The 144,179-nt window shown below is 39.0% G+C and overlaps 1 long non-coding RNA gene and 1 pseudogene across 1 annotated transcript; both read right to left on the bottom strand.

The window, feature by feature from the left end:
• Positions 1 to 37,142: 37,142 nt before the first annotated feature.
• Positions 37,143 to 114,138, bottom strand: 4933400C23Rik (RIKEN cDNA 4933400C23 gene). The gene is made up of 5 exons (NR_040770.1): positions 113,776 to 114,138; positions 59,346 to 59,410; positions 51,154 to 51,229; positions 49,009 to 49,104; positions 37,143 to 38,250 (listed from the first exon to the last, which is right to left on the bottom strand). It is a non-coding gene; the product is annotated as an RIKEN cDNA 4933400C23 gene (long non-coding RNA).
• Positions 114,139 to 139,949: 25,811 nt separating this feature from the next.
• Gm29396 lies at positions 139,950 to 140,693 on the bottom strand (annotated as a pseudogene).
• Between the last annotated feature and the right edge of the window lie 3,486 nt (positions 140,694 to 144,179).

The raw sequence follows: 144,179 nt of genomic DNA, 5'->3' as shown, positions 1-144,179 counted from the left end.
AAACATTCATACAGGCAAGATACCCATAAACATATGATAACATTGAAATTAAAAAACTGAAAATTAAATTGCTTAAACTTAAAATAAAAGTAACCTAACAAACAAGAAATGCAGTTTAGATTCAAAAGTCCCTTCAAAATTGCTATACTCTGTTTCACTATTTCTCATGCCTTTCTAAAAATTTAATCTTTTGAGAATTTTATATACAAGAACTGTATTTATACAGTATATCTACTCCTTCTCCCATCTCCAACGCCTGACTCCCTCACTCCTCAGATTCAAAACCTCTTTTTAAATTTTGATTGTTACACACATACACACTCACATGCGTAAAATTGCTTAGTCCATTTAGTGTTGGTCTTATACACTTGTGATTAGGACTGACTGATTCACACTGGATCACATAATGGGGTGAGGGGCTCATCCCTGGGGAAATATTCTTCCTTTCCTTGCAGCCTATGATTACCTCCATCTCTTCATCTAGGACTGGGCCTGTGTGATGTTTCCCCACCTCCATGTTGGCAAGTCAGCTGACATCACAGGACATCTGCCTGGTCTGGTCATTGTACTACATGGGCTTTATAGCTGCATAGAATTACCAATTATTTCTTCCTTTGGCAGATTGAATGGCACCTTCAGACACTGTGAGGGCTACTCCCCTAGGAAGGGGCTTCCAGGTCAGTTCCAGCTCAATTCCTGAAGCCCTGTGTTTGAAATATATGGTCTCTTCAGCAGCAGGGGCTTACCTTCAAGTTATGGAAGCAAACCAAAGGCAGAGTTAATAACCAATATTATTTGAGGAGTCTTTTAGACTGCCCCAACCAGCAATTTGAAGGGGAGTTTCCCATACCTTTTGCTAGGGTTCTAGTTAAATAGTCTATGATTTACGAAGAAGTATTATCACCCAAAGTAGCACAACTAGAAATATATTTATGTTTCTGAACTTACACATAATATAGGTTTTTAAAATGAACATAATGTTTTCCTTTGTCGTTTTTCAAGCATCCTTACTAGTATTTATATCTCCTTCTGTCCTCAGTTTTACTTTGCCCTCCACTTAAAGTTCTCCAGGTTTTTAACATTATCTCCTTCATAGCACATCATTTACATGTTGAGTTGTAGGGGAGGGTAGCATGTAACGTCATGTGACTATACATTTCTTTTTAACTGACTATTCAGTGATGTCACACTGGTGAGTTGGAACAGAATTATAGGATTGATTATGCAATACAAATCAACAAATCAGTGCTGTTTTTAATTCTTTACTTTTATGTGTATGAGCATTTAGCTTGTGTGTGTGTGTGTGTGTGTGTGCATGTGTGTGTGTGTGTGTGTGTGTGTGTGTGTGTGTGTGCATGCGCATGAACCACAGGAGTATAATGCCCACAGGGACCGTGGGTGTAGATCTTCTGAACCCAAAGTGGCAGGTAGTTGTTAGTCATCTATGGTTGCTGGGTATAGAAACCAGATCCTCTTCAATAGCAGCCAGTTCTAAATCAGCTTTCTAGCCCCCATTGCTGCTCTATATACAATATGCTTATTAAGTAATTATTGATCTTCCAAGTGCCTCCTCTTCTCATTCCTTTCATGGTCTTGTGTCTCTTATTACAGTGGCTGGTAACTGTCTTTGGCAGTACATGCATGTGTGTTTGTATGTGTGTAAGCATATGAGTCTAAAATGTCTTGATCTAATTAATACTGTATTATAGTTTGGGATAAAATATTTACCAAGCCCATTGGGATGCAAATCTGAATAAGCTAATATAAAGGCAAAGGCAATAATGGTAGAGATGCCATCAGACCATTGAGGCCAAGCTTTTGTAGCCCCCTTCAGTCACCCACTGGGCATCTTTATGATTAAGTCTCTATGCTCAGCATAAAACAACCTTAAGTCCCTGGCAAGTAGTTTAGGCAACTGTAATACCATATAGGAGAAGTGTCACATACAATCAAGATAATAAGAAACTAATGTGGTATGTCTCAGCACAGTGAATCTCCAAAATTGGCAAGTTTTGAGTCACTTAAGAGCGGTGAATCACAGGGTTTACATAGGTGTTTCTTTGATTGTCCCTTACAGATTGATTATAGAACAACTATGGCTGCTAGGATGGGCTGCCTGATATCTGAGTTGATGTTGGAGTCTTACCAAGAGTATCCATGGGATGAAATACTGTTTCTCATCCTATTGCTCATCTTGTTCCTCAGCATTTGGGGAAACTTTGGAACAGTTGGTTTAGCACAGTGGTGCCATTCCCCAAGGTCAAAGAACCAATTCATTTGCCCACGGTGACTGACCTTATCAGTCCTTACCACCACATCTACTTTCCCTAGTGTTCAATTTAATATCCAAGAGTCCCCCACTAAAACCATACACCCTAGCAACTTCAACCACTGCTGCTGTTAGAACTATGCTGCGGGTCCCAACAAAATCACACCGTGCACCAAGTGTCATATGGGAGGACTATTGGGAAGGGAACTAGAGGCAGCCTCTAGGAGAGGGAGGAAAGAAGGGAGGCAGGGAGAACAGGGCTTTTATTAGGCCTGTAGCCTATGCACAAAGGGACATGCGACAGGGGCCATAGTGCATCTGCAAACGGACAGACACAGGAGCGAAGCTGTCACCTCCTGGACTGCTAGAGATGATGTGTCTCATCGCTGGGTCACTCAAGAGCTGGCTGTAAAGATGCCTGATTGTTGTGAAGTCACTTCTAGCTGTTCATGGATGTGCCCGATTGCCAACAGCTACTATTGAAACACACAACTCAGGGATGTGAGGCTACAATCATGATGGCCCTTTCTTAGGAATGGGGGTTGGGGGGTATGATATATTAGAATGGTGGGAAATTTCAGAATTGGGGGTAAACTCCTGACAAACTTGTTTTTATGCCAATCCACTTACACAGACACAATTAGTACATTCAAGAGACCAGAAGTTTCCTGGTGTAATCACATCTTGTAGGATATATATCTTAACATTGTTGAACCAAAGATGAAATTTCCAAGAATTTTGGAGGACACATTTAAAATATATAACCCTTAAATGTTGCTTAGACTGTAGCAATCCTAGAAAGTCTAGGGACATTCTCAGACTTAAGGGTGAAAGAAAATGTTTCTCTAGGAACAGACAGCACGTAGTGTAGCTGTACTTAGCATTATAGTCACGTATGCAGTTATCAAATGGGCTGCTACTTGGCAACAGAAATGTTATTTATCTCTGGTACTTTCTAATTCTTGGTACAAAGAGCTCTGGGCTCTTTAGGGGTTATCATTTGTGGCCAGACTCACGAGAAACCTTGAAACTCAATTTGGTTTTTTACTGATGGATGATAGTAATGTATTCCACCGCATCCCACAGTCATACCTGCCTCTTGGCAACCAACCTTTGCATATCTCACAGGGAATTTTAAGCATCCCCAAACTACTTCAGTCTAATGCTGAAAACTTGTTAAGTTAGTGGAAGTACAAGCAATTCTGGAAGGACTGTGAGCTGCAGTTGTCAGAGTCACAGCAGGTGGAGGTGATGAGATTACAAGAAAAAGAGTGGCCAGGCTGAATGCGAGTGGGGACATTTTGCCCTGATCTGTGAAATGTAAAAGCTGAAGTCATAGAATGTGTCCTGTGATGCATGTTAATTTTATTCTTTAATTATTTCATCTTCTGTTGTAAAATTACCATCCAAGTATGTTTTAGAACAAATCTCTATAAAAATGACAGTGGAAATGGTACATGAAGCATTTACAATAAAATAAATTTCCATAAAAGTGTATTACCTTTTTAATTAGATATTAAGACAAGGGCAAAAAAAAAAAAAAAAAAAAGGCAGTTTCTGCCTTTATGGGGCTAGTTTGAGTACATCACCGAGAACTGTAAAATGCTATTATACTTCGTGTAGCCCACACCACCGCCTACCATATGGGACAGAATTTGGTTTGTTGAAGTTGAATCTCTTAAAATAGTACCAGGAATATTGTGTTGGGATATAATAAAGCAGCTAATAAAATTGTAAGCCAAGCCTCTAATCAAAGTAGTAACACAATTCAGTAAAATCATTGAAATCATACTTTATTGCAAATATGAGAAAAAAGAGTAAATATTAAATAAAAACATAAACAGAGAATTCATGTATGCTCTCTTTAAAGCTAATTCTATACTGATGACTCAGGACTTCCAGCAAGTGCTGTGTTTGATCTGGAGGAATTAAGAAAAAAAAAAATTGTGCTGCAAAGCTTTGTACCTATCTTCCTATTTTACTGCTTCTTTTAGGTCTTGTAGATTATGAGTATCCATTTTTAAATTAAAATGCTTCTAAAATGTAAATAAAAATGTTGAAAGAAAAATGTTGAAAGAATGTTTATCACTAGATACCTGTTGTAGTTTGAATAAGAATAATCCTCACAGCCTCATATATTTTTGAATTGCTGGTTCTCCATTGGTGGACAGTTTAGGAAGGCTTAAGAGGTATGCCTTTATTGGAGGATGTGTGCTACTAGAGGTGGGCTTTGAGGTTTCAAATGCCCATGACAGGCTCAGTCTCTCTATGTCTACCTTTCTGGATTGGATATAAGTTTTCAGTCGCTGCTTCAGTGCCAAGCCTGCCTGCCGGCTGCCATGCTATCTTCCATGCTGATCATGGACTCCCCCTCTGAAACCTGTAAGCAAACCTCCCAATTAAATGTTCCTTTTTATATTTTACTTTGGCCCTGGTGCCTGTTCACATCAAGAAGAATAACTAAAGGCAAGAGCTTAGCTAGCAGCTGTTATCTGAAGACATTACAGAAATGTTTGTCAGCAAGAAGAACTTCAGACACAAAACAGGAGAGCCCTTGTTGTTCAAGAGCAGTTGTTGCACTAATTTACACATATGATACTGTTAAAACTCTTAAATATGTGGTTGCCAGTTACACAAGTGTTATGCTTGAAGGTCTCTAAAGGTAAATTACTCTGATTGAGTTGTGTCTACTTTGAGAACTGTAGGGGGCCAGCTTAGGCTGTTCTTTCTTGGTTCTCTCTTGAGGTAAGCCAAGTGGGAAGAGAGTTGGCAGGAGGAAGACTTGATCTTACCTATTTTAAGTCTACATCACTTTGCTCCATTAGTGGATCTGCCTGCCTGGGTTGCTCTGAGGTCAGAAGCTTCAGTCTGGCATTTAGTACCTCACGGTAAAACAGAAACAGATTAAGTAAAGTAGCCTTGTTCTGTATCTTCAGGAACTGCAGTTCTAACTCCGACCCTACTAATTGAAGTCACAGGAGGAAAAAAGGACATTTTGAAAAGTGATTTTATCCTTTATTTCTTAGTTCTTCGGTTCTCCAAACAGTTTCTCTCTTGTTCTCTAAAAAGTTCTCTCTGCTCTCTACTCCTCCTAATCTTGCTTTTTCCTCCTGCTCTGATGTAACAGCCATGATGCCCTTACTCTCAATGCTGTGTCTTCCAATGCTACTATGCCCAGTTGCTAAGCCTTTCCTCCCAATGCCATTATTCACAATGATGGCATTTTACTTATAAGTTCTCTCTAAAAGTTTTCTAAGAAAGCTCTTCTATAAAAAGTTCTTCTCCCTAAAAGGTTTTTCTTGAGTTCAGTTTCCTCTCTTTTTGTCCTCAGAACTTATCTTTCAGAATACATGATCACATGGTAAAAGGTTTACCACAAGTTTACACATAAATTCAAATCATAAATTGAATAAGAAGTTATTAACTGAGAATGTTTACACACATATTCATTAAGAATAGTTATCTGGCTAAACATTTATCATCTGTCACAAGTTCAACAGGTTCACTGAAAGTTGAAAACCATAATTTTTTGTAACTAAGTTATTAGTGAAGTTTTGTATAGATAAACCCTATCAATATTTTATCTTCTCTACTTACACCTTAGTAAATCATTAGTTCCCCTTTTATGACCTTTGGTTAATTGTTTTACAATCTCTTGTAATGTGCTCTACATTGTAGATGCATGCTTGCTATCTCAGAAGCAATTAACTTATGACACTTGAAGACTAGCAGAGTTCTCATTGCAGTTTTGATTATCAGAGAGGACTTCATAGCAGTCCTATTATAAAAGAGCTTAATGATTAATAATATAGTTTTAGGAATTCTTATAGAATTATCATTAATGATTAAGAAATCATCTATTTGTGTATATAGCATCACTATAAGAGAATGCATCATTACTTTTCTGCAGAGATCTGTTCAAAAGGGCAAACTAATACCTAGTGATTATATATATATATTAATAAAAGGAAAAGCATATTAATAGCATGAATCTTTCCTCAGATGTAATCCTCTTGGCCTTGCCTAGAGAAGCAAATCTATTATTAACTTGATAGCCTTTGGTGAAAACATCTGAGGAAGATCACCTGCTAGGTTTTAGTTTCTTCTTGATTGCTCCTGGCAAAGAACAAATATGTTTATATGAGTATTCATAGGCATTGCAGGTCACATTTTCACTACACAAATTTGAGAAGCTGAATCTAGGAATAACTGATATGTCTTTATTGAAAATAACAAATTTGAATCTGGTTTTGTGTCAATAATTTATTTTTTCAGAAGTTACCTAAGGAAGTTTCCACAGATACTCACAAAATTTCATTTTTATGACTGTAAGAATGTGGTCCCATTAGTATAGCCCAACTCATCCATCTTCATACCAGAGTATCTTCTCTCTGCTTAGAACAATGCTTCTCTGTAACTGCCCACTGATTTTCTGTGCACTTTTCCTGTCTGACCTGGTCACTGCACAACAGGTTATGGTGTGGTAACCAACCATTTTAAAACCTGACTTATTGAACATCATAAATATCATCTTTTCTCTATCACTGGGTCTCTGAGTTCTATTATAAGAAATGGAGCTAAACTAAGGCTCTGCCATCTCTCACCCACTGGGACAGATGTTGCATGCAACCACCAATGAAGAGAAATGTGTTGAATAATCAACATTATTCTTCATGCCTTTTCTCCCATAAGTGAACCATATTGTAGCCTCCCTCAGCCTTGAAGCAGGCTGATTCAGACTTTCCTGCCACTGAATATGAGATCATCTGGGGTGTAGCCTTCCAATTTAGATGGCTATATTGTTTTTTTTTTTTTTTTTTTTTTTTTTTTTTTTTTTTTTTTTTTTTTTTTGCAAGTCCAATGGGCCTCTCTTTCCAGTGATGGCCGACTAGGCCATCTTTTTTTTTTTTTTTCTTTTTTTTTTTTTTTTCCATTTTTTATTAGGTATTTCGCTCATTTACATTTGCAATGCTATACCAAAAGTCCCCCATAGCCACCCACCCCCTCTCCCCTACCCACCCACTCCCCTTTTATGGCCCTGGCGTTCCCCTGTACTGGGGCATATAAAGTTTGCGTGTCCAATGGGCCTCTCTTTCCAGTGATGGCCGACTAGGCCATCTTTTGATGCATATGCAGCTAGAGTCAAGAGCTCCGGGGTACTGGTTAGTTCATAATGTTGTTCCACCTATAGGGTTGCAGATCCCTTTAGCTTCTTTGGTACTTTCTCTAGCTCCTTCATTGGGGGCCATGTGATCCATCCAATAGCCGACTGTGAGCATCCACTTCTATGTTTGCTAGGCCCAGGCATACTCTGACAAGAGACAGCTATATCAGGGTCCTTTCAGCATAATCTTGCTAGTGTATGCAATGGTGTCAGCATTTGGAAGCTGATTATGGGATGGATCCCCGGATATGGTAGTGTCTACATGGTCCATCCTTTTATCTCAACTCCAAACTTTGTCTCTGTAACTCCTTCCAAGGGTGTTTTGCTCCCACTTCTAAGGAGGGGCATAGTGTTCACACTTCAGTCTTCATTTTTCTTGAGTTTCATGTGTTTAGGAAATTGTATCTTATATCTTGGGTATCTTAGGTTTTGGGCTAATATCCACTTATCAGTGAGTACATATTGTGTGAGTTCCTTTGTGAATGTGTTACCTCACTCAGGATGATGCCCTCCAGGTCCATCCATTTGGCCAGGAATTTCATAAATTCATTCTTTTTAATAGCTGAGTAGTACTCCATTGTGTAGATGTACCACATCTTCTGTATCCATTCCTCTGTTGAGGGGCATCTGGGTTCCTTCCAGCTTCTGGCTATTATAAATAAGGCTGCTATGAACATAGTGGAGCATGTGTCCTTCTTACCAGTTGGGACATCTTCTGGATATATGCCCAGGAGAGGTATTGCTGGATCCTCCGGTAGTACTATATCCAGTTTTCTGAGGAACCGCCAGACTGATCTCCAGAGTGGTTGTACAAGCCTGCAATCCCACCAACAATGGAGGAGTGTTCCTCTTTCTCCACATCCACGCCAGCATCTGCTGTCACCTGAATTTTTGATCTTAGCCATTCTGACTGGTGTGAGGTGGAATCTCAGGGTTGTTTTGATTTGCATTTCCCTGATGATTAAGGATGTTGAGCATTTTTTCAGGTGCTTCTCTGCCATTCGGTATTCCTCAGGTGAGAATTCTTTGTTCAGTTCTGAGCCCCATTTTTTAATGGGGTGATTTGATTTTCTGAAGTCCACCTTCTTGAGTTCTTTATATATGTTGGATATTAGTCCCCTATCTGATTTAGGATAGGTAAAGATCCTTTCCCAATCTGTTGGTGGTCTTTTTGTCCTATTGACGGTGTCTTTTGCCTTGCAGAAACTTTGGAGTTTCATTAGGTCCCATTTGTCAATTCTCGATCTTACAGAGCAAGCCATTGCTGTTCTGTTCAGGAATCTTTCCCCTGTACCCATATCTTCAAGGCTTTTCCCCACTTTCTCCTCTATAAGTTTCAGTGTCTCTGGTTTTATGTAGATGGCTATATTGTTATGTCAACTACCACTGCTGCTCTTCTCCAAGACTCTGCTACCTGCTGAGAGACCCTTGAGACATTCTGGAGACACACCCTATCCTGCACATCGCCTACAGTTTGGCTCCAGGCACCAAGAATGGATTGGCAGGGGATGGGCCTTCCCCTTTTTAACCACAGACTTGTAGTAAACTCAGGGCCTTGACCAGAGAAAATTTGTCTTGGCTTCATTATTTTCCCACTGTCTAGTCTCTCTCTCTTTCGGCCCCAGCCTGCCTTCCAGATATACCCGGTTCATGTAGGCCGTGGGGCAGCTTACTGCTACACCATAAAAATTCTGTATATCACTGCTATTAATTTTTCAGCCTAAGCTGTTCATGTTTCCTTGATTGTTCAGAAATAGAGAAGAGAGTTACAGTATGTAGGGTGACTAATGAACCATGCTTGCTCAAAATTCTTAGAATTTGCTTCCAAAGCTGGACACGATGCCAGGATTTAAGACGTGGTGCCAAGAGGATCAGAAATTTGTGGTCATCCTAAGTTTCAGAGTGAGTATAGACTGGACTTGGCTATGTGATATTTTCTATCAAACAAAAACAACAAAAGCCAAATGAATAAGTACTTCATGAACATTATGTCTGATACCTCTTAACCTGAGCTTGACAAGCTACAATGCCTTTCTACTACATAGAGTACTAACTAATTAGTACTTATGCTGAAATGCTTCACTAAGCCTATCCTGTAGTCTTTTTCTATCTTGTTCTTCTTCAAGAAGAAAAAACAGATATATTTTTAATATTCTGTATGAAATGCAAGAACTGATACATAAATCAACAGAATACATTAGAATGAATAAATACATTTTCTTGGAGGATTTCTTAATTACATGTTTGTGAGTGTTTTGCCTATATGTATATCTGTGTACCACGGATGTGCAATGCAGAATAAGGCCAGAGGATGACATAGGATCTTCTGTACTTGGAGTTGCAGATGGTTGAAACAGCCAATTGGGTGCTGGAAATCCAAGTCCAGTCCACTGAAAGAACAGCCAGCGTTCCTAACCACAGAGTCAGCTCCCTATACTCCAGAAACAAGTCAAATAAGGATAAAATTATCCTAAATAAATAAGACCATAGTAGTACTGGTTAAGTAAAGACTGATTAAAAACCAGAATTCACTCTAATTCATTAAAATGAAGTTGCTAACAATATTTAGTGACACAAAAAATATTTTATGTATACCAATATAAAAATCATTTTACCATGCAAGCTATTTTATTTTTATAAACAAATTTATATGTAGAAAAATAAGGATTATTATTATTATTGTTATTTCTAGTTAGTTTTCTCCTAGACATTGGTTCACTTCAAGTTTTTAGAAAATAATCAATAAATATTATTGATTAATATAATTGATTATTGTTTAAAATAATCAATAATAATAAAAATTATGTTTTCCTTAAATTGAAAGTGCTATTAAATAATTTATAAATGTAGTATTTGATTGTAGCAGAGAATCTCATTGACCCTAACTACCAAATTTGATTTATTTTCACAATTTATTAAAACATCACTAAACAATATTTAGTTGTAGAAGGTGGTTGTATGTCGGTTGCTGGGCATGGGGAAATAAAGGGGGTGGGGAACTTGTAGCCTACCAGATCTCAGGGAGACTGGACGGGCTGACATGGGAGACTACCGCGGGACCCCACAGAACCACAGTGGGACAGGTGTCAGGCTCCGGGGGGGGGGGTGTGAGGAAGATGCAGTCTCGGCTCCTTCTCGGGCACCAAAGACCACTGGTACCCCAGAAGAGGGCTAGAGAGAAAGCAAGAGAAGCAAGTGCTTAAGAGAGACAAGAGAGATGAGAGAGAGAGGAGGGGCCAAGCAGCCTCTTTTATAGTGGGCTGGGCTACCTTGCTGTTGCAGGGTAACTGTGGGAAAAAGCATACCTGGCTATTGCCAGGTAAGTGTGGGGGTGGACTTTGGACAGCCTATGTGACTGAAGGCCACAGAATTATGGAGCTGGGGCCTCATGTTGTCAGGCAGCTGTGTCTGGGGGCACAGCTTACAGTTCTGTCCCTTGTAGAATTTTCTACTGAGTCTCCAGAGTAAGCCTCGCTCGACCAGAACACAGAATGCCTTTCATTGCCCCACAGTTTTATACAAGGGGTCATATATTTAAATTTGACTGAATTCCACCAAAAAGCCAGGGGTTTGGAAGGATATTTAGTCAGCAGAGCAAAATGTATGTCCTATGTTCTGAATTCCAACAGTCAACAAATCATTAGCCATCCTTCAGTACCCAGCTCTTCCATAAAAGCAGTTCTTGTCTAAGTTTGTTATGTGATTAAATATTTTCTGTAGCATGGTGTCTGTACTGTGTAAGGTAAGAACACTAATGACAGGAGATCATTTTTCTTTAAATTAGAGAATTCAAACAAGATTGAACACTTGAAGCCAATAAGTATGTTAAAGAAATTATAGTAAAAGATGTGCTAAAAGAGAAAAGGTGATAGTACTTAGGATTTTACATGAACAGACAAACTGATACAAGAGACCTAGAAATTGGCATGTGGTACAAATGTGATTACCAAGATTTTATTAAATTATTAGCAAAGCTTATCTGACAGAGTTTGTGCTTTTTGGCAAAGTAGAAATCTCATGGAGGTAAAGCATACTTGCTGTGTTACAATGTTGGTCTGGAAATAAAATTTGTTACCACTACTATCAACAATTTGTGTTCTGAAATGTCTGTTCACCTCTGATATTAAACAAATGTAAAATAAAGATTTTATGATGACTAAAGACAGGTTAAATGGACACTGGTATTCTTAAAACGAGTTAGTATTTTACTTCATAGTTTCCCTCTGATTGAAAGAAATGGGTAGAATTACTGGGAAAGAGGAATATAAAACTATCAAATTACGCTGATGTTGAAGTCTCAGAGTAGGCAATTTGGATGAATACAGAAGGAGGGAAGCTTAAAGGTTGATTTAATAGCAAGCATGCACAGCACAGACTAAGAAGCCAAAGAGAAACTGCCGCGAGTATTTCTGTTCGAACGTAAGACTGACCCGAATGCAAGATAGAGCTGTAATGGGAAATTTCAGGTCCCAAGCCATCTGCTTGGAGCCTAATGCTGCTCGGTGCCGAGCATCTGATAAATAGTTAATGAATTCAGTCCTTGACCTGATGAAAATAGCTTTTCTCCATGTTGGCGGTGTTGAAATATGATCAAGGGAGCTGCATGCCTGAGCCCCTTCCAAATTCCTCCATCTCCCAACGTGCCAAGCGTGACCGTGAGACTCCTTCCTCCTCCTTCCTCTTGCTTACTTAGTTTAAGACAACCTGATGACAAAGACTTCAGTGTTTGTAATATAAAGATATGAATCTACAGTTGCCCGCAATTTTATGAACGGTTTCTTAATAAAATTAGTAAAGGAAATACATTAAATTTCCTTTGAAATAGTCTGTTACGAGATAAAAGTTTTTACATGAATGATCGACTTATTTTTGCAGTCAGAACATATTAATCACTTGATGTGAAATGGTCTTATATTCCTCTTAAAGAGTTTCAAAGAGGCATTTGGAAGAGTTGTGTGAAATTATTGTTTTCTTTACTATGGTTTTATTCTACTAAAAACATATTTTTCAAAAGTTGGAAGATACCTTTAACTATGTGAAACGCAACAGAATCAGAAAATTAATTATCTTGTGTACCCTCAAATTTTTTTCACGAATTTCCACTAAATTTATAACCTAGGAAACATGTTCAGGGTCAAAACTATTCTCTGAAACCTCCTTGTGGATGATAGCTATTTGTGTTTTTTTTTAAAAGATTAATCTTTTCTGCTATTTATTCTCAAAGTGGAAGAGGCTGTAGAAACATTAGGACATGCAGCTGCAGCTAGGAGTTGATTTGTGACTGAAGAATTGACCTCATATAGTTATTTGAAATGGCAACTTTGGATCACTTGCCAAAGATGTCTGATATAATAACAGCAAATACATTTAGCTTCTTTTAGAAATTGCTTTCATTCTCCATTTATAAAGGGACAATTGGGAAAGTATAGCTCACGTCTGCTACTTGTGTCTTATCTGAATGACTGGAGAGAGAGATTAGTGAGGCAGGGAGGGAGAGAATACAAGATTGTTGGTCACTTTTCTTCGCTGTGAAAAATATTGAAAAGAAACTGTTTAAAGGGATGAAATATTTTCTTTGCCTCATAACTGCAGAAGCTTAATGTTTCCACACAGAGAGTAGGAGTGGGCATAAAAAGAGTAACGAGAGCAAGGTGCACCTGCAGAACAGGCCCCACCCTGCGCCCAGTGATTTGTTCCCCCACTAGGCAGTCCAGCTTCTTGACTTCCAGTGCTTCCCAGATAGCCAATCAAATTATGAATACATCTATGGAACAATCTATTGATTAGATAAGGACCCATCACTTTTCAAAGTGAATTAAATAAAGAATTAAATAAACATGTATTTAAATATAAGAATAATAAAGGCTAGCAGTACTGTTCACCAAGTCTTAGGAAAGAAGATGTCAAGTTCTCAAAAACAAAACAAAAACAAAACAATGACTGGGTTGTACCAAATTCCAAATCACATTAGGCACAGAGCAAGACTCTGGGGTGTCTCACAGAAACATTAATAGCAATAAACTCCTAATTCATTCACATTAATTATATATTGTTATGAAATGGGCTGGTTAGATTTTGCTAAAATTTTGGAAATCCCTCTAGACTCTGAAAACATATACATATATGCATGCATGTGCTAACTTACGATGCCCTCTCTGCTGTCAACCCTTCCCTTCATTTGTTGTGGGCTACATACATTAAGAAGCTCTGCCTCACAGAAAGGAACAATGGAAAGGCAAAAAACTGTGATCCAGGTAGGTGAGCATTGCTATCAGCTCTCAGGAAACACCCTCAGGAGAAATCTTTTCAGGAGACTTCAGTGGCAAAGGACATTATTGCAATATCTATACAGCACTCAGAAAAAAAAAGTATTTAGAAAAGTAAAATGGTACCAAAAATAAAACTCATGTTGGAGAAGCTGGACCTTGAACACTATGTATTGAGTTCTTTAGAACCAGAAGGTATAACCTACACTGGTTCCACATGTGCCTGCATGACCAGACACCTTCACAGATAACAATAGGTGTGAGGCAGACTGTTTTATGTAGAATTCACAGAGTCTGCCTTAAATCCTTCCATACTGCTTTGGTTCATATTAGGTTAGTGAGGCCTGCCCATCCTTGACCCCTTCATTCTTAGCTTCCTGTTGAAAACAATACATTTTAAATAAATACTTAGGACTCAGTTCTCCGAAATCTTTAATTAAAACTGAGAGACACTAGGAAGCTAAAAAAAAAAAAAAAGTTTGAAATGATGAAATTAGAAAGAGACATTTTAATAGGCTTCTCACGTTATTACAGAGTTTAATTTTAAACATTGTTATAAACTGAAATAAACGTATATCATTTCTGGTACCTCCATATTCTCCTAATTAGCTTTCTCTGAAATCCTTTACATATTCCCCACACTAATTGCTAACCTCTATTTCTTTTATTATTGTTACACACACAGACAAATAGACACACAAACACACACATAAACACACACACACAGAGACACACACACACATCACACACACACACATCCTCTGCTGAGGCAGTTTTTGCTATTTGTTTGTATATGGTTTCAGGACTGAACGTTCCATGTCAGACAACCAATGGCAGGTGCCTTTGGAGAGGGTAACTTTCTTTTTTGGGGCACTCATTCGCTGCCTGTAGTTCTTTGCCTAGGGTTTTTCTCCTAGCCATTTCTAGGAATGACTGTTTCACAGTGGGCTTCCTGGTACAGGAAGTAATTAGAATTATTCTACAGAATAATTACTTCATTTTTTTTAAATGTTCAAGACTAATTGATTATAAGAAAGGAAAAATGAAGGAAGAGGGAATTTTGTGAATGTACTAAGTCGTGACAGGACATCAGGGCATGAAGTCAAGGTTGGAACCTGGAGACAGAGACTAAACAGATACCTTACTCTTCATGGCAGTGACTTCCTTTTTCCCTTAAACTAATGACAGATTCCTAAGAGTATCTCAGTTCACACTTTTTCAACTTTACTGAACGTTTCTTACAGGAGGAACTATATAACACATTTGCCTTTTCAGTGTCTGCTAAGTCTACTCTACTATTAATCACGGTTTTGAAATACCAATGAGCCCATAAACAACTTCCTCACTGTACCCTGTGATCACCTTACACAACACCTCTCTCAATGAGCTCTGTTTGAATCTGAACTGACTCAGTGTTCCCAAGACAGCCTACCCACAAAACTACTTTTCTGTTGCTGTGACAAAATAACATACCAAGAAAACTTGTAACATAAAGAATTTAATTGCTCTATGGTTTCAGCAGGTTAGAGTCCATGTTGTTTGAGCATAGGCATGGGGGCAGGAACTGTTAGCATCTGGATGTGGCAGTGGCAGAGAGAGCACACTGGGAATGGGAGTGTATTTCAAGCTATAAAATCCACCCTCAATGACATACCCCTTATAATAATAGGCCCTATCTTCTAACCTTTTTGAAACAGTTCCACCAAATGGGAACAGAGTCTATGGGGGCCATTCTCATTTGAATCACAGCATCTGCCTCAGAGATCAAAAAAGGGATGGTTCCTGATATTTTATGGAAAAGATCTCACTTTTTTCTACCAGTATCTGGACACCTTGAGTTATGCTGACTTCAAAAGAAGCAGACTAATTTATTTGGGGGGTGGGGTATAGGAAAATATGTTAGCATTAAAGCTATGGCATGACTACTATTCATAATAGTTATCTAGCGCTACAAAAGAGGCAACAAAAAAGATGGAGAAAAAGATATTAAACACTTGCTATTTGGTGCCATTCCAGACAAGGAGGCTGAGAAAACAGGTGTAATTATTTTTAGAAATGAACCCTATGAGAGAGAAACCTCACATTCTTCATTAACACAATAAGGAAAACATCCCGAAGGCTAGATCCCACCCATGAAAGGCTCCAATATTAAAATCTAAATAATTTTGAAATCAATCTGAATTGAAAATGCAGCTGAAGAGATTTTTCTGCTTAAAAACAACTGCTTAGAAAAGTGTTTATGTAGGAAGAATCTCTTATAGGCAACACACGTCAATTAAAAAGCTGCTAGCCAATGAGCTGAGGTGGGAAATAGTAGGTGGGGAACTGGCAGGAAGAGAGAGGATTCTGGGAAATAGTGAAAGACTAAAAGGGGGAAACACTGGGAGAGATTCAAGGGAGAAGCAGGGAAGAGATGCTGAGGAAACACTGAGGAAGGTGCAGGCCATGACTGAAGGAGAGTTAACTAAACATATGAAGGACATAGAATGAGTTAAATAAGTTAAGAGCTACTCACAGAATGAGCCGAAGCTATGGCCTTAATAACAAATAATTAGTATTAGAGTCGTCATTCTGGGACCAAAAGCTGATTTTGGGGGAGGAAAAAAAACTGATTTTATAAAAACATGTTTACTTAGATTCGCTTCCCAAGGCATGCAGTGACCATTTCATCTGTGATAGAAGGTACCAGACTACATTTCTAGCTGGTAGCAGAATTTGACAGTCTCATCCACATGGAACAGAATACAGAGACATGAACAGAGTGTGGGGGGTAGAGGTGGGGTGGAGATTTATGCCAAGGTTTTAGAAATCCACTGAGGCTGGTCAACATGGACCAGAGTCAAATGATTTACAAGACGTCCTGAGAGGTTATCAGATGAGGCTGTGAAGGGAAGCCTAAGATTCTTCAAACACCAGAAGGTTGGAGATTGGAAGACCATTGGACACTCACCAAGAGAAACAGCAGATCCATGCAGCTAGCCTAAGATGGAGGCTATCTGGGTTTTAAGCATGAAGCTGAAGGGATGAGTTTAATTTACTCCAACCCTCTGGAGCCCAGACGGTTCAATCATGAACTCCAGATGTGTGATATGGTGCTTCAGGATTTGATATTTTCATTCTGAACTTATGTCCTGTTTTCAGATTATCATTCCTTGTTATTTCTCATTTTTTTGGAATGGGAATGTTTATGATAGCCATTGAGTATTCAACATATGTAACCTTTTATTATATGAGAGCCCTCAGTAAATAGAGTAGCTTGAACCTTAGAAGAGACTTTGGACTTTTGAAGAGTGTTGGTGTTGTTTAAGACCATGGGGACTTTGGAAGTTGTAATGAATGAATTTTGAATGATGAAATAAAAACAAGCCTGTGGGAGCCAGAGAAGCAATTTTATGACATAAACATGGTATGTTTGGATAGATTTTGATAGTTATTCTAATTATCAGCTTGATAGGATTTAGAATCTAGGAAACAACGTTCTGGGAAGCTTCATGGGGGCATTGCCAGTAAGAAAAGGAAAAGGTGAACTGAAAACAAACATTCAACTTTCTTTGCACACCTTGATGCTGGGTTTAAAATAAAGATCCACAACTAAAGAAGATCTTACTGCCATTCCTTCTCAGCTTCATTCATGATGCAATGAAGTTGTGAGCTCAAATGAACCTTCCTTCATTAAGTGACGTCTGTTAAGTATTTGGTCACAGCAACGGAAGACTGTAAGAACTAATAATTAGACCTTTATACTTTTAACAAGTTAATTATTTTGCAACATTTTTTTTAAAAAATAAATCTTACTACGACTCTGCATAAACTTTGATCTATTGATGTTTTAAACATTTGGAAAGTGATGAACTCAAAGATATTGATTATTAAGTTTCCCCATTTTAATAATTTACAAATACTGTGATGAGCAGTGCGCTAAGGAAAGACATTGTCTCTCCATATCATCCTATGTTCAACATAAGTCGTAGCTTTTACACACAATATTATTTAATGAAAAGCTGGTTATGTTTTCAAGTATTACAAGATACCCATTAGTTTTCATCTATGAAAAATATATAAATACAAATATTTTAAGTGGAATTTGCCTATATTGTTAGTGCAAATATTGATACAAAAAGAGAAACGTTCTGACTTTGACTTGGATTTACCTCAAGGCAAAGACTTTTCCACCTAAGAGGAGTGAATAAAAGGAAAACACTACCAGCATTTTGACTCTTCTCCTCTCCAGAATAAGAGAAAAGAAGAGGACAATAGAATAATGATGGCTGTTCAGAAAAGATGGAAATACCAAATCTAGTCAGACCCAGTCAGAGAATCCTATAATCTAAGCTACTTGGAGCATGAGGTAGAATGATCCAAAGTTCCCTGTCTGGACTCATTAATAAGAAGTGGCTCAAAAGTTTTGTTTTGTCTTATTGTTTAAGGTTGGGAGTGTGGATGCCAGAAATTATATTTTGTAGAGAATGCTTTCTTTGCACTGGAAAAGAGGAACCAAGGCTATGTTGGATGGAAGCATTGTGCTCCCATAAGAATAGTATGAGTTTTTGCACAGTTACCAACTCTACACAACTAAAAGGTTACCTGTAGTGGCTGACTGAATACATGATATGATTCCCACGAGGGAAAAGAAAGAAAATATTTGTATCTACTTTGGAAAAGCATCTTACATACCACCACAGGCAGGTCTTGACCGATAGAGTGAAATGAGCCAAACATGTTTTAAAGAAAAAGAGCAAAGTAAAAGTTCATCTTAGGTCCAGAAAGTGGTGCTTTCCAACAGCATAATAGGCAGTCTATTTTCCTACCTGGAAGGGAAGATTCAGACACCTTTCTAAAGGTTACACATCCGAGGGTAAGACTCAAGCAACTTCTGCAGTACTGAGCTGCATGTTTTGAAACATTTTTACATATCTGGGTTCATCTTATCTTTTGATGGCCTCTTGAGATTTCTACTGAAATATGGTAATGTGGGCATCATTAGTGCTTACATGCCAACTTGGTCATAATTTTATTATTTAAATTTAGTTCTAGCCAATGACTTTTTGACTGTTGTCTAAAGTCTTTATTTATATGCTATGTTGCTTAAGAAAGTGCCAACACTGTAATATTTATTAATAAAAAGAGTACCAGAAGCTGAGAAGATCTGAGAGATCAAGGCTGAGTATTATTTCAGAAAATGCAGTACTAAAAGTATTTTTAAAACAATGTAATTCATATAGGGAAATTATATGAAATAAGAAAGCATACTTCACAGTTAAGTTGGCAACATCCAGTTTATTTTCTTAAGACACATTTCTGTATATTATCAATAATTATATAAAATTTATATAGTGAAATATATTTTCCATTCATGATTGACCTAGTCTTCTAGCAAAACATGTCGATGTTTCTGCACAAAACCAACATCATTTAGCAGTAACATGTATTTGATGAGTTGATCATAGCTTTAGTCATTTGAATGAACATTTACAAATATAAAGTATAATATAGTTTACCATGATCAACATCTTGCAATGTGAAACACTACTTTTTTAGACTCTTGGTTCTTAAAACATTATTCAGATTCCTAATTGGCAAAGTGTATGGGGATAAGGAAAAAGATTTGATTAATTTCTATTATTTTGAATAAGAGACTATAGCTGGTATATTTTGCTAATTAATTGGAGGAATAAATTGGGTGTCAGATGACACTCAATGTCAGCATGATGGGGAACATCTGCAAAGAATGCATTTCACTCTTAAGAAAACATCCCCTATGGGAGAAACCTCCCATGTCCCTTAGCAGTAAATTATTTACTATTTGCTGAAGAAAAAAATCTCTCATTCTATTTCTTAGACGAATCCATTCTGAAATGTTTTGGATCACTTCTTTCCAGGATGCATATATCCCTTTTTGAAATAATCTATGACAATTAAGCTCCCCTTTCGAAATATGAGAATATGTTGTCTGAATCAACAAGAGGAAAGAACCAAGCAACTCTGTCTCATACTTGAAATTTCCAAAAAGCTTCATCATGTAAGTCAGAAGCCCAACAATTCCTTCAACCAGGTTTAGCAATGGTATCTTTTGTATTTTTACAGGACTTTCCCACCTGTGATTAAGAATGTGATTATCATTACTGGTTTGGCTGTACAGTAGCCTTAATTGCCTGATAAAGTACTTGTGTTTCTGTATGCCAAAACCATGTCATTATGTTAGCCTCAAAGAAGTTCCCCGGGGAACTTTATGAAGATCAGCTCAGCAATGGATGTGTTTACAGTTTCTTATGAAGTAAGCCACAGACTTTAGTAAATACATCTTGGGCAATGTGTGTGAAAGCCATGGTTTAAGTAAAGATAATCCTGGTATTAATATGAAGAAATTTATGATTTACACTCAGAAAGAACCTTCTCAGACTCATAGTATGACTTTTTTCCTGCATCAAGGGAGTGGGTTTCTGGGCCTCCTTACCAACTTGCTGACTTGCAAGGCTGAAAGGGAAGAGGTACCAGTGAGGTTTATTAGACTTCAGAGATCAAATCTATAACATTTTTCATAGGCTATGCTCTCCACCTCTTAAGTTCTCAGTAGCAGCCCTTCAATTTGACCAGTAGCTACTGCTATGCCTGCAAACTGCTGTTTATGTCTTCCCTCCTAGAATGGAGGGCTTGGAGAAACCTTTATTATCAGCTGAGTCAAGCAAGCAAAAGCCATATCTACTAACTCCAAGGAAAGAAATAATACAAACCATGGGTACAAAGACTCAGAACATCTGGGACCCTGTCTACAGTTATCATGTGAATCCAGGGAAGGAACTACACATAGGACATCAAGACAGAGGTGAGCCTAGAAGAACAGGAGCCACAGTTCCTGAAAGGAGTCAGACTGGTAGAAATGGATGCCAGAGAAGCACTGATCTGACTTGACCTTAATGGGATTATGACAGGGTCCTGGGAGGATGTGTATATATATATATAGTGTGTGTGTGTGTGTGTGTGTGTGTGTGTGTGTGTGTGTGTGTGTGTGTGTGTGTGTGTTGTAGGGAAGGTTGTTCAGCTGTGGCATGCATGCGGAAATCAAAGGCAACTTTGTGAAGTTAATTCTCTTTTTCCACTTCACATGGGTTCTGGAGATGGTACCCAGGCTGCCAGGTTTGTAGTGACAAGCGCCTTTACCTGCTGAGTTCCCTCTAACTCTACTCCTACATTTCAGAGTTCTGAAGAGAAATAACATTAGTAGTTTAGATTACCTTCAGTTGGGTAAGAATGGTATGTTTCCACTTCAAGTTTCCTGGTACCACATGTCCTCCTGACAGCTGACATGACAGTGGCTGACACAATTTATATTCATCTAAGGAAAGATACAAGTGCAGCTTTGTTGCTGGAATTTCCAGCCCCAATGAGCTCACATACAAAAAATGTACAATTCAGTTATTATAACTATAAGCTATATGCCTAGATTGGGCAGATTTAACACTATACTAACTTATTCCCCAGTTATAAGACGCTTTGGTACTTTTCATTCTCTTGACCACATGGTTTTGGTCCATTGTGACCCCCTCCTCCTCTTCCTCTCTGCCTCCCCTCATCCTCTTCCCTCTCTAGTTGCCTCACTCTCAAACCCCCTGTCCCACTTTTCCCTTCCAGTATTTAGGAAGCAAAATTAACATATGAATACAAACAGCATCGGGCCAACATACAAGGCTTTAGAATGTAACTCACAGGCTCCCTCCCATAGGCATCCATCTTTAGCCATCCTGGTATGTAACTGCCCTCTAGGAACATTCCATTATCCATTATGCTGATATATGTGGTATGATGGTTAACACTAATTGCCAATTTGACAGAGTCTACAATTAATTACTGAAGAGACAAGTCCGTGGGGAGTTTTCTAGGTTAGATTGAGATCTGAAGATGAGCCTGAATATAGGTGTAGCACCATACCGTGTGCTGCTCCTACACTGCATAAAACACAAACGTCATCTGAACATGAATGGAAGTTTGTCTCTCTCTGTTTCACAACTGCGAGTGCAATGGATCAGCTGTCCCAAGCTCATGCCCACCATGACCTCTGAACCACAGTGGATTATACCTTCAAACTGTGAGTCAAAATACATCCTTTCTTTCATACCTTGGTTTTTATCAAGTATTTTGTTGCAGGAGTGATCCAAGTAATTAAAGTTCTTGGTATCCTGATGGGAACTAGACATACTATGCTTTGAGTATGTGGTGGGGCTGTGGAATCATCACACAAAAATATTAGCATATAATTAGACTGTTACTGTCAAAATTAAACAAATGTTTCCAGACTGGACAGATGACTCAACACTGGCTTCTCTTCCAGAGAACCTGGTTTTAGTTCTCAGTACCCATATGGCAATTCACAACCATCTGTTCCTCCATTTTCAGGAGGTCTGATTCCCTCTGCTGGCCTCCCCAGGCACCAGACACAAAAGTGATGCCATGTTTACATGCAAAGCAAACACCCATACACAGAAAATAAACCAGAAATAACAATTAAAATGGGAATTCCTTTCAGAAATATACAACATTCTATAAAATATAAAAGTTGTCATGTGCAATACAACTTTAAAAACAAAAATCCTTGAAAAAGAAATAAGAATGACTGTTTCCTTAGAGAAATGCACAGCAGTGTCAAACTGAGGTCTCTATATGCAGTTCTGTTTTATACATCGGAACCACAAATGATTTTAAAAAAAGTTTTGACAAACTGTTCTCGAAGGTTGAATGCTCTTGTGCAATTTTAGATCAAATGCTACAAAATAAAATTATTTTCCTATGAACATATGATTACAGCGCATGTCATTGATGGGAAAAGAAAATGTTCTGAGACATACCAGTCACTGGATGAAATAGGCATGCCGTGTTGGGGTGTTGGTGCTGTGTGCCAACATTTAATAAATTAACTTATAGAAATTTATTTTCTCCTGAGTTAACATTCTCCTCTATATTAGATTTCAGTGTATAATTTTGTAATCTTTTTCTTGAGACTATTTAAACTATTGCTTACATTTTCCACTCTAAAATCCATTCTCTAACTCTGGAATCTGTCCACTTTCTGTCCCTCCTCTCCTGGGTGTGTTTCCTATGGCAGTTAATGCAGCTGTATGCTGGGGGGTTCCAGAAGAGAAATTTGGAGAAGGCAACCACCTGCCCAAAGCCACCAGTGAACATATAATAGGGCAGGAGAAGGGCAGCAAATGGTAAAGAGAAAAAAATCAGTCACCAGTCCAGCCTCTCAATTGTCTGTCCCAATAGAAATGTTCTGTCTCCCTCTGACCTTGCCTCTTCCAGAAATTCCTACCATCTTGTTTAAATTTCTATCCAGGATCTAAGTTCAATTTCTGGTCAAGTTCAGGGTGTGCACACCCATTTCATTAATATCTTTTGACAGAGCCTAAAAAAGGAAAGTTCCAAGGAAAAGAACCAGGAGGCAAGTGATGGGTTGGCCTTTGCACTTCATCTTGAGACACCATGTGACTACATCAGACTGTCTAAATCCCCCCTGAGTCATACTGACTCTTAGTTACAAAGTAAGAGTTGCATTATCTGAGCTCAAAAGAATTTAATTCTCCAAAATGAGGCTATTAAACTCCAGTTCCTTTTACTGAGCACACCAGAAACATCTTCTACTTGGTAAAAGTCTCTTCAGGACAAAGTAAACAGAAGTGGTTGTTCTGTTAATTTTATTGCTCTCTAGTGTGTTTAGAGAAGCTGAGAATACATGTTGGCCTAATTTACTTGTTTAATCTTCATATTAAATGAATGCCAGAAAAATGAGTGGGAAAAGATAATATATTTCTGCCAAAGAACATATATTATCTGTGTTGAACTTACCAATTGAAATATCAGTGGCTCCAAACAACTTTGTAATAAGAATTTATTGCAAAATATCATTGGTTTCATGAGCTGAAATTAGGGTATTCTCAAATACACATCATTGTTTCATTAATGAATATGATTAATACCATAAGTAAAAATTAAGATTCTGCTGTTATAGTTAAAGGTACTGTGTCCCTATTTTTAACATAAGCATTTGAAAGATTTAAAACGTGGGCAGCAAAGGAAAAGTGTGACCAATATTTTAGGTGTATTTTTAGATGGTTTCCTTCTATGTTGTATTGCATCCTGCTCGACCGGCAAGAAAGACGCAACAAACCAGAATCTTCCGCGGCAAAAGCTTTATTGCTTGTTTCTCAGGAAGATTCCGAACCGGGAAAATGGCGCTGCTTTTATAACCCCGCAGCGTGACGTTTCAGCACCTGATATGGCGTGACAGCTCCCGATTCGTTGCTTGCCCATCACCCCACTATTACACCCCGAGAATGGGAGTGACTAGGAGTGAATTCACTCTTGCACCTGCGTACAAGGCTTGTTTACTAGTTAGGCACAGCGGAGGCCCGCGCCATCTTATAATGGCGATTGCTCGGCTCTCCTCAGAGATTACTGGCACACACGCGATTGCTCACAGCACGTACCGGCTCTCCACAATGTTGTCCAGGATAATGTGGAATGCCTAAACTCCCATAATTCCCTTGCCTCAGTCTCTAGAGTAAGAGTAACCACTGGCATTACCATTTTGATTCCAAGAGGATTTCAAACACATACAATACTAAGCTGTATAATGGATACATTTGTTTTGTACTTAAAAGGGTCTTGTATTTAGAAATAACACCCACAATGTACAAGACATCAGTGAGGATTTTATAAGATACATCACTGTTACCTGTTTTATTTTAGAATCAGTAAAACTGAAAGCATTGAGAAAAGAGAGAGAGAGAGAGAGAGAGAGAGTTTCTTAATCTCTGTAGGTTACTAAACTATTATGCAATCAACTTGCCCCACATTTCTAATAGTAAATATTTCCCCTTATCTACTCTTGATCTTTAGGTCAAGGATACATTAAATTGTGCTGTAGATGCATTGATTGATCATTTAAAAAATCATACCTTCTTTCTAATTCACAAAAGTGCTGCAGATGAAGTTAGTAGCGTACTCAATCATCTTTCACAGGGACTGTGAGTTAGTGGGCACACAAGTCCTTTGGGCCTTGACTAGAAGCTTCAGAGGCTAGTGTGCTCTGTGCTTGCAGGCATCTGGAATGTCACCTCACTTTTTAAATTCAATTTCTGCAAACCCCGTCCTCTAAACACTTGCATCAGAATTATTCAAGACAATTAAGAAAGGTAGAAAATAAATTCAAAAATGAGTAAAAAGAAATCTCTAAAGAAAACAAGGCAGTATGATTCACAGGATGCATTTGTCATGTACTCCAAAACCCCAAGTAATTTAAATAAAAATATTAGAAGTAATAAATGAGCTCAGTACCATTACACGTGAGAGTAGCATTCAAAACTAAAGCATTTTATATGAATAAAAATAAAATGAATAAAATCTAAGATCTTTTAACCAACGCCAGTTTCCAAAAACTTAAGTTCTCATAAAAATAAGATACAAAAGTTTGAGATGTTTTCTACAATTCCATCATTTTCCCAGGTGTGCTGCAGGCCTCACAGGCAACTCTCCTGGTTGCTACCTCTTGTGGGGATGGACCAGGTGGGCTGAACAAGAGCTGAGGAACACAGCACAGAAGATAAGAGGAGCTCTAGCTATCACAATCTTAAGTTCGAGGGTCCCAAGCCTGAGTCACAGTCGTCCAAGCAACAATATTCATGCTCACCACATAGGAGTTGGAAGAAGCCAATACAGCAACCACATAAGAGGCAGACACCACCATCTCTGTTTTTGATCTTGTTTTCTCAAAGACAAAAATACGAATTAGAGCCCCAAGAATACAGGAGCCTCATCACTAGTATTTAGAACACACAGAATAACCTTGTGTTTTTATTTTATGAAGAAATTAGTTTTCACAAAATAATGCTCCTCCCTTGGTCGGAAACTTACTACACTTTTGTTAATTTTATTTCGGTGTTGAGTACATTTATAATCACCTTGAAGTTATAGCATGTTTTAATCCTCTTCTTTAACAGTTCAAAATGGATCCACAGAATAAAAAATTCAATCTCACATACACGAATTCCCAGAGGAATTTAAAGTTTAATTAACTCTAACAATTGTAGCATATTCCTGTTGATCCTCTATCCTTAAGAAATATTTTCACCAACTCCTCAATATGATTGAAAAAGAACATTTTTAAACAATAAGTGTGTGTGTGTGTGTGTGTTTTCATGAAATAGCAAGAAGGAAGAGCTCACCAGTCATTTTGTTGATGTCAATGTTAAATATCACCATGATATTTATAACTGATTTGCAAACACTAAATGAGTTACCTTCATTCCCCTGGCCTCACATCAGGTTTCCTCTTAAGGCCTAATTACCATCTTATTAGAAAGACACAGGAACCAAGGCTCCTTTCAAGGAAGCTACAATAAAGCCTCAAAATACAGATCAATGGTTTATTTCACATTTTATATATGCAGAAGAGTCACTACTTATCAGAGCCATTTGCAAAGAGAGTTGTTAGCCAAGCTTCAATTCACATCATGAATGATACAAGAATTTTATAATATTATAAAGCTGTCCACCTCAATTGGAAACCATTTGTCATTAGATATTTTAAGAGTTTTATGCCTAAAATTTGTGACTTAAAAAGGATGAACTTAATTTGGGGATCTCAGGTTCCCTCCAGGATTATAAAAAAACCTTTCCTTAGGAAAAATGTGTGCCATATTTTATTAATCTAATATAATCTCAATTGAAAATGAAAGGCTTAGAAAATGGTTTATGGGTCTCTAAAATTTGTACTTTGGGACCATTTTAACATATTTAATATAAAGACTATTCTCCTTACTGGCCATAATTCTTTGGAAAGGAGAGTGGTAATCTGGCCCCACACAAAATTATTTTATCTAAGTTTATTGAAGAAGGAGGAAAAAGAAACAGTTACTGAAATCTAGCTAGAAGTAAGCTACTAACCATCAGGGATTAAGTTTTCTGATATTTGTGTAGATGGCTATCTTGCTTTCCAAAACATGATACAAAACAAGCATGATTTGCAAAATGTATTTTATAAAAGGTGTGTCTGAATATCTCTAGCAATTCCCCGAAAGACATTTGGTCAAATAAAATGCAATAATTTAGCACAACAATGTTATAAAGAGACATTTAAAAATGCAGGTAGAGCAGACTCCACCTTTGACAGGGCAGATCTGCTTGTCTGCCCTCTCTCCAACCTAAAACCTTCAGATTTCCTAGGAGAATTGCAGTAACCAGGAACAAAGGTCAGACCCCCTAACCAAATAATTACTGCAACTGGGAAGCCCATAGTGCCCAGTGGATTTGGGAACCATCCCTTCTGTCCGACCCCTATCTCCCTTCCTGTCAGCATCTCCCCAGGAGTGGATTGGCATGCCTGCTTCTCCCCCACACCCCATAGAAAGCCTATCTCCCAGGAGATCTACTATAAACAGTGACTCAGGAGGACTGCTCTAACACTAAACACAAGAGCATTCCTCAAACCAGGGACACAGGAATCCCCTTAACCCCCAGCCAGAGATAGCACTGACTGCCTCACAGGTCATCTCCTCTAACACAGATCACAGAGCTCTTGGCAGGGCAGTTAACACCAAATGGCAAGAGGCACACTCAAAATCATAAGCAACAGAAGCAAATGTATTGTGGCACCATCAGAACCCAATTCTTCCACCACAGCAAGCCCTGGATACCCTACAACACCTGAAAAGCATGATGTTGACCTAAAATCCCATCTCATGAAGATAATACAGGCCTTTAAGAACTCACTTAAAGAAATATAGGAAAACACAGGTAAACAGTTAGAAGACCTTAAAGAGGAAACAAATAAATCCCTTAAAGAAATACAGGAAAACACAATCAAACAGGTGAAGCAATTGAACAAAGTGATCCAAGACCTAAAAATGGAAATAGAAACAATAAAGAAACCAAAAATAGAGGCCACCCTGGAAATGGGAAACCCAGGGAAAAGGTCAGGATTTACAGAAGCATCAACAACAGAATACAAGAAATAAAAGAGAGGATCTCAGGAGTAAAAGATACCATGAAGATATTCATTGTGAAGAGAGTCCCCTTGGTCTTGAAAACTTTATATGCCCCAGTACAGGGGAACGCCAGGGCCAAGAAGTGGGAGTAGGTCGGTAGGGGAGCAGGGTGGGGAGGGTATAGGGAACTTTTAGGATAGCATCTGAAATGTAAATAAAGAAAATATCTAATAAAAATTGAAAGTAAAAGAAGATATCAATAAGAAGGTCAAAGAAAATACAAGGCATAGAAAGCTCCCTACCAAAAACATCCAGGAAATTCAGGACACAATGAAAAGACCAACCAAAGAATAATGGGGTTATAAGGGAGAGAAAATTACCAGCCCAGTGGGCCAGAAAACATCTTCAGCAAAATCATAGAAGAAAACTTCCCTAACCTAAAGAAAGAGATAGCCATAAACATACAAGAAGCCTACAAAACCATTTGGTAATGGATTGAGCCAGAAAACAAAATCCTCTCGTCATATAATAATCAAAATACTAAATGCACAGAACAAAGAAAGAATATTAAAAGCAGTAAGGGAAAAAGGCCAAGTAACATATAAAGGTAGACTTATTAGAATTACATCAGTCTTCTCAACAGAGACTCCAAAAGTCAGAAGATCCAAGAAAGATGTCATCCAGACCCTAAGGAAACATAGATGGAAACCCAGGCTACTATACCCAACAAAACTCTAAGTTACGGTAGATGGAAAAACCAAGATAATTCATGACAAAATCAAATTTAAACAATATCTGTGTATCAATCTATCCTGACAGAGGATTCTAAAAAGAAAACTCTGACACAAGGAGAATATCTACACCCAAGAAACACAAGAAAGTAATCATCTCAAAACAAACCACAAAGAAGAGAATCACAAACCCATAATACCACCTACAAAAACAAAAATAGCAAGAACCAACTATCACTGATCTTTAATATCTCTCACCACCAATGGATTCAATTCCCCAATAAAATGACATAAACTAACAGGTTGGACATGCAGCAGGTTTCAGAATCCTACTGCATATAAGAAACATACCTCAGTGACAGAGACAGACACTATCTCAGACTAAAAAGCTGGAAAACATTTTCCAAGTAAATGGTCCCAAGCAACAAGTTGGAGTAGCAATTCCGATATCTAATAAATAGACTTTCAACCAAAAGCTATCAAAAGAGATAGGGAAGAACACTTCAAACTCATCAAAGGAAATATCCACTAAGATGAAATCTTGACTCTGAACATCTATGCCCCAAATGCTAAGGCACCCACATTCATAAAAGACACTTTACTAAAGCTCAAAACACATAGTCAATACCCTACTCTAACCAGTGGACAGGTCATCGGGACATAAACTAAACAGAACACAGTGAAATTAACAGGAGTTATGAACCAAGTGGATTTAAAAAATATATATAGAACATTTTACCCTAAAACAAGGACAAGCCTCAACAGATAGAAGAATATTGAAATAATAGTATGCATCCTGTCAGATCACTATGGACTTAGGGTAGACTTCAACAATAAAAAACTGAGCAATTCTCTACTCAATGATAACTTGGTTGGGAAAAAATAAAGATATTAAAGACTTTCTATGAGGCAAAGCGAATGAAGACACAGCATACCTAAACTTATGGAACACAGAGCAGTCAAAATGGACAATTTTGGAGAAGGTAACCTGAGGTGTTGATAAGAAGGTATATTCTTTTGTTTTAGGGTAAAATGTTCTGTCTAAGGTCAACAATTAATAAATCGGCCTCATGCAACTGAAAAGCAAAAGATGCTGTCAATAGGACAAATCGCCAACCTACAGATGGGGAAAAAAATCTTCACTAACCTCACATCTGATAGAGGGCTAATATCCAAAATATATAAAGAACTTAAGAAGTTAACCTCCAAAATACCAAATAACCCAATTAAAAATTGGGGTACAGAGCTAAAGAGAATTCACAACAGAAGTATCTCAAATGGCTGAGAAGTGCTTAAAGAAATGCTCAAAGTCTTTAGGCATCAGAGAAATGTAAATCACACCAACCACAGGAATGGCTAAGATAAAAACTCAAGTGACAGCACATGGTGGCAAGGATGTGGAGAAAGAAGAACACTCCTCCATTGCTAATGGGATTTCAAACTGGAACAATAACTCTGGAAATCAATCTGGCAATTCCTCAGAAATTTGGAAATAATTCTTCCAGAATACCCAGTTATACCACTCTTGGGCACATACCCAAAAGACACCCTACCATACCACAAAGACACATGCTCCATCATGTTCATAGCAGCCTTATTTGTAATAGCCAGAAGCCTAAAACAATTCAGGTGTCTCTCTACTGAAGAATGGATACAGAAATTGTAGTTCATTACACAATGGAATATACTTCAACTATTAAAAGCAAGGATATCATGAAATGTTCAGGTAAATGGATAGATCTGGAAAACACCATCCTGAGTGAGGTAACCCATAACCAAGCACATGCATGGTATGTACTCACTGATAAGTGGATACTAGTCAAAAAATAAAAATAAATAAATAAATACATACCTAGGATACAATCTACAGAACATAAGAAGTGCATCAAGCAGAAATGCTCAAATGAAGAGGCTTCAATCTGACTTAGATGGGAGAAGGGAATAATCATGAGAGGCAGAGATGGGGAGGGATCTGGGTGGGAGAGGGGAGAGTGAGTAGAAAGATGGAATAGTATTGGATAAGGGGGCACAATAGAAGCCCAGTGACCCAGGAGAATTGAATGGAAATAAGCAGCCTCTGGGAGTGGGAAGTGGAGCAACCCTCTAGAAAGTACCAGAGACCTGGGAGGTAAGCAACCCTCAGGACTAACTGGGTGTGACCTTAGCCAAAGTGCCAATGTTGGGGAGAAGGAACTTGAAGAGTCCATCTCCACTAGTTAGACAGGGCCTCAAGCAGAGCGACAGGGTTACTAACTCACAGTCAAAATTTCTGGCACAGAATTTTTCCTATTTAAAAGAACTTCAGAGACAAAAATGAAGAAGAGACTGAAGGAAAGGTGGCCCAATGACCAACCCAAATTTGGATTCATCTAATAGGGAGTGGGGGACACCAAGACCCAGCACTATTACTGGTGGTATGGTGTGCTTGTAGACAGGAGCCTAGTCTGGCTGTCCTCTGAGAGGCACAGCAAGCAGGTGACTGAGACAGATGCAGATATTTACACCCAACCACTAGACAGAAGTCTAGAACCACTAAGCTTGAATTAGGGGAATGATTGAAGAAGATAAAAGGGAGAGCAGCACCATAGGAAGACCTGCAGACTCAACTAACCCAGATCCCAGGGAACTCCCAGAAGAGTGAGCCACCTATCAGGAGCATACACAAGCCAGTGTGAGCCTCCTGGCACATATATCTCCCTGGTCTGCCCTCAATGGGAGAAAATGGGTTTAATCCTAGAGAGACTTGAGTGCCCAGGGAAGGGCGAGGCCTGTTTGTGGAAGAGCACCTTCTGGGAGTCAAGGGAAAGGAGGAATGTGATGAGGAACTGTGTGATGGTGGAATCAAGGAGGGGCAACAGCTAGAATATAAGTAAATAAAAATAACTTAAAAGTAATGAACATAAGAAAAGAAGAGAAGGAGGAGGAGGAGGAGGAGGAGGAGGAGGAGGAAGAGGACCAGCAACACCAGCAACCAGACACTCACTCATCAAACAAACCTAAGGCAGTGGCTCCGAGTTTGTCCTTCCACACAGTGAAAGTCAAAGTTGCAGACTCTTGTAGGAACGCACATACTCAAAGCAAGCTTTATTAAGTGTGATTAGAGAAAAGTGAGCAGTTTCTAAGAAGTGAGAGACATTCCTGAGGCGGGACATATTTCTGATATGGAAAAAGTTATTGCATTTCCTTGGTGTAGGGGTTTTATGGAACAATGGGAAAACTATACACAGGCCAATGTAATCTTGCTTATACTTGGTGAATTCTCTGTGTTATCATGGGTCAATCTGGTAGAGAGGTCAGTGGCTCTATGCATAATCGTTTACACTAAACATGGAGGTGTCTCTTGTGCTACCACTCTACATGTGAGCAACTTGCAGTTGTCATTACAAGCCCTTTACTTTCACTGAGAGTTTATGACTGTCAGTGTTCAAAGAACTGTACTTTACCTCTCATTCCTTAAAAGTCATGGTACTGGTAACTTAGACAGGCCAAAGATAAACTCTTAAAAAACAAAGTGAACATTGTTGAATTAACAATGAAAAATTCATATTGAGGCCAATAGGTGCATTCTTAGTTAATATTAAAAAGGCATTGGAATACAGAGATCTGCATCATATTCAGTTTCAACCTCCATCCAATGTCTTAGAATTGTATCCTCAGCAAGGTAGGTTAGTGCACATATTTTTATTCTAATAAAAATTTAGTTGCGAAAAGTAAATTTCATTGAATTATGCACGAGACTCTATTATACAAGGAGTATTTTTGTTTATTTGTTTGTTTTTTTGTTTTTTTGTTTTCTACACAGTCCCTTCGGGCCATAGCTATGTTAGGGCTCCAGTGACTGTATTATTTCAAACTTATAAATGCTGAACCTGCCACATCTTTGAAGGTCAGTCACATTGTTGCAACTGGATCACCTAGAGAAAGAGACTGGTAGAGAGGTAAAAGGGACGTCATCACAGGCACACGGAATGGACAGAGCTGACTAGTCATCAAGGCTCTTGACAGGTGTTCATTCCCTAACCATTCCACCTAGTTATTTTATGTTTCTCTAACCATGAAATACAGGAGGCAAGTTATCTCTTCTTGTTGCCTCTGAAAATATGCCCCCAAGATAGATCTGAGCATCTTCAGATCCATGACACAATCATCAGGCTACATCAAGCACTGACTTGGTAAAAATCAACTTATCATCCAGTATTCCCATACCAAGGCTTTAACAGTGAGAGTGACATTTCTCAGCCATCTTACCCTGTACTTGTGACATACAGCAGACCACTGGAAAAAAAAAAGTATATGTCTAAAACCTTTTCACTTCCATAGCTAGTCTGTGAATGATAAGATCAATTTTCAACCCTGAAGTTGCTGAAGTTTCTGTTATTGTTTAGTTAAAGGTAGAAACTTTATTTTGTCAAAATTCTACTCACTATTAAGTATTTTAAGTTATTAAAACTCTCTTCATTCAAGGATAATGTAAAACTATTCCTTGCATAATGTTATATTGAAAATAAATCAAAACAAGGCACATACACTATACCCCACAGTGGTCAAAATGACTACACATTTCCCCTTTTCCTTTTAGCTGTAGAACAACATATGTTTCCAATTAGTAGAAACGTGGTTAAGTTTCTACTTGAGGAAGTACATTTTGGTGATGCATACTTTCTGAATTCATTACTTCTGAACAAATATGACACCTGGCTACTTAGTAGCTGGCATCTAGTCCTTTTCACCCAGATTTATATTCTGATTCTGTTTCAACTTAGTGGTTCTTTTATATGAGGTGAGATTTTGGCTTCAGTCTTGTCATGACTTTGATCTTGCATTCTTCCTTTTTTAAAAAAAGGTCTAGTCCACTTGGAATGTAAATGTTTCAAAGACTCTGGATTTCTATAAATACATTTCTTTTGATTTCAATTTCAGATCTTGAGAAAAATTAAATACATGGGGTTGAGATTTTGAACTTAATTTTTGTTCTTTAAAAACTTATGTCTTTCCTGGAAGTTAGACTTATTAAAAATTTACTTTTCTTCCTTAACAGCTTAAAACTTAAAGAACAATAATCTGAATAGAAATACAACTATTAATACAAATAGAACTGCTACAAAATCAATACCACTGAATTTGATATTATTTGGTCCAGTTCTTCACAGCAGTAGGCCCAATAGAATGTACATAATATTTTTCTGAATGCATATTCAGTTTGTGTACAATGATGATCTGAAGGGATTTATAAAATTGGCTGGTAATTTTCCCATGTAGACATTTAGGTTAGAAAGTTGATTTCCTGGTCATTAAGTCTGAGAATCCAGAAGTCCCATGATAAGAGGCCAATGATTTAGCATCAGTTAGAGGCCGAAGGAGAAACAGCCACTGAAGAGAGTGGGTAGTCTTTGTTCTAAGAATAAAGAATCTGGAATTTGATGGTTAGGAATAAAGACCTCAGAAAATGTACTTGCTATACGAGGGTGGGCACAATCCCCACTCACTGTAGTTTCTGTTTCTTCTGAACTTTCAGCCTATTGTATATTTGTGCCCTCATTCTGGGTGGCCTTCCTCCTCTGTGTGCTAACCCACATGCAGACTTCTCTAGAAGGATCTCACAGATCAGCCAAAAGTGTTTACCAATGTTATAGGTATCTCTCTGTTAAGTCAAATAAACAACAATGATTAACTCTCACATTAGGGGTGAGGTTGAAATACAGAATATAAACTAATATAGAAATTTAAAAAAATTAGCAGAATAGAAAGGTCTATACTGAAAATATGCCATAGCATTAAAATTATGTAGTATTTGTTTGGATTCTCTCCTAGTCTAATGAATTTTTAAAAATAATCCATTGGTCACAATATTCTTCCACAGTAATTTAAGTTTTAGTGGATGACATTTTTAACATGCTCTGGAAAACCCTTTTCCTTAGGAAACTAACATTTGCTAAGAGAATCTTTGCCACAGTCAACATTGTCACCCTGGAGGCAACTTATAAAATGTACCATAAATGGACTTTGAATTTATTGGGTTGGGATGATCCTTAGCTCCTTCCACTGTGCCTGTTCTAGTTGACATCTGTTAATGTGAGCTACATCTTTCTGAGTTTCCCACTAATGTTTGCCTTTTAGATGTGTGCTTGGTCTCTTTGACCTCTAGGAGCTCACTGATGCATGTCAGCCTACTTGCATTCTCCTAAAGTGTATGCTTTAGGAAGGTCATTAAATTACTGATGCTCAGCTATGGTTACAATCTGACCATGCTCTTTTCAGTTCCTGTGCCTCAACCTGTGGAACCTTCTCTACCTATAGGAAACTTAACTGTCACACAAAGATGGTGGGTGACAGTAGTATTATTCCCTTAGCTAAAGACACATGTCTCTGTGAGTAGTTGATTCATAATTAAGCATTAAATGACTGGGCTGTCGTCACATTTAATGTGTAAATTGTTTAAGGATAACGCTTTGTTCTTTCACAGAAACATCAACATTTATAGTTAACTCCAAACGCAACTCTTAGATCTTTTGCAATATCTTAATAAGCAAAAGTTGGAGTTCTGCATTTGACATGGACTATTCATTTCTGTTGTTGCTGCAGACTGCTCAAGCTTAAGTTATTTACTAAATAAAAAAAAATGTTTATTTGGCTCAAGATTCTAGAGTCCAAGAAGGCAGATACCACCAACTGCCATCCCTCTGTTTTAAGGTATTTCAGACCCTAAGCTATCAAAATATAACCTCATGTCCCCCAGTTCTCAGGACTTCATCCCTGAACTGCGATTACACACTTTCTCCCTGGTTCTGAATTATATCACCAAAACCCTCTTGGTTTTCCCATGGGACAAAAGACACTTGGGTATGTGAGTGAGAAATCTGAAGCTCTTATGAGGTCAGGTTTCAAGATCATATGATAAATCATCAATGGAGAGACCTGAGAGACAAAATCAGAAAAATAACGGGGGAAAAATTCTACTATACATACAATTCCATTACTTGAAATAATTTTAACAAGTTTCAAACTTTTATTTCAGAGTTATGATTATGTCTTAAGTAAATATTTTCTGCTAAAAGTATTATAAGATGGAGCACTGATTTAATGATACACTGGCAAAACAAAACAAAACACCTATCCCTTGAAAATGTACAGAAATTGAAGAGGGTAAGGATGGATGATGATGTCTGTGAACCTTGTTTTGTTAATGTTAAATCTCTACAGTCCTAACTTTACCCACTACCCTGCCCTTGCACTTGAGGTTCATTATAGTTACTGAACCTTCCTCACTGTTGACTAGTAGCTGAATGTAATTAAAATGAACTCTGAGTTCATAAGGGTACACATTTTATTTCAGACCATTCTCTTCAAAACATTTTGGAAGTGGGCAACTAGCTTGAAGAGTAGAAAAATACTTATGACAGTTGTTGTTCATGGCCATGTGGTTTCATAGAAGAATTTGTAAGAGTATGACAAAAAAAAAAATCTAACGAGAGTTATTTTTTCCATGCTAATTCATCTCCCAATATGTTTTAGAGATCTTACAAGCACGTCATCACATGCTGAGGCTAAAGAAACTCCATTTTGTAGTTCAAAATTTATAAACTGAGAAGGTCTATGTTATGCCTTATTTTTGTCATGTACCTAAATATGAACATCAGCTTACTATTCATAACACGGAAATAATTTCTACTTTTTCTGCATTGTTCATAACATGTAGTATTAACCAAACATTAAAAAGGATTTTGGAAAATGTAAAATACTGTGCTCATTATTAATTTCATTAGAATAAACCAAAGAAGAAATTTATACTATTTAAGCCCAGTGAATTGGGAGTTCTGTATATTAGATTTATGTAATCAGATATTTGAATCATAGCAGGGAAAACTGATCTATGCTCTCACGGAATTTTGGGCTGATTCAATTTTCTTGCACACTGCAGTGCTTGATCATTTTTTATCCTTCATACTATTATTATTTTATCAACTTCACTATGTCAGGACAGCTTAGGTTTGTGCTGAGGATTTTATTGGTGCAATGCTTTGAAAGAGGCGACTATAAACTTATCCAACTACCAATTTTTTTTGATTAAGAAAGGGAGTATAGTAAATATTTATAAAAAATCAGCATAAACTAAGTATATTGATTAAAAGAAATGAGCTTGATGTTAATCAAAAAGATTCTTCTTTTCCTACAATCATGAAAAGAATATTAGTAGAATCATTTTAATTGAGCATTCTGTTTGGTTAGGAAAAAACCTGTTTCTCCCATTATTGATGCTAAATAAATAATTGTATGGATGCTGCATATGATGCAGAACCGAATAGCTAATGGGATGCTAGACCTTTTATGACTGAGGTTAGTGGGATGAACATTCATCGGAAACATATGAAGAGATGAGATAAAGGGCTCCAGGGCTGTTTGCTGCAAGGAGTAGTAAGCCAGCCTAGATGATGATATGGGTAAGGCCTCAAGGATAAAAGAAGTGTGGCCCTGCTGCAGGGAAGACAGTGTGCTAAATCTATGAAGTCCTGCCCTTAACTCACAGGGAAAGAACATAGAAAAAATAGCCAAGGGCTATGGTTGAATTGGTAGAAGACAAATCATCAAGCCAGATTAGCAGATTCATAAAGAGTATAACTTACGTAGCACAAACAAAACAGACTAGACTAGAGAAAGTTCAAAATTCAAACTAGAAACAAAATAAGACAATATGATTTGGAATGATTAGAGTGCAATAAAATCAGTGTAAGAACTCAAAAGACTAGCAATTTTATTGTTGGTCTTGGAGGGAAAAATAGATTGTTTCTATGTAATACCAGCAAAGCAATTGGTGAGTTAACGCAAAGGAGAAAATTTATTTTTGTGTGTAGACACAGTTTCTGTGATCATGCATTTATATTCAAGGTAAGTGCTCAGTAGAAGCTAGATAAAAAATTTGCCATCATGTAGAGGAAATGTTGAAGATTTAATCAGAAGATACATTTATGAGTTTATATGTCACCCTAGGGGAATATAGAGGTGTATTTCTCAAAGAAAAAGGATCAAAGAAATGAGCAATCTCTGTACAGTTAGGTATGACCTATCAGGTCTCAAAGCCTCAGCTAAGCATGGGCAGAGAATGTCATGTTAGGCTGGGAAGTCTTATAATAATTGGAAATAGTGTATAAAATAATGAGGCAAAAAACATTATAAATCGTAAAATATGTAAAGAAGTAGCATATCCAATTAAATACAAATGTTTGACTTGAAATTTTAAGAGAGCAACTGTATTGATTTTTGGCTGGTACCTTGGTTTTATACGCTTAGCTTCTAGCATTCACAAATCCACATTCAGTTTATCAGCTAGGGTCACTCACACAACCACACTTAGCTTATGCGTTGGCAGCATCCGCCTTCTGACACTCAGCGCATGGGCTAGGGATTGACATCTCTCTGTAGGGCTCCATTGTCTTGTTGTCAGGTTCTGTGTATTATGCCTGGACAGTAAAATGCCAGAAGAGTGAGAAAGATGGAATAGAATGGGTTTTCTCCTTTCTAAGTTTGTGTTTCTATCTCCTTGCTTAGTGCGTATACTTTGAGAAACACCTTTTGATCGAAGGCAAGTCTTTCCTAAAGCCTGTGAGTCTATCATAGATTCTTCACTTTTTGTCTCAATGGGGTAGCTCAGACATATACAACAGGCAGCTTCAATCTTGTCTCAGAAATCCAACTGCTAGTGTTACAAACAGATTCCCCATCCTTCTCCTAGATCTTCAGGCTACATGCCCAGTCCTTCATCTTCCATTTGGGCTTTTGGCCCTTACATATGCAGTTGACTCATTCTCCGCTTCAATTTTTGAGCCAGCTAACAATATGTAGGTATCTAAGAAAAGGACAGAATAGAAAGTTACAATACTTTAAGACTAGTAGAGACATGAAAGGAGAAAAAAAGAAATTGATAGCTCTGGAAAAGGGAAAGCTATGATATTGACTGAAATGTAGAGAAAAAAGTAAGTGAAGGTGTGAGCTTAATAAAATATGCAAAATAAGACCTTGACCACCTACCCCTCCAAATACATAGTATCTATCATTCATAAACACACTCACATACAAAATTCAACAAACTGTATGGAAAGTGACACAGACAAAACATAATGGCAAAGAAAGTTGCCTTGGGCGAGGCTCCACCAGAACCCTTTTGGAGAATGGGAAGAGGTGACATGAATGTTTTTTCCACTGGAGAGAAATGTGGAGGATGCTATGAGTATGGTCAAAGTTAGGCATTCAAAGTTCAAAGACAATAGGCAATGATATCCCAGTGTGCCTAAGCCCTTAGCTTTTTCACACACACACAATTCACGAGTTTAATTGAAATTTCCTACACAGGGATTATGATCATCTCTGAAGTCATGTTATCAAATAAAAACCCCAGTTTTAGGTATTGGATACCTCCTCTCAAGATGTTGTTCAGGGGTCTTCCAGAGCCTCAGATACCCCAGATACTCCAAAATATAGAATGTTGCCATTACTGTTGTTTGCCCATCAAAACTTGATGGTGAGACCCTGTTGCTAAACACAATGCATACTTTGGTCATAGAGCATGGAAAAATAAAGTTGGCACTGACCCAGAAGCTTTCTCCATGACTAACTCACATCATTCTGGAAGGTGCTCTGGAAGTTGCAGGGGAGAATAGTCATCAACAGACTCAACTGCCTGTTAGCTGCATGAGAGCAATGATGAGAGGCATGACAAGCTATGAAAATAGGTAGAAAAGTGGCATTGATGTTCTACATGTAACTAGACACGCTCTCTCTCTCTCTCTCTCTCTCTCTGCATTTAAGTCCCACTTCACAGGAGGAAGTATACGCCTGTAACTGTGGATATAGTTACAATTCCATGGTTACAGAGCTCGTAAGCTCAAGGGTGAAACTACTGTGAACTGTTATTTTGGTCAATGGATATAGAATCAACCTGCCCTCTAATTTTAGATTGTGTTTGCCATGGATTAATGCATCTCTCAGACTTCATTAGAGAAGGTTATTTATTCAGTGGGAAGTGGTTGATACATAAACTATCAACTGGTCAAGCTTCAGAGAAAAAGTGTCAGTGGACCACACAGCCAAAGATGGGCCATCTATTTCACACACCCTCCCCCCAAGGTTCAAGGACCATATCAGAAGAGGAAGTAGAATGGTTTTAATAGCCAGAAGTTAGGAAGGACTGGATCCAGTGTCCTGGAACTGATGGGACTGCTGTACTCATGAACTCACGCATTTATGGTTGCCTGAAAAAGACCCACACAGTACCAAATCAGTCAACCTACCAGCAAGGAGTGGGCAGAGGCTTGTAAGCCTTTATTCTTAGCTGAAGAGCTATTGACAGTAGATGGTTTCTAGGGGAGAGACAACCAGTTTTTGTTAAAGGGCCTGAGTCCTAATAGGTGGACCACACTCTAATGGAAGGTCCCACTACCAGGTAGATACAGGCAGGACAAATTGAACTCAATGGGTTATTAACAACAACTGCAACAAGCTGGAAATATTGAGGGTACGTAGAGGATGTGGGAGAGGTAAATGAGAAAATAAAGATGAATATGATTAAGAATATTGCATATAGGTATGAAATTCTTTAAAAAATAAAATACTATATTAAGATTTTTAATGAGAAAAATTGTCTGAGATATAATTGTCAGCTATTAATTATGAAATACTATCTTTTCTATGTGAAGAAATAGTGTCAAGAGCAAATAAAAAGGACTTAATTATAAATAGTAAACATAAATGTTAAAAGGGAAAATGGCTAATTCTTCTCAGTGGACATAAGAAAAGAGACATATTCACATCTTAGTGAATTTATTTTCAAGGCTAATGAATTATTCATTTCTAAAATACACAAAAATCATTTTTAAAAAAACCAAATGATTCTTTTATCATTTCATTGACCCAGACCTGCCTTTTAAAATGGCCTGGGTGACATCTCTAGGAGGAGCTATTATCACAATGGAAGGTGCCCTCTCCCCTCTTTGGTAACCTTCATACTGGATGCCTTGCACTTAGTGGCAAAACTTCTTCCTGTCATAAAGATATGAGAAACCTAATATTCCTCAAGATGAAGTCAATTAACTGTGACCGATAGTCACCCCAATTACTAGGTGAGTCTGGGATGGACTTTATGACAAATGGCGCTGTCAAGTTCTGTCACTAGAGGACTAATTACTGTTTATCTGGAGAACATGTGGGTAATGAGTTGTGTCTACTTGGCCATATAAAGAAGGATGTTCCTTTATGTTTTAACATTTTCTTTTTGCAGATTGTTTCTATTATGTATCTACACTCTAGTTTAATATTTACTCAAAAATAATGCTGATATTTTCAGCATATCTGAGGAGGAGGTTAGAAGATACAGACAGTCTGGACCACATGGCAATACTCTGCTTATCACTCTATTTCTAATCTATCTGTCTGTCTGTCTGTCTGCCTATCTGCCTGTCTGTCTGTCTATCTATCTATCTATCTATCTATCTATCTATCTATCTATCTATCTATCTATCTATCTATCTATATGTCATCTATCAATATGTCTATCATCTATCTATCATCTACCCATCTGTTTATTTGAATCAATAAACTGCTACATTTTCTTTACCTTTTTGAAGAAGATATCTGCATTGGCATGGAGAGATTTTATTTGTAGTCATATTTCCAAGGCCCAATGTCACATAGTGCCAACAAATGTGCAGGAGTTTTACCATGACCCAGTTCTCACTTCAGAGATCTTTCAGAAAATCACCCTTTGCCATCTAAGGAACAACCATTTAGTTCTTCACAGCCATACTTTGAATAAAGACTGCAACTAGAAATATGAAATAACATGATGCTATTTTTTGTTCAGATTTCAGTCTGTACATGCAACCTGAGAACTGCTCTGTGTGTGGTACCATCATGGCACCTCAGACTTCGTGGCTGGTACTTTCATGGAAAGATTCACCCACCTGCTCTGTACTCAGATGAACCCAGTCTTGTTTTGATAAAACATATTGAACAAAACTAATTCAAAGAGTAAAAGGTTTATTTTATTTTGTAGCTTGTGGTTAATCATCAAGGGAATTTAAGGCAGAAACTCAGAGCAGGAAACTGAAGGCAAGAACTGAACCAGAGGCTATGGAGGAATACTGAACACTAGCTTATTCCTCATGGCTCAATCAGGCGGCTCTCTTTTACAAGTTATGACACCTTCCCCATGAGTAACAACACCCAAAATGAGCTGGGCCTTCCCATTTCAATCATTTATCAAGATAGTTAGTTCCCTATAGACTTACTACAGTCTAATCTTACAGAACTATTTTCTCAGTTATGATACTTTCTTCCTACATATGTATAGATTTGTGTCAGATTGATGAAAATAAACAAACAAACAAACAACAAAACCCCACTGACATCAAATACTAACATGTCATAAAATTGCATCAGTACCTTCCCATTTGGAATTGTACCAGAAAGAGGGTTTACACTTTAGGGATGTGTTACAACAATTACCATTGTAACTCACAACACTACCATTTTTTATGTTGCAATAGATTTATTAAGATATGATTGGTGCATGAAAAATTTGCTTTTAAGTAGTGCAATAGATTTTATCATATTCATAAACCTGTGTTTCTGTCACTACAGTAAAGATGACTATATCCATCTTCCTTTAATGTTTCCGTGTACTCATATTTTCCTTTATATTTTTTCATTTATTTATTTACTTACTTTACATTTGTATTGCAGCCTCATTCCTCCTCTCCTTCAAGTCCTACCCTTACAATTCCCTCTTCCTATTACTCCCTTCCATTCTTATGTACCATCTGCCCTCAGGAAACATCAAATCACAGCAGGATTAATAACATCCTCTCCCACTGAGGCCAAATCAGTCAGACCATCTGGGTGAATGGGATGTAATGGCAGGCCACAGAGTCAGACACAGCCCCTTCCCTAATCGTTAGGGGACGCAGATGAAGAACAAATTCTACATCTGCTACAAATGTATAGGAAGCCTAGTTTCAGCCCCTGAATGTTCTTTGGTTGGTGGTTCAGTCTCTGTGAGCCACCAGGAGTCTAGGTTAGTTGACTCTCTATGTCTTCTTGTAGTGTTCTTGACGCCTTTGGCTTGCTCAGTCCTATTCCTTACTCTCGCACAAGAAACCTAAAGCTGCACCTGAATATTTGACTGTGGGTGTCTGCATCTGTTTCTATCAGCTGCTGTATGAAGCCTCTCAGTTACGCTAGGTTTTTGTCTGCAAGCATAACAGAATACCATTAACAATGTTAGGGCTTGTCACTCCCCCAAAGGGTGTTTCTCAAGTTGGGCCAGTCACAGGTTGGCCATTCCCTCAATCTCTGCTCTATCTTTATCCCTACACTTCTTGCAAGCAGAGGGAATTTTGGGTCAAAGGTTTGTAAGTAGGGTTTTGTTCCCCTCCCTCCACTGGAAGTCCCACTTGGCTATGGGAGGTGGCCTCTTCCGACTCAGCTCTATATCCCACTGCTAAGAGCATAAGCTACAGTCACCGCAAAGACTCCTGGGAGTCTTCTCTGTCTCAGAGCTGCCACCAACTGTTCTGTTCTTTTGAGGAATGGGGGTAGATATTTATATAGATTTTGATTCTAATGGATTTACCTAACTAGATGTGATGATGGCTATCTGTAAATGAATTTTCCCAAGATAGCTTAAGATGTACATTACTGTGGATAATATGAGGTAATGGACATAATATTTGAGAAGGAGATAAAATAGAAAATCATTTAACATAAAAATGGTACATAGATTAATAACAATATGTCACAAGCTCAGAAATAAACATCAAATCACCATATGGCTACAGGAGGTAGCCTCTTTAGGCTCCATTTCCCCTGCAGGTAGGAGTCTCAGCTAGAGTCACACCCAAAGACTCCCCAAAGCTTCTCTATTCCCAGGTCTCCAGCTAGTCCCAGAGATGCCCCTCCCCCAACAATTTTCAATCTCACTCCCAACTGTCTCTCCCATTTTTAATTAGTTTCTTTGGGTCTATAGATTGTAGCATGAATATCCTGTACTTTACAGCTAATGTACATCAATGAGTAAGTACATGTGATATGTGCCTTTCTGGGTCTGTTTTACATCACACAGGATGATATTTTCTAGTTCTATCAACAAGAACTGCAAATTTCATAATGTCTTTGTTTTTAATAGTTTATCAGTTTTCAGCTTTGTGTAGGTGCACCACATTTTCTTTATCCGTTCTTCAGTTGAGGGACATCTAGGTTGTTTCCAGTTTCTGGTTATTATAAATAAAGCTGCTATGAACACAGATGAGCAAGCGCCCTTGTGGTATAATGGGGGCATCTTTTGGGTATATGCCCAGAAGTGGAATTGCTGGGTCTTGGGGTAGAACTATTCCCAATTTTCTGAGAAACTGCCAAATTTATTTCCAAAATGATTGTGCAAGTTTGCACTCCAACAATGGAGGAGTGTTTCCCTTGCTCCACATCCTCCACACCATTTTGACAGGTGTAAGGTGGAATCTCAGAGTCACTTTGATTTGCATTTCCCTGATGATGAAGGACACTAAACATATCTTTAAGTGACTGTTGGCCATCAGAGATTCCCTGTTGTGAATTCTGTATTTAGCTCTATACACCACTTTTTAATGGAGTTATTTAATTTGTTGGTATTTAATTTCCTTGTATTCTTTATACATTTTGGATATTAGGCCTGTGTCAGATGGAGTGTTGGCGAATATCATTTCTCATTCTGTAGACTGCAGTTTTGTTCTACTGATGGTGTTAGAACCTTAGAGAAGTTTTCAGTTTCATGACGTCCCATTTATTAATTGTTGATCTTAGCCCCTACCCTGTTAGTGTTCTGTTCAGGAAGTTGTCTCATGTAGCATTGCACTCAAGGGTATTTCACACTTTCTCCTCTATTATATTTAGTGTATCCAGATTTATGTTGAGGTCTTTAATACTTGTGGACTTGAATTTTGTGCAGGATGATAAATGTGTATCTATTTTCATTCTTGTACACAGAGACATCCAATTAGACCAGCACCATTTGTTGAAAATGCTTTTAGTTTTTCATCGTATGGTTTTAGCTTCTTTGTCAAAAATGAGCTTTCTCTATGTATGTGGATTTATTTCTGGGTTTTGAATCTATTTCACTGATTAACCTGTCTGGTTTTCATGACTACTGCTCTGTAAGATAGCTTGAAATCAGGGATGGTGATACCTCTAGAAGTCCTTTTATTGTACAGGATTTTCTTAGCTATCCTGGGTTATTTGTTTTTCCATATGAAGTTGAGAATTGACCTTTCAAGGTCTGTAAAGAATTGTGTTGGAATTTTGATGGGAATTGCATTGAGTCTGTAGATTGCTTGTGGTAAGATGTTAATCCTACCAATCTATGAAAACGGGAAATTTTTTCCATATTCTGATATCTTCCTCAATTCCTTTCTTCAAAGCCTTGTAATTCTTGTCATACATGTCTTTCACTTACTTGGTTAGAATTACACTAAGATAATATTTTATATTATTTGTGGCTATTGTGAAAAACATTTGTTACCAGATTTCTTTCTCAGACCATTTATTGTTTGTATAAAAGAAGGCTAATTATTTTTCACTTTTACTTAATTTTGTATCCAGCCACTTTGCTAAAGATATTTGTCAGCTCTAGGAGATCTCAGGTAGAATTTTGGGGGTTACTTGAATATTCTATCACATCATCTGTGAAAAGCCATACTTTGACTTCATTCTTTTGAATGCGTATCACTGTGATCTCCTTTAGTTTTTTTATTCTTCTAGCTAGAACTTCAAGTACTATTTTGAATAGATATGGAAAGAGTGGGCAGCCTGTCTTTTCCTTGATTTTTACTGGAATTGCTTTAAGTTTCTCTCCATTTAATTTCATTATTGGTTTGCTGTATATTGGCTTTATTGTGTTTAGGTATGCATCTTGTATCTTTGATGTTTCAAAGATTTTTAACATACTGGGGGGTTGAAATTTGTCAAAGGACTTTTCAGCATCTAATAATATGATCATGTTGTTGTTGTTGTTGTTGTTGTTGTTGTTGTTGTTGTTGAAGTTGTTAAGTTTGCTAATATGGCCAATTACATTGATAGTTTTTTATATACTGAACTACCTCTGCATTCCTGGGATGAAGCCTATTTGATGTTGGATAATTTTTTTTATGTGTTCTTGGGTTCAGTTTGCAAGTATTTTATTGAATATTTTTGTGTCAATGTTCACAAGGGAAATTGATCTGAAGTTCTCTTTCTTTATTTACTTGTATGGTTTAGATATTAGGGTAACTATGGCCTCATAGAACGACATTAGCAATGTTCCTTCTGTTTCTATTTTGTGGAATAGTTTGGAGTATTCATATTAATTCTTCTTTGAAAGTCTGGTAGAATTCTGCACTTAAACCATCTGGCCCGAAGCTTCTTTTTGTTGGAAGACTTTCAATGATTGCTTCTATTTCCTTAGGGGTTATAGGACTATTTAAATAGTTTACCTGATCTTGATTTAACTTTGGCAAGAGGTATCTAACTAGAAAATTGCACATCTCATTTAGATTTTCTAATTTTGTCCAATACAGGTTTTTAAAGTAAGATATAATAATTCATATAATTTCCTCAGTTTCTGTTGTTATGTTTCCCTTTTCCTTTCTGATATTGTTCATTTGGATACTATCTCTCTGCTATATAGCTAGTTTGGCTAAAGTTTTGTCTATCTGGTGGATTTTCTCAACGAACTAGATTTCATTGATTCTTTGTATTGTTCTCTTTGTTTCTAATTAATTGACTTGAGCCCTGAATTTGATTATCTTTTGCTACCTACTATTCTTGAGTGTGTTTGCTTCTTTTTGTCATTGAGTTTTCAGGTGTACTTTTAAATTGCTAGTATGAGAAAGCTCCAATTACTTTATGAAGGCACTTGGTGCAATAAGCTTTCTTCTTAACACCGCTTTCATTGTGGTCCATAAGTTTGTGTATGGTACATTGTAGAATTTCATAGAATTATAGAAAATCTTCAATTTTTTTCTATATTTCTTCCCTGACCCAGTGATCATTGAGTAGAGCTTTGCTCAGTTTCTATGAGTCTATAGACTTTCTATTGTTTCTTTTGTTGGTGAAGTCAAACTTTAATCCATAATGATCTGGTAAGATACAAGAAGTTATTCCAATTTTCTTGTATCTGTTGAAACTTGCTTTGTGATCAACTTCATGGTCAACTTGGTAGGTTCTGTGTGCTGCTAAGAAAAACATATATTCTTTTGTGTTTAAGTAAAATGTTCTGTAGATATCTGTAAGGTCCATTTGAATCATAACATTTGATAGTTTCATTATTTCTGTGTTTAGTTTCTGTCTCAATAACCTGTCAATTGGTAAGAATGGCATGTTGACGTTTCTAATACTAATATGTGGGGTTCAATGAATACTTTAAGCTATAGTAATGTTTCTTTTAGGAATGCAGATGCCCTTGCATTTGGAGAATAGATGTTCAGAATAGAGATGTCTTCTTGGTGGATTTTTCTTTTAATGAGTATGAAATGTCCTTCCCCAACTCTTTTGATTTACTTTGCTTCAAAATCTACTTTATTAGATATTAGAATGGCTAGTCCAGCTTGCATCCTTGGTCTATTTGCTTGGAAGTAATTTTTTCAGCCCTTTACTCTGAGGTAATGTCTATCCTTGCTACTGAGCTGTGTTTATTGTATGCAGCAGAATTGTGGATCTCATTTACACATACATTCTGTTAGCCTGTGTCTTTTAATTGAGGAATCATTCCATTGATTTTCAAGAGATAGTAATAACCAATGACTGTTCCTGTCATTTTGATGTTGGTGATGTGTTTGTGTGTGTGTGTGTGTGTGTGTGTGTGTGTGTGTGCCCATGTTCATGTGCTTTACTTCTTTTGTTTTTGGTGGTAAGGAATAGTTTCCTGTGTTTTCTTGGAAACCTCCTTGGGTTGGAGTTTTCCTTCTAGTATGTTCTGCAGGGCTGGATTTGTGGATAAACATTGTTTAAATTTGATTTTTGTCTTGGATATCTCATTTCCTTCATTTATTGTAAAAGAGAGTTCTCCTGGGTGTAGTAGTCTAGGTTGGCATCTGTGGTCTTTTAGACGTTGCAAGACATCTATCTGTCTAGGCTCTTCTAGGTTTTAGAGTCTTTGTTGAGAAATAAGGTGTAATTTTTATAGGTCTGCCTTTGTATATTACTTGGCTTTTTTTCCCTTGTGGTTTTTAATAATCTTTTGTTGTTGTTTTGTACACTTTGTGTTTTGACTATTACATGGGGGTAGGATTTTCTTTTCTAGTCCAATCTAATTGGTGTTCTGTAAGCTCCTATTATGTTTATAAGCATCTTCTTTTTAGGTTAGAGAGATTTTCTTTTATGATTTTGTTCAAAATGTTTTCTGGGCTCTGGATCTGGGACTCTGCACTTTCTTCTTTTCCTAATATTCTTAGGTTTGGTCTTTTCATAGTATCCCAAATATCCTTGATGTTTTATGTTATGAATATTTTAGATTTAATATTTTCTTCAACCGATATATTAATTTTTTCTAGTTTATCTTCTACACCTTGTATTTCCTCTTCAACCTCTTGTATTCTGATGGTGCTCCTTGTGTCAGTAGTTCCTGTTCTCTTCCCTGGGTTTTCCATCTCTAGTTTCCCCTCAATTTGTTTTTTGTTAATTTTTCTATCACCATTTTCAGATATTTTATAGTTATATTTACCAGTGTAATTGTATTTTTCTGCATTTCTCTCTTTTTCTTTTTTTAATTAGATATTTTCTTCATTTACGTTTCAAATACTATCCCCAAAGCCCCCATACCCTCCCCCTGCCCACTTCCCAAACCACTCACTCCTGTTTCCTGGCTCTGGCATTCCCCTGTACCAGGGCATATGATCTTCGCAAGACCAAGGGCCTCTCCTCCCATTGATGGCTGACTAGGCCATCCTCTGCTACATATGCAACTAGAGACACAGCTCAGGAAGTGTGAGGCAGGGTACAGGTTAGTTCATATTGTTGTTCCTCCTATAAGGTTGCACACCCCTTCAGCTCCTTGGGTACTTTTTCTAGCTCCTTCATTAGGGGCCCTATGTTTCATCCAATAGATGACTGTGAGCATTCACTTCTGTATTTGCCAGGCACTGACATAGCCTCACAAGAGAGAGCTATATCAGGATCCTGTCATCAAAATCTTTCTGGCATATGTTTAAGGGATTCATTCATTTCCTCTTTAAAGTCCTCTATCATCTTTAAAACATTGGTTTTCAGGTTATCTTCCTGTGCTTTGGTTGTGTTAGTATATCCATTGCTGGTTGTAGTAGGATATCTGGGTTTTGGTGGTACTATATTGCCCTGGATATTGTTGTTTGTGTTCATAAGCTGGCCTTTAGCCATCTGCTTGTCCCTGGATGTTCCTGGTGTAGCAATTCTCCAGAGAGGTAGGCCCAACGTGGATGTTACTGTTGTAGCAGGCCTGGTAAAGGTGGATGAATGGTGACTGGGCAATGGATCTGGGGGTGGGGGGCAGCATGCATCTTAGGGTAGCTGCATGTGCTGACCTAGGGAGCCAGGTGTGCAGGAGGATTGGGGTAGTTTGGGGTCTAACCTGGATGCTCCTGACGTACCAGGCCTCATGGACCTTATCAATTTTCTGCATGACTTTGTATTATGTAGTTATTTCCTCCAATTCAAGCATTTCTTTCTGCAATAAAAAGAGATTATTTTTTGAAATTCAGTAAGTGAACAAAGTTTATAAGCTTCGAAAAGTAAATGAAACTTATAATGGACAAGACGTTTCTGAAACATACAAGAAGCATAAGGCCCCTCTGTAAGATTATTAAAGAGAAAGCAATAGTTTATGGGTACTAAAGATTATTGAATGAGGTGACTGCAAGTTTGCATGGTGCTCCAGAGATGCAGCTCTCCTTAGTCATTACCCATATTAGGTATGCTTTTTGACCTTGCAGATTCCTTAGAGTCACTAATATGCCTATAAATAACTTCACCCATACTCCTATAAGTATTCTTAATAAACCTATTGGCTTTCTAAGCTGCACTTGTGTGAAATAACTTCATTCTTTTACTGATGGCCTGTCTAGAGAGAACAGGTACTTATCTATGTTTTACTATGATAAGTTACACAACTCAAGGGTGTTCACAGAGTGCTGTGGTGCTGGCCATAGAAGTTGATGAGTACAGAACTAGAAGCATTATCTGTACTATGTTGAAAATCAGATAGAAGCCATCTGTTCTGGATCTTGTTAAATACAAATAAAAGCTAAGAGGCTTAATTCTTCCTGCTGGAAATGAGAGAAGAGCTGTTCTATGTGTGGAACAACATGGTTTCTGGCACTAACATGAACCTTCCCACCCCAGCTGTTCTGTAGTCAGAAGAACACTAACATCTGTTGAGATTCCTTCAATTTTTTTTCATAGTAAACAACAATGTTATGGCCATTGGCTTATCCTCTTTCCTAAATTTTTAAAACTTGCTTGGAAGTGTAGAAATGATCATACATTTTTGCTAAGTAGAGGAATATCAAATAGCAAAGGTAATTCTGGAAAGAATAATATCCTAGCATCATTACTTCCAAAGTATTCTTTGCATGTCATAGACAACACATGGAGTTATTCTGAGGAAAAATATAAAGAGGAAAATTGTGCATATACAGCTCATATTGCAATGTGTTAACAAGTGTTATAAGAATTGTCAGAAGTGGGTTCATGGAGGCTGTTATTAATATAAATAAGTATATGCTGTCACACCTTAGCAATTTATTTCAACGCTTACTTTGAGTGTATGCAATAAGATCAGTTTTGAACTTTTATTTAAAAAGTCACTAACCTACTTAGTGGCTGAAATTCTTTACAAAAACCTGTTCCCTCAGAAGTACATCCTTTTAATTTTACAGGAGGTTTCATTTAGCATATATGCTATCATGTTTTTATTGTATTCTGTTTTGCCTCCACCATGAAATTAACAAAGAGGTTCTACAAAAAGGGAACTTGTTTAAATATTAACAAGGACTTTATGTGCTTAGAAATTTTAGAGATAAAATTTCTCTCTGTTCTGATGTATATTATAAAGAGCTAAAAATGCATTTCTCATAAAAGAAAGGGGTTGCAATGAGGTTAGTTTAAAAAGCTTGAAATGAGCTTATTTTAGGAATATATACATTTAATATTCTAAATATATAGAAGTGCTAAATTATGAAAAGTCACAGGGCAGTGTTTTGGAGTATACTTACTTTGTCCCCAGATCCAAATAGCTGTCAATTAGGAAAAGAAAGTCTGTTTTAAAGTAAAATGGCAAAATGGTAATGAAAATCTAGCTTTGTAGGTTGTATATGAAGAAAAAAAAGAAAAAGATGGGTTTCCCATCATTAATGGAGGGCAAATGGGGGTGTGGGTGAAAGAACAGGCAGATAATGAGACTATAAGAAGAGAGTAAGTTTGCAGGGATGGTGGAATCTACATACACACCTGCAGGTATGGAACTCATGAATGAGATTTAGTGAGGAAAAAATGTTAGGGTATCACTTTTTGAAAAATATTATAACTTTATTTAAATATTAGGTGAGGTAGGAGTTATGAGAACAATGGGGTATCTGTTAAAAATGAAACTTTAGGTTGAAATACTTCATTTAAAATACATACTGCTAATCCAAACTAAGAGTAAAATAGGAGGAAAATGAATAACTGGTAATAAAATTTGTAAAAAATCAGAAAGCAACTAGATACAGTTACTGACCTCATTCATCAGCAGCTCAACTCTGCAGACTCTGCTGGGTAAAGTCGAAATTCAGAGCAGTGCCTTCTTGGCAGTCCTGCAAGTTAGTAAATCAGATTCATCCAGTATAAAACATATACAAATGTACAATGCCTTTGATTTGTAACCAGCATCCCCTCACACACAGCTGGTTAGTCCTATATTCCCTAGAACTCTTCAGCTTTCCTAGTTAGGGTCTCCACTCCTGCTTTAACATACAGAAGCATTATTATCTTGTTTATTTACCTTTTTCTTTCCTATACAACCACCAAAACATCCTGCTCATATATGTGATCCCAGTAGATTTTATGGTAGCTATGATATTTATTCTTTGTCTCAAGAAATACATATATATTCTTATTCTAATGTTATGATTACAATTTCTGACAGTCTGAAAGGAAAAGAAATTGGTTAGGGCCAACCTGACTAGTGTAGAAGTGGTTTTTTTTTGTTTTTGTTTTGTTTTGTTTTGTTTTTTGTTTGTTTGTTTTGTTTTTTAGATATTTTCTTTATTTACATTTCAATATTGTTCTGACAGGGATAATGAGGAAGCATTCTTAAATAGGGAGAGAAATGGGAGCATAGAATAGAGAAAGGAATAAGGATGATATAATGAAGACTAAAGATGTTTAAAAGAGGCATATGAGAATCTACTATTTTGCATATATATATATGTGTGTATTTATAAAGAGTTTTATTTAATTATTCTACACAAGTAACAATACTCTTCTAGAAGCCATATGTTGCCAAAACAAAGAAACAAACAAAAAGAGTTCTATGTGTAGGATACCTCCTTTCAAGTTGTTGGTCATATATATATATATATATATATTATATATATATAATAGAGACCAACAAAACAAGACAAGCTATTATTATTGGTTTTGATTGCTTACTTGAACTTAATGGAAAGGAATCATTGGTGAAGACATCACATATATTGGTCACAAGACATGTAGAAAGGAACTTGGTCCTGACAAGAAAGCTTCTTCACTGCTGGGCATTTTTCATTGTAGCAAAATGTGCTATATCAGAAGCTGGGGATAAGAGCATCAACAGGCTTGCCCATATGTGAAACTTGTAAACTGCAGGAATGATTGTGTGAGAAGAGATCCCCAGAGATACAATAGTGGTATGCCTGCTCTAGGTAACTTATATGTTAATATTTTAATGTCCACTCCACAGAAGAAAACACATGTCTAATACTGTAAATATGGTTAGGAATCAATGGTTGAGAAGCTCATAGGTCCCAGTGGTAAACCTACTAATTACCATCCTGTTAAATGACTATAGAGACAAGCTGCTTTTTAAATTTTCATCTCTACCTATGGTTCATTACAGTTCTCAGACTTCATTAAAGAACTATGTTCAGTTGATGGTGGCTAAGGTAGAAATCCAGAGTTGGTCAAATTTAGACACTAAGTATCCCTGAAATATACATCCAAGGAGACATTTATATGACTACTTCCCAAGACTCAGGAATCATCACAGGTGAGAGGCAAAAAAGACTAAGATCTAGAGGTTGGAGAAAAAACATTAAAAAAAAAAAGCATCTCCCAGATATGACAGGACTGGTGCATTAAAGAGCTCATAGAAATTTTGCTTGCTTGCACCAGATCAGACTGGTCAACATTTTATCATGAAGATGAATTCACAAGTTCCAAATACTGAGAGACTTTTGATAGTTGGTGACTTCTGTGACTGGAAGAGTCAAACAGGCCACAGTAGATCAACCACACTCCATTGGATGGTGTAGGCTATAGGAGATCAACCACATGCCATGAGCTAGCCCTACACCCAAAAGCATATGGGCAGCACTAATTTGACCCAGTGGGTTATATAAAATGAGGAGGATATGAAGTTGGAGTGCTGTATATAGTTGGGCATGGGAATCAGTAGGATTTACTTGGAAAGGACTAGAAGAATAAATATCAAAATACAATGTATAATATTCTAAAAAGTTATGGAAAATACATTAAAATGTACTGATAATGTTTTCACGTAAACATTAGGCTATCTAACATGCCCCTTATCCAGTACCAGATACAAGAACAGTCATTGGAGTTGTTGGTCAGGGGAGTTCAAGTGACTACTCCCAAAGTATAGGTCCTTGTTTCTCTTTCACAAGTTGAATGCAAGTACCTCTATTGCTTAAGAAACCCTAAACTTTGCACAAAGACTCAAAAGATTTAAGTTGAGTTTAACTTGATTACCAACAGACATGCTAACATAGAAGTGAGATATCTAATGGGTTTTGATGACTAGACAAATGACTACAGTCAACTAATGACTCCTGAGAGAAGGAGAAATAACTTGAATACTAACAGACATGCTAAAATAAAAGGGAGAAATTCCATGGTATCCCATGATTAAACAAAAAGCAACAGACAACCAAAGATTTCTGACAGAAGCAGAATTATTCTCTCTCAGGGGTGAGCATCCTAATTTGCTATCCAGTACGAAGTGGTCTACTCTGAAAACATATACATGAGCAACAGTAAATGTATGTAGTAGGTTGAATGTATGAGTGTGTTTGTGTAACAATAATCATCAATGAAAAAGAGACCATCAATTTGAGAGGAAGTAATAGAAAAGGATATGGGAGGGATTGGAGGGAACAAGGGGAAGAGGGACGTGAGGTAATTATGTTTTAATAAAAAAATTAATTGGTTTAAAAAGATATTGAAGACAATTTTTTAAAAATGTACTCTGAATATGGTCAATTAAATATTAATTTTGTTTAATTATAAAATTATATAAGTTCAAAACATCTATTTAACAACAAAAGAAAAAGAAAGGAAACCAAGTAAGTCTTCTTGGGACAACAACTGAAAGGATCATTTCTGTGCTTTTTATGAGGATACTTTCTTTAGTGTCACACGAGCATGTTTGACTTCTAACCATTTCTTTCTGTGTTGGCATTATTGCCAGGAATGATGGAGGACAAGTGTTTTAGTTCTACTTCAATGTCTTACATGGAACATCTCACTTAATTATTAAAATAAACTAATGCATGAATATTTATCAGTTTGTTTGTTTGTTTGTTTGTTTTTACAGGGAGGAAATTGAGACTGTGAAATTGGGGAATTTATGCAGAGACAAAGAGCTTTAGGAGAAATGGCTGCAAACCTGAGCAATTTGAATTTGAAAGTGTAATCTAGATGACATATTATATAATTATATGTTATTTAAAAATACTTAAAGTTACCTCAGAGAGAAACGTATTTCATTCTCTGTTACATTGGTGTCATTTTAGTTCCAAAGAAAACTTAGTTCTTGTATCTTTCAGATAGAAGTTGTGGTAAAGTTGGCTTGGAACCTACTTTGGGCTGTATTTATCCCATAGTTAGTGTAGGCCTTCTATCCATCCATCATTTGGAAAAGCTATGGTTTAGTTGGTCATTTGCCTGTACTATGTCTGGTACAAGGCAATGGTATAATTGTGTAATTGGTAACTACATCTAGTTATATAGTATTTTTAGAATCACTAAATGTCCTGAATTGAGTTGTTATGTCAGCAATATTTCCTATGGATACAACACACCAAGGAGGAAAAGAAAACTTTCAAATAGTGCTATACAAATCAAGTTGGCTGTGGCAGACATATTGATGTATTGCTCACAATTAAATCAATGCAATACACTGAAGCCCTTGAATTAGGGAACTTCATATTGCCCCTTCCACTCCCTCTGGTATTATTGTTCTCAGCTTTAGCAGATAAAAATGAAGAATATTAAGTTCCACTTGACTCTTAGGTAAATAGCAATGTATTTTAAAAATAAGTGTATTCTAAGAACTGCATGAGACCAGCTTATGACAAAAATAATCTTTGTCCCTCTGGAATTTAAAATCATTTGGGCAGCTAGTGTTTTACCTGCCAACACAGCTGGTGGATTCTCTTACAAAGCTTTAGAATTTTCCTTTTGACAAAAAAAAAAAATGTAAATCTCTCAATTTGTTTGCAGCTTACATAACTTCTTACAGTGTTAAGATTGAAAAAGCTCTGCCCCTCTGAACTGTACCTCCATTCTGCATTTTCAAACCTTATAAAACATGGGGCTGGTAAGACCTCCCTTTTGCTCTAACTTGTTTTCTTCATGCCTCAAATGATCACCTTGGAGGTACAATGTAATTTTCCTTATTATCAACCCAACTACTCCTTTCAAAGAACTCAATAACATTTAAGGAGAGAGTGTTAAGGGACACACACTATCTTTCATGAAGACTGGCTTGAATCCTGCTCAGTGAAGAAGCTGGAGATAATGAGACTGAGTATATGCACTGATTTTATTAAAGCCTATTTTCATTTACCTTTAACATTTCACTCATTCTTGTCCTTTTAGAACTGTTCATTGAATTTGTCTCTGTGGAAGCAATACCCTTACCTGAAAATTCACTATAAAGTTTTTATTATATTCAACAGTTTCAGCCAAGAATTCACCATTATGGGTCTGTATCTAATGGAATAGAGTCTCAGAAAGTAAACCAGATATGGTTTAGGGAATATTGATTTATAGTCTTCCACTCTGCAGCCCTGTTGCCATGTTGTAGGAAGCTCAAAACCCTGAGAAATGTAATATCTATCTTTTCTACATATAGTTATATAATAACAGTCTCACAGCCAGCACTAGGAGATGATGAGCAAGCATGGCCCTCATCTCATCAAGGACTGTTCTAACCCTAAATCTAGATGGCAGATCCTTAGCCTGAACTTTAACACTGAGTCCAGACAATCTGTGTCGTTGCAATGATCTGTTGCTATTTTGAAGAAATGCGCTGTTTTGACGCATTTGTAAAATTTAGGTGTCCTTTGCTATATAGACCCATTTATGGGACTCCTACTCTACTCCATTGTATTTTTCAGTTTGCAATAGTATGCTGCCTTTGTCATTATAGCTTTGTGGTACAAGTTAAGGCCAAGTATTGTGATATCCCCAGCATTGGTCATTATGCTAAAGACTGTTTTGTCTATTTGGAACTTTTATGTTCCACATGAAAATTTTAATTTTTTTTTTAGTTCTGTGATAAATGTCATTGGTATTTTGATGGTGATTGCACTGAATCTGTAGAATGTTTTGGAAATGCAGCCATTTTCACAGGATTAATTCTACCAATCCGGAAGTATGGAAAAACTTTTCATCATCTAGTATCATTTTTATTCCTTTTCAGTGTCATAAAGCATTCATTTTGGAGTCAGTTCATTAAAATTAATATATTGTGCATCAAAGCTATTAATTTAAACCCTAAACCATGCCTACATTAGAAGCAGACAGAAAGTACGCTGCAAGATAGAGGGATAGAAACAAGTTTTCTGAATAAGATCTCACTAACACAGTAAGATAAGGTTACATAAAATTAAAATGTTCCTACACATGAAAGGAAACTGTCTGCAGAGTAAATAGACACCCCGCAGAATGGGGAACAATCTTTGATAGCTATGTTTAAGAGAGTAGCTTAACACCTAGACTATATGAAGAAGTGTGAAGGTTAAATACCAAAACCTCCCAAGTCTGCCAGTCAATAAACAAGCTAAGAAAATAGAGTGATTTCAACAAAAGGAACACAAATGGCTTTTTAAGTTAAGAAGTGTTCTGCATCCTTACTCATATGTGAAATAAAAAGCAAAACTGTGTTACATCCCATCCTACCACCCTAGGAAAAAAGGCTATCATCAAGGAGATGATAACATGGTAGTTGAAATCATAGAAGAATTCTTCTTCATGGCTGAAGGAGATGTAATCTACTACAGCCATTAGGTAAAGCAGTATGTTTCCCAAAAAGCTAAAAATAGGCAACCATATGACCACACCTACTCATTTACTCAATGGACTTTGTGTTCTACCACAGAGATACTTGTGGATCCATGTCAACGTCTAGAGCCTTAACAGGGTCCGAAGTGAGGGTAACATTAGCCAGGACACAAGGATACACAACCAAGGCAGCTAAGTTACAGTTTATTTAAAGTTTCAACTTCTTTTCAAGCCAAAGCAGAATAAAGATTTCCCACACTTTCTAGTTCTCATCAGGTGCAGTATCCCTAGCAATAGCTTATCTTGGTTCCAAGTGACTTAAACCTCCTTGCAGATTGAGAAATCTGTTAGCAGTCCAACTCTTAGATGTGTTGCCTAACACATCTAAAATAACAAAGTTATTTTGTCATGAGAAAAGAATCATGAAGGCCACTTCCTCAGACATGTCCCATACTTGGCAAAACACGAGGATTCTCTGCTTGAGGAAGTTTGCTTCCCTGGTATCTCAGTCTGCTGAGAGTGGCAGGAACATCCTGGGTTGTCTCGCAGCTAGCAAGCTGGGAGCAGTCCACTCATGCCATTTCTCTACACATCCACATTTACTGTTCACAGTAGCAAAGAAAGGGAACAAGCTTAGATCTAAACCAACAAAGAGTAATGAAAATGTGCTACATATATACAATGGAAAATGAAATAATGAAGTTTGCATGAAATTAAAAGACTTGGGAAATGCCATTGTAAGTATGGTATCTCAGACTCACAAAGACAAATCTCACAACTAGCTGTGACTAGAGTTCTAAATAATCCAGTGCCCTCTCTAGCCTCTACAGGCACCAGGCATGCCTGTCACTTACAGACATACATGCTAGCAAATCACACAAATACATTAATAAAAAATTTAAACAACATGAAACTAGATGACAGCTATGCAGTATAACATGTTTTGATGTTTTTAAAGTGTTGACACAGCTTTAAAATATTTGGTGAGATTTGCTATCCTATCTTATTGTGAATGCACGGTACAGTGTTAGTTATCAGACTACTGCACATCTGCACTCTTTTTTTTTATTTTATTTTTTTTACATCTGCACTCTTAATGTATTCCTTTACTGTAGCTGAATAAAACCCCTTGATAACAGCTCTTGGTTCCATTCTTCCTCTGGCCCCTAGGAAACACTATTCTGCTCTCTGCTTCTATGGGGTTTCTGTGTAATCCAGGGCACTTAATCACTTGGGCTGTGTTTTTTTTTTATGATCATTAGAAGTCTTCATTTCTTTTTCCTTGCTCCAGCAGGCTCTTTATCTACTCAGCTGAAATTTGAGGTCTTTGATCTTCCAAGCCTAAGAAATCTCTAAAATTTTTAATTTTTGCTAATAAAATGTACTTTCAATTGTAGAATTTTTTTCTTTCCCTTTTTACAGGGATTTTATTATCATTATCCTATACTGAAAAAATAATTGTGGAATTTCTACAATGGTTATTTACAGTTTTGACTTGTCGAATTAAATTCTGCTGTAAAAAGTATTTCATTATCAAATTTCATCATGTAAGTACTTTGCCATGGAAAATAATTTAACCATGTGTATGATTTTTAAATAAAGTGGATCAATGCATGCATAACGATGGTTAACTATTTTTAAGTTCTCAGGATTATCTTACATGTTTTTCCAAAACCCTTTCTCCATATTCCAAGAAACTGAGGCTGAACACCATTCAAAATCACTTTTTATTTGAGTTTTTATGAATGTGGCCTGCTAAATTGAGCTGTAGTAGGATAGCCCAAGGAGAAAAATATTGCTTCATAACCTGTTCATCAGAGAATGTCACTAGCTCTGAGTTTATTTAATATCAGATCCAGTGGATGGGAAATAATTAAATCTCCTGGTTGAAGCTTGTTTTCAAGCTGTTTTTAAGGAGTCTACTTTTTCTGCACTAAAGGCCTCCTGGAACCCCTGACCCTATGTCCTGGTCCTGTCTGAGAAATGTTTTCATGATGCTGACATTAATAAACACATATCTCAAAATTTGGAAAGTCAATATCAAGGTGCTGTCAGAGGACAGTGGTCATCATTATATTAATACTTAAAGACAAGAAAATTACCATAGTTGAGACTTCAGTTTTAAGTCAGGGTAAAATATTTTTAAACAAAATTAAAAGAAAGTATACTAATTACAAGTAATGTGAGTCCTGTCAGCATAGAACTCATTTTGGTTTTCAAATATTTCTCCAGCACTGGGGAAAAAAAAACCCACAAAGGCACAAAAATTCTCAGGTCCTCAGACAGAGTCTCAAACAAAGAAGTAAGACTAGACTATAACTATACATATAAACCCATTACAGAGGTTGACACCGGCCACTGTGGATTTCTCAAATTTTATACACATCACAACACAGGATAAGGGCAGCTCCCTATATGACCCACCACTTAGCATGCTCACATGGTCCTTCAGCAAAACAGAGTGAACAGCTTCACAAAGGAGAAATAACCTGGAACCAAACAAAAGGAAAACAAATGATCAATCAGCACCCATTGAAAATGCCTCAGAGGAGAGAAACATTGAAGGCATCACAGGCCTGTGGGATCCCCTGGCTGAATGACTTTGGGAGTCAGAATGACTCATTCAGAAACTGTTTATCCTGGAGGAATCAGTTAAATTAATTAGCATGGGTAAAAGTCACAGACAATTCTTTTCTCAGTTTAACCACTGTCCAAACCAATCCTGCTCACTCCAAGCCTTCCCATCACGAAGGATTCTTATCTGTCTGGAACCAGAGATCCTATCAACTCTTCCTTCTGGAAGTCTCTTTGGATCACAGTGTTTTAGCACAGAAGAAAAGAAAAGTAATTAATACACCAGGTGATCTAGTAAGTTATTTTTCACTAAAAGCAACCAGAGGATGAGAAGCCTGAACTAGTTCTGATCATTTTACAAATCTCACATGTAATAGACAGTGAAACTCAATCAGATCTGATAAGAAATATCTCTCAATAAAAAAATCTAATAAAGTTCCAACAACAGAAACAGATAGTCTACCTAGCAGCCAAGCAAAAGCACTAAAACATTATGTTTTGATAACAAAGAGAAAATGCTATAATTTCTATTAATTAAAAAAAATAAGAGTCGTTGGCTGGGAAGATGGCTCAGTCAATAAAGTGCTTGTTCTGCAAGCATTATGACCTGAGTTTGATCTCCAGGACCCACAATCAAGTAGCTGGGTGTGGTGACATGTATTTGTAGTCCCAGCTTTGGAGAACCAGACCAAAGGTCTCACAGCCTGCTTGGCAAGTTCATGGCTACTGAAAGACCTGTCTTTAAACAAAGCAAAACAAACTTAGAAACTAAGTTAGATAGATGGTACTTTAAGAATGACACCTAAGGTTGGTTGTACTTTAACCTTCATGTGTATGAACATATACATGCACTTGCACCTGCATACACATGTACACACACACACACACACACACACACACACACACACACACATACCCGGGAGGGGGTAAGGGGGAGGAACACATATACCCTTAAAATACCATGTAATTTTGTGATACTACACATAAAAACATATTTAAAAAGTCAAGTGAAAAGAAGACAAGAAGGGACAAAATATCAAGTGAACGAAACGAAAAGAAACCAACAGTAGAAAAATGTATCTAAGATAAAATGAATCAGAAATCAACGACTATCAATGAATATGGTCTCCATTTAAAACACAAAGCTTGTCAAAATGAGTAGATGCCAAAATGGCAAGTTGTTTACACAGAACTGAAGTGCAGAGCAGCCTCAGGATCAAATACGATTTATTAGCTGGCACTGGTTGCCCTGTCCTGCAAATTCTACTACGTGGAAGTTGGAGATGAGAGCTTCAAGAGTTCAGAATCATCCTTGAACTAAGAAATTTGAAACCAAACTTAGCTGCATGAGAGCCGGTTTCAAAAACCCACAAGCAATGATTTTTCTTTTGATTGTTTTATTGCTGCCTTTTGCTTTTATGAGACATGTACATCATGCTGGTCTGGAACTCATTATGTAGCAAAGATTGGTCTTAAATCTGCTTCCCTGCTGCCTCAGCCTCCCTAATGCCTGGACAAGTACAGGTTTGCACTCCTGTATCTAGCTCTTGTGACCTACTTATTGATAAGCATGGCATCTCATAAAAGTTACGGTGTTCTTAGTCACTCTTTCCTAGATACAAAGCTGTCATTACAATATTTAACCTGTATGTCCAGAGACAGTTCAGCAGCATGATCATTCAGATAGCTTCCCACTGTTTTCCTTCCCTTCCTCTTAAGATAGATGTATTAGGAAAGAGAAGAGCTGGTTACACACAGATCGCTCATGTGAGCTGCAGCTTTATTTGAGTATGGTTTAATGGATGGATAATAGAACTATCATGATCTATTAATTGGGACAGTGAAGTACCCTGCATGAAGTCTATCGAACAGCCAACATAGCTATATCCTAATGCTAATGCATGTTTACTAATGTTTATTGTTATTGTTTACTGCATACAGGCAGTGCATTTTGGCAGCTTTCTGGATCAGGTTTCATTATGTAAACATTTCAATTTTAATCAGGCAGTTATGATGGTAATGTATTCCATTAGCACTGGATATTTATTCTCTCCATCTAATCCAAAATCCTGAAAACTAATTTAGATAGATCTTTTAATAGCAAATCTGTGAAAACTGTGTACATTCATTAAATTAAGGATCACTTTGCATGCCAGCGCAACCAAATTGTGTTTTGAAATGATAGAGGATAAACAACAGATGTGTCCAATATATATTTTTTCTTCAGTTGCTAAGGCAACGTTGTTCAGTCCTAACAGACTTGGGGGACACACAAATCAGAAAAAAAAGTCTAAGAAATAATTACTTTGTGCCCATGTGGCCAGTGTGGTTCTGAAACATGATAATAGAACATTATTTATTTATATTTCATAAGTTTCATTGTTTGTAATTATTGCTAAGATCCTATTCTTTTGGTGTGCTTTTGCTCAGTTTTCTACCTGAGTCTGACAGTTAGTATATGTTCATGCCCCTGTAGGTCATGTGTCATTGGTATCAAGCTTTCTCAAGCTGTGAATGTAATTTTAAGTGTGAGCAGAACATTTTTCTATTTTAAGACGGAGACTGTCTTTTTAACTTTTAACTATCCAGACGAATTTGTTTGGTAACAAGTCTCCTATTTCCTGCCCCCACCTTCAGGAGACCCCGTTCCATTTCCGCAATAACCAGCTCTCATCCAGTCTGGTCTCTTTCAGGAACTGTGTCTGAAGTCTCCTTGTGGTTTGTTTTCCCTTCTCTTGAACACAGGCTCTACATGTACTCTTTATACAGAGATGAAAATACCATTTGGCTAATACTTTTATTTTTGTTGGTGTAGTAAGATTAGTATGAAACACAGGGCCACTTCAGAGAGTTTAGAAAGAAGGTTTCTGAGACCAGTGGGGACTCAGTTCTCTGACAGAGAATAACTGAACATCCCACAGGCATTTCTGGGAGTAAACTACCCCCTTTAATACATCATTAGCTACAGAGCTGGACAACATCAGCCAATTAGGAAGCAGAGCCTGGAGGCAGAGAAGCTGTTGGTGTGCCCCATGTCTTAGTTCTTTGAGATTTATTTGTTTTTGCTTGGTTGGTTTTTGTTTGTTTGTTTGGTTGGTTGGTTGGTTGGTTGGTTGGTTGGTTTGTAGATAGGATTGGCTTGGCTTGGATTTTGTGTGTGTGTGTGTGTGTGTTGGTTGACATGTAGAAAAAGGATACATGAGAAGTGCAGTGAAACTGTTGAAAACGCTAAGAGTCAGTTAGCTTTAAAACAACCTAGGGTTGCCAGCTCACCTGACTTGAACAGAGGAACTCTATCTGTTACAGATAATGAGTTTTGATTTTGACAAACAGTTTGTTCAATTATTTTTTAAATCATTCCCAGCTCGTTGTATTAATACCACTTTGGGGGGTAAAGTCAATAGTTTAAGTATTCTCTTCTAGTAAGTTTTCCATTTTTAATCATAGGGAACCCTATGTTAATTTATAGATTTTCATCAATAATAAGAACAGAAAACACTTGGTGTCCTGGTGATTGTGGTACTACTCAGTTGGTTGGGCCTTTTGCTTTACTTGGAAGGAATGGTAGGGAGATGGGAGGAAGCTCTTTCACTGCACATGCCTTGCAGTTCTGTAACCCTCCACTTGAGGCAGCAGCGAGCATCAGCACCACAACCTCATGCAGTAGCATTCATGCATCATACTCTACTGTACACTACTTATCCAGGTCTCTGGCACCGGGAACCTTAACACCAATTTAAAAGGATTGAACTCTCTTATGGAGGTTAAAAAAAAGTCAGGTACTCTTGTGTGATATTATTCTTAAGGAGACACAAACATAGACCCACTTCACATAGAGAAGAAACAAGAAATGACAGATTGATGTATAAATACCACAAAATTCCAACTTGAGAAACCAGTAGGTTTTGTTGTGGTGGAATTTTTTGTTTGTTTGTTTGTTTTTTAACAGGAGATGATGTACCAAAATTTTGTATTCATTACTTTTCTACTACTATGATGAAACACCATGAGCAAAGCAACTTACATTTAAAAAAAAATTATTTGGGTTTATGGTTTCACAGGGATTAGAGTGTATGTTGGTTCTGAAACATGGCAGAAAGCATCAAACATGGCAGCAGAAACAGCTGAGAGCTCACACCCTAAATCGGAATCAGAGAGCAATCTGAGACTGGTACATGCCTTTGAAACCTCAAAAACCCTTCTCTAGTTATAGTTCTTCTACCAAGCCCACACCTGCCAAACTTACCCAAAGAGCACTGCAACATGGAACTAAGTATTGAAATACCCGAGCCTATGGGAGACATTCTCCTTCAAACCACCACAGTGAGTGACACAACTGCTACACAACATGGTTTCCCAGCTTTTGACAGTGGCCAGTGTCATAGTTCTCACACCTAGGGTGTCTGAGACCTTTAGGAGTTAGACTTATCAGCTTTCTGGCAACTTCTATAGTTAAGGTCTTTAGGTTTTCATCCTCCGTTCTTCACAGCCCTACTTGTATCTGTCCCCTCCGTTCTCCACCATTTGTCCATCAGCTGCTCCTTAAAACTATTTGGCTGACTTCTTACTGCAAAGTGAGGGAATTTGCACTAACCATGAAGGATTTCCTACATATAAAGGACAGTTTTGATCCAATCAAGGCAACAGTTCCTTCTGCAAATGTGAAGCTGTGCTCGTATGAAACACTTCACTCCTAAAATGAGGGACCTGGGACCAGTGCCAGGCCTTCTGTTGTGCTCCAGAAGACATGCTCCCCTCTGTTCTAAGTAGAACGTTCTACGGGGATTTATTTCTTTAGAAGCTTTTCAAGGTTGTCATTGCTGGATCACTACATTTAGGAACTAGAGTCATGCTTTGGCAGCAAGCAACTGCTATATTCTTCAAGGCATTCATACCTGTTTAAAATGACCAACAGACCCATGTCAATTAGGCCATGGCCTGCCTTGCCACTTGGCTGATAGACGTTACCTCACTGAACACACCAAGAAAGTGCCTAGTCACTCGATTAGAAAATAAACACACATGGCCCCTAATACTTTAACTCATTTAAGGTAAAAATAAGCATTTAAATTGATGTTTGCAGTGAAAGCTTAACGTTCACTGGGGTTTAGCAGTATTTAACAGTGTATTAAATATACTCCTTCCTTCTCCAATGTGCCAGGAGAAGAGAGTTTCTTTTAACCCAAGGTGTATATTTTACCTAAAATAACCTGAGAAACATTTACATACCCATTTATAAACTCATGAAGTAAATTAATACAAACATGGCCAAAAGCTACTACGTCTAAAACTATATAGCTAATAAAACTATATGTTTCAGTTATGTGAATATTATTCTGATGTGAAAATTACAGACAGTATGTAGGCTATGACTTTATAAAAATAAATAGGCTCTGTGGTTATTCTTTAATATATAATTACACAGTACACCTACTGTTAATTTTTTAAAGGAGAGAACTGTAGAAAAGTTAATAGCTACATTTGAAGGAAGATTCTTGACAGACATGGAAGTGGGAAACTGATGGTTATGTTTGCACCTACCATCTGCTCTGCTGTGAAAAAAATGTTCTCTCCAGCCATATGTAATATTTTTAATTGTAATATGTTTCCATGGGAGAGGGTGAAACAGCAAGTTCCCAACAAGTTATTTAGCAAAGCTTAAAACATTGATGTTTAACTGGTTCTTTCAAACAGATGAAAGGACTTCTGCTTATTTTGTTCTAGTTTCAGTTGAAGCAAGAGAGGACATTTGAAGGCACCTCAAGATGCCAGCCTTGCCTTGCTGTTAACAGCAGGTTGCTGGTGGGCAGCCCCCTTTGCATGACTAACAAGCACAGAACCTTACTTCGCTTGCATTGTCTCCCCGGATTTTGTTTGGTTGTTTGGTTGGTTGGTTGGTTTGATTTGGTTTGAAGATGGTTTGGTAGGAGTGTTCATTGAAGTCAGAGCTTGCCATGTAGCTCATTCATTGATGAGCACAGGAGTTCTCCTTCTTCAGCCACCTGAATGCTGAGGTTATAGCCAAGAGCCACCAATGACCAGGTTGTCTTTTTTTTTTCCTTTCAAGATTTATTTATTTATTTTATGTATGTGAGTATACTGTAGATGTATTTTAGTTATGTAGATGGAGTAGCAGATGTTAGGGGTGGCACACTGAGGGTGGCATATGCTGGGATGTGTGACATATATGAGGGGATGGCATATACGGAGGGGGGTTGGTTGTGACTGTGATTACAGGTGCTCTGGAGCCCAGAGGTGGGTACATATCAGACACAGATGACCCTGGAAATATAGTTACAGGTGGATGTAAGCTTTACAGGCAGAGGAACTCAAACCCTCTAGAACAATCGTGTATGCTCTTAATCCATGATTCTTCTCTCCAGTCCCATTAAAAATTATTTTAAATTAATTTTTGCCATGGCACACCTGTGGAAGCCAGAGGACAGTTTTGTAGTGCTGGATTCTCTCCTCTACCTCGTCGGTCCTGTGGACCGAACTGAAGTCATGAGGGTCAGTTGCAAGTGCCTTTACACTCTGAGCAGCTGAGATGTCACCTGCTTCAACGTATTGATGACAAGTTCTGCAGTGATGGTTAATGCAAAGTTCCTGATGTGGATGGTGCTGTGTTTAAACCCAGCACTCAGAAAGCAAAGACAGGTGGATCTCTGTGAGTTTGAGCAAAGGGTCTATAGAGCAAGTTCCAGGACAGCCAGGATTACACAGAGAACATGTCTTGAAAAAACAAAAAAAGGGCTGGAGAGATGGCTCAGCTGTTAACAGCACAGACTGTTCTTCCTGAGGTCCTGAGTTCAATTCCCAGAAACGACATGGTGGCTCACAGCCATCTGTAATGGGATCCGATGCTCTCTTCTGGTGTGTCTGAAAACATTGAGAGTGTACACACATATATAAAATAAATAAATCCTTTTAAAAGAAAAAAGAAAAAGACAAAAACAAAACAAAACAAAATTTCTGATTTTTCTGACATGATTTCCTGTGAGTTAAGATATCGACAGACACTTTGACTAGAAATGCAGATGCATCTTGTGTCCTTTCAAACATACTATAACATTATCACAATGGGGGGGGGGAGATTCAACCTGATCTGACTACAGCTGTGGCAACCGTGGTTACTTCTGAATAACCCTGTCAGGTACCCTCTCATTGTTCACCATTGGACTATAATGGACCTAACCCATCAGAATGATGAGCAACGTTTTGCTGCCCACACCTGGCAACAGAAGTGCAGGGATGCTCCCAACATCTTCGCTTCTTGCAGGCATTTGCTTAAGTTGCTTTTGTCTGCACACCATCGGCTCCCTTCTGCTCACCTACATTTTAGGGATCCACTCATTTTACTGCCACCCACAAACATGCTCCTGCTGTCAAGAAATTCCCCAATAAATGGAAGACTGAAATCCTGGGTTTGTCCGCCTCATTCCCGGGTCTGTACTGCAGAATGCAGTGATAAAGGCATTCTACGGTGTGCTTTTTCTACAGGAAGACTGTGCACCAGTGATTCAGTAGTGATGGCAACAGCAGGGGGGACAGAAATTAGACCCATTTAAGGCTATTAGCCTTGGAACAGAGCCGTCGATCAAAGAATTAAGGGTATTGAAAATGACATCCAACTAGAATGGTGTAGCAACTATCTAACCTGGGACTTTCTTTGGCCATTTTGAACCCTGAGAAGGACATTGTAAGGGCAGTGGTCTCTGGGTGACTGACACTTAGCAGACGATTCTCCCCACAGCACATGATAGGACTTGGATAACTGTGGTCTAAGACCTGTGCTGACCTTGGACTGTCTGTATTGGTCCGGCTGCATGAGTTTGCTTGGGTCAGCCTATGGTTCTGTTGGGTCCCTGCCTATTTTTGACTATATAAATATTTAGGTTTAACAAAACCATCGGTGCCAAGATTGCCATTTGCCTTATGCCATGACCCACAGTGGGCTGGATCCTCCCACATCAATCACTAATTAAGGAAATTCCCTACAGGATTGCTTACAGCCTGATCACTTGGAGACATTTTCTCCACTGAGGTTCCCTTCTCGAAGATGACTCTAGCTTGTGCCAAGTTGACATAAAACTAGCCAGGATAAGGTCTAATATGGTTGTAGTCAGATGGTATTCCTGGTCTTAGTCATCCTCAGAGCCTTCTGTATTCTGTCCACTGCCTGGGCTGCAGGATCTGAGCTTCTCCTTCATCCTTCTTCCTACATCTCTCTGTAAGGTGTCTTGAGCCTTCACTGTCTCTTTATGGAGCCTCAGTGTACCCAAATGCCTTACTGGAAGTTGAAGATGGTGATGACAAGTTTCCCAAACCAACTTGATAATTCCCTAAAGCCTGTTATTAAAAGCAACAGACATCTTGGCATACCCAGCAAGGTCCCAACTGTTTGCAGCAGACACTGGTTAAGAACCTGGGTGCACTCTTGCTCTGTCCCTCATTAATGTTGTTAAGGTGGTATTATAAGATTTCCAACCATTATGAACATGTAAATATGTCTTTATTTAATAAGTGCAGTGGCCAGTCATGGTGGCCTTTTCTAAAAGATACATTTATGTCCCAATCTCTGGACCTTGTATTGTCTTAATTGACAAAGGTGAGATTGCCATTTAATGTGATAAAATATATGACTGGGTGGAACTGCAGACATGGCTCATCAATTAAGAGCACATATCATTTCTACAGAAGACTCAGATCAAAAATGTGGCTGGGTTATCGGTCTCAAATGAAGAGCTTATCTTAATTTACCCAGATGTGCTCTGAATACATTTGCAGGTGACTTTTAGGTCAGGGCTAAATAGTTAGACCCTGTCTCAAAATCAAACGAAGGAAAGGAAAAGGAAAAACAGAAAGAAGAAAACTGAGAAAGTGAAGCACTAGGAGGCTTCTGGCTCTTTTCAGGGCCTGTACTGTGGCTTGCAGTCCCCTCTTCAGGCTGCTTGGTTTTGCTGGCCGCTTCACACTCTATCCTGCAACTCTGAAAGAAACGCCAATGGTGGGGTCTGCAGTCCTCAAAACTATTTTCCCTCTGAATCAGTAGAGTGCTGAGTTGAAAAAACCTCTCTCTCTCTCTCTCTCTCTCTCTCTCTCTCTCTCTCTCTCTCTCTCTCTCTACACACACACACACACACACACACACACACACACACACATATATTCATTTTGTATGTGTGTGTGTGTCTATATATGTATACATGTGCATATGTCCATGGTGTATGTCTGTGTGCACTCTATCATAGTGCTGGATTCCTTGAGTTATTGTCTTAAAGAACAAAGAAGCACAATTCCCAAGTGTCCAGGACATAAGCTCTACCCTGTGGATGCACAGGAGAAGGTAATTTTAGAATAAAAATACATTATTTTTTCTCTTAGAAATATAATGAACATGAATAAAATCAGCATGATGCTTTTACTCTTTCTTGAAACAAAGTCTCATTATTTAGCCTAGGCTGGCCTTGAATTCATGTGCACTACATGTAAAAATACCTATACACATGAGTGCACATGTGTGTGTATGAGCAGAGACCAGCAGTCAATATTGGGTGTCTTCTTTGTCTGCCCCTTTCTACTAGAAAGCTAAGTACACAAGCACATGATCTCAGAGGCTGTGCAGGCACAGAGAGGTAGGCCCTGCTGATCTACTTCAGTTCTCAAGGTAGACATAAACATAGAAACCAGATTCCTCGCACCAATAATTTGGAGCAACCTAATGGAGATATACTTTAAAATTTTTTTACATTTATTAAGTGTGGGACTGGATGACCAAAGAATATACATGGAGTGACTCATGGCACTGGCCACATATGTGGCAGAAGATGGACTTGTTGGACATCAGTGGGAAGAGAGACCCTCGGGCCTGATGGTGTTCGAAGCCCCAGTGTAGGTGAATGCCAAGGCGGGAAGATGGTAGTGGCTGGGTGGGGGAGCACCCTCATAGGGGCAGGGGGAGGGGGATGAGATAGGGGGTTCCCAAAGGGGAGAACTGGAATGGGCAAAACATTTGAAATGGAAATAAAATATCCAAGAAAAGAGAGAGAGAGAGAGAGAGAGAAAGAGAGAGAGAGAGAGAGAGAGAGAGAGAGAGAAGGAGAAGGAGAAGGGTGGTAAACTAGTCATATACTAAACCATGCCAAATGAGGCCAGAAGGAGATTTATAAATCCTACTGTTTGAATAGATATTATCTATCAAAATTCATATAACTCCACTGACATAATGGTCATATGAAAGAAAAACCATTTTATGTATTGTCTTGTTGTTCTTTATATATAATAGATCAATAAAGAGAAGGTTATCAAAAGGAAAATAAAAGAGTGATAGAGAAAAGGTATGGGGTGTAGGCAACACCGGAGTCAAGGCAGCTGGTGAAAGGTGAAGTAAGATTTCTCGACAGAGTCATTGGAGAAGCTGTAAGTGGCAATTGTGAGTTAGTTCCAGGGAGCAATCATTAAAACAGCCAGGTTGGGTGACATAAATGAGTTGGTAGCCACGGTCAGGGTCTGAAGCAGAAGACAAAAGAAATGACAGGTTCGGGTTATTTTTGAGGGGAGATGTCAAAGAAGTAATGACCTTGGAGGAGTGTAAGAATGTGTTCTATGGTGGGTGAATCTAGGCCCCTAAGGGCCACATGTCAGCTCGGTTGTTTCCCTTGGGAACAACAGAGTCATCCATCTGGTGGGACCTGCAGTGGACAATTCCATCGCGACTCAGGCAGAGGCAGACTGGCCATTCGGACCAGAAAAAGAGAGGCTTTTTCCTGTGGGGGAGGGGCATGGGAGAAATGATTCACTTGTCTTAGGCAACATGAGACAATTAACTCCCAGGCTATCCACTGTTTGTCCACAGTTTAGGCCAAGCCCTGGCAGCAGGAAAGGCAATGGAGTAGCGTTTCTCAGTGGTTATCATACCTCTGTCTAGGCAATCTTTTTTTTTTAATATTTTTTTTAATTACGTATTTTCCTCAATTACATTTCCAATGCTATCCCAAAAGTCCCCCATACACTCCCCCCAACTCCCCTACCCACCCATTCCCACTTTTTGGCCCTGGCATTCCCCTGTACTGGGGCATATAAAGTTTGCATGTCCAATGGGCCTCTCTTTCCAGTGATGGCTTACTAGGCCATCTTTTGATACATATGCAGCTAGAGACAAGAGCTCTGGGGTACTGGTTAGTTCATAATGTTGTTCCACCTATAGGGTTGCAGATCCCTTTAGCTCCTTGGGTACTTTCTCTAGCTCCTCCATTGGGAGCCCTGTGATCCATCCAATAGCTGACTGTGAGCATCACTTCTGTGTTTGCTAGGCCCCGGTCTAGTCTCACAAGAGACAGCCATATCAGGGTCCTTTCAGCAAACGCTTGCTAGTATATGCAATGGTGTCATCATTTGGAGGTTAATTATGGGATGGATCCCTGGATATGGCAGTCTCTAGATGGTCCATCCTTTTGTCTCAGCTCCAAACTTTGTCTCTGTAACTCCTTCCATGGGTGTTTTGTTCCCAATTCTAAGAAGAGGCAAAGTATCCACACTTTGGTCTTCCTTCTTCTTCAGTTTCATGAGTTTTGCAAATTGTATCTTATATCTCGGGTATACTAAGTTTCTGGGCTAATATACACTTATCAGTGAGTACATATCATTTGAGTTCTTTTGTGATTGTGTTACCTCACTCAGGATGATGCCCTCCAGGTCCTACCATTTGCATAGGAATTTCATAGACTCATTCTTTTAATAGCTAAGTAGTACTCCATTGTGTAAATGTACCACATTTTTTGTATCCATTCCTCTGTTGAGGGGCATCTGGGTTCTTTCCAGCTTCTGGCTATTATAAATAAGACTGCTATGAACATAGTGAAGCATATGTCCTTCTTACCAGTTGGGGCATCTTCTGGATATATGCCCAGAAGAGGTATTGTGGAATCCTCCGGTAGTATTATGTCCAATTTTCTGAGGAACCGCCAGACTGATTTCTAGAGTGGTTGTACAAGCCTGCAATCCCACCAACAATGGAGCAGTGTTCCTCTTTCTCCACATCCACGCCAGCATCGGCTGTCACCTGAGTTTTTGATCTTAGACATTCTGACTGGTGTGAGATGGAATCTCGGGGTTGTTTTGATTTGCATTTCTCTGATGATTAAGGATGTTGAACATTTTTTCAGGTGCTTCTCAGCCATTTGATATTCTTCAGGTGAGAATTCTTTGTTTAGCTCTGAGCCCCATTTTTTAATGGGGTTATTTGCTTTTCTGGAGTCCACCCTCTTGGGTTCTTTATATATATTGGATATTAGTCCCCTATCTGATTTAGGATAGGTAAAGATCCTTTCCCAATCTGTTGGTGGCCTTTTTGTCTTATTGACAGTGTCTTTTGCCTTACAGAAGCTTTGCAGTTTCATGAGGTCCCATTTGTCAATTCTCAATCTTACAGCACAAGCAATTGCTGTTCTATTCATTAAATTTTCCCCTGGGCCCATATCTTTGAGGCTTTTCCCCACTTTCTCCTCTATAAGTTTCAGTGTCTCTGATTTTATGTGAAGTTCCTTGATCCACTTAGATTTGACCTTAGTACAAGAAGATAAGAATGGATCGATTCGCATTCTTCTACATGATAACAACCAGTTGTGCCAGCACCATTTGTTGAAAATGCTGTCTTTCTTCCACTGGATGGTTTTAGCTCCCTTGTCGAAGATCAAGTGACCATAGGTGTGTGGGTTCATTTCTGGGTCTTCAATTCTATTTCATTGGTCTATTTGTCTGTCATATACCAGTACCATGCAGTTTTTATCACAATTGCTCTGTAGTAAAGCTTTAGGTCAGACATGGTGATTCCACCAGAGGTTCTTTTATCCTTGAGAAGAGTTTTTGCTATCCTAGGTTTTTTGTTATTCCAGATGAATTTGCCGATTGCTCTTTCTAATTCGTTGAAGAATTGAGTTGGAAATTTGATGGGGATTGCATTGAATCTGTGTTTTGCTTTTGGCAAGATAGCCATTTTTACAATGTTGATCCTGCCAATCCATGAGCATGGGAGATCTTTCCATCTTCTGAGATCTTCTTTAATTTCTTTCTTCAGAGACTTGAAGTTCTTATCATACAGATCTTTCACTTTCTTAGAGTCACGCCAAGATATTTTATATTATTTGTGACTATTGAGAAGGGTGTTGTTTCCCTAATTTCTTTCTCAGCCTGTTTATTCTTTGTGTAGAGAAAGGCCATTGACTTGTTTGAGTTAATTTTATATCCTGCTACTTCACCGAAGCTGTTTATCAGGTTTAGGTGTTCTCTGGTGGAATTTTTAGGGTCACTTATATATACTATCATATCATCTGCAAAAAGTGATATTTTGACTTCATCTTTTCCAATTTGTATCCCATTGATATCCTTTTGTTGTCGAATTGCTCTGGCTAGGACTTCAAGTACAATGTTGAATAGGAATGGAGAAAGTGGGCAGCCTTGTCTAGTCCCTGATTTTAGTGGGATTGCTTCGAGCTTCTCACCATTTACTTTGATGTTGGCTACTGGTTTGCTGTAGATTGCTTTTATCATGTTTAGGTATGGGCCTTGAATTCCTGATCTTTCCAAGACTTTTATCATGAATGGGGGTTGGATCTTGTCGAATGCTTTTTTTTTTTTTTTTTTAGGAGATGATCATGTGGTTTTTGTTTTTGAGTTTGTTTATATAATGGATTACGTTGATGGATTTCTGCATATTAAACCATCCCTGCATCCCTGGAATAAAACCTACTTGGTCACGATGGATGATTGCTTTAACGTGTTCTTGGATTAGCAAGAATTTTATTGAGTAATTTTGCATCGATATTCATAAGAGAAATTGGTCTGAAGTTCTCTATCTTTGCTAGATCTTTCTGTGTTTTAGGTATCAGAGTAATTGTGGCTTCATAGAATGAGTTGGGTAGAGTACCTTCTACTTCTATTTTGTGGAATAGTTTGTGCAGAACTGGAATTAGATCTACTTTGAAGGTCTGATAGAACTCTGCACTAAACCCATCTGGTCCTGGGCTTTTTTTTTTTTTTTTTTGGCTGGGAGACTATTAATGTCTGCGTCTATTTCTTTAGGGGATATGGGACTGTTTAGATCATTAACTTGATCCTGATTTAACTTTGGTACCTGGTATCTGTCTAGAAATTTGTTCATTTCGTCCAGGTTTTCCAGTTTTGTTAAGTATAGCCTTTTGTAGAAGGATCTGATGGTTGTCTAGGCAATCTTGTCCCTGTGCCCATATCACTCAGAGATCTTGTGGGGCATAGGGTTCACCGTCAGGATTTGGGAGACTCTATTATAGTGAACAAAAACATTTAACATACATTTAGCATATTTCTGACAGGAAAGAAAGCCAGTATCTATTAAGTATATCTGAGTTAGACAATCTGTGTCAGTTTATTTGTTCTAGAATGTATCTAGTAAATAAAAAGAGTATATTGTAACATTATGACAGTAGCAAATACAAAGCTAAAGTTACCTTTTGGCAGATGGGAACTTGTCTCAGAAGCTCCTGGGAATAATGGCTTTTATTGAACTGTCAGAAGTCACATAATCTTGCTTGATCTCCTTTCTGGATATTTGGAGTCTTGAAAACTAACATTTACCACATAATACAGGTTGGCTACAAGTTTGTGTTTTAGTGTGCTTTCTGTTGCTGTGTTAAAAGGCTTTCTTATGCTACCCAGGACTACCAGCCTGGCAGTAGCACTGCCTACAGTGGGCTGAGTCCTCCCACACTGATGATTAATCGGGGAAATACTCTACAAATGTGCTTTGAGGCAATCTGCTGGCATGGATGTGGGGCTGATGCCCTCCATCAATTCACTACCTGTGGTAGTCGGCAGAGCTGGTCTTGCCCTCTCATTGGCTGTGGCACTGGGAGAATGGGCCCCCACTCCTTGTCTGGTGAGAGCAGTGGAGAGGTGCTTTCTATTGGGGGTGGAACAATTGACACACCTGTTCTCCACATGACTCTTTCTGGTACTGTCTATCAGGATTTGGGGTATCTCCCTCCAGGAGCCAAACATAACAGGGTGTGGCTACCCCTGAGCATAGTTCTCCAGTTATCCTCCTGGGCTGTGTGTCTTAGGGGAGGAAAGAGGGCAAGAGCTGTGTCAGCATTGCTCGACCTGACAGTAGAGAATCTCTGTTCTGTATGGTTTTGTGAGGGCTAGGGGCCCATAGGATGCCCTGGGAGAGGGATGGTGGGGACCCAAGTGCCAATGGGAAAGAACACAGGACGGGCCATGCCTGTGGTTCTTGAGGAAGTTACTCCTGGCTTGTCTCAGGCTTGTGACACCAGATTTCCACTGTGGAGTCCCTGCTGGTTTATGCAAGAGTGTTTTCTCTTGTGTACTTTCACTTGTGAGACAGCCAGCTGCTGAGCTATTGTAGGAAAGATCAGGTGAATGCTGGATACCTCAATGTGTTTTTCTTGATCATTTTCCATTCTCTTAACTATTTTTTATTTCCCCCAAAATCTAGATGTTCGTTTTTCTTCTTTGTGTTTCTTTTTATTTTTATGTACATAGGTATTCTGCCTGCATGTAAGACCGTGTGAGGGTGTCAGATGAGCTGGAACTGGAGTTACAGACAGTTGTGAGCTGCCATGGATATGCTGGGAATTGAACCCAGGTCCTTTGGTTAAGAACAGCTGCTGGTCTGAGCTGCTGAGACACATCTCCAGCCCTGTGTTTCTTTTTCTTTTATGAGATAGTTTTTGTAATGTAGTCCCACTGGCCTGCAACTTCACATTGTAGACCAGATTGGCTGCAAGCTGCTAGTGATCTTCCTGCCTCTACCTCTCTGGGCTGGGATTCCAGGCCTTTGCTAACATGTCCAGTGAGGGAAGATTAGAACTTTCATATTCTTTTATTGTAAGTAAGAAGAGGTTAGAGTCTGGACGAGGCTTCCAAATAAAGCTGGTAGGTGAAAGCAGATGAACTAGAGGTGCTCAGACATGATGATACTATCATTCTATAGGGCCTTATGACCTGGGTAAGCTGAGAATAGCCCACCTATATCAAGCTGTTGACTACCCTCCCTGAGATGCACATTTCGGTCACTGTAGTTATAGAATCAACTATCAAGCTATGGGACTGTCACAACAGGGATGCTCAAGCAACTAACTTCTCTCCCTGTGAATCACTGAAAGCTGTCTTTACCAAAGATGGCCTGATTGTCTTGGTAAGTGGCCCCTAAATCCGGAATAGTCACACAGAACAATACACTTGCCAATTTAAGGTCCCATTACTGTCAAATCTCAACTTGCCTTCTAGGAGTCTCTGCAAACCTTGAAAGTCAATCACAGGATCCCATAAACATGGCCATACCATAGCCTTTGACCTTTTTCATGTACATGTCCTTAAGCCATTCTCTTAAAAATATCATTTTAAAATTCTTTCCTGGAATCTGGGGCTAGATAGCTCAGTGGGTAGCAGTGTTTGCTGTGTAAGCATGAAGACTCAAGTTCAAATCCCTGACACTCACATAAAAAGTGGGATGTGGCTAGATGTGCCTGTAAACTCTGCGTTGTTGGGGATGAAAACACAAGGGTCACTGGGACTAGATGACTGCTAGCTAAGCCAGCCTAGCTCCAGGTTTAATAAAAGACTCTTCCAGAGAATCAGGAGAAGAGTGATCTAACAGGATACCTAGCATTCTTTTCTGGTTTCCATGTATGCCCAGAATGTAAACTACACACACATATACATAAATATACATATAACAGGCACAGAAACACACACACACAATTTTTCTAAGTGATTTTACAACTTCTTGTCTTTGAAATATTTATCATTGCTCAACCCATGATTTTGGGTAGGGACAATAGAAAAATGTGAATTTTATAAGATATTAAGATAAAAGGATAGTGTTGATGTCCCAGTGGGCCCTGGGGAAGAGTGTTAAAGAGCTTGGAAAATCTTTACCCATACCCTACCTCATGTGTTTGAGACAGAGTCTCATGATGTAGTCCTGGCTGGCCTAGAACTCATTGTGTAGACTAGGGTGGTCTAACTCACAGACATCAGACTGCCTTTGCCTTCTGAGTGTTGGGATTAAAGATATGTGCTACCACACCCTAAAAAAGTTCCTTAAAACAAATCCTGCAGGGCATGGTGGTGCATGTCACAGAGGCAGGTGAATCTCTTAGAGTTTGAGTCCAGCCTGGTCTACAGAATGAGTTCCAGGATATTCAGGGCTACATAGAGAAATCCTGTCTGAAAAAAAAAAAAACAAAAAAAAACAAAAAACAAAAAACAAAAACAAAAACAAAAAACAAAAAACAAAAACAAAAGGAAAAAATTTGTTTTGCGTGCGATTATTTTGCCTGCATGTGTATCTGTGTATCATGAGCATGCTTAAAGGCCAGAGAAAGTCATTGGAGCCCCTGGGATTGAGGGATTGAGCGCGCTCTCTCTCTCTCTCTCTCTCTCTCTCTCTCTCTCTCTCTCTCTCTCTCTCTCTCTCTCTCTCCACAGTTAACTACTGAGTCATCTCCCCCAGGTCTAGAGAGTCATATTCCATAGGATCAGTGAAGACACTCTGTAAGGCAGGCTGCTCACAGCTTTGGGTCTTGCTACTGGACTTGGCGACACAGTGGGCTATCTCAGAGCAGATGACACTGCTTCCTCTGAGCTTAACCTTTCCCCAGCAGGTGCCACTGTTCTGATTTCAGGCAGGCGATACCTCGGATAAATTCTATATCTTTAGGATTCCCAACTCACACCTCATTTCCAGACTCAATGTATTCCCATACGGTATTGAGGTACTCTACTGCTCTCCTCAGAAGAAATGGGTCTTTCTAAGTAAGAGAAAATGAAAACAGTCCATCTGTCTGACAAGTCCATGTACTTGGCCACAGAAAGGCAGGCTATGACACAGGGATGGTGTGGACAGTGCCATGGAAGGAGGAATATGTTTTTCACTAAGCATTACTGATTTTGCTCTTACTTAAATGATTGAAAATATGGCCTTAGTATTTTTTGTTTGTTCAGAAAAGGTCATTTGATTGCAAGCTTCTCGTTGTCAGAATACAAGGGGAGCCCAGAATGGATCGGAGTTAGTGATAAGAACGTGACTGTTTGTTCAACTGGATCCTCTCTCTTGCTCTTTAGCATGAAGGGTCTCCATCTGCAGACATTTTAGTACTGCTCAGAAGAGATTGTGGGACTATGGGTGCTGCATTTAGAATTTTTCCTCTCAAGTGTTTTTTTTTTTTAAACTAGATTTACATTTTTAAAAACTTAATACTGTTGGGGTGTATGCATGTTCATTTGTACATGTATGAGTGCTTGCAGAGGCCAGAGGCTTCATGCACTTAGTCTCTCTGTTTCCCCCTTTACATGAGCTCAGAGCACCAGGCTTGCTCAGCAAATGCCTTTACCTGATGAGTCATCTCCTAGGCCCTCTCCATGTCTTTTGATCTGACATTGACTCCAGCCCACTCTCATTTGGGTGTGCTTTGAAGGACCCCCTTCATGTCATTGTCACCTGTAACGATAACTCTTTGAACGTGTACCAGTGAAAGGAGAGAAGCCTGCTGCTCAGACGGTGTTATCACCTGCAAAACAGGAGATGTCTGCCACCAGAATGGTAAGCTCTGCTCCTTGACTAACCTGGACATTAATTTTAAAACATTTCTAGGGCTGGAGAGACAGCATAGTAGTTAAAGGCACTGGCTGCTCTTCCAGAAGACTTGGGGTCAATCTCCAGCATCAACATGGCAGCTCACACCGGCCTGTAACTCCAGTTACAGGGGATCTGACTGGCACCCTCACATCAATGCATTGAAAGTAAAGGTAAACATATTAAAAAGTCCTATGTAAAAATTCATTTTTAAAAGAGAAATGAACTTTTTCTAAAAAGATATGACTAAATTTATTATCTTCATCATCACACAGAACAGGCACTATGCTGTGTATGTGTAATATTTAAGAATTAGAGGCAGGAGGATCTAGAAGTGCAAGGTTACCTTCTGCTATTTAGGAAGTTTGGCAGCCAGATTGGGTTCATTGCAAAACCATCACAAACAAACAAAAATAGGAACTGGCTAAGCATAAAACACACCTTTAATCTCAGCTCTCAGGAGGCAGATTCAAGTGGCTATCTTGACAGTTCGAGGCCAGCCTGTTCTACATAGTGAGTCCCAGGAAGCCAGGGCTATATAGAGAGAATATGTATTAGGAATGAAGGGAGGTAGGGAATAGAAAGAATTGCTAGTTCTTGGGATCTCAGCAAATACAGTTATGTGAACAGTCTCAAGTCCACAGTAGAAGTAGGGGAGACTGTCCTCATAGTCCTGTCTTTAATTTCAGGATGGGTTTTCCTGAGTGAGGTCCCAACTTGAGTTTCTTCATCAGTGAGCTGCCATTATCTCCATTTGTTGTTGTTGGGTTTTTTTTTGTTTGTTTTGTTTTGTTTTGTTTTGTTTTGTTTGCTTTACTTGCCTTCATCCAAGTTATTTTCAGTGATCATGGTGTGGTGATACAGTCCCCAAACCCTACACCAAGGTTGCTGAAGAAATGTTGATTGCCTGTTAACAATACAACCTTACCTCATCTTCCAAAGAAAGAAAGAGAGAAAGAAAGAAAGAAAGAAAGAAAGAAAGGAAGGAAGGAAGAAAGGAAAGAAAGAAGGAAAGAAAGGAAAGAAAGAAAGAAAGAAAGAAAGAAAGAAAGAAAGAAAGAAAGAAAGAAAGAAAGAAAGAAAGGAAAGAAAGAAAGAAAGAAAGAAAGAAAGAAAGAAAGAAAGAAAGAAAGAGAAAAAAAATTGAGTCCCCTTCCCTCCACCCCTCAACCCCTAACAGGTTTTCTCTTTGTAGCCTCTGCTGTCTTAGAATCAGGCTGGCCTGGAATTCTACCTTGAGATCCACCTGTCTTTCCCTCTAGAGTGCTGGGACTAAAGGTATTCGTCCAGAGTCCCTTTGAACAAGGGTCAACAGCCCATGACAATTTACCAATATAATTTGTATTACATGTATGACTTAAAGGTATTTTTCCCTCTGAACATAGTGTCACAGAGCTATGATTCCAGCATGTAGGAAACTAAAGCAGAAGAATTACCTCAAATTTGAGCCTAGCCTATGCTACATTCAAATTCAATGCTAATCTGGGCTATATAATGAAACCTTATTACAATTTTTTTTCCCTCACACTCTGTGGAGGTTCTCTTTGTTCTCTTGATTTGTTCTTGTTGTTTGGTAAGTTTTGGTGTGTTGTTTGTTTGTTTCCTCCACTGTGCTGAGATTTTGTAGCTTGATTCATTTCTATTTGTCAGTGCCAACTTTGGTTGATGGTACTTGGAAGCTCCTAGTTAAGAACTTCTGCCTAGATCCGAGTCATGGATCTTTTTCTACAGATTCTGTCTTAGTCATTTTCGACTCTCAAATCTAGTCATTCCTTCAATGTGTTATGAGTTGATTATTGAATTATTGAGTAGTGGGAAGTATAAGAACGTGGTGGCTTTTGAATCTTACTGAAACCATCGATAGGAGAGACTATTCTTTATCCTTAAAAATAATCAGCAAACCATAAAAGTGCAGGTTCTTCTCTGATGCATGTGTTTGAGGGCAGTATCATTCGTTCTGCTTTGATCACAACATCTTGCTGTGACATATTTTAAAATCTGATACTGTGATCACTTCAGTTATGTTGTTTTGTTCAAGAAGGCCTTGGCTATGTAGAGTGTGTGAGTGTGTGTGTCTGTGTTTGTGTGTGTGTGTTTGAGCATGTGCTGTTGTTGTTTTGAGACATATCATGTACCCCGAGACTGGCCTCAAGCTTTCTATGTAGTTAAGGCTAGCCTTAAACTTTATGTATCCAAGGCTTGCCTTGAACTTCCAAACCTTCTCCCTTTCACTCAGTCTCGGGTTTTTAAATTGGTATTAGTTTCTTCTCCTTCAGGATTTGGAAAGAACTCTACCTTGTCTTTCTGGCTTCTATGATGTGCTGAAACATCCCTTGTCATTCAGATCTGTCATTCTATAGATCAGGTGTAATGTTCCTCTGGTTTCAAGTGTTTTGTTTAATTTTAGAAACTTGTTCTTTGTGAATTTAGTGTAAGTGGTTGGAGCTTAATGTATTTGGGCTTGCTTTACTTTTGACACTCTGTAGACTTACCCATTTGGGGAAGGTATTTTGTCTTTCTTGTGGGTGTGAATCCAGGGTCTCCCACATGTAAAGGATGAACTCTGATAATGAAGAGTTTTGCTCAGGGAGTTTTGCTGTGTCCTCCACATGCCAGGTGGAGGAAGATAGGGGTGCCATTTTTACCTCCTCAGCCCAAAGGAGAATATGGGTATGGACGACAGGTTTTGGCTAGAGTCTGCCAGGCCACAGGAAGGCTGTGTACTTGCCCAGGGCAGGCCTCACCCTTATGACGTCCTGAGTGATCTAGTAGAGGTTTCCCTCAGTAGTACAGAACAGAATGACTGACATGTGTCCCACCATCTCCACACCCTCTAGTAGAGAGGGGATGCATTGCTTTTTAATAATAATAACTCTGAGTGGACAAAGTTTGGCTAAGGGAACAGAATTCAATTTTAAAATAAATTTATGAGTGCCAAAATAATCAGTAAAATTCTTGACAACCAAATCCAAGAACACATCAAAACGATCATCTATCATGATCAGGTAGGCTTCATCCCAGGGATGCAGGGATGAATATAAGGAAAATATAAGGAATATAAGGAAAAAAAAAACCACATGATCATTTCATTAGATTCTGAGAAAGTATTTTATAAAATTCAGCATCCCTTCATGTTAAAAGTCTTGGAAAGATCAGGAATTCAAGGCCCATACCTAAACATAGTAAAAGCAATATACAGCAAACCAACAGCCAATATTTAACTAAATGGGGAGAAACTTGAAGCAATCCCACCAAAATCAGGGGAAAAACCAAGGCTGCCCCCTCTCTCCCTATCTATTTAATATAGTACTTGAAGTTCTAACTAGAGCAATTATATAACAAAAGGAGGTCAAAGGGATACAAATTGGAAAGGAAGAAGTTAAAATATCACTATTTGCAGATGATATGATCATATACTTAAGTGACCCCAAAAATTTCATCAGAGAACTCCTAAGCCTGATAAACAACTTCATCAAAGTGGCTGTATATAAAATTAACTCAAACAAATCAGTAGCCTTTCTCTACTCAAAGGATAAACAGGCTGGGCAAGAAATTAGGAAAATAACACCCTTCATAATAGTCACAAATAATATTACATACCTTGGTGTGACTCTAACCAAACTAGTCAAAGATCTATATGATAAGAACTTCAAGTCTCTGAATAAAGAAATCAAAGAAGATCTCAGAAGATGGAAAAATCTCTCATGCTCATGGATTGGCAGGATTAATGTAGTAAAAATGGCTATCTTGCTGGAAGTAATCTACAGATTCAATGCAATCCCCATCAAAATTTCAACTCAGTTCTTCACAGAATTAGAAAGGGTAATTTGCAAATTCATTTTGAACAGCAAAAAAACCAGGATAACAAAAACTATTCTCAACAATAACAGAAGTTCTGGTGAAATCACCATGCCTGACCTCAAGCTGTACTATAGAGCAATTGGGATAAAAACTGCATAGTACTGGTACAATAACAAACAGGTAGATCAATGGAATAGAACTGAAGACCTGGAAATGAACCCACACTCCTATGGTCACTTGATCTTTGACAAAGGATCTGAAACCATCCAGCCAATAGAAAAAAGACAGCATTTTCAACAAATGGTGTGCTTGCTCAACTGCAAATAGATCCATTCTTATCTTCTTGTACAAAACTCAAGTCCAAGTGGATCAAGGACCTCCTTATAAAACCACTGAAACCTATAGAGTGGAAAGTGGGGAAGAGCCTGAACATATGGGCACAGGGCAAAAATTCCTGAACAATGGCTTGTGCAGTAAGATCAAGAATCCACAAAAGGGACCTCATAAAACTGAAATGTTTCTGTAAGGCAAAGGACACTGTCAATAAGACAAAAAGGCAACCAACAGATTGGACAATTTGGCTATTAAACTGTCTTCCTATTATATAGATATATTATGTTGGTGTCGTTTTCCCTGCAAACTAACTTGGACAGCTTGATTTATTTCACAATGTAAAATTTGACTTGCACAGTTACCAAATAAAAGTCATACCATGCCTTGCTGGAATTTACAGCATTTTATATGTTTTGCTAAGATTCTTTGTTTTAACTTTCTTTTATTAATTCTTTGCAAATTTCATATAATGTCCCCCAATTCCACTCCTCTCCCTGCTCCTCCACATCTGCTCCCCACCCTTGGAACCTCCCTTTCTAAATAAAACAAAGTTCTCTCTCACCCAGTAGTGGCAGTGTGTCATGGTGTATCACACAATATACCCTTTGTCCAAATAGCTTCACTTGCAAGTGTTCTGCTCAGCCCATGGGCATATGCAAGGCCCAATTAATGCTATCTGCATAGCCTTTGGTGGTAACATGGGCCCTGGGCACAGACACAGACCTGTGCGGCTACAGGACCACAGACCCAGATATGGGCCTCAGTGGCAGCACAGGCCAGGACTTCCACATTGGTTCAGGTCTTCCTCACCACCCTGGTGGCTCCTATTCAGCCTCTCTTCATAGCTTACAAACCACTTCATCTTCAGTCCCTCCATCACCCACTGCTCACTTCTTCCTCTCCCATCACTCTACCACCTACTTGCTCATTTCCCACCACACCCAGTCCTGTGAAGGCTGGGCTTGGCCCACAGTTTGTTTCCATGCTTCCTGAAAATAACTGGTGAGGGCCCAAGCATTTTCTCTTCTCAATATTTGACCCGTCCAGCAGGTCCAGTTATTCGAGGATCTCGAGGAGACCTGCTCCTAAGAACCAAATGGGGGAATAGAGAGAGACAAGAACCTTGTGTAAAGAACAACACGGAAACATTCTGAGTAACATCAAGGTTCCAATGTATTAGCAAGGCTTAAGGTTTAAATACACAAGCAAAAGGGGAAGTACTTCTCAGCATGAGGAATGGGGCAGTGGAAATGCACCTCAGCAGGAGGGATGGGTCAGTGGAAAAAGAGGAAGTACTTCTCAGTAGGAGGGATGGGGCAGCGGAAAATTTTATTTTGGCAACTACACGGGGAAGCAGGATCTTGGTGGTATCAGGGTACATCTTGAGGTCAGGACATCCTGCGCTGACTTAGGACTGGAACAATCTGTGGTTGTTCTCGGAGCAGTGCGTCGGTGGCCCGCTTTTGATCCCCTTTTCTTCTGGGGGGGAAAGGCCCAATTCAGAGATCAAGAGTTGTCTTAATAGCTCCCAACAAATATTCTTAACTACATAACACTTTAATAAAGTAATAACATCATTCATTCAAATAGAAGGGGATTTTCCCAAATTTACTTTTTTTCAAGACAAAAATCAGAACAAAGTCCAGACGTTGCATTCCTTTCTGGATTTGCCCTTCTCAGAAGTCATGGGTCAAGTTGTCTGGGAAATCCTCCCCTCATCAGCCTCTTACATACACACACACACACACACACACACACACACACACACACACTCAATCACACAAAGGCAAAACCATCATCAGTTCCTAAGACCAATGTTTAACTAGGAACACTATATGACTTCTCCAATATAAGGATTAAAGTTTAGTTATGCATGATCTGACCCTTTCAGAATTGCAGGTGTCCACTGTTGTGTAACAAGACTTTTCCTAGGGAGACAAAATACACAGTCTACACTACAGAAAAGTACCTAAAAATAAAAAAAAAAAATTCATAAGCATCTCCAATGATCTCAAAAAGCAAAAGTAATTCTCTAAGGAAAAAAAAATGCGGAATGTACCACATTACCTGATCTCTTTTCACTACAGAGCCAGAGAGGACCAAAGCATCACCGTCTTGGCAGAAAACAGAGCAACGGAATACGAGGAACAACCCAGAAATAAACCTGTTTAACTATAGTGATCAATCTGTGAGAACCATATCAAAATTTACAACGAGGGCAAACACTCTTAAAGAAGTAGTAGTATGACTCCTGCTTAAGACAGCATGCTAGGCACTGCCTATGGGGGACCTGCTAAAGGAGAAGTGTCAACATGAAAAAACAAACAGCCTTTTTTGTAGATAGAAGAGGAGTCACTGAAATCTACTAGGGGAGTGACGGGTGTCTGCAAACTCAGAGAAACAGCAGCGCAAAGCTGCAAAGCTATGAAAAGTCAAAGCAAATAGCCGCCTAGTTCCCTGGCCAGGCGAGGGGAACAGTCAGCTCACACTAAAGGACCACCAGGCAGCCCTGATGAGGAGACTGGCCGTCCTCTCCCCAACTCACCCCTGTCAGGGGCAAGCCCACAGGTCTCACAGTGCCTCACATTTAGTTGCAGGTGTTACTGAGACAATGACTCCTCCTGTGAGATGAGGGAGAGGTGGAAAGCAATTGCTATGGCCACAGGAAATTTACTGTTCAAAACCTGAGCTACCTACTCTTGAAGCCTGAGAACAGAGGATAGTTTTAGGCCAGAAATCCAAAACTCAACCTGTTGTATCCCAAGTGTAAGAGACAGCCCCGGGAGATAAATTGTGGCTAACAGGAAAGCTGGACAAGCTTTAAAGTGCAGGTGGCAGGAGACTCAACCCAGGCAGTGAAGGACGAATGCGGAGCTGGCAAAGCCCTCAGAGCCTGGGAGAAGACCATTCATTCAGAATACCGAGCATAAGGTCACTGATGGATAAACCTCTGAAGCCATAAATCTGTCCTGAGGTTCGCTGCTGGAGTCCAAGAACGTAAAGCTGCAGCGGACTACTTTGGCACGCGATGTTGCCTCTAGCTAGCCGAGCGATTAATGCTTAGTGGGTATTGAACTTGCAAAGCTAGGACTTCTGCCTGTTCAGATCTCAGTGCTGTGCTTGCTCTCCCTCAGCATCACAAACCCCTTTAATGCACTTAGGAGACCCTCTGCAGCTGAGTATTACCCACTGGAGAGACACAAGGGAGGGTGAAAGAATCCACCTGGCAATAAACAACAAGGCTTAATGTGGCCAGGAAGGGCCCCTGTGTGTACAAAGAAAGCTGCAGGAGTGGAGATAGCAGGGACCCACAAGTTCAGCTCCCTATTCCCCTGTACACTCCTGGCACTCTCTAGTTTTCAAAATACTCCAACCCTCCTTGTCCTGGTTTTGTTTGTTCTATATTGCTATTTGCCTTGCAATTACTCTCTTATTTTTCTATATATTTAGTAATATTTTCACGTATTAAAAACTCAGGTTTTTGGTTTTTATAGCCAGTCCCACATTCATATAATTTTCTGTATGCATTGTTTTTATTTGAAGGTAAAATCTTGGTATTTCCTAATTTATTTCTTTCTCCCCCTCCTTCTTTCCCTTTCTGACTTCACGTTCTTGCTTTCTATATTTACTGTATTTTAGTAGTATTTTGATCTTATCAATTTGACAATTGTAATTAAATATGAACAGAACATCGGTGTTCCTAGCTCTTCAAACAAACAAACACGGATACAAGGGGCCAGATTACTTCTAATATGAGAATGATATGTGGCTTCTATATCTGTATTCATCTTTAGATAGGCAATCCAAACAAAAATCAACAAAGAATTCAGAGCAAAAATAGACCATAAAGCAGATGAGCCTGACAAACATTTACAAAACATTTCATATAGCAGCTATGTAATGCACACTGTCTTCTGCAGACGGAAGACTCCAAAACAGATCATAGGCCACAGACCAAATCTTAAGCCTTAGAACACTTGAAATAATGTCTTTATCAGATTACAGTGTACCAAAACTGGAAATCACTGGATAGATAAACCACAGGTGTTAGACAAAAGCTAGAAGACTAAAGAATACACACCTGAGAGAAGAGTGTGGTATGGCAGAAATAAGGGAAGCAAAAATTCTAAGAGTCAAAAACAGATTAAAGCACATCTTACCAGAGTCTCTGATATGTAACTAAGGTTGTACAAGCAGGGCAAGGAAGCAGGAGTGGGGGGGTTGGGAAGCAGGGCAGGGGGAGGGTATAGAGGGCTTTGGGGATAGCATTTGAAATGTAAATGAAGAAAATGTCTAATAAAAAATGCCTTAATAAAAAAAAGTCAGGAGACATCTAACATTAGACCTCTGAATTTTGCTTCTGCAGTATGGGTCACAAAAACATAACAAAGGGCATTAAGAAGGTAGAAATCATAGGTAAATACCCCATGGTGCTTCTCTAGTGAAAATGGTGAAAGACACTGAAACGAACTAGCATGCCAAGTACACTTACTCTTTCTTGCCCAAAAGCAAAATGAAAAGACAGGCTATGACTACTTGGCACTATGGTTCCTGCATGTAAATAGTTGCTGGTGTGCCCTGCACCTATTCCATCATCTGTGGTGCCACAGTCAAACTGGCCACCAGGAAACTGAAGGAACTAAGTGACAACTGTTTAAGACATCCTGCAATAAGAGGATTAATTTATGAAAAAATAAAATCAGAAGGTCTCAAATATATAATTTAATGGTGTACTTCCAGGTGCAGGAATGTAAATTATACTAACCACCATGGAAATCACCATAAAGCTTCCTCAAAACCAAAACAGAATCACATATGACCTAGCTCTACCACACTGGGTATGAACTTGAAGCATCCAAGCAGCCTGCTATGGAGATACCTGTACAAACACTTTGAGTGAGACACTATTAATACTAGTCAAGTGTTGGGGATTGGTTCTAATGCCTTGTCTTAATTCAGCTCCCCAAAATCATGCTTCCAGACTCTGAGGGTCCCTGCCCCCAGCTGGCTTTGATTGGTAGTAAAAAAACTGCCTTACAGCCAGTGGTTGGGAAAGAACACGGAGGTGGGACTTTTAGATTGAAAGGGCAAGGGAACAAATGGAAAGAAGAACAGACAAAATCGCCATGAGGTGGGTCATAGGGAGAGAGATAAGACATTAGGTCCCACCCTTAAGTAAGAAAGAGGACAAGTAGCCACAGGGGCCACTACCCTGACTGAGTCTGGGGCAGCAAAGGTAAAGTATAGATCTAGACAGTGTTAACTAAGGATTACTGGAGGGAGTATGTGCTAGCCACAACCATTGAGCTAGTTAGGTATATTAAAAATTAAGCTGGTGTGTGTGTGTGTGTGTGTGTGTGTGTATGTGTGTGTGTGTGTGTGTGTCTTTCATTTGGAAATCCAGAGAGCTCTGGCAGGTTGCTAGAAGCTCGGTCACCCTATGGGAGCTCTAAATGGATTTACTGCTAAAGTCAAGTCATGGAATTATATCAGTGCATGTCAAACATGATTTTATAATTATTACATGTGTAATATATGAAGCAATATACACTATAATATATTAATATTTATATACTATACTATATTATAGTGTATATAATATTAATAATTATTTGTGTATTTTATATTGTGAATTATGTATTGTATTATACTAGATTATACTATAATATATCATATATTATGTATTATGTACTGTGTATTATGTATTACATATTACACATTATGCATTATACATTATGTTATGCATTATGCATTAAATATTCCATGCTATGAAACTCAAGAAAACGAAGACCAATGTGTGGACACTGTGCCCCTTCTTAGAATTGGGAACAAAACACCCATGGAAGGAGTTACAGAGACAAAGTTTGGAGCTGTGACAAAAGGATGGACCATCTAGAGACTGCCATATCCAAGAATCCATCCCATAATCAGCTTCTAAACGCTGACACCATTGCATACACTAGCAAGATTTTGCTGAAAGGACCCAGATAGAGCTGTCTCTTGTGAGACTATGCCGGGGCCTAGCAAACACAGAAGTGGATGCTCACAGTCAGCTATTGGATGGATCACAGGGCCCCCAATGGAGAAGCTAGAGAAAGTACCCAAGGAGCTAAAAGGATCTGCAACCCTATAGGTAGAACAACATTATGAACTAACCAATACCCCGGAGCTCTTGACTCTAGCTGCACATGTATCAAAAGATGGCCTAGTCGGCCATCACTGGAAAGAGAGGCCCATTGGACTTGCAAACTTTATATGCCCCAGTACAGGGGAATTCCAGGGCCAAAAAGTGGGAGTGGGTGGGTAGGGGAGTGGGTGGGAGGGTATGGGGGACTTTGGGGATAGCATTGGAAATGTAAATGAGGAAAATACCTAATAAAAATATTAAAAAATATTCCATGCTATATATTATATATAATAATTGTAATATAAAATGTTATATAATATATAATACATTACCTTATTTTTAATTTATTTTAAACTATTATATACTATATGTTCCTTTATATATAATATACTACATACATACAATCCTATATATTACATATATATTACAATATAATTCAGCCAGCCTTTAAAAAATACAGCCATTAAAAATTCATGCCTAATGCTGGGAAATGGTGGAACTAGAAATAAACATTCCAAATAAAATAAATGTTTCTCCAAACCAAGTATTTTATTTTCTCTTACATGGGAAACGATGATTTAAGAACTAAGAAAGAGACAAGTAGGGGGAAGAGGAGGAAAAAAGGGAGGCTATTGGAGGTAGAGTTAGCTCAGTCAAAATATCTTGCATATGTGTGTGTGTGTGTGTGTGTGTGTGTGTGTGTGTGTGTGTGTGTGTGAAAGTGCCATAATGAAACCTGTTATTCATATCATGGCTACTAACTACTCAAAATAACCTTAAAGAGTGCCAAAATTAGTATATCCTAAATGTAATAGAGTTTATGGAATATCATAAAAGAATAATAAGAATGCCATGATCAAAATTTATATAGAATATGAAGGGCCAACCAACTTGATGGTTTAGCAGGTAAGGTACTTACTTGTTGTAGTCTGATGACCTAAATTTACTCCCATGGGCTCACATGATGGAGGGGGGCAACCAAATCCCTGGAGTTGTCCGTTGGCCCTCACAACTGATTAGTTTGGGTCTGAATATCTAAGACAGTTCCTCTTTTCAAGCCAGACCAGATTTTAAATCTTACATCAATAAACATGAAAACCACAGAAAAGTTGAGGCTGAAAGCTGCAACAGTTAAGCCCTTGTAAGCAGACGTCCAAGGACTCTGAGATGGATGCTGGGCCTCTGTAGGTGTCTGCTGAGGCCAGTCTTCTCCATCGGGTGGAGCTCCGTACCCCTACAGCTGACAAGGCACATCATCAATGATGCTGTCCTCCATCAGTTTCCTTCCTCTTCCCAGAAGACAGAGTGAGTGTGACATTAGCTACTTCTTTAGTTCTTTTTTGTTTCTACTTTTGTACGTGTTTGGCTTATAAGGGGAATCCAAATATTGTTAAGAACTTCGTGAATTTACATTTTTATCTAACCTTCCAAAGAAATCTCCACTCCAGTGTGATAGGTTTGGAGTTTTTAAGAAAGGATGATGCCCAGAGCCTCTGTCCCAGGCCACATCGCATCCAGGACTCTCAGGGATTACTTCTTCTCTTGCCTTCCAGCTCACGTCACTCAATCCAGGGTGACTGTGAGCCTCTTTTTTCCACAGGATTCACAGTGATCAAACTCACTTCCCTCAACTCCCATTGTACGATAGGCAGATGCTTTATTAAGTCCTTAAATATTTGCCCACAATTTCATATCTTAGTTTTGTCTTTTCACCATATAGAAGTACACATCTTCTCCATTTAATGAACTACCATAAATATTAATTTTAAACCACAGATTGAATAACAAAAAAATTAACAAATAGTTTGGTGAATTTTAATCTTTATTACAGAAGACAGTCTGTCTCTAAAAAGATCCAACCCAAAGTAAAAAAAAAAAAAGTGATGATGATTTTACAATTAAAAAAAACAAAACCAGTCACGTTGAGACATTTAAGGGATGTACTTGTTTTATCCCTCCAAAGCAGAGTTGAAACATCATTAGATCAGTGTTATGATCCAAGTTAGCAGTAAGGCTTTAAAGCGAAAATGTTTTTAAATAAGCTACTAGGCACTGGGATATTTTGACTCATTAAATAATAGCTGTTAGATATGCTCCTGGTGCCCAGGGTTCCTTGAGGTAAAAACTACGCTGGCTAGTTTTATGTCAGCTTGACACAAGCTATAGTTATTTGGGAAGAGGGATTGAAAAGAAATGTGTCTATCAGATTAACTGTGGGCAAACTTGTTGTTCATTTCCTTGATTAATGTGGGAGGACCCATCACTTTACGGGTGGTGTCACCCCTTACTGGTGGTCCTGAGTGCAGACTGAGCAAGTCATGATTGAGTAAACCAGAAAGCAGAAGTCCTCCATGGGTTCCTGCATTGTTGGGAGCCGCCCCCACATTCGCCGTCACAAGATGGCGCTGACATCCTGTGTTCTAAGTGGTAAACAAATAATCTGCGCATGTGCCAAGGGTATTTTACCACTACATGTACTCTGCCTTTCCCGTGACGTCAACTCGGCCATGGGCTGCAGCCAATCAGGGAGTGATGCGTCCTAGGCGGAGGATAATTCTCCTAAAAGGGGACGGGGTTTCCGCCATTCTCTCTCTTGCTTGCGCTCTGGCGCTCTGCGCTCTGGCGCTCTGGCTCCTAAAGATGTAAGCGGGGGGCTTTCGTTTTTGGGGCTTGGGGCTTGCGCTCCTGCTCCTGAAGATGTAAGCAATAAAGTTTTGCCGCAGAAGATTCTGGTTTGTTGTGTTCTTCCTGGCCGGTCGTGAGAACGCGTTTAAGAGTTGGTGCCAAAACCCGGGACGAGAAAATCCGGGACGAGAAAATCCGGGAAGAAAAAAACCCGGGACAAGAAAACTCGGGACGGGAGTTAACCATCACCGGCGCAAGGAAGATCCCTCATTCCGGAACCAGAACTGCGGGTTATGGTAATGAAGGTTCCCATAAAACAGACTGTTGAGAAGGATTCAACTGCGTGAATTCAGAACTCTTCAGCTGGGGAATGGCGGTAATAAAGTGTTCCCGTAAAACAGACTGTTGAGAAGGATTCAACTGCGTGAATTCAGAACTCTTCAGCTGGAGAAAAGGGTACCCGTAAGTATAGCTTTACAAGGTAAGTCTGGTCTTGAACTTTCTAACGAAATTCAAGACAGTCTATCAGAAGTAAAGTGGGGAATAGCTTTACAAGGTAAGTCTGGTCTTGAACTTTCTAACGAAATTCAAGACAGTCTATCAGAAGTAAAGTGGAAAATAGCTTTACAAGGTATGTTTGGCCTTGAACTTTTTCTAGTGTTAGGAGCCCTTTTGTTCTTTTTCACATGTTATCAAGTGGTTAAGATAGGGCTGAAAATTCTGGATGAAATTCAGGACAATCTATCAGAAGTAAAGCGGGGAGAGAGAGTAGGAGCAAAGAGAAAATATGGTACACAAACTAACTATACAGGCCTTTCCAAGGGTCTTGAACCCAAGGAAAAGTTTAGGTCAGGTAAGAATACCTGGGGAGAGATTAGAAGGAAGGAAAAGAAAAAAGAAAAGAAAAAAGATCAATTAGCGGAGGTCTCTAGGAGATACTCGTCACTAGATGAGCTCAGGAAGCCAGCTCTTAGTAGCTCTGAAGCAGATGAAGAATCCTCCTCTGAAGAAACAGACTGGGAGGAAGAAGCAGCTCATTACCAGCCAGATAAAGTGCTAGCTAATCGGTCAAGAAAAAAGCCAAAAGCGGCTGGCGAAAGCCAGCATGCTGTTCAGCCTCCGGGCAGTCGGCTTCAAGGTCCGCCCTATGCGGAGCCCCCGCCCTGCGTAGTGCGTCAGCCCTGCGCAGAGAGACAATGCGCAGAGAGGCAATGCGCAGACTCATTCATTCCCAGAGAGGAACAAAGGAAAATACAACAGGCATTTCCGGTCTTTGAAGGAGCCGAGGGTGGGCGTGTCCACGCTCCGGTAGAATATGTGCAGATTAAAGAACTTGCCGAGTCGGTCCGTAAATACGGAACCAATGCTAATTTTACCTTGGTGCAGTTAGACAGGCTTGCCGGCATGGCACTAACTCCTGCCGACTGGCAAACGATTGTAAAAGCCGCTCTCCCTAGTATGGGCAAATATATGGAATGGAGAGCTCTTTGGCATGAAGCTGCACAAGCACAGGCCCGAGCAAACGCAGCTGCTTTGACTCCAGAGCAGAGAGATTGGACTTTTGACTTGTTAACGGGTCAGGGAGCTTATTCTGCTGATCAAACAAACTACCATTGGGGAGCTTATGCCCAAATTTCCTCCACGGCTATTAGGGCCTGGAAGGCGCTCTCCCGAGCAGGTGAAGCCACTGGACAATTAACAAAGATCGTCCAGGGACCTCAGGAGTCCTTCTCAGATTTTGTGGCCAGAATGACAGAGGCAGCAGAGCGTATTTTTGGAGATTCAGAGCAAGCCGCACCTCTGGTAGAACAGCTCATTTATGAGCAAGCCACAAAGGAGTGCCGAGCGGCCATAGCCCCAAGAAAGAACAAAGGCTTACAAGACTGGCTCAGGGTTTGTCGAGAGCTTGGGGGACCTCTCAGCAATGCAGGTTTAGCGGCTGCCATCCTTCAATCCCAAAACCGCTCCATGGGCAGAAATGATCAGAGGACATGTTTTAACTGCGGAAAGCCTGGGCATCTTAAGAAAGATTGCAGAGCTCCAGATAAACAGGGAGGGACTCTCACTCTTTGCTCTAAGTGTGGCAAGGGTTATCATAGAGCCGACCAGTGTCGCTCTGTGAGGGATATAAAGGGCAGAATCCTTCCCCCACCTGATAGTCAATCAGCTTATGTGCCAAAAAACGGGTCATCGGGCCCTCGGTCCCAGGGCCCTCAAAGATATGGGAACCGGTTTGTCAGGACCCAGGAAGCAGTCAGAGAGGCGACCCAGGAAGACCCACAAGGGTGGACCTGCGTGCCGCCTCCGACTTTCTATTAATGCCTCAAATGAGTATTCAGCCGGTGCCAGTGGAGCCTATACCATCCTTGCCCCCGGGAACCATGGGCCTTATTCTCGGCCGGGGTTCACTCACCTTGCAGGGCTTAGTAGTCCACCCTGGAGTTATGGATTGTCAACATTCCCCTGAAATACAGGTCCTGTGCTCAAGCCCTAAGGGCGTTTTTTCTATTAGTAAAGGAGATAGGATAGCTCAGCTGCTGCTCCTCCCTGATAATACCAGGGAGAAATTTACAGGACCTGAGATAAAGAAAATGGGCTCCTCAGGAAATGATTCTGCCTATTTGGTTGTATCTTTGAATGATAGACCTAAGCTCCGCCTTAAGATCAACGGAAAAGAGTTTGAAGGCATCCTTGATACCGGAGCAGATAAAAGTATAATTTCTACACATTGGTGGCCCAAAGCATGGCCCACCACAGAGTCATCTCATTCATTACAGGGCCTAGGTTATCAATCATGTCCCACTATAAGCTCCATTGCCTTGACGTGGGAATCCTCTGAAGGGCAGCAAGGGAAATTCATACCTTATGTGCTCCCACTCCCGGTTAACCTCTGGGGAAGGGATATTATGCAGCATTTGGGCCTTATTTTGTCCAATGAAAACGCCCCATCGGGAGGGTATTCAGCTAAAGCAAAAAATATCATGGCAAAGATGGGTTATAAAGAAGGAAAAGGGTTAGGACATCAAGAACAGGGAAGGATAGAGCCCATCTCACCTAATGGAAACCAAGACAGACAGGGTCTGGGTTTTCCTTAGTGGCCATTGGGGCAGCACGACCCATACCATGGAAAACAGGGGATCCAGTGTGGGTTCCTCAATGGCCCCTATCCTCTGAAAAACTGGAAGCTGTGATTCAACTGGTAGAGGAACAATTAAAACTAGGCCATATTGAACCCTCTACCTCACCTTGGAATACTCCAATTTTTGTAATTAAGAAAAAGTCAGGAAAGTGGAGACTGCTCCATGACCTCAGAGCCATTAATGAGCAAATGAACTTATTTGGCCCGGTACAGAGGGGTCTCCCTGTACTTTCCGCCTTACCACGTGGCTGGAATTTAATTATTATAGATATTAAAGATTGTTTCTTTTCTATACCTTTGTGTCCAAGGGATAGGCCCAGATTTGCCTTTACCATCCCCTCTATTAATCACATGGAACCTGATAAGAGGTATCAATGGAAGGTCTTACCACAGGGAATGTCCAATAGTCCTACTATGTGCCAACTTTATGTGCAAGAAGCTCTTTTGCCAGTGAGGGAACAATTCCCCTCTTTAATTTTGCTCCTTTACATGGATGACATCCTCCTGTGCCATAAAAACCTTACCATGCTACAAAAGGCATATCCTTTTCTACTTAAAACTTTAAGTCAGTGGGGTTTACAGATAGCCACAGAAAAAGTCCAAATTTCTGATACAGGACAATTCTTGGGCTCTGTGGTGTCCCCAGATAAGATTGTGCCCCAAAAGGTAGAGATAAGAAGAGATCACCTCCATACCTTAAATGATTTTCAAAAGCTGTTGGGAGATATTAATTGGCTCAGACCTTTTTTAAAGATTCCTTCCGCTGAGTTAAGGCCTTTGTTTGGTATTTTAGAAGGAGATCCTCATATCTCCTCCCCTAGGGCTCTTACTCTAGCTGCTAACCAGGCCTTACAAAAGGTGGAAAAAGCCTTACAGAATGCACAATTACAACGTATTGAGGATTCGCAGCCTTTCAGTTTGTGTGTCTTTAAGACAGCACAATTGCCAACCGCAGTTTTGTGGCAGAATGGGCCATTGTTGTGGATCCATCCAAACGTATCCCCAGCTAAAATAATAGATTGGTATCCTGATGCAATTGCACAGCTTGCCCTTAAAGGCCTAAAAGCAGCAATCACCCACTTTGGGCGAAGTCCATATCTTTTAATTGTACCTTATACCGCTGCACAGGTTCAAACCTTGGCAGCCACATCTAATGATTGGGCAGTTTTAGTTACCTCCTTTTCAGGACAAATAGATAACCATTATCCAAAACATCCAATTTTATAGTTTGCCCAAAATCAATCTGTTGTGTTTCCACAAATAACAGTAAGAAACCCACTTAAAAATGGGATTGTGGTATATACTGATGGATCAAAAACTGGCATAGGTGCCTATGTGGCTAATGGTAAAGTGGTATCCAAACAATATAATGAAAATTCACCTCAAGTGGTAGAATGTTTAGTGGTTTTAGAAGTTTTAAAAACCTTTTTAGAACCCCTTAATATTGTGTCAGATTCCTGTTATGTGGTTAATGCAGTAAATCTTTTAGAAGTGGCTGGAGTGATTAAGCCTTCCAGTAGAGTTGCCAATATTTTTCAGCAGATACAATTAGTTTTGTTATCTAGAAGATTTCCTGTTTATATTACTCATGTTAGAGCCCATTCAGGCCTACCTGGCCCCATGGCTCTGGGAAATGATTTGGCAGATAAGGCCACTAAAGTGGTGGCTGCTGCCCTATCATCCCCGGTAGAGGCTGCAAGAAATTTTCATAACAATTTTCATGTGACGGCTGAAACATTACGCAGTCGTTTCTCCTTGACAAGAAAAGAAGCCCGTGACATTGTTACTCAATGTCAAAGCTGCTGTGAGTTCTTGCCAGTTCCTCATGTGGGAATTAACCCACGCGGTATTCGACCTCTACAGGTCTGGCAAATGGATGTTACACATGTTTCTTCCTTTGGAAAACTTCAATATCTCCATGTGTCCATTGACACATGTTCTGGCATCATGTTTGCTTCTCCGTTAACCAGAGAAAAAGCCTCACATGTGATTCAACATTGTCTTGAGGCATGGAGTGCTTGGGGGAAACCCAAACTCCTTAAGACTGATAATGGACCAGCTTATACGTCTCAAAAATTCCAGCAGTTCTGCCGTCAGATGGACGTAACCCACCTGACTGGACTTCCATACAACCCTCAAGGACAGGGTATTGTTGAGCGTGCGCATCGCACCCTCAAAGCCTATCTTATAAAACAGAAGAGGGGAATTGAGGAGACTCTACCCCGAGTACCAAGAGTGTCTGTGTCTATGGCACTCTTTACACTCAATTTTTTAAATATTGATGTTCATGGCCATACTGCGGCTGAACGTCATTGTTCAGAGCCAGATAGGCCCAATGAGATGGTTAAATGGAAAAATGTTCTTGATAATAAATGGTATGGCCCGGATCCTATTTTGATAAGATCCAGGGGAGCTATTGGTGTTTTCCCACAGAATGAAGACAACCCATTTTGGATACCAGAAAGACTCACCCGAAAAATCCAGACTGACCAAGGGAATACTGATGTCCCTCGTCTTGGTGATGTCCAGGGCGTCAATAATAAAGAGAGAGCAGCGTTGGGGGATAATGTCGACATTTCCACTCCCAATGACGGTGATGTATAATGCTCAAGTATTCCCCTGCTTTTTTACCACTAACTAGGAACTGGGTTTGGCCCTGATTCAGACAGCCTTGGCTCTGTCTGGACAGGTCCAGACGACTGACACCATTAACACTTTGTCAGCCTCAGTGACTACAGTCATAGATAAACAGGCCTCAGCTAATGTCAAGATACAGGGAGGTCTCATGCTGGTTAATCAACTCATAGATCTTGTCCAGAAACAACTAGATGTATTATGGCAAATAGCTCAGCTGGGATGTGAACAAAAGTTTCCGGGATTGTGTGTTATTTCCATTCAGTATGAGAAATTTACTAGGGCAGCTAATTTGTCAAAAAGTCTTTTTCAGTATATGTTACAGAATTGGACGGCTGAATTTGAACAGATCCTTCGGGAATTGAGACTTCAGGTCAACTCCACGCGCTTGGACCTGTCCCTGACCAAAGGATTACCCAATTGGATCTCCTCAGCATTTTCCTTCTTTAAAGAATGGGTGGGATTGATATTATTTGGAGATACACTTTGCTGTGGATTAGTGTTGCTGCTTCTTTGGTTGGTCTGTAAGCTTAAGGCCTAAACTAGGAGAGACAAGGTGGTTATTGCCCAGGCACTTGCAGCTCTAGAACATGGTGCTTCCCCTGATATATCTATGCTTAAGCAATAGGTCGCTGGCCACTCAGCTCTTGCATCTCACAAGGCTAGTCTCATTGCACGGGATAGAGTGAGTGTGCTTCAGCAGCCTGAGAGAGTTGCACGGCTAAGCACTGCAGTAGAAGGGCTCTGCGGCATATATGAGCCTATTCTAGGGAGACATGTCATCTTTCAAGAAGGTTGAGTGTCCAAGTGTCCTTCTCTCCAGGCAAAACGACACGGGAGCAGGTCAGGGTTGCTCTGGGTAAAAGCCTGTGAGCCTAAGAGCTAATCCTGTACATGGCTCCTTTACCTGCACACTGGGGATTTGACCTCTATCTCCACTCTCATTAATATGGGTGGCCTATTGCTCTTATTAAAAGGAAAGGGGGAGATGTTGGGAGCCGCCCCCACATTCGCCGTCACAAGATGGCGCTGACATCCTGTGTTCTAAGTGGTAAACAAATAATCTGCGCATGTGCCAAGGGTATTTTACCACTACATGTACTCTGCCTTTCCCGTGACGTCAACTCGGCCATGGGCTGCAGCCAATCAGGGAGTGATGCGTCCTAGGCGGAGGATAATTCTCCTAAAAGGGGACGGGGTTTCCGCCATTCTCTCTCTTGCTTGTGCTCTGGCGCTCTGCGCTCTGGCGCTCTGGCTCCTAAAGATGTAAGCGGGGGGCTTTCGTTTTTGGGGCTTGGGGCTTGCGCTCCTGCTCCTGAAGATGTAAGCAATAAAGTTTTGCCGCAGAAGATTCTGGTTTGTTGTGTTCTTCCTGGCCGGTCGTGAGAACGCGTTTAAGACTGCATCAATTCTTACTTCTAGATTTTTGCTTTCTGTTCCTTCCCTGACTTGCCTGGATGATGCACTGACTAAAAGTTGTAAGATAAAATAAACCTCCTCTTCTCCATGCCCCAAAAAGAAAAGTTTTAAAAGCTGCTTTTTGCTGTTGTTGTTGTTTGTACTTTTCATTTTCTCTCAGGGTGGAATAAGAAAATGATAATGCAATGTTGTAGATGTTGAGACCCATACAAGTGTCACAAAAGATCAAGGACAAGGAAGAGTCATCTCTCCCCATAATGTATCCTATACCCTGCCTCGAGTCACCTCTTCATTTAATGATCTGATTTCCCCCCTGTCTCTTTATGATACTCTGCTCTGCTTTACCTTCCTTGGAAGATCCACTTTTTCTTCTTGCTCCCTTGCTAGCTACCTAACTTCTATGGATGTTCTAAATGAAGCACACACATCTAAAGATAAAAACTAACATCTACATATAAAAGAAAGCATGCAATGCTTTGTTCTGGGTCTGTTATCTCTCACACAGGATGATTTTTTCTGTCCCTTTCCATTTACCTGTACATTTTTTCATTTTATTTTTCTTAAAAGCTGAATAATTTTTCATTATCTAAATGCACCATGTTTTCATTATCCACTCATCAGTTGATGAGGGAACATCTAAGCTGTTTCCAAATTTTGGCTATAATGAATAGAGCAGCAATGAATATTGATAAGCAAACTCCTATGTAGTGAGATAAAGAGTCTCTTGGGTGTCTATTTAAGAGGGCTGTTGCTAATTTTTTTGATAGACCTATTTTCAACTTTTAGAGACACATCCATAGTTACTACCATAGTGGATGTACCAGGTTGCACCCCCACCAGCACAGAAAATGTATCCCCTTTCCCTGAGTCCTTGAAGGTATTTCTTTCATTTTTTTTTTAACCTTGGCTATTTTGATTGGGCTACAATGAAATCTCAAGGTTGTTTTACTTTCCATTCCTCTGATACCTAAGAATAGACTAGAAGAAACTTTCCTATAATGTCCCCACTAAATGAATGTGGCAGTGAAATGACTTTTAATGAGATATTGCTATACCTACAGATTATTGCAAGACTCTAGTTTCACCAGAGAAGCTTCTTCTTGCAGGAGATATCAATTAACGTAGATCTCTACACGTGGACAATGTGTAGAGTGTGAGAAATTTGGAGTACCCTGCCCTAAGTGAGACATGTTTACCATACAGCTCCCCTCAAGGCTCATAGAGCTACACTGAAGAAGAGGTTAGAGAGAATGTGAAGGGCTGAGGCAGTGGACAATATCCAGGAAATAGCGTTTTTCAGGCACAATAGGACTGATGAACACATGGACACACAAAGCCCTTGACAACGGGCATACAACCTGCACAAGTTCAAGTCAGACAAAATCACCTCACCAAAACGAAGTGGACACTAAGAACCATCTCTAGCCAAGAAGCTATTTGCAACTGATAACCACTCAGAGAGAGAAATATCAGTTGTCTTTAGTGGAGTTGACACTATACAAACCACACTCCAGGGCATTTCTCTCTCTCTCTCTCTCTCTCTCTCTCTCTCTCTCTCTCTCTCTCTCTCTCTCTCTCTCTCTCTCTCTCTGTGTATGAATTGTTTGGTTTTCAAAATGAGAAAGCATATTAGTTTGGGTGTGTAAAGACAAGGATCAGGAAGTTGAAGGAAAAGAAAGAATATGATAAAAATATATTGTTTGAAATTCTCAAAAATAAGTAAAAACATGAAATAGAGAGTGGGACTAGGCTGGAGAGAGAAGGGTTACACATGCTGTGACAATCAACTGGGGAATTAGGGCAGCAGCTGTTTGTTGTCTGAATTTTGGGGGTAAATGACTGCTAGGGTTCCTGAGCTGAGAGGAGAGTACACCCATCTCACAGCTATCATTTGCATGGACAACAATATGCTGTCTGTGTAAGAAGTTAGACTACTATAAATTGCAGAATGCAAGCATCCATTAAACTCTGGTCCACAAAGAAGTCTCTGTTTCTGTTAAAAATTTCAATTTGGTAAAACTTTACTCTTTGTACCTATAACTAAGTGAAGTTTATTTACTTATGAGAAGCTATATAGATATTAACCAAGTAAAAGCTCTCACACAGCATAACTAATTTTTTATTTATGGAAGCTGGACTTCCTAAGTTTCTGACAACTTGAATGTCAGTTTGTCCATTGGTCTCTAATCTTATGAAAGACTGCGAAGTTTTAATACACTTTAGTGTTGTTATGACATATTTTAATTTTCTTTATTCAGTCTGCTATAAAATAATGGATCTGTGTCTGGCATGACACTGATAAAAAATAAAGAGATTCATAAGTATAGTATAGATATGAAAATATCTGGCAATGGAAATGTAGTGTATATATACCTGTTACTTTCATTTTAACAATAATTTTGTATGTGTGTGTGCATGACGGTACCCTGTAAAGACACTGTGTATATTATTCTTAATCATATGAGAGGAAAAGCAAGAGGAAAAAATGGAGAACAACTCAAAATGGGAAAAATTGATGTGTTTTGGCAGAGGTGAGGATAATTTTATAAACAAAATTATATATTTCCAGATAAAGTGCTTGCAGGCAATTTGCAAAGCTAACTAGAAATTTTCCTACTTGCACTACAATGTAGCAAAATGTTCCACCAAAATGCCTGCAGCAGTTTTAGAGTTGTTTTTCTTTATGCTGGGAACCAAGAGCATGTATGAATTATATTGACTAGGACTTCTTCACGAGATGTGAAGTGAACACACAATTTTTGGAATGGAATCGCTTTGTGGAATGGAATCATTTCTTCCAGGCATTTACCTTTTCTGGGACTCAGTTTCCTCATAAAAGTCATAATTATCTTATCAGATAATTATAAACACACACACACAAATGCTTAAAATCTCTAAAGTACACAAATGTGCATGTGTGCTATTATTTAATTGGCTTTTCACATAATCAAATGGGTTATTTCTGATTCACTTAAAAAAAGATTAGATCCATATGTCCACACACCTACGCACACAGCTGAGCTGAGGACTGCAGACAGGGTTTTAAAATAGTACAGAACAAAGCTCCTGACAGCAGAAGCTCCTAGTCTCTCTGTAATGAGGTACCAAAGTCCTCTAGATCTGGGGACACGATGTCTAAGTGCACAGATGAAAAGTAAGAGAGTACAGTGAGAGAGAGGTACAGAGAAGCAAAAGCTGTGTTCCTCTTAAAGACGATCAAGTTCCATTTTTAAGGTATTGTGCTGGTAAACACATAACAGTACTGCCTCTGACAGTGTGTGCTGACATATGGAGAAAAGATAATCAAAGGCTTAATACAGTAGATGACTAAATGCAATGGAATTTCAGTAAAGGACCTGGGGGTAAGTCAGGACGTGCTTAAGTCCATGAATAAAAATGTTCCACTGAAGACTGAGTGAATTTTGGACAGAGGAAAGAGAGAGGCACACACAGGGCATGAGGTGAATGAAATTTTGCTGAGGGCCATCCTTTCTTACCAAACTAAAAAAGTGTTCAGGATGAAGATGTAGTATAGTGGGAAGATGAATCATAAGTCTAAAGAGGATAAAAAGATATAATTTTGAACCATGAATAAATTGTGCTAGGATATAGACTGTTATCACACATCCATGAAAAAAAAAGATTTTAGTCAGATAATTATTATAATATAAACTTAACTAAATTTAAAAATATAACCAAGTAAGTACAGTGGACACAAAATTACAGAATGAAACAAAAAGAGCATACACTTGAGTGCAATTTATTTCAACTAACAACATAGCACTAATTACCTTTCCAATATTGGTAAAATTGTAAAACTATACTGAGTTGAGAAAGAAAGGACCAGAGGAGTAAATTTTCTAGACATCTTGTGTTAACTACCATATCTTGGGGTTATGGAAATTCATACTGATCTTTGTCACTAATATTTGACTATACTCCTACGTCTTAAATCCTAGTCAGCTGGTAACTCATGAGCACATTTCTCATTAGAGGCATGAAACAATTTTGTTTGGAGAATGGTATTTGATTTGATTTCAAGATTGCATCAAAATCACATCTGCAATGTTAAATTGGTATTTCTGGTGGTCTAAGTAGATGTACAAGCTCTCTGTAGTTCAGTGCTTTAACAGTGCCCCATATTTTCTTGAGGCCTCCAAAATAAAGTTTGTCACGTTTGGTTTGTGAAAAACATCAATTTTCTCTACTGTTCAATAGATGAGAAGGTTGAAATGAAGGTACCAGTAGTGCCGTGTACTCTCAAAATCTGACAGTCAAATTCTCCTTGCTTCTAGGAAAGAATCCATCTAGTGTTTCCATCAGTGCTAGTCTTTCCTTAGCCCTAGTTAGTAGTTACATTACTCTAGTCTGCTCTGAACTGTTTGATGGAATTTTTTTTCTATTTCTGGGTCTTTGTGTGTCTTCACATGGACTTCTAATAAGTACACTACTCATCAAAACCCTCTCTATGTCTGTCTGTCTATCTATCTATCTATCTATCTATCTATCTATCTATCTATCTATCTCAAATAAAGCATTTAATTAAGACTTTGCTTACAATTTCATAGGATTAGTAAATGATCATCGTGGTATGAAGTATGGTAGCAAGCAGGCCACTGGAGCAGTTAGCTGAGAGTTAACATCTCAATCTTCCAGCAGAGGACACAGAAGGGGTGGAGGAAGAAAAAGGAGAAAAAGGAGAAGAAGAATGAAGAAGAAGAAGAAGAAGAAGAAGAAGAAGAAGAAGAAGAAGAAGAAGAAGAAGAAGAAGAAGAAGAAGAAGAAGAAGAGGAGGAGGAGGAGGAGGAGGAGGAGGAGGAGGAGGAGGAGGAGGAGGAGGAAGAAGAAGAGGAAGAGGAAGAGGAAGAGGAAGAGGAAGAAGAAGAAGAAGAAGAAGAAGAAGAAGAAGAAGAAGAAGAAAGAGAGAGGGAGAGAGGGAGACAGAGGGAGAGAGGGAGAGAGGGAGAGAGAGGGAGAGAGGGAGAGAGGGAGAGAGGGAGAGAGGGAGAGAGGGAGAGAGGGAGAGAGGGAGAGAGGGAGAGAGGGAGAGAGGGAGAGAGGGAGAGAGGGAGAGAGGGAGAGAGGGAGAGAGAGAGAGAGAGAGAGAGAGAGAGAGAGAGAGAGACCTTCCTAAACTCTTCCACCAACTGGGTACTAAATATGCAAATATATGAGCCTGTGAAGAACATTCTCATTCATATCAGCACATTACCCTCCCTAGGCCCCATAGTCATGTAGCTATATCATATTACAAAGTGCCTTCGATCCAATTTCAAAAGTCCCCATAGTTCTTTACAATCTCAATACTGTTTAAAAATCCAAAGGTTCTTCTGAAATTCTAGGAAATCTCTTAACTGTAACCCACTGTAAAATCAAATCAAACCATATAGTTTCAATATACAATGGCAGAAACCATATACTACCATTTCAAATGAGAAAAGAGGGGGACAGTATTGAGGAGGCAATAGTGAGGAAGTATCAGACTAAAGCAAAACTGAAACCCAGCAGGGAACATTCCAAATCCTGACTTAAATAACTCTTTGGATTTCCTGCTCCTTCCAGCTTTATAGACTGTGATTCATTTCTCTCTCAGGCTGTTTCTGCACCTCATCTGCATCTATCCTTGGTAGATATCACATGGCACTGGAATCCCCAACATCTTTGGGACTCAATCACAATACAAGATTCACCCTCACAGCTTCACACAATGGCATATACAAGTCTCCGTGCAGGGACTCCTCTATCTAAGTTCCTGGCATCCATGACTTTCCTTAGCCATGGGGAGAATTGCACACCTCCTTTACTGGAACATACTTGACTTTGAAGTCAAAATTATGTAGCTGAACTGTCACATTCTTCTGATTGCTTGGGCTGAAATCAAGCCCTTTCCAGGAACTACATATGCAGAAGCTTTGATTGAGCTGTTGATGGCATAACCATCAACTTCTTACCTCTGAAACAGTGTCCAGAATGAGCTTCACCTCTGCACAAGTGGGAAGCTTAGCTGCTGTGTTGTCTAGATCTGAGAGCATTACCTCCTTTATTCCAGTTTGAATCAAGTCTTTATTTAAATATTATTTTCATGAAGAAAGGACTTGGCTCCAACAAAAATATGTAGGTTCCCCTTTTTGCACCAAAATGTACATTTTGTATTTCTCTTTGTCTTGCTTCCTCCTTTTCATTACAGATCTGCATAAGAATTATCACTAATAACCACATGGCAGAGTCAACATTAGGCTGTCTTGAAGTCTCCTTTGCTGATTACATTAGTCCAAAACTCTTCAATTTTACCTCTAACAAATTTTTTGGACAAAGGCAGGAAGCTGCCATACTTATTGCCAAAATATCACAAAGGTGGTTTTTAATATTCTTCCCCTCTAAAAGCTCTTGGTATGGGCTGTCACAGTCCATATTGCTCTCCATATTACTGCCTTCTAAGCTCCCAGATGGGACTGCCCGATAAGCCTTGCTTACAGAGTTCAACCACTCTTCCAGTCAAAAGTCCCAAAGTTTTCATATTCCTTCCCTCAACAGCATAGCCAGGCCTGGCACAAAAATTCTTTAGTCCATGGTACTAATTTATGTCATTCTAGCTCTCTTAAATATGAGTTCTTATAAAATAAATATCAGGTCACATACTTCCAACCTCTAGTGGCACAGACTAAATACTCTTGCTCTAAAAAGAAAGAATCTGAGAACTCAAGAGATTATTAGAGTCAAGAAAAACCATTATCAAGCAAGGCAAATACCAAATCCTGCAGGTAGCTCTATGTCCAGCATTCGAAGCACATAACATAACCTAATGTCTTTGATAGCCCAATCCTTCAACCCTGAAGCCTGTGATACACACAGCTTTCTCTTACGTACAACCATTCCATAACCATAGCCTTCCTTGATAGGTGAATCATGGTCCTGCCATCTCCAATGTACCGGGCCCCTACTGCAAATGAGGCCCTACTTTCACAATTTCATGCAGTGGGCATTCCGGACCTCTTTTCAGGACCACAAATATGCTCACACATGGTCTGCCCTTAGGCACTATGCAAGACTTCTTCAGTCTTGCATTCCTCACCCCTACAAAATCAGTACTACATGGGTGATGGTGTCCAATTCTGTTGCTTTTCTAAGATGTAGCTTTGTTCACTTGGACCAGAGCCATATCAGTCTCTGTGTGCTGACCCTGGGGAAATATGTTCCTAAGTAGTGGCTTCCAAGAAGCAGAGACTGCTTCAGTCTAGGGTTTCTTCCTTTAAAAAACAAACAAACAAACAAACAAAGAAACAAACAAACAAACAAACAAAACCAAAAACCAAAAAACTTGAATCTTCAGAAGATGAATTCTCTAAGAGGTAGGAGTTTGCTATGTGAACATTTTTACTGTTTTCCCGGTATATCATATGAGACTAAAGTTAAATTGCATTAGAGGACTTAGCCAGTGCCCACTAGTAAACCACCATATGAAGAGAAATGGCCCCATAAAGGATTTTGTCTGAGTATCATGTGAGGATAGAGAAAGTTGCTTGTTTTTATTTTTCTAACAGCAATAAACCTAACATTGTCAGACCAAAGGCTATTAAGGTCATTTTTCTTCATTTTAAATATATGTAAGACCCAGGGCTATTAGAGTCATATCTCTTCATTTTCTCATGTATTCAGAAAAGTAGCTATCTTACATACTCAAGCAAGTAAAAGATGGGGTGCACTGACCTTAAGAATGTTATACTTGGCAACCCTTAGTTCATCCTCCCTGAACATATATTTGAGTCTTTCTATATGCATATAGCCTGTATCACATCTTCTTCTCCACTCAACTACTACTGATACTTCCCCAACAAGTTTAATTACCAACTATATTTTAAATATATATCCTTAAACCCACAGAAAAGTATAGCTCTCAAACTTCATCAAGGTTAGGGAGTGGAGGCTGGAACCAGTGGATCAAACAGAGCCTCAACTGGAATCTCCTGTTGACAAATTAAGCTTCCAGCACTGGGAATGGATCACATCTAGTCAAGGTGTTACTCAAAGGGGTCTAATAGGAATCCCTAAACAAGCTAAGCTATTGCCAAGGCTATTCATTCCTCTCCACTCATGACAGCAAGGCCTTACTACTGAAGACAATTCCTGCACCGCTAATTGAACACAGAGAAGACAAAATGGTCCCTACCTAAAGCCTTCACCCCTATGTAATAATGTTCATGCTACTAGAAGATATCCTGTACACTCCCAAAGGAGAAAATAAATGGCAACTTATCTACAAAACACTCCATCTACAGTGGTGACCAGCTTGCAAGATACAGTGGTGTATTAGTGGTACAAAGTTTGTGGGAGCAACCAACTCATATTTGATTTGACTCAAAACCCAATCCATGAGATGGAACCCATGTCAGGCAGTGACTGAGTATGCTAGAACCTGAGAATAGATAGTTCATGGACCTAGCATAAAATCAAACACTACTATTCTGCTAAAGGAACATAGCAATAAAATGAATCCTAATGAGATTCTGGTATAATCATAGATCAGGGTATTGCTCAGCCAAAATCAAAGAATCTTTGCTCCTGCAGCAGATGAGAACACATACAGAGATTCACAGACAGACAATGTATAGAGACTGAGAAAGCATGAAATACTCACACCTAAATGTAATATCTGCATTAAATCCCTACCTGCAGGGCACAGGAGGCTATGTTGTAGAAGAGGAAGAAGAAATGATATAAAAGCTAGAGGGGGAGGAAGACACCAAGGCCTTTTAAACACAGCAGGGCAAATGCACATGTGAATTCACAGAGACTATGGAAGCAAGCACAGGGCCTGTACATGTCGGCACCGGATGGAGTCTTAGAGCCTAGAGGAGAAATGAACACAAGTCCTTACCCCTAACCTAAAATCTAGCTTTAGTTGATAACCACGTGCAAAAGAAATTTTAGTTTTTTCCAAGGAAGTCTCACTGGGAAAATAAATCAAACTTAAAGGTAGGCACCATGCCTAGTAGTATATAGCCAACACAAAATGAACTCAATGACATGTTTGGAGGTTCTTTGTCTCATAATGTTGTGTGGTGGCACTGTTTTTAACCTTATATGATATATATATTCATGGCTTTGAGTTTTGTGTTTTTATGGGATTCCTATGTGTGCAAACATGTATGTCTTTGCATCTATATGTGTTTCTCTTGCTTTTTCTTTAGCTTCTTTCCTACAATTTTTTTGTCCTATTTAAATTTGTTTGCTTTTGTTTTTATCTTATTTTAATTTATTAACATTTCTTTGATGCCTATTTGTTTATTAATGAGAGACAAAAAGGGTGTTAATCAGGACAGGAGGGGAGCTGATGAGAACTGGGAGAAGCTGGGAGAGGAGAAACTATAATCACTGCAATACAGAATGTATCATATAAAAATCTAGTTTCAATAAAAGAAAAATGTAGAAAGTGTTCACAATGAGCTAATATAGGGTCAGGTCCTTCCATGCCTCACAGATTCCAGTATAGTTTATAGTATTAAAATTTATGTTTATGTCTCAAAAGAACTATTGTAAATTGTTGAGAAAGAGGAAAGGTGCATGATATATGGTTGTACGCAGCTGTAGCTACAGCAGCTGTGAAGTGCAGGCTGGAGGTTGCTTGACTTTAAGCAGACTGAGCCACCAGCCTGGAATTTCCAGATAGACTGTGTGGTGTCATCTTGTTTCAAAATGGATATAAGACTGAAAATGGTTTAAAGAAAACCTAGTTTTAAAAATCTCATAAGACTTCAAAGATATTCTGTTCTGTTTCATTGAAATAAACCCACATTATTATGAGAGAAAGAGAGAGAGAGAGAGAGAGAGAGAGAGAGAGACAGAGACAGAGACAGTCAGAGGCAGAGACAGAGACACAGAGAGAGGACTCATCAGACACTAGTCCCCTGAGAGGCTATCCAGTCTCAGGAGGTCAGCTCTGAGTAGATATCAGCAGCATTAAATAAACCCAGGAGGGTGTGTGTGTTTGTGTCTGTGTGTATAAAAAAAATAATTACATTATAGCAGGCTGTCATTTTGAGGAATAGGGGGGCATGGAAGAATTTAAAGAAAGGTAGGAGGAGAAAAGAAAGCTAATTATAGTACTTTTAGATTAAATTCAAAAAAAGAAATAAAATGAATAAACTTCAAGAAGATAAGAGAACACCACAAGTGGCCAACAACACTACACAGATTGTCACGTCATGTTAATACATATTTTTCTCACTCGAGTGACTTTATCCATGGTGGCATCTGTACTATACTCATTTGGGGAGAAAAGAAAAACCCTCTCTAATATAAAATGAAAAGAAAAATATGTAAATTTAATTTGTGTTGCACATATGCTTATGAATGTATCACCATCTACCGGGAGCATGGTTAATCAACCTGGAGTCACACATCTGAAGAAAAGTGACTCTCCCTTTCCTGAAAGCTACCAGTTGCCAATAGCTCCTCAGTTAAGTGTACAAGTTTGTATTTCCAACTCACCTCTAGCCTCCATGCTTGAATTTTCATATTTTGAGAGATCGCAGGTCTTGTACATGCTGTCCCAACTCTCATGAGTTATATGCACCTGTTCTGTTGTGTCCAGGAAACACTTCTTGTAGCCATCCACTGCTTCTGGCCCTCATAATCTATCTGTTCCCTTGTCTGTGATGATCCCTGATCCTCAGAAAGGAAGGGTCATAAGGAAGTTGTCTCATTTTAGCCTGTGAATTTCCCTAGACCCTTATGTCTTATCCAACACAAAAATTAACTCTAAATAGACCAAGGATCTCAACATATGTCCTGATACTCTGAAGCTCATAGAAGAAAAAGTGGGGAGTATGCTTGATCTTATTGTCTGAGTTACAGAGACAAAGTTTGGAGCTGTGACTACAGGATGGATCATCTAGAGACTGCCATATCCGGGATCCATCCCATAATCAGCTTCCAAACACTGACACCATTGCATACACTAGCAAGATTTTGCTGAAAGGACCCAGATATAGCTGTCTCTTGTGAGACTATGCCGGGGCCTAGCAAACACAGAAGTGGATGCTCACAGTCAGCTATTGGATGGATCACAGGGCCCCCAATGGAGGAGCTAGAGAAAGTACTCAAGGACCTAAAGGGATCTGCAACCCTATAGGTGGAACAACATTATGAACTAACCAGTACCCCGGAGCTCTTGACTCTAGCTGCATATGTATCAAAAGATGGCCTAGTCGGCCATCACTGGAAAGAGAGGCCCACTGGACTTGCAAACTTTATATGCCCCAGTACAGGGGAATGCCAGGGCCAAAAAGTGGGAGTGGGTGGGTAGGGGAGTGGGGGGGAGTGTATGGGGGACTTTTGGGATAGCATTGGAAATGTAAATGAGGAAAATACCTAATAAAATATTTTTTAAAAAAGACCACAGTTGTCTGAACCTTTAAATTTTTCCATAAATATACTCATCATAGTTTTAATTACTTTATTGCAAAGTAAGTTGAGAGAATAAAATAATATAATTTTTGTGTTAAAAAAAAGCAAGCATAAAAATGTCAAATTTGGAGTATCTGTTAAAAAAAACGAGGTGCAGGGTGGAGAGAGTTCTAGAGACAGTTTTCTGTTTGGAAACGTCTGCTAAGAAAAGAATTCAAAATGGAAGCAGAGCTCCAAAAGAAACAGATTGCATCAGAGAAAAATAAAGGGGGGAGGGAGGGAAGGAGGGAGGGAGGGAGGGAGGGAGGGAGGAAGGAAGGAAGGAAGGAAGGAAGGAAGGAAGGAAGGAAGGAAGGAAGGAAGGAAGGAAGGAAGGAAAGAGTGAGCCTTACTTATCAGTAAGCTTCCAGGTGAGGGAACTCACACCCAGCAGAAAACTCCCAACAAATATAAACAAGGCAGCAACTAACGGGCCAACAAAGTCATGTGTAGAATTTAAATGCTGGACAAAAATAAAAATGAAATGTAAAACATACTCTATTAGTTAGGGCATCACTATGTGTGCACACTAAAAAGATATAATAATAAAGACCATTTTCTGGAATAAAACTACAGAAATTTAAACCTTATCTCCCTCTCTCTTCCTTTCCCTACCTATAACCTAGAGATAATAATAGCATTAATTCCATGACTTTTTATAATGACTAAAATAACACACACGCACACATACAATAGCATATATTATTATTTGATCTGCAGATAATAGGTGAATGTCAATAATGCTTGATGACATTAATAAGTATTATTTTTAAAAGAAAGTAAATATACCTCATAATCTAAAACTAGTTTATATATTGCCAGAATAAAAATAATATATGGCCATTCAATTATCACCTCTTAAGAAAGGATGCACTTTCCAAGTCAGTCATCAGTATTACTTGATCATAAGCAATGGGAAAACTCAGTCACTTATAAATGTTTCCAGGTGAGTGAAGAGGAGGATGTGAAGGGTCATGTTAACTGGCAGCTTGATAGGAACAGGAATTAACTAGGAGAGAGCTTCCAGGCACACCTGGAAGAGGATTGTTTACCCCGGGCATGCCTGTTAAAGATCATGTTTAGTTAATTGAAGAGGGAAGTTACAAACACAAAACATATGACATAATTTGGGGGTTTGGGGTCTTGAATTGTATCAATAGAAGAAACCTAACCAAGTCCAAGCACTCACTCATTTGTCTTCATCACTCTGGTTCCTAATCAAGGGTACAATGTGACCAGATACTTCAGGGTCCTTCTGCCTTGACTTTGCTGCCTTTACAGGCTGGGACCTTGCACTGTGAGATGAAATAACCTTTTCTCCCTTAAGTTGCTTTTGAAAAATTGTAACAACAGAAAAATAGACAAGGATACAGCCATAGTATTTGCAGTTACTCATGAGAGAACATTATTGCATTGGTGGGTGAAGAAACTGCTCATATATCATTTATCAGGAACAGTAACTCTTGGCAAACATGAACCTGAGATCTTCACATAGCTATGGTTGACTGTAAGTGATAAAACAGAAAACTGACTAATTCCAGGAAAGCAGAATTTAGACTTGTCAAGAGTCATGACCCCATGACACATCAGAGAAAGTCAGAATGATTCACAGACTTGAGCTTTCTAGAGTTATGCCCTTTGTGATGAAGGTGTCACCAAATTAAATATGAGCTCTAGGACAGTCAACAATATGGTTGTAGGCTTTCCAGTGGATGTTTCAATCATCAAGACTGAGAGAAGAGGGCAAGGTGTAGGAAGACTAGGGTACCGAGGGGAAAAACGACTTAGAAGGGTCATTTTGGTTTTTCACTGAGGTTATAGAGAAAAATTCTATTAAGTTATTCTTTATGTTCTTATGTCATTTTATCTTCTATTATTTCCTCAAATGTAAGACTATGAAAAGCAATTTGGGTTTTCTTTTCCCTAGAAAAGCATAGACACTATTATATGTGGTCTAGCCGTCTATCTTTAGCTAACTGTGTATTAATATTCTTAAAAGTTACCAATGCCAACATTAAACTGAGTAAAAATGTCATAGACTATCCATATAATGTCTTATGATTTGAAGAAAAATCTCCCGTATGATCTGTCATAAGTATTTAAATACATTGAAGGTTGCATGTAGCCATTACATGCTGATTGCTAAGAGACACTGCTGATATAATGGTGCATGCACCAGCCTGACTCCTACATACAAATCTGGGCTTACAATGATACTGCCTTCTGGGAGAGCACTGTTTACTGATCTGCTGCAGCAAGTGCCAACATTAGGCACCTTTGGACAGCTTGTGAAGCACCAGTTGTTTAGGTCACACGTAGTTCTAGTTGAAAGCAGTCTCTGGATGAGGACCTGGGTGTCTGTACATTTTTAAAGGCCACTAAGAAATTCTAGTGTCTAGCCAAGTATGAGGACAACTCTCACATATCCCAATCAAACAAAAATTTCATAGCTTTAAATTTTGTTCTTTGCATAAAATTGGAACAGATGATCTTCAGTTATCACAGTGTCCTATTTTATAAATAGAAAAATCCTTCACTGAAAATTGAAATCCAGATTACTTCTCGGCATTCAAACTCTGGCGTTCTCCTAGATAAGGTTAATTCAATTCATGTTTCCTACTAGTAGCTTTTGTTGTTGTTGTTTGTTGTTGTTGTTGTTATGTGTATGTGTGAATATACATATGAATAACCAGAGGACCTCAGGTCCCCTGGATCTGGGTTTAAAGTGGTCTGTGAGCTGAGTACTGGGAACTGAATTCATGTCCTGCGGAAGAACAGTAAGTGCTCTTAACCAATGAGCCCTCAGACTAGCCCGTTAGCTCATTCTGTTTACTTTAAGAATCTATTAGTCACTTTCTTGTTGCTGTGACCGAATACTGATTCTTTTTAGAAAGTAACTTAAGGGACACACTGTTTATTTTGACTTGTTGGAATAAGAAAGTCCATCACAATGTAAAAGACATGCAGCAGAAATGTGACACAGCTGGTCACATTTCTGCCAAAGTCAGAAATCAGAGAGCAGATAGGGAGCAGAGTAAGGCTCTAATATATTGCCCCATCCCTAGTAATCTATGTGCTCTGGCAGAATCTACCTCGTAAAGGATTCATAACTGTCTGAACCAGAAGCAGCAGCTGGAGACCAAGGGTTTAAACAAATGAGCCTTTGGGAGTCATCTCACTTTTGAGCCATGACAATGGATTCAAATATTTCTCTCATAAGTAAAGGCGGACTTCTCTGTTCCACGGTAGTTTATGAAGTAGGCATGTGGGCATAGCACGTGTGGATTTGAAAGCCAGCTCCATTACAAGATTGGGAAAGTTACAAAGTTTTGAATGGGTGAACAATATTACCAAATTCAGAAATCTGTGTCAGAATTCAGTTACATGTAAAGCCGGAGAATATCACCTGCCCCTATTGGTTTGAATGTAACTGTGAGGCATGTGAGAGGAGCTTCCATTCTCATTTGTAATGAATTAACAAGCTGATTACCTCGGATTCATTCTCCTGTAACGGGAAAGTCATTTTCATTAGAACTGAGCAATCCCTACTTCCTTCTCACCACAGAAAATCTTGCTGCATGCTCTTGTTACTTGTCCTTGCTGAACATGAATTTGCCACTGAAAGATGAGCCTAACAACTGGTCCTGATCAATTGCCCAGCCCTGCAGTGAGAGTGATGCTCCCGTTTGCCTTCTCTGTGCAGCCTTGCTACAGTCACACTCTGTTCTCTGCAAATGAAGCAGGAATAAAGACAAAAGTCTAAATGCGCAGCTCAGGACGAGCTTAAGTCTCTTTCCATCTCCACCCTTTGCAAGGCCGCCCACCAAGATCAGAACTCTAGGACCCAGGCCAACAAGCTTCCTTGCTTCCTCATAAATGGAGCTGCTGGGCCATGATAGATAGGTTTCCATGTTTGCATAGCGCTCATTCAACAGACCCTCGGCTCCCAGCTTCACAGGAACATTTCTATCATACCTTAACAAGGGCTTTCAATTTAGTGGACACTGTAACACACATATTTGGCAGCTCTTCTCAATTTTATTTTTCTGCTTTTTTTTTTCTCTCTATAGAACTCAGTTTAAAGGCTATAGACTTGACTTGACTGGCAGAATATTTTCCATACCTTTTCTTATCTCTCCACTGCAGCGCATTTTGTTTGAGCCATTTATTTTCTTCATTTCGCCAAGTCTTTCCAAGCGTGCTGCTCCATTTCACCTCTGAGAGGCACATCGTTCAAAGATGGCTGAGGGCATTTACAAAGAGTGTGGAAATTGAGTCTCAAAACAGGATTGATTGGCTGGCTCTATTTCAAACACCGAGAGCAACATTCCAACAGAGAAGTGAGAAAAGAGAGTCAGGTTCTAGCAGCTGTCCTCACATCCTTGAACAGAAGTGAGCAAGTGAATCAGGGAATCCAGGGTTCTGTGGAAGAAAATAAGGAGTAAAGGATGACCTTACTGCAGATTATTTCAACCACCAAATCCCTGCCTCCTGTGTGTGTCTGCTGAAGGATATCTGATGTGCCAGCCTTTATCCAGAAGGTCAAGGCTGAGGAAGTCTGATGAGAGCTTTGGCAGAGGCACAGCTGCACATTCCTTGTTGCTCCAGCCAGAGGACTTTCCAAAACCAAGTGGAAGCAGAGATTCCTATTCTATGAAAGCTGACCTCTTGGCATTGCAGAAACTTTTTACAGTTCATAAATATAGTGCCCAGGGGTAGACTACACATTTGGGAAACACATCAGGCTTTATATGGAGAACAGTATATTAATATGTCCTAGTGATATTAAACACTTCATGCAATTACCACACTCCCTCATATGATACAGCAAGCAGACTGAGTAGCTAACACATTGGGTAGACAAAGGACTCTCATTCTATTCATATGTGTAATCTGCCTTCCATTGGCTCATGTGCAATTACTACCCTCCGAATTCTATTAAAGCCAACAACTGGCACTTGGTCTTTGGAAGTGCACACTTGTGCACTTCTATTAGGAAAGTCTTGCTCCTATGGTCACCAATCAGACATTTACTACCTCATATTATGCCAGTCTTCCAAAGCCTTGGTCTGCATAAACAGACCCAGTCACTTTATTTTTCAGCAAGTATAAGCCATAGATAGAGATTTATACCAGGACAGAGCTGAAATGTTCTATGAAGCCCATGATTTTACAGCATAGGAAACTAAGGGGAGCATTCAAGCAACTTGGTGGTCTGAAAATATCCTGAGCCATGTGAACTCGGAACCTCAATTTCCAAAACTCTAAATGACTCATGAAGAAACATCTCCTTTTCATGGAACTGAAAGGTTGAAATGATAGAAGTAAATATGACCTTCCTAAATTACATGGAGATGCACAGTGGAGCCAGTGTTTATAGCCCTAGCAACATAAAACCACGTAACTATGATAAATGGGTTATATCACAATTTCATCAAACACAATTGAAGCCTATGACTATTTGTTATAACCATTCTAAGATCTTATAGAGAGACCCATTTTTTTTAATATTTTACTTACTTTGTGGATATCAGCTTTCCAGCTCTTTTCTCTCATAGTGTGCTTCAAAATTAGATCCACTATGTTTTCCAGTCCCGGTGTGAGCTAAGACACATATTTCCAAATGGAAGCTTCATTACTATGCTTGTTACACTCCGGTGCCTTTTTGCATGCAACTTTGCAGTGAAAGGACTTTGAGGACAGCGGCTGGTGCCCTGGTTGGTGGCACAGCTGCTTTCCTGGGCTCCATGGGACATTGCCTCTGGTTTTCAGTGTTTGTAATTACATGTGAAGAGAAATCTTTCTCCTGCACAGGTCATTTGAATAATGAGTCTCCTTTAGCAGATGCTAATGAGACACTGTCAATCACCGTGGTTCCGAGCATAAAGAGCATAAAGAGGTGCCTGCAGACACAGTGTCTGCACGTCCTCTCTTCTCAACACCATTGTATTTTTCCCGGTGCCAAATGGCAAATCAAAAGGAGTGCAGAAGCTGTGAGTTTACTTTTGAGCTGTGTGAGCAGCAACATCTCATCTACATCACAGGAAAACCAGGTCAGTGTCTCCTCTCCCTCTGACAGATACTGATGGGAACTCCTACAACACAATTCTAAAGTCACTGGGGGTTCAAAGCACTTTCTGACTCTCCTGGGTAAGCAGACAACAGAGAGAAACTTGAAAACCTACAAATCAAAAGTGGCCTCATCTGCATAAAGTCGTTGATTAGTTAAAGTCTAGTGGGAAACAGAGCAGAGACTTTGGACCTTCACTGCTCAGTTTTAACCTCATTCCTTACTTCATTCATTCATTCATTCATTCATTCATTTGGATAGAAGAGGTCATTCAGTGATTTGATGTTTATTTCTGAGTCTGTGGTGTGTTGTTACAATGTGTGCAACACTGTTTCCATTACATGATTTTTCCCTTTTTCTCCTCCTGTCTGTTACCTCATATCATTGACACTATTTAACATACATTTTCTCAAGAAAAATTTGTTTACTAATAGTCATGCTCACATAGAGTTAGGTAATTTGGGAGTTAAATTTTATATAAAACATCTCCACCACATTTCCTGAAGGAACAGAAATTGGTTGGGGAAGGCAGCTCTGGGATGGGGGGGGGGGACTCCCTGGAGTCTTAGGGGGTGACCCTAGTTGAGACTCCTAGCAACTAGAAATATAGAGCCTGAAGAGGCCACCTCCTATAGGCAAGTGGGGCTCCCAGTGGAGGGAGAGGGACACAAACCTGCCTGAAAAACCTTCGACCCAAATTTTCACCTGCCTACAAGAAGTGTGGGGATAAAGATGGAGTAGAGACAGAGGGAATGGCCAAGCAATGACTGGCTCAACATGAGACCCATCCCACATACAAAAGCCATCTCATGTGAGAGAGCCATCCCATCTGAGAGAGCCACTGGTAATGATAGGCTGCTGTCCTTGCAGAGAGGAGCCTAGAATAAGTCACCTGAAAAGCTTCATCCATTAGCTGATGGAATCAGACGCAGAGACTCAGAGACCCATAGCCAAACAATAGGCAGAGCTCGAGAGTCATGTGAAAAAGTGGGGAAGGAGCCAGAGGGGTCAAGGACACTGCAAGAAGACCTACAGAATAAACTAACCTGGGCCACAGAAAAGGAACTACCAAAAAAAGAGTATCCGTAGGCTGAACCTAGGCCTTTACATATATGTAGCAGATGCGCAGCTTGTTCTTCGTGTGGGTCCCCTAACAACTGGAATGGGGGCTGTCTCTGACTCTGTTGTGGGCCTTTGGATCCCTTTTCCATAGCGGGACTGCTTGTCTGCCCTCAGTAAAACAGGATGGGCTTAGCCCTGCTGTGACTTGATGTGCCAGGGTGGTTGGGGAGGAGCATAAGTATGGGATTTGGGGAGAGCAGGGAGAGGAGGCTGTAATCATGTTGTAAAGTGAATAAATAAAAGCATTAATACAAACATATATAAATTAGTTACTCTCCTTTTTTCCCTTCAACATAGTGTGTTAAAGAACTTGATGTTCTCATAGGCATTTCATGCTTTCACAGTTCACTATTATATGATATATATTTCCCATGTTATATTGCTTATCATCATGTGGTTGATGATTTAAGAACTGACCTAATGCTAGAGAGAGGCATGTTGAATCTGATTTCCCAGTAATTAGAGACTGGCCAGCTCCTGAAACAAACAGACTAATGACTGATCTTCCCACCAATGCAAGAAAAAGGAAGAGAAATACCATTCATTGCTACCACCCAGCTGTGATGTTGACAAAGAACAAGAGCTTTGCCTCCAACTAAAGACAGAGAACCCACTCCTCTGTGACACAGGCAAGTTTTTCCTGTCTTTTCCCCATTATTAGCTTTATTCAGGACAGGAAGCAGACACACAGAGCACAGAAACCTTCTGACCTCACTGACCATGTCTTCTCCTTCACTGTCTTTAGTTTCCACATTTCAGCCCACTCCATATCCCAGAAACCATATCGCTCACTATGTTTTCTGCATAGAGTTTAAACATGCACTTTCTTTTTTTATTTTTTTAATATTTTTTATTACGTATTTTCCTCAATTACATTTCCAATGCTATCCCAAAAGTCCCCCCATACACTCCCCCCCCCCACTTCCCTACCCACCCATTCCCATTTTTTTGGCCCTGGCGATACCCTGTACTGGGGCATATAAAGTTTGTGTGTCCAGTGGGCCTCTCTTTCAGTGATGGCCGACTAGGCAATCTTTTGATACATGTGCAGCTAGAGTCCAGAGCTCCGGGGTACTGGTTAGTTCATAATGTTGTTCCACCTATAGGGTTGCAGATCCTTTTAGCTCCTTGGGTACTTTCTCTAGCTCCTCCATTGGGGGCCCTGTGATCCATCCAATAGCTGACTGTGAGCATCCACTTCTGTGTTTGCTAGGCCCCGGCATAGTCTCACATGAGACAGCTATATCTTGGTCCTTTCAGCAAAATTTTGCTAGTGTATGCAATGGTGTCAGCGTTTGGAAGCTGATTATGGGGTGGATCCCTGGATATGGCAGTCTCTAGATGTTCCATCCTTTCACTGGTTGTTATCATGTAGAAGAATGCGAATCGATCCATTCCTATCTCCTTGTACTACGGTCAAATCTAAGTGGATCAAGGAACTTCACATAAAACCAGAGAAACTGAAACTTATAGAGGAGAAAGTGGGGAAAAGCCTTGAAGATATGGGCACAGGGGAAAAATTCCTGAATAGAACAGCAATGGCTTGAGCTGTAAGATTGAGAATTGACAAATGGGACCTCATGAAACTGCAAAGCTTCTGTAAGGCAAAAGACACCGTCAATAAGCCAAAAAGACCACCAACAGATTGGGAAAGGATCTTTACCTATCCTAAATCAGATAGGGGACTAATATCCAATATATATAAAGAACTCAAGAATGTGGACTCCAGAAAATCAAATAACCCCATTAAAAATGGGGCTCAGAACTGAACAAAGAATTCTCACCTGAGGAATACCGAATGGCAGAAAAGCACCTGAAAACAATGTTCAACATCCTTAATCATCAGGGAAATGCAAATCAAAACAACCCTGATATTCCATCTCACACCAGTCAGAATGGCTAAGATAAAAAATTCAGGTGACAGCAGATGCTGGCGTGGATGTAGAGAAAGAGGAACACTCCTCCATTGTTGGTGGGATTGCAAGCTTGTACAACCACTCTGGAAATCAGTCTGGCGGTTCCTTAGAAAATTGGATATAGTACTACCGGAAGATCCAGCAATACCTCTCCTGAGCATATATCCAGAAGATGTCCCAACTGGTAAGAAGGACACATGCTCCACTATGTTCATAGCAGCCTTATTTATAATAGCCAGAAGCTGGAAAGAACCCAGATGCCCCTCAACAGAGGAATGGATACAGAAAATGTGGTACATTTACACAATGGAGTACTACTCAGCTATTAAAAAGAATGAATTTATGAAATTTCTAGCCAAATGGATGGACCTGGAGGGCATCATCCTAAGTGAGGTAACACAATCAAAGGAACTCACACAATATGTACTCACTGATAAGTGGATATTAGCCCAAAACTTAGGATACCCAAGATATACTATACAATTTGCTAAAAGCATGAAACTCAAGAAGAATGAAGACCAAAGTGTGGACACTGTGCCCCTTCTTAGAATTGGGAACAAAACACCCATGGAAGGAATTACAGAGACAAACATGCACTTTCAATGTGAGACATTTCATAAGCTCTGACTAGGATCAGGGACATACTATGTGTAGTTCACATTTAGACACTACATTAAACTATTTTAGAATCAACCCCATTGCTTCACGTTCAGACTTTATAGATGCTCCCCATAAACAATATTTTGGTTGAATTTCCTGGATGGAAAAAAATTGAACAGCATGAGCAATTGAACAAACCCAATAAGAATTAGCTGTCAAGGCTTGGGAGATATTAATAGCAAGAAACAATTCTCTTGGCCAAGAAAATCGAAGAATACCGCATTGCTTTCCAAAAATCTGATCAGTCTACTCTAATTGGACTAACATAAATCCACCAGAGATTTATTATAATACCCTTTATTTTACTGTACCACACACATTAGACAATAATATGATTCATTGCCTTACATTTACAGTAATTCTTAAACATTTTTAAGGGAACTCAATTTATTGTGTACATTCACAATGGATGTTTCCTCTCTTGGTTTTCAATAATGAATCTATGCCTGAACATAGGTAAAGGTTGCAAAACTACAAGGAATCTTGAACAGAAGTAAAATTTAAGACTAAGTTGGTTGCTTCTAGTCCAGACCTGTTCTCCCAGAAATGTTTTCACTCCTAGGCTCTGAGGTGAGATAACCTACTTTCTCTCCAAAACCTGTGTGGAACAGGGCTGGCCAGGAGCAAGCAGACACAGGAACAGTGGAGGAGTTGGGTCAGGATTTCTTCGGTCTGCCATCTCCACCCCAAAGCTGAGGCTGATCCACAGTCCACTGTGCACGGGTCCCACCAGGAGATCTTTGTTCTCCCAGGAGTGCTTTTACTCCTGGACTCAAAGGTAAGTTAGCCACTTTCTCTCCAATAACTGTCTGGAGCTGGGCAGTGAGGAGCACACAAGGCTGAAGATCAGTGGAGCATCTGGGACAGAATCCTTCTAGTTGCCATCTGCACCCAGACCTTGGGCAGTTCCAGAGCCCTCTGTACACAAGCTCTGCCAGGAAAGAAATGGTCTCCCTGGAGTGCTGACACAGGCTTACAAATCCACAGGAGGAACAAGATCCAGTCAGAGAAAGCAAGAACATCTATCACCAGAGATAACCAGACGGTGAAAGGCAAATGCAAGAATCTTACCAACAGAAACCAAGACTACTTGGCACCATAAGAACCCAGTTCTCCCACCACAGTTAGTCCTGGATTCCCCAACACAAAGGAAAAACAAAATTCAACCTTAAAGTCATATCTTGTGACAGATGATAGAGGATTTTAAGAAGGATATAAATAACTCCCTTAAAAAAACAGGAGAACATAAGTAAATAAGGACATGTAATAAGAACACATGCTCCACTATGTTCACCGAAGCCTTATTTATATTAGCCAGGGGCTGGAAAGAACCTAGATGTCCTTCAACAGAGGAATGGATACAGACAACGTGGTACATTTTACACAATGGAGTACTACTCAGCTCTTACAGACAATGAATTTGTGAAATTCTTAGGCAATTGGATGGAACTAGAAAACATCATCCTAAGTGAGGTAACTCAATCACAAAAGAACATACATGATATGTACTCACTGATAAGTGAATATTAGCCCAGAAGCTCAGAACACCCAAGATACAATTCACAAACCATGTGAAACTCAAGAAGAAGAAAGGCCAAAGTGTGGATACTTTGATCCTTCTTAGAAGGGGGAACAAAATACCCATAGAAGGAGTTACAGAGACAAGGTGTGGAGCAGAGACTGAAGGCATGACCATCCAGAGACTGCCCCACCTGTGGTGAGCAAGGACTCTGATTTTATTAAGGGACTGGTCACTGAGAACTTGCCACACTCCAGTAAGTATTTGGCAATAAAAATTAAACTTGATTTTTTTTTCTATTCTTCATCATTTTCTTGAGGAAAGTAACAGGAATGTGGGGGTGGACCTGGGAAGACTGAATGTGAGTGTGATCAGGGTGCATTGTGTGAAATTCCCAAATAATCAGTAAAATATTATGTTTAAGTTTATATATATATATATATATATATATATATATATATATATATATACATACATACATACATACACACACACATACAAGTCAATCTCTGTCTTTTTTGTTTGTGGTTTTTGAGGGATATCTCTTGTTATACAGGGTGGTATCAAACTCATCAGTCCCTGAGGTAACCTTGAGTTCTGAACCTTTCTCCCTGTTTGCAAGATTGGAATTACAAGCCTGGGTCCCCCACCAACAAAATACTGCCTTGTAATTGGTGAATTTGGCACTGTGAACACAAGATAACTCTCCCTCGAGAGTTACAGTGTAGTCTTTTATACCTTGTGCAGTTTGGATGTTACTCCTGTCCAGTTTTATTTTTTGTGCCGGGTTTGCTCCAACTATGCTTTCTCTGTTACTTACTTTGTCTTTCTTTATTATAGATATTCATTTTGTGAGCACCAAGGTTTACCCCCCCCAAAAAATAAATTTTTGAGTAAACAAAGTATTTTGAAATGATAATCACCTTAATATGAAATGATAACTGCCTTAATGTGATATATATTAATAAAGGGGGAGAGGGAGATAGAACAGGAAAGGATAATCAAATACAAAATTGCATTTGTTTTTGGTTCCTGGCATAGTACCTGGTATTCTATTCTCTGTCTTTCTGAAGTTAGTCCCTGGCCTCTTTATGTAGATACTGCTTCTAAGTGCACACCAAGCTTGCAGTGTAGGCACAGGGCAAGTCAACCGGCAGCTGCTCTTCCCAATGAGATTTGGACGGTTCCACTCTGTCTTCTGTCTCATTCACAAGCCTTTCCTTCGCTTTGAGGTCAGGATTTGAGGAAGAGTATTCTCTGAACTTTAGATTATCCGGGGATGCTCTTGTCCTTTATTTATAAAGGAAAGCTTTGGTACCTTCTTGGGTGAAAGCTTTTATTTTTTTCAATTACGTGAAAACTCGTGTGCTTCTCTCCCTGCCTGTAGTTTTGGTGGACAGGTCAGCTGTCAGCTAATTCTGGAAATTCTTGGGTCTTAACTTGTTTTTGCCTCTGCAGCTTTCAGAAACTTCTTTTTAGTGTTGGTCTTTAAAAACTCGATCATAAGACATCTTGGGATAGGACAGCTAAAAAATTCAACTAGTAACCTTTGATTGTGTTGTTTCTGGCATATTTGTGTCCTTTTTTTAGGTTTGGGAAATCTTTCCTTGAATAAGCCATCTACATCTTTGACTCAATTCTCAATCCTTCTTTAACCCAAATAAGCCAAACATTTTCTGTCAATACTGTCCTGATATTCTCGTAAGCTGTCTTTATTCCTTTTTATTCTTTGTCACCTTGAACTAAGAATTTTCAGATAGTCTATCTTCCTGCTGTGTTACTCTGTCACCTGGTTGACCTATCTGGCTAAGACTCCCTTCTTTTTATTGTATTTTCCATTCCTCTTAGTGAATTTTTCAGTTCAAGATTTTCTGCACTACACTACAGACAATTCAAAAATCTAAAAACTAATAAAACTCATAGCCCAGTGATCTGAAGAAAACAGGGTAGAAGTTTGGAGAATGATAACTATCATTAAATACTTTAGAAAATTCTATATAGACACCTACAACTGTAGAATATTCCTAATATACATAGGTCACAGATCCTAGGGGAAAACGTAGTACTGGTATTCTGCCAGGACATAGTAATAAACTGTTTCCTAAGTTCTTAGATACAAGTTATATGTAGGTTATATCTCTCAACTTTTGTCGGAGAAATTTCTCTTCGCAGTAGATGGAGACTAATGCAGAGAATAAAAAAGATAAAACCTTTACATCGTGTACTCGCCCCCCAAAGCTCAGGAATCACTACAAAAGGGAGAATGGAAAGATTGTTGGAGCAGAGGCAGCAGCTATCTTTAGCAAAACGAAATCTGCGCGACGTGATAGTGCAATTGCACACAAATGCAACAGTGGCTGGAACTGTGTGCACAAGATCAAATCATCCAAAATTCCATCATAGTTGGGAGTCATGAAGTCTGACGCCCATGATTAGCTATTTGACAGTCGATGGATTCTGGAAAAGGAAGAGCCACTTTTCTTTGGTAAAATAAGAACTGAGAAGCTAATCACCAAATGAACTCAGTGGGTATTAAATTTAAAAACAGAAAGGAAGTGTATTATGTTGGGAGGGAGACCAAGAATCTAGAGAAAAATTGAAGAGATGGGCATGAAAGGTAGATTGGATCCAAACAAATTGTATGCATTTATGGATATTAAATAAAATATTTTTAATCTGGGGTTTTTTGTGCATATGTAGTATATGTGTATGATATACACATGTTTGTGTGTGTGTGTGTGTGTGTGTGTGTGTGTGTGTGTGTGTGTGTGTGTGTTCGTGTAGAAGTCAGTGGTTGATCTGGACATTTTCCCTATCACTCTATGCTATATCTTTTTGAACAAGAGTCTGTTCAGTGAATTTACAGCTCCTAACTTCAACTATATGCCTGGATAGCAAGCTCCTCTGGCTTACCTGTTTACAGTCCCACAATCCCCACCTTCCATGCTCCACTATGACAGAAAAGCTCGACTCTACCTGGAATTCTTGTAGGTATAGGGACCTCATGTCCTTGTATCCTACTCACTGAGACATCTCTTTAGCCCTCCCTGCTTGGCAGTTTCAATGTCTTCTATCTCTCTGTTAAGTTTCTCCAGCAGAGTATTGAACAAGTTCACTCTTTTCTCTAAAAAAAAAACCATTAGTTGTCCTTAAATTGTAGATTTTTCATTTGAGAGTTATCACATCCTCAGTCAGTTTCCCTCTATATATTTTGCCTGTTAGGTGATGTCATGTTTCATGAAAACGCTTTATGCTTGTTAGTACATGACATAATCTATTCTAGATATTAAATTTTACGTACTTATTCTAGTCTTTGTGCTGTGACTTTCCCCTTTCAGAACTTCTAAGTGGGCTTCTTATTTTCTTTCCTTCCATAGTCACTCTGTGATTTCAGGACTCTGTAGTGCCATAGGTCCAGGTTTGGAGGTGAGTACAATATCATGTCACACCTAAGTTAGAAGAGAGTAAAGACAATTTGGTAGTTTGGGAGGCTTTCAGGTAAGTACACAAAAAGAAGATTGTTTATAAACAACAAAATCACTTGTATATTGATAGTAATGTAGAAGATCATGGACTGCAATGGCCAAAGGTGTTTTACAAGTGATAGGGCATAAAATATTGATGGAAAGATTGAGGTTTTGCCCAACAGATACAACAAGCAATTTTACACAACAGAAGAACAAATTAGAAACAAGAGCAACTAGAGAGTCGAGACACTTCTCTAGTTGAAAATAGTCTAATTATTGATTAGTGTAATTGAGCCAAAGTTTCAGGAAATAAAGTGATCATGGTTTTAATCATATCAAACCAGATTTTATGTTGAAAAAAATGTTTATATTTAAAAAATAGCAGAGAGAGATTCAGAGTAAACTCTTTTGGGGGGCTCATGGGCCATTCATTTGTCCCCAATATCTACTATCAATATTCCATTTTTTCTAATATCAACTAGCAATATTCCTTTTCTCATAATATCAAGTTGAGACCCTATCTTTCCTAGATTCAGAGTCCAAATGACATGCATATTTTCATTAGGCCTTCAGAACTAGCACTGGTCCTCATTCTGACCTAGGAAGATACTAAACTAGCAAGGAAGGAAGTTAGGTGCAGGCGGGATCAGGATGGCAGAGTGAGGAGGAAGGTGTGGAGAACCTGGCTCAAGATGGTCTCCTTCTTTGAGGTAGATTCAAGGCATTGAGGATGTCAGCCACAAAAGACATGGCATCCACATAGACACTGCCTGAGAGTTAAGAAGGCAGGCAGCAGGGTGGAGAGGTGGAAAGGAGCAGCTGTCAGACCACTGCCCTTTAACCCCCTTCACACCAATCAGCAGCAGAACACTCAGCCATGTCAGCTAAGAAGCGACCTTCTGACCTGAAGCCAGATTTCAAAGTGGTTCCTAACTTATACTCAAAAGTGCTCTCATTATTCTATATGGTAAATAGGTAGCATTGTGTCAAAATCAAACTCTACAAGTACGGACAGAGTACAGCTCAAGGTGATTTACCATAGAAAATGGAAAACACGTCCCCAGGGTGGTACTATTTTCAGGCAAAGGGAAGGGTGGATTGGGAAAGCCTTGGAATGGGGAATTAGTCTAACAGACAGCACCACCAGAAAGGAAAACAACTGACTTCATAAAATTACAGCTAGCGATGAGGTCATGAGAGCAGGGAAAGCGGTTAGTCATAACGAGAGAGGGTGGAATCATGTTGTTCCCTGTTGGAGTGTGGTTTTCCAATGAGGCAAATCTGATTAGGATATAAAGAGGGGCCGGGAACAAACGTCCTAAAGAAATTTGAGTACTTGGAAGGCAATGATGGTTTTCTTACATTGAATAAACATATGAAATGTATGGTTAAGGCACAAAGGGGGTTGAAATAACTTGGTTAGAACTGGCCAAATCTGCAGAGCTATCACTTTAAATCCAATACTCCTCCTGCTAACCCCATGAAGTACATATAGAAGGTTTATTCTCAGTCCAACCTTGAGCAGTACATATCCATTTTTCCACATTAGAAATTGAGCCCCCAAGCTCATGTGTGCCAGTGAAGCACTGTGCTGCTGAGCCGCATCCCTAGCTCTAAAAGGAGACTTTAAATCATAAGTTGAAATTTCCGCATTGCTTACAAGAGAACTTGAGAAAACGGACCTACCCTCTAAGCAGCTGCTACGCAAAATTTTATTATTTAATTACTTTAAGTAGTATCTTCTACTCTGTGGGTGAAAATGTGGCGTCTGTCTAACTTCAGAAAGAAGAACAACTTAGACAAAAAGGAAAGGAAGCTAACTGGGTTTTAAAAGAGATGGGACACAAAGTAATGAGAAGAGGAGAAGAGAATTATACCAACTTCCTAGGAAGTCTGGATCATGCATAAAAGTAGATGAAAAATATATAAAACATAAATACTTGCTGGCTCAAAACTCCTATTCTTCAAGTGAAGAGATGGAGGATCAAACAGTTTGAACAGCTCTCATGCCCTGCTACTGACCAGGTGAGCCATGCCTGCTGATTCATCTCTCTGGGACCCATTTTTTCTCTGTCAGTAATATTTCCCAGCCAAATATATGAACAAAGCATGTGGCGTCTAGCAAAAGAAAAAGGAAATTAGTGATGAGACTGGAAAGTTTTTATTTTTATTCTCCTCTGAAAGTAAGGTTAGTGTATACAAAGGTTCTCTTTCAGTACGATTATTAATGGGCTTTACGTATCTTGACTGCAATCAGTGTGCTGAGCAATTCTTTGTTTACAACCATGCACATTTCTGCATGATGCACCTGCTATTTGAGTTAATGAGTCAGGTGAGAGGCAAAAATTGATAACGGGGATTCCATCCATGCTCCTCCATAAATTGAACAGTGGGGATATGCAGTGTCATAAAACTTTACAAAGTTGCATTCACTGTAGCCCAATGCAGCATAAATGGAGGAGAAAGTAGGATTACTTTGGACTAAGTTAACTGCAGAATTGGGGAAGAGCTTGGAGTTTTATTTTGTTTTGTTTTTGTTTTTAAGATTTTTTTCTGCATTATTTTCAAGAAGCATTATTTTAACTTACTTCGATTAAGTAATACTTAAAACACTATAATTTCATGTAGAAAGTTAGACCTTTCTTTCTCTCATAGAGCCCAAAAAATCTGATAACTACCTAAAAGATTTCATAGAGAAGGAAAACTCATGACAAGAGTAACTTCCCATCCCAAAATCTTGGATGGCAGGAAGGGAAAATAAGTAGCTGACAAGCTTGCACTCTAGACTGACCAAGACTCTCTGTATTACTTCCTTGTCTTGCTGCTGTAACAAAACATCGGACAAGGAGGAACTTAAAGGAGAAAGCATTTATTTTGCCTCAAGATTCAAGGCTGAAATCCATCGTGCCAAGGAAAACCTGACAACAGGAGCAGGAGACAGCTGACACATGGCATCTGCAAAGACCAATGAAAGCTGGCAGACATTCTCTTCTGTTTCATCCGTCTGAAACCCCAGCATACAGAAAAGCATTTGGTAGGAATACTATATCAACTAAACATAAGTAAGTGGGTCTTCTCAGTTACTTAAGTCAACTAAGATAATCCCTTACAGACTTGTTAGAGACAGACAAATTAGTTTCACTGGTAATTTTAAAGGTCAAGTTGAAAATCAAGATTACTCCACACACACCCACATTGGTGGACACAGGTGATTATCTATAGCAGCAGAGGTGACATGGGAATGCTGAGGCCACAGAGGACCAAAGGATTCTGTTTTATTTTCATCACACATTGGTTACCACTGCAGCAAATGAATGTCATAATCCAGGCATGCCTAGATTTGGTCCCATAGAGAAAGTTTAATTTACTGACAACATTGCATTTAGGAAGATTTGGCTCCATTCAAAACTGCTGACTGTCTCTGAGATATCAAGTGTATCTTCTGCAGTTCATTATGCAACAGACACTAATGTAAATGTGGGCAAAAATAAAATACCAACTCAGACTCTTTGTGAGACGTTCAGCAGTTTTCTGAAGTCGTGCAGTGTATTCATCTTCAATCTGCATTTCCTTCCCACATTTTAACCTTCCCTTCTGAAGTCAAACTTCCAAAATCACTGGGTTTGCAAAACAACTGACTGTAAGTATGAATCAGTTTTTCAGAATCTTGAATTAAACAGGAAATAAAATGCTGGGATTAAAATGGAAAATTACACCCATGGGTCGACTCGCTCTCAAAAGGCATAATCAGTCTGAGGCTTTTCTTGAGTCAACTCTGCCTAAGAATATGGATAGAGACATCAAGAAGGAGTCCTTGGGACCTCTGGAGTTTGACTGTTCCCTGTATGTACTTTACAACTCATCCATTTGTGAGCTACTCAGGAGCTGAGGGTCAAGCTGCTTTCTAATCAGAGGTTAGAAATAACCTCTGATTTCTCTTTACTCAGTTGAATCTGCATGCTAGCTCTTTAGGAATCTCGTGCTTGGTTGATATAGTACTTCTACCAAAACATAATTAAGTTTAGGCTAAAAATGATAAGGTAACTTTTTAAAATATTGAATACATAGCTTGCAATTTATTCCATTTTAGTAAAAACTAACAGTAGCTAAGGAAAGAGAATTCAAATAGCCAAGGCCAGAAGAAGAAGTATGGAATCTATTGGAGATTTGCATGCAAGAAATGCAAATAGTGCCTGAAGAGCCCTTTCAAATTACTCTATATACATTTCCCAACTAAAGTAAAAACCAAAATTATTCTACAATCAGAAAGTAAGATAGAGTTTTATTACCTGCCTGAAAACACCCAGAAAATACAAATAAACAGAATTTAAAATATGCTTAAAGGAGTTAATAAAAGAAAGGGAACCAAGAGAGAAAAGATTAGCTAAAGTGGCAGAGCCAGACTGGGGCCTCGTTCTTCCAGAATCGCCTTGAGTTCTAGCATTGTCGCCTGAACAACAGAAGAAAAGTCCTCCAAGTCTCAGAACAGGGTTTGTAGACTAGGGTTACAGTGTCACAAGTCTGTCCCCAGGAGGGAGGATGGATGGTAGTAAGTAGACAACCACAGAACGACAACAGAACACCATTTTAAATATAATTTAATTTTTGTTTTATTGGTGTGCACGTCTGCCTGGTGTCTTCAGAGGTCAGAAATAGGCATTGGATCCCCTGACACTGGACTTATAGACAATTGTGAGCCACCATGCGAGTGATAGAAACCAAATGCAGGTTATCTGCAAGTAGAACAAGTGCTCTTAACCTCTGCCGATACATACTTTAAATGAGACCCCTGAATGAGTTCCCCAATGAGAGCTGTGATGTTGGAGTCTTGGCCACGGGGAAGAGGAAAAAAAATCAAATAAATGAGCTCCATTCTCTGCTCTGGCACCCAGTCCTGCGCATGTGGCCCTGTCACCTTCCTTAGAGGCTTCCTTCCACAGCTTTGGCCTCTGTGGGTGCCATGATGATTCCTGATGCTTTATGTTGCAACTAGTACATTTTTGACTCTATTTATTTAAATTTAGGTTTCGAAAATATGGACTTTAAAACCCTGACTTAAATTTCTTACCTGGTCAGTACTTTTTAGGCACACACAAATATTTTAAATATTTTCATCAATGAATTCCATTATCTACAGACCTAGTGTGTATCTATCTATTTTTTTATTATTTTTTCTAATTTCTAAATATTATGAATAAGTACATGGAACTAGTTTAAGGTATACACTAGATAACCATGTTATCAAATAAAATATTTAATAGGCATTATAAATTGTGAGCTCAGTAAATACAGCCCAGGTAAACTATAGAATAAGACTAGTAAGCATGAACATCTTAAATTCTGGCAAAAACGTAGTAGCATGTTAATCTCCTGTAAACCTAATATAATCTCTTTTATGAAGCAAGAATTTGGAAGGCAGAAAAAGAAAGCTTTGTTATGCTTCTCTGTTAACCACAGAGCCAGAAGACATGGGTCAGTAGAATTGAAGAGGATCTGGTCAGTGCAATGAAAGGTGATCTGATGGTTGCTGCTGAGCACAAGCCACTGCAGTCCTTCCCTCAGTCTCAGCTGGATGAGCAAAGGTGTTCCATAAGAAGTTCACTCACGAGACTGCTCAGCTAAAGAGTCAGATAATTGCAACCAAATTCAGATTCTTTGCTCTCACCTGCTACATGATCCTGGTTTCCAGAGAAACATGTCTACTAGTTACAGGGATGTGCATTCTCTCTATCACTTGGATATGAGAACATGTTTCAATCAAAACGTGTTTCAGTTGTCGAAAAAGAAAAAAAAATCTAAAAAATCTGACTGCTTCTCCTGTTTTGTTTTGGTTTTTTTTTTGTTTGTTTTGTTTTGTTTTGAATTATAGAAATAGTTCTACGTTATTTTAAATTTCTAGGCGCGAACCATTTCAGTTTTCAATATCTACCTTAAAATTATTTTTTTCTATTCTTTCTGGTATCTGCTCACAAAATATTCGGGTAGTTTGTCTAATATTTAAAGAAAAAAAAAGGGTGGCTTCCTTTTTAAACTGCCACCTGGACTTTCTTCTTCACAAACAACCTCGAATTCCCTCACAATACCACAGCTGAAGAGTAAGGTGTCTGTCTTGTCCCTGTTCATTTAACTCGTTTTTCCTTAGGATTGTAATGTATGAGGACCACCACAGAAGAAGAATGGAAAACAGCGGGGTGACTCAGAAATAGTGTATAGATTGAACAATGGCTATACAGGACAATAAAATTAAGCAACATAAATCAACACAACAGCAAATATGAGATAGTGAAGCTGGATCATTGAAACTGTGCAAAGCAAGAATAAAGTTGGGGGAAGACTAGAAATTTTAATGTGGTTGTATTACTCTCCTACCAAGGAATTTGAACTTTTCCCTATAAATGTTAACTGCCAGATAAGTTTGGATTCCTTCATTTCACTCATGAGAAATGACTGTGAACTGTGTGCACCCTGTCTTCCCAGCAGTCCTCATTTGAGAACTAACTTCCCTGTTTTACACCAGGGCCACCTCGAAACACCAATTCACCTCCGCAAGTACTCCAGGAATATGTAGATACTTTTCAATGAACTGATATCCGATGTGATTGTGATATCAGTATTCTGTGAGTTGGAAATCAGAAATCAACCAACAGAAAACATTACAAAACTCCCCAAGCTATAGGACAGGCCTACAAGATCAACTTCAATTATAAATTCAATATTTTAAATGCAATTACATTTCTTTTCTGTAAATTCAAAATTAGGTAAAAATTTATTATTTCATCTCATTTTTATCTAATATATTTATATACTTAGTATACCTCCTATAAATTGGCTCACAGCTATAATGGATAGTTAACATTGTTTCCATTTAATCACATTAAATATAAATGATTAACTAAACAATACATAGGGAGAACTCTTTATACTACCATTTCCAGCATTTTAAGATGATTTTCTTTTTCAAAAAAGCTAGGATACATAGGTAGGTCACTGCAATATGCCAAGCCTTTAAGTAGTCATTGGGTGTTATTTCTTCTTTCTGGCACTTTAAGAAGATAAAAAGAAAAAAAAGAAATTAATTCAAAATTAACATTTTACAGTTTCTTCATTTGATGCCATTTGCATAAAGTTTGCTGTGAGAATGTTCTAGAACATTCCAGAACAGTGTTCTTCTGAGTCTGATGATGGTTTATTTTGTTTATTTATTTTATGTTCATTATTTTGTTTTGGTTATGATTTTTGGTTTTGGTTCTGAGACAGAGTCACCTCTAACCCAGGCTGGCCTCAGACTCACTGTGTAGTCACAGATAAACTTGATCTCTTGCATCTACCCATCACGTACTGAATTACAGGTGTTTTTCGCCAGAGTCAGCTCTGATGTTTGTTCTCTAAAGCAGAATAATCAAATTCTTAAGAAAAATCCACAAAACTTTTTTTTTCTAATGATGATTTCATTAAATGAAAAACCAGAATTTTTGAGATTTCTAAATAAAATTTTATTTTGAGCAACATATATTTTATGAAACCTAAAACTAAAAATATTTGTGACTATTTATAATATGAAATCTTCCTTTTCTAGGCTTTTTAAAAATTTTCTTCTATATTGGGCTTGTGTATATTTTTTAATGTTTGAGTACAGTTGCTGTGATAGAAAGTTGTGTTTTAAATCTTGTTACATATATAGAAATTGTCAAAATTACATATGAAATATAAAATTCATACTGCAAATGAAGTTCATTGTCCTGAAATTATGTAAAATTCAATTACATTAATACTTTATCTATTTGGAGGAAAATATTTTTTAGGTACTTAAGTAATAAATCAGTATTATCAAGTGCAAAAAGCAATTGACTTTCTGTGAAATTATTCATTTTAAGAATCTGGATGCAGCCCTTGTCAGAAGCTTGGTTTTGGGGGGCAATGAGATGTTTGAGTGACTTGATGTAACTGTCCTTGATTTTCTAAAGTGGAACAGATGTTCACTTCATAGAGTGGATACGGGTGTCCATCATTATGCGCCTCAATCATTATGTGTCTCCATCATTCTCTCACCTATAAAAATAAATTCCCAGAAGGATAAGGCAACATGTCAGAAAGGAAATCAAAACAGAATATTCTTGCTATTGAACTCCTCATACGCATAGGAACTAAACATTCTTAACAAAGGGAGGATTGTTTTAATAAAGATTTGGTATATCTAGAGATGAAGCTCAGTTTTAGATAACTTACCCATGTATTCTGGATTTGATCCTCAGGAAGGGATAAAGCCAGGCATTGTAGTGCAGATTTGACCATGTCTCAAAAAGAGATGGAGAGAGGGGGAAAGAATGGGGTAGGGGGATGCACACATAAGTACAGTGGCTCTTACTGTTGCCATGGTTTGCTGTCATGAGTTGAGATCATGAGATAATCATTAATATACCAGAGATGATACTGTTACTTTAAGCAAGATGACAAAAGACACATGGTCAAGTCTGGGAGGCACTTATTTTTTTCAGATACCTTCTTTGTCTCCAAACACTGGTGATGCTCTGTAGATCATGTGCTCTTGATCTTGGGTCTCTGTCCTCACCTGAGTTATTATTCCTTTCCAGTCCACTGTCATCAGTGCTGCCACCCACAAGACCCTTGTTACCCTCCTTGATTCGTGATTAATCCAATCTACCCACGTGACAGTTATGTTGGGTTTCCTCAAAGGTTCTTTTAACTGAGTAAATTTGGGTCCCCCGAACACACAATTCTGCTTTTAAAGGTACGATGTAACAGGCTTACAATTCATAGTACTGTGTTTTCAAAATTGTCCCCTTATCTTTTGGTTTAAAGACTGTCTTTGAGCCCCTATAGCATTGTCACCCTTTAAGGACACTTGCCTTTTACAGGTTTCTCCCTTCCCATACTCAATCCTTAAGACTCTAAACTGCTACCATCTCCAATTACCACACACTCAGAGGTGCCTCAAAGCTTAAAATCATCTTCATAATTATTACTCTCACTTTTCTCAGTTCTTATTGAGCGCAATTCACTTATTTTAGACATTTTATATTTTATGACTTGTTTAAATGTCTCCTGCTATCTGGCTTGCTTTTAGATAACTCTTTATAATTATTATGGTACCATTACTTTTTTCCTATAACTATATTGAACTATTCAGATAAATGACGTCTTAATCCTTAGGTTAAAGTAGCAGTCAAAAGAATACAAAATTTCTAGGTGAAGTATTACAGCATGAATCATGTTAACTTCAAATCTGGCTTTCCGTAAATTGCCCAGAACACTTGTGTAATTTACCTTTAACAAAACAGCATAAGCATAATAAACAGGTTTTGACAGATGTGCCAGACCAAACACTTTGTCTAGCCATGAGCACATGTGACATCTTTGAATATGTCATTCCACCTGCACGCTCCATTTCAAATGACTGATTCAGAAATTTTAAGTCCATTTGGTATTTCCTTTAGTTCAGATGTAAATTACCAACCCAAAGGTGTGAGTAGTATTATCTAAGTACCTTAAAATGGAAAAATGTGAGCTTCATATTTAAATGACTCCCATTTTAAGTACCATCTGCTCTACATACCCCTTCCCCACTATAACTGGGAGCTCTGGTGTCCATTTTTAGAAGCTCTTTTAGTTTACAAAACTCTGGGTAGCATCTAGAAGAAGGAACATTGGCAATACTGATGGAAAAAAAAGTTTCCAGTAGCTAAGACCAAAAATACGGCAGAAAATACCCTTTTAAGGTCACTATGCAGATGTCATAATCCTCTCTGGTACAAGGTAGGATAAATATGAAGTCATCCTCATCTTGCCTTAGGGAAGGAGTATGTGTTAATAGCTTTCTCATAATTTGGAAAGGAAAATTTCTTCCTATCTTTTTCTGGGGGTCTACCTTTCTTTACTTGCAAAAGCAGTTCATAGCACAACTTTCTCAATACCATGCAAAATATAAAAACCTTCCTCCTACTATGAAATGCAATAATACAAAGGAAAACAAAAAGCAAAGGTGAGTAAGAAGACAGGGAATGTGAAATATTTTACAAAAGCCTTTCTAATGCTGGCAGTCAATTGGCTGAGCTCTTTCCAACCCTTCATTCTCTGATACTGTTTAATTCTCTTCTGTAAACTATGGTATTCATTTCTGACATTTGCCCCAGAAAACTGCTACTTTAGATTCAAGCATATTTTATGGGGAGTAATTAAGATTGTTTAACACATAATAAATGTCGTTTTATTAGCAATGTCTCTGCCATGCAGAAGAGTTCTACCCAAGGCCATGGATCAGAATCACATCATCATGGTGTCACTGTGGGCTTCTTATTCCCTTTGCATCTTGCAGGCTCACTCAAGAGATTTTTGAATGAGTTCTCACCCTTTAAATTCCCAAGCTCCCTTCATCTGTCTTAACTCTTCCAGTCTGCTATTGTGGGATCCCGGCTTAGAGCATTTCTCCCTGGAAGGTAAAGCCCCTGGACGTTCCCCAAGCTTGTTTTCCCTGATCTCTAAAAATACAGCCAGAAAGAAGCTCTTTGTTCTCTATAGCCAGCAAAAAGCCTTTTTGTTTCTATACTTTACAACCAGAGATGCCTGCCTTCCTGTGCTGAGGACATGGAGATAAAAATTAAGAAAGAACTCACTCCCCACTCCTGCCTTGTAAATTTCACCAAGGACACCAGGAAGAGAAGAACTCTCTTACCAACTCCTCCCAACTCTTCCCAACTCCTCCCAACTCCTCCCAATTCCTCAGCTAGCTGTTAAAAGCCCCCTACTGTCACCGCTCAGGGGTCAAACTCCCCTGCCCTACATGGCAGAGGGACTTCGTCCTCAGCTAGCTAATAATAAAACCTCTTGCAATTTGCATCAGGTGTGGTTTTTCTCTCCGGTCACTGGGGTGCTGGCGAGCTCATCCTGGGACTTGAGTGTGTGGGAAGCCACATGTGCTGTTGCAGAGTGGTGCTGGTTACTGCTGGCCACCACACATACATAGGCAGTAAAGTTTTTTTGCCAAGATGAGGTTTTGAGAATTAACCAATCAGATGAGAGAGAAGTTAACCAATCAGATGAGAGACAAGTTAACCAATCAGATGTAGACATGCAAATGAGGTGGTAAGCATAACCCATGCATAACCAATCCAGGTGTGAGACACGCCTCTCCTAGGCCTATATAAGCAGCACCAGTTCTGGGCTTGGGGTCTCTTCGCCTCTGCAATCAAGCTCTCCCAATAAACGTGTGCAGAAGGATACTGTTGCAGTGTCATTCTTGCTGGCGAGTCAGGGCGCGTGCAAGATGAGTGGAGGCCCAGCTTCCGGGGTGGTCTTACATTATCAACATTTACTCGGGATTTCCCCGTCGAAGCTCTGCAGTGAGCCTGTCCTTTGTCCTCGGCAGTTTTAATGTCATGGTGGCTCATTGTGTGACAAGTAGAGCATGAGAACGGACAGAGCAGCTGCTTCCTCCTGTAGTTTCCCACTACTACCATGGCTACTATTTAACTTGGTAAAGACTCTAGGAAAGACTGAACAAAATGTCCTTTAGGTCTTTGTTGCCAACAAAGGGAAAAGAGAATCCACAAGATCAGTATCCCTTTGAAGTGGGGGCATATTCCACACTTTAGTGAAATTATCACAGCCACTATTTTCCTCAACTGAGATTACATACATTAAAGACTTCACTCAGCAACAAGTAATTGCAAATTGTTCAGAAAAGAATTGTGCTAGCAAGTGGGTAGAAGCACCTGTTGCCAAGTCTGATGACCTGAGTTTGATCCCCAGGATCCATAGAATGGAGGAAGAGAACCAAGTCCTTCAGGTTGTCCTCTGAAGTGCATGTACACACACACACACACACACACACACACACACACACAGAGAGAGAGAGAGAGAGAGAGAGAGAGAGAGAGAGAGAGACAGAGACAGAGACAGAGACAGAGACAGAGACAGAGAGACAGAGACCGAGAAAGAGAAAGAGAGAGTTAATTTTAAATTGAAAATATTAATAATATAGCAAAATGTGAGGTTCTGGCAAAAATTAAGACCCGGGATAATTTAAAGACATTGAAAACATAATTTTAGATTATAAAGAAATGGTGTAATTGTGAGTGGCAGAATATTCACTCCTGAATTTCAGGCTTTGGCTTTAACTTCTCACACATTTATATTCAAGAAGCTATCAAGGAGAGAAAGTCTGAGGTTTATGTACATTTCATTTTAGATAGCACAAAAATTTATCCATTTTTATGAGGTATGCTTCGTAAAGTTTATCTTTTCATAACATTTAAATCTCTCAATATAACTGTTCCCTGATTCATATACAGATAATAAAGTTATACTTAAAGATATCGCCTCTTAATCGTTCCAGAAAACCAAGCTAGGCAGAGGAGGCAAGGCATTTTATAAACTATCCCAGGGAAGGTGTTAAGATCAGAACGGAAGAGATACAAGGCCTGTGAACTATGAAAGGGGTGGGGGTGGGGGGGACAAGCACTTGCCCTCATCGTTTTTTCCAAGACATCCTAGGCAATATACACATAGCAATGCCCACCTATAAGTTCAAAAGTTGTGACAACTTTTCCCAATTTTTAAAAACATTACGAGGTTTACTTAATCATTCTGCATTTCTCCATATGAGGAAATAAGCTTATTTTTAAAAAACAAAAACAACGACAACAACAAAAACCAAAAATCTTATCTTCTGAAGTGTTCAAGGACTATTGAGACGTAGGAAAGCTCAACTCGCAGCCTACCAACCAACAATGAAGATGTCAAGCCAAATGCTTTCGATCACGTAACACGTTAAAGAGTTCGTTTTAAGTCAAGAAACCACTCATGAAATAAGGAGAGAACCACTAATTTTACCTTAAACCACCATCTCATTAGTGGCCTCTTCTCTGAGCTGCCACTGTTACTATTCAACTGTGGCCAAATCAATGAGGAGATTATCCTGTTTGACAGTGTTCTTCATTCTTCACCATATCTCCTTTTTTACTGTGTCCAGCAGTATGTTTGTCAGTGTCAAAGCCTTAGAGCCTAGTATTACACCCGATATCGTTCCGGTCAATGTTCTCTATAGTGAACCAGTGTAAGAAAAATAAATCTTCATTTTCAAATAATGGGAGATCTAGAGAAAGAAGAAAGAGAACATTATTATAGATTTTTAATGCTTCTCGTCCGGGTTTTCTGAGTCCTGTCTGTGGTACGACTTCCAAGGGAGAAAGAAACAAAGTCTAGACACCCAAGATAACACACAAATAACAAAGCAAAGAAATCAGTTCCACCGGAGTCTAGCTTAGTGAGTTGGTTGGTTTACCAAGGTTGCATACAGACGTATGGGTGGGAAGTTATTAAAAGGAATGTGGTGACTTAAAGGCATCACAAAAAAGTCCACTCCTTATTTAATAAATAAATTTAAAAGAAAACTCTGGGAAGAAAAAAAGAAAGAAAGAAAAAAAAAGAAAAAGAAAAAGAAAAAGAAAAAGAAAAAGAAAAAAGAAAAAAAAAAAAAGCCTGGCTATGCCTCCCAGATGCTTTCACTCTGATCTCTGGGAACAACTTGCAGAAGCTTGGCCAACTGCAGAATGTCCTTGCTTCCACAGCTGACACAAATCACACAGCCCTGAGGAGGGTCTTGGGATCTTGTTTCAGGAGCTGGGTGAGCTCTGAGAGCTTTGTTTACTTCCTGGGTGTTGAACCTCCTGCCTGCTGCAGGAGGGAATATCCACTTTAGCTGAAACAGCGACTCAATAGCCTCAGAAGGGAAAAGAAAGTGTCAACATTATTATCATTGCCGATGTAATTAAAATGAAGTCTCCTCTGCTGCCACATGGATTTGTGGGGTTTGTAGGAGAAAAATAACTAGGCATGAGAAGTCAGGCTATTCTTGGAAGCTAATCAAGATCTAGGAAGTGAACGAATCAATTGAGGCAGAGTGTTGCTATAGTAGCAGAAGAATGAGCTGCATTGGGCGCTTACGCAGGAAGATGAGTTTGAAGTCAGACTGAAATACACACGAGGCTGTGCCTCTTTGCAAGACCATAATTCTAGTGCTATCTCTAGAAACTAAGCAGGTGAGAAGACCCCTATAAGTCAGTTCAGACAATGACAAGGTCTGACAGTCTCCAAATGACAGTCTGGTCCCTGAGGATAAATGAGTGGGCTTCCTCCTACTTGTGTTATAAACTAACTATAAAATCAACTATTAACTAAACTATAAAATCAAAGATACAATGATAAATTCTAGTCTTAAATGAGACAGTCATAGGTTAAGTGAGATTTTTACTTTTTATTTTGTTGTTAGTTATTTCTAAGTCACTACTCTTAGATATACACACTTTCTTCTATTGCCCTACCCAAACACCCATCCTTGCTGTATATATATATATATATATATATATATATATATATATATATATATATATATATATTCTTTTTTTGAAATTTATTTATTTATACATTATATTAGATATTTTCTTCATTTACATTTCAAATGTTATCCCCAAAGTCCCCTATACCCTCCCCCAGCCCTGCTCCCCAACCCACCCACTCCTGCTTCCTGGCCCTGGCATTCCCCTGTATTGGGGCATATGATCTTCAAAATACCAAGGACTTATCCTCCCATTGATGGCCGACTAGGCTATCCTCTGCTACATATGCAACTAGAGACACAGTTCTGTGGGGGTACTGGTTAGTTCATATTGTTGATCCTCCTATTGGGTTGCCGATCCCTTTAGCTCCTTGGTTACTTTCGATAGCTCCTTCTTTAGTGGTCCTGTGTTCCATTCAATAAATGTCTGTGAGCATTCACTTCTGTATTTGTCAGGCACTGGCATAGCCTCACAAGAGAGAGCTATATCATGGTCCTCAGACTGGCTACAGAAACAGGACTCAACTTTTTGCTGCTTACAGGAAACTCACCTCATGGAAAAGGACAGACACTACCTCAGAGTGAAAGGCTGGAAAACAAATTTCCAAGCAAATGGTCCAAAGAAACAAGCTGGAGTAGCCATTCTAATATCGAACATAGTCGACTTCCAACCCAAAGTTATCAAAAAAAGACAAGGAGGGACACTTCATACTCATCTAAGGTAAAATCTTACAAGAGGAACTCTCAATTCTGAACATCTATGCTCCAAATGCAAGCGCAGCCACATTCATTAAAGACACTTTAGTAAAGCTCAAAGCACACATTGCACCTCACACAATAATAGTGGGAGACTTCAACACACCACTTTCATCAATGGACAGATCATGGAAACAGAAACTAAACAGAGACACATTGAAACTAACAGAAGTTATATTAAGATTCTTTAGATCAGTGACTCTTAATATGTGGGTCATCATCCCTTTGGAGAGTGTTAAACAACCCTTTCACTGAGGTGGCCTAAGGCCATGGGAAAATGCAGATATTTACATTACAAATCATAATAGTAACAAAATGAAAGTTATGAAGTAGCAGTAAAAATATTTTAATGGTTCTGGGGTCGTCACAAAATGAGGAACTGTACTAAAGGGTTGCAGCATTAGGAAGGTTGAGAAGTACTTACTGATTTTTTTTTAAACAGACTTATTTGAGTTTCTTTTTCTTGCATAAAGATCCTTATGGGTAGCTACAGATGGAGCCTGGGTCCTCTGAACAGAGACTCTTGTGTAGGTTTTCACAAGATGGTCAGTGAATTCATGATTAGGAGACTTGGTGAACCCAGTCTCTTTCCAGAAGTCAGGGGTTGAGGAGTGATAAGTCTTGGAGATGGAATCAAAGGGGGCTTGGAAAATTGCCCAGGGTGACAGTGAAGCCCCCAGTTGATGTGTCATGGTCATCAATACCATCCTCAGTAGCTTCTTGGGCACAGGAGCAGAGACCATGCCTGTGCTTCTGAAGTCAGGGATGAGACACACCCACACAGAGCCACAGTGGCCTATCATCTTGCATGGAACAGTGTGAAGCCTGTCAGTCTTGTTCTCTCAGGAGCCTCTCTGCACAGAGATGCTGGAAAGCTTGGCCAAGATGACGGCCTCTTGGATTCCTCCTTGGAACTCTTAACACCAAGACCAACATGACCATTGTAGTCCCCAATAATGACAAAAGCCTGAACCTGGTCTGCTTGTCGACCTAAGTCTGCTTCTGCACTAGCATGGTTTTTAGAACCTTTAGGCATGTACCTGGTGTGTGTGCGTGTGCGTGTGCGTGTGCGTGTGCGTGTGCGTGTGTGTGTGTGTGTGTGTGTGTGTGTGTGTGTGTGTATGTATGTAGGAATCAACAATTTCTGATTAGTTAAAGGACAGGGAGAACAGGTACATCTTCAAGGATTTGAACATGTGGTTCAGGATGGTGACAGAGATCCACTCATTGTCCTCGGCTTTAACTCCATGAGCCCCATACCTTGACCAGGGCCACTGCCTGGACCACAACCACAGCCCCTAAAACCTCTGCTGAATCTTCCATGGAAGCCACCTCGGCCTTCTAATCCTGAGTCTGGGGTCTTCCAGACCCTCCCACTACCCTGGCATCATCCACTATTTAGTGTTTCCCGAAGAAGAAGGAGGAGAAAGAGAAGGAGGGGGAGAAGAAGAAAGAGGGGGAGGAGGAGGAGCTCTTACTGATTTAAATAAACAATAAGTATGGAAAAGTTAAGAAACTAGAAAAGATAATAGATTGCATTTGGCTTTTAGTGGATTTGAGAAGTTCGATGTTTAGAGGGACATCCTGGCACAATTGTTTTTATCTCCCTGTATCTCTTATCAGAAACACAAATAGTTCTCATATGTGCAGGTAATTTGCCAGCACTTGTCCAGTAGTTGTTCAGGGAACTGGGAAAGTCAAGTATAAAAATAACATCTTTTTCTTCGATCATTTTCTGCAAGCATGTGGAGTGGCATCTGTTATTAAACATACACGAGGGCATATACAAACACTGATAAACACCCTCTAGAGCTACACGACTCAGTATTGCACTGTGTGGAACATCTATTACACCCTGGCAACAACACTCAGGCCCCAGTAGCTTCTCAGAGTTAAAGCTCTATTCTAATTCACATGACATCAGCTAGGCAGGTTTCTGTGAGGTTGTGACCTCTGAAGATAGAGACCTTTTGATGTCTCAAGCTTTGATCTCGCCGTGAATTTAAGATGCCAAGGCCAAGGTGGCCACATGGAGTGGGGAAATGGGCACAAGCACGCATTCCACATCTTCTTCATGACATTCACTATCATATAGTTTCCCAAAGGACTTTACATACGGCTGTTAGGTTTCACAGGAAAACATCCAAAAGCCCAAAAGAAGTGGAAATCAGGAAATCAAGTAGAAAATAAAGGTTTTACTCTTTCTACCATTCTGCAGGATACATGATGTGGAAGATTATATATCTTTATATTTTTATTTTTGAGAATTTCGTAAATGGCCATGGTATTTTCTTCTCATGGACCCCACTCTTGATTGGGTTTCCTGTAGTTCTTCATCTAGAGGTGGGATCTTATGAAATCCCTCCCATATATATTAACGTGTTATCTGGCTATATCATTATACAGGTCTTATGTAGGTAACTAAATTGTTAAGATGTCCTGTGCACAGCAACCTGTCATGTCTAATAGACAGTCCCTCAAACCAGACCTGGTTCTCTGACTTTTGTAATCTTTCTGCCTCCTCTTCCACTAGTTTCTCTGAGCCTTGTGCATGTTGCAGATGTATGTGTTGGGGTTGGGCAAAGCCAGACATGTATTCTCCGCATTTCAATCAGTTGTGTAATAGATCATTGTAGATAGAAGCTTCTTTGATGAAGGGTGAGCAATATACTGGTACATATAGGATAGATATTTAGAATACACATAGAAAGTATATTGATTTAGGAAAATTGCAATAGTATGATCTTCTCTAGGGTCTATGTCTTCTCCAGCCATGAGTAGCAAGCTGATTTTTAGTGTCTGGCATAGTGTCCATCCTGTTTGAGCAGACCTTAAAGTACTGATTGCTTTCACTTATCCCCAAGATTAAAATGATACAATTGCACCATTAGATGCAGACTTTGGACCAATCGTTGTTACCACCCATAGGCTTTACTGTTAGGTGTGACTCTTGTTTGATTTTCTCACTTGGAAACTTGCATTTCACCTTCCAGTACTGACAAGTTATCAAGGAGGATGCTTCCAGGTCAGTTCCAGCTTGATTCTTCCAAGTTCCCCACCCAAAGTGTGTGATAATCATCACTTGAAGAGACATGTCTTCAAGTTCTGAGAAGTAGTAAAAGCAATGGCAATGCACTCTATGTTTGGGAGTCTCTAGGATGTCCCTGAACAGCAGCGAGAAGAAAGGTTTCACATGGCTGTCAGTGCAAATTTAGCTGGATATTCTACAACTATTGTTAGTAGCACATATATTTTGATGCATGGTACAACTTCATTTAAAGTGTGTGTGTGTGTGTGTGTGTGTGTGTGTCTCAGCTGTACCACTCTTTGGGAGGAGGGTAGGCATTGGTTTCTGATGGATGTGGAGGGATTTCCTATACATAGGATAGTGTCTGCAAATAGGGATCATTTGATATCTTTTCCTATTCCTATTTCTTTCTCTTGCCTTATTGCTCTAGCTATCATTTTGAACACTATATTTAACACAAGTAGAGGCAGGCTTATTTGTGATTTTAATGGGATTGCTTCCAGCAAAATCTTCTAAATGATCATTTCTTTTAGCAAACACGGATGTTTTGTCAGGCTATAAAAACAACTTACAGTAAATCAGTAAGCTTTCTCTGAACCAAGAACAAGCATGCCAAGAATGCAATCGTGGAAACATTCCAATTCACATTAACCTAAATAAAATATCTACCAAAAAAAAAAAAAGCTTAAGCAAGGAGCTAGCAGACCTATGCAATGCAATCTTTAAATCTTTCAACTCTCTGATGAAAAAGATTGAGGAAGATCAAGATAGATGGAGAGACCCACTATGCTCATAGATTGATAGAATTAATATTGTGTGAAAATTGTCATTCTATCAAAAGTATTTTACAGATTCAATATAATTCTGATCAAAATCCTTATGACAGTCTTCACAAAATAGAAACAAAACGTTCTCAAATTCATATGGAATCCAAAAAGACCCCAGGTAGCCAAGGTGATCCTGAGCAAGAAAATAATATTGGAGGACCTACCACATCAGATTTCAGACTATACTGCAGAACTATCGTAATAAAGCATTGGAGTTTTAACACTCAGAATTGTGGCTCTCAGAAATAAAGCCCAAATCCTTTAATATCCTCATGACTTTTCTTGTTGTTCCTAAATAGCCCGAGTTGAATCAATGTGGTATTTAGATAAAGTTACTAAAACTTGATAATCAATCATTTTATTGCATCCATATGGTACTATAAATACATACACTGATATTTGACATGTTCTAAATATAATAGATATAGCTGTTCTCTCAGTAAGACCCCTCTACAGCAGGGCTGGGCTAGATTTAAAGCATTCCAGAAGTCTTAAAATCCTTATCTGTAAGAGTCTAATACGGTAATTTATTTAAAAAAAAAAAAAAGAACAAAAGCATGCAACACTGGCAGAGTGCTGTCAATGGAAGTTCTTAGAGATACTACCCCCAAATGCAGTTTGTGCTCTGCAAATGGAGAGAAAAAAAAGCCATTTTTCATTCCATGCTCAAAGCCAGGATGGAATTCAATGGGAATCGAGATTGTTATAATGGTAAGTATATTCTAATTAGTGGAAAACAATAATATACCAAGTAGGTGAGTAAAAAGAAACTACATATCATATATTGTTTTTAAATTTAGACAGAAATA

Source organism: Mus musculus, chromosome 9 (genome assembly GCF_000001635.26).
Source record: "Mus musculus strain C57BL/6J chromosome 9, GRCm38.p6 C57BL/6J".
Lineage (NCBI taxonomy): Eukaryota > Metazoa > Chordata > Mammalia > Rodentia > Muridae > Mus > Mus musculus.
This window is presented reverse-complemented; position numbering and strand designations above follow the sequence as displayed.